Below are 143,742 nucleotides of genomic sequence, written 5' to 3'. Positions count from 1 at the left end.
AGCACCTTCTTCCACATGTTTGCTGTGTCCCCCACATGGCTTGTGGCAAACTGCAAACGGGACTTCTTATGCTTTTTCTGTTAACATTGGCTTTCTTATTGCCACTCTTCCATAAAGGCCAACTTTGTACAGTGCACGACTAATAGTTGTCCTATGGACAGAGTCTCCCACCTGAGCTGTAGATCTCTGCAGCTGGTCCAGAGTCACAATAAACCTCTTGACTGCATTTCTGATCAGCGCTCTCCTTGCTCAGCCTGTGAGTTTAGGTGGATGGACAGTGCTCTGTGGGATCTTCAAGGCTTTGGAAATTGTTTTGTAGCCTAAGCCTGCTTTACATTTCTCAATAACTTGATCCTTGACCTGTCTGGTGTGTTCTTTGGACTTCATGGTGTTGTTGCTCCCAATATTCTCTTAGACAACATCTGAGGCTGTCACAGAGCAGCTGTATTTGTACTGACATTAGATTACACACTGGTGCACTCTATTTAGTCATTAGCACTCATCAGGCAATGGCTATGGGCAACTGACTGCACTCAGACGGAAGGGGGCTGAATAATTATGCACACCCCACTTTGCAGTTATTTATTTGTAAAAAATGTTTGCAATTATGTATGATTTTCATTCCACTTCTCACGTGTACACCACTTTGTATTGGTCTTTCATGTGAAATTCCAATAAAATTGATTCTTGTTTGTGGCATTAATGTGACAAAATGCGGAAAACTTTAAGGGGGCCGAATACTTTTGCAACCCACTATAAGTGGGCTTCACACAGGTACAGAGGAGGCACTGATATAAGTGTGTTTGGAGGGGGGAGGGGCAGAGGAGTCACTGATATAAGTGTATGTGGAGGGGGAGGGGCAGAGGAGGCACTGATATAAGTGGAGGGGGGAAGGGGCAGAGGCAGAGGAGGCACTGAAATAAGTGTCTGTGGAGGGGGAGGGGCAGAGGCAGAGGAGGCACTGAAATAAGTGTGTGTGGAGGGGGGAGGGGCAGAGGAGGCACTGATATAAGTGTGTGTGGAGGGGGGAGGGGCAGAGGAGGCACTGATAGAAGTGTGTGTGTGGAGGGGCAGAGGAGTCACTGATATAAGTGTATGTGGAAGGGGAAGGGGTAGAGGAGTCACTGAAATAAGTGTGTGTGGAGGGGGGAGGGGCAGAGGAGGCACTGATATAAGTGTGTGTGGAGGGGGGAGGGGCAGAGGAGGCACTGATATAAGTGTGTGTGGAGGGGGGAGGAGCAGAGGAGTCACTGAAATAAGTGTGTGTGGAGGGGGAGGGGCAAGGGAGTGTGTGTGGAGAAGGGAGGGGCAGAGGAGGCACTGAAATAATTATGTGTGGAGGGGGGAGGGCAGAGGAGGCACTGATATAAGTGTGTGGAGGAGGGGGGAGGAGCAGATGAGTCACTGAAATAAGTGTGTGGGGAGGGGGAGGGGCAGAGGAGGCACTGAAATAAGTGTATGTGGAGGGGGGAAGGGGCAGAGGAGGCACTGAAATAAGTGTGTGTGTGGAGGGGGAGGGGCAGAGGAGTGTGTGTGGAGGGGGAGGGGCAGAGGAGTCGCTGAAATAAGTGTGTGTGGAGGGGCAGAGGAGGCACTGAAATAAGTGTGTGTGGAGGGGGAGGGGCAGAGGAGGCACTGAAATAAGTGTGTGTGGAGGGGGAGGGGCAGAGGAGGCACTGAAAAAAGTGTGTGTGGAGAGGGGAGGGGCAGAGGAGGCACTGAAATAAGTGTGTGTGGAGGGGGAGGGGCAGAGGAGGCACTGAAATAAGTGTGTGTGGAGGGGGAGGGGCAGAGGAGGCACTGAAATAAGTGTGTGTGGAGGGGGAGGGGCAGAGGAGGCACTGAAATAAGTGTGTGTGGAGGGGGGAGGGGCAGAGGAGGCACTGAAATAAGTGTGTGTGGAGGGGGAGGGGCAGAGGAGGCACTGAAATAAGTGTGTGTGGAGAGGGGAGGGGCAGAGGAGGCACTGAAATAAGTGTGTGTGGAGAGGGGAGGGGCAGAGGAGGCACTGAAATAAGTGTGTGTGGAGGGGGAAGGGGCAGAGGAGGCACTGAAGTAAGTGTGTGTGAAGGGGTGAGGGGCAGAGGAGGCACTGAAATAATTATGTGTGGAGGGGGGGAGGGCAGAGGAGGCACTGATATAAGTGTGTGGAGGAGGGGCGAGGAGCAGATGAGTCACTGAAATAAGTGTGTGTGGAGGGGGAGGGGTAGAAGGGGCACTGAAATAAGTGTGTGTGGAGGGGGAGGGGCAGAGGAGGCACTGAAATAAGTGTATGTGGAGGGGAAGGGGCAGAGGAGGCACTGAAATTAGGGTGTGTGAAGGGGTGAGGGGCAGAGGAGGCACTGAAATAATTATGTGTGGAGGGGGAGGGGCAGAGGAGTGTGTATGGAGTGGGGAGGGGCAGAGGAGGCACTGATATAAGTGTGTGGAGGAGGGGGAGGAGCAGATGAGTCACTGAAATAAGTGTGTGTGTGTGTGTGTGGGGGGGGGGGGGGCAGAGGAAGCACTGAAATAAGTGTGTGTGGAGGGGGAGGGGCAGAGGAGGCACTGAAATAAGTGTGTGTGGAGGAGGAGTGGCAGAGGAGTGTGTATGGAGGGGGGAGGGCAGAGGAGGCACTGAAATAAGTGTGTGTGGAGGGGGGAGGGGCAGAGGAGGCACTGAAATAAGTGTCTGCGCAGGGGGGAGGGGTAGAGGAGTCACTTAAATAAGTGTGTGTGGAGGGGTGAGGGGCAGAGGAGGCACTGAAATAAGTGTGTGTGGAGGGGGAGGGGCAGAGGAGTCACTGAAATAAGTGTGTGGAGGGGAGGGGCAGAGGAGTCACTGAAATTAGTGTGTGTGGAGTGGAGGGGCAGAGAAGTCACTGAAATAAGCATGTGTGGAGGGGAGGGGCAGAGGAGGCACTGAAATAAGTGTGTGTGGAGGGCAGAAGAGGCACTGATATAAGTTTGTGTGGAAGGGCAGAGGAGGCACTGAAATAAGTGTATGTGGAGGGGGAAGGGGCAGAGGAGGCACTGATATAAGTGTGTGTGTGGGGGGGAGGGGAAGGGGCAGAGAAGGCACTGAAATAAGTGTGTGTGGAGGGGGAGGGGCAGAGGAGGCACTGAAATAAGTGTATGTGGAGGGGGGAAGGGGCAGAGGAGGCACTGAAATAAGTGTGTGGGGAGGGGGAGGGGCAGAGGAGGCACTGAAATAAGTGTATGTGGAGGGGGGAAGGGGCAGAGGAGGCACTGAAATAAGTGTGTGTGTGGAGGGGGAGGGGCAGAGGAGTGTGTGTGGAGGGGGAGGGGCAGAGGAGTCGCTGAAATAAGTGTGTGTGGAGGGGCAGAGGAGGCACTGAAATAAGTGTGTGTGGAGGGGGAGGGGCAGAGGAGGCACTGAAATAAGTGTGTGTGGAGGGGGAGGGGCAGAGGAGGCACTGAAAAAAGTGTGTGTGGAGAGGGGAGGGGCAGAGGAGGCACTGAAATAAGTGTGTGTGGAGGGGGAGGGGCAGAGGAGGCACTGAAATAAGTGTGTGTGGAGGGGGAGGGGCAGAGGAGGCACTGAAATAAGTGTGTGTGGAGGGGGAGGGGCAGAGGAGGCACTGAAATAAGTGTGTGTGGAGGGGGGAGGGGCAGAGGAGGCACTGAAATAAGTGTGTGTGGAGGGGGAGGGGCAGAGGAGGCACTGAAATAAGTGTGTGTGGAGAGGGGAGGGGCAGAGGAGGCACTGAAATAAGTGTGTGTGGAGAGGGGAGGGGCAGAGGAGGCACTGAAATAAGTGTGTGTGGAGGGGGAAGGGGCAGAGGAGGCACTGAAGTAAGTGTGTGTGAAGGGGTGAGGGGCAGAGGAGGCACTGAAATAATTATGTGTGGAGGGGGGAGGGCAGAGGAGGCACTGATATAAGTGTGTGGAGGAGGGGCGAGGAGCAGATGAGTCACTGAAATAAGTGTGTGTGGAGGGGGAGGGGTAGAAGGGGCACTGAAATAAGTGTGTGTGGAGGGGGAGGGGCAGAGGAGGCACTGAAATAAGTGTATGTGGAGGGGAAGGGGCAGAGGAGGCACTGAAATTAGGGTGTGTGAAGGGGTGAGGGGCAGAGGAGGCACTGAAATAATTATGTGTGGAGGGGGAGGGGCAGAGGAGTGTGTATGGAGTGGGGAGGGGCAGAGGAGGCACTGATATAAGTGTGTGGAGGAGGGGGAGGAGCAGATGAGTCACTGAAATAAGTGTGTGTGTGTGTGTGTGGGGGGGGGGGGGGGCAGAGGAAGCACTGAAATAAGTGTGTGTGGAGGGGGAGGGGCAGAGGAGGCACTGAAATAAGTGTGTGTGGAGGAGGAGTGGCAGAGGAGTGTGTATGGAGGGGGGAGGGCAGAGGAGGCACTGAAATAAGTGTGTGTGGAGGGGGGAGGGGCAGAGGAGGCACTGAAATAAGTGTCTGCGCAGGGGGGAGGGGTAGAGGAGTCACTTAAATAAGTGTGTGTGGAGGGGTGAGGGGCAGAGGAGGCACTGAAATAAGTGTGTGTGGAGGGGGAGGGGCAGAGGAGTCACTGAAATAAGTGTGTGGAGGGGAGGGGCAGAGGAGTCACTGAAATTAGTGTGTGTGGAGTGGAGGGGCAGAGAAGTCACTGAAATAAGCATGTGTGGAGGGGAGGGGCAGAGGAGGCACTGAAATAAGTGTGTGTGGAGGGCAGAAGAGGCACTGATATAAGTTTGTGTGGAAGGGCAGAGGAGGCACTGAAATAAGTGTATGTGGAGGGGGAAGGGGCAGAGGAGGCACTGATATAAGTGTGTGTGTGGGGGGGAGGGGAAGGGGCAGAGAAGGCACTGAAATAAGTGTGTGTGGAGGGGCAGAGGAGGCACTGAAATAAGTATGTGTGAAGGGGGGAGGGGTAGAGGAGGCACTGATATAAGTGTGTGTGGAAGGTGGAGGGGTAGAGGAGTCACTGGAATAAGTGTGTGTGGAGGGGGAGGGGCAGAGGAGGCACTGATATAAGTGTGTGTGTGGGGGGGAGGGGAAGGGGCAGAGAAGGCACTGAAATAAGTGTGTGTGGAGGGGCAGAGGAGGCACTGAAATAAGTATGTGTGAAGGGGAAGGGGCAGAGGAGGCACTGAAATAAGTGTGTGGAGGGGGAGGGGCAGAGGAGTCACTGAAATAAGTGTGTGGAGGGGGAGGGGCAGAGGAGTCACTGAAATAAGTGTGTGTGGAGGGGGAGGGGCAGAGGAGGCACTGAAATAAGTGTCTGTGGAGGGGGAGGGGCAGAGGAGGCACTGAAATTAGTGTGTGTGAAGGGGTGAGGGGCAGAGGAGGCACTGAAATAATTATGTGTGGAGGGGGAGGGGCAGAGGAAGATTGTATGGAGCGGGGAGGGGCAGAGGAGGCACTGATATAAGTGTGTGTGGAGGGGGGAGGGGCAGAGGAGGCACTGATATAAGTGTGTGGAGGAGGGGGAGGAGCAGATGAGTCACTGAAATAAGTGTGTGTGTGTGTGGAGGGGGGAGGGGCAGAGGAGGCACTGAAATAAGTGTCTGCGGAGGGGGGAGGGGTAGAGGAGTCACTTAAATAAGTGTGTGGAGGGGGGAGTGGCAGAGGAGGCACTGCTATAAGTGTGTGGAGGGGGAGGGGCAGAGGAGGCACTGAAATAAGTGTGTGTGGAGGGGCAGAGGAGGCACTGACATAAGTGTGTGTGAAGGGGGGAGGGGTAGAGGAGGCACTGATATAAGTGTGTGTGGAAGGTGGAGGGGCAGAGGAGTCACTGAAATAAGTGTGTGTAGGGGGGAGGGGCAGAGGAGTCACTGAAATAAGTGTGTGTGGAAGGTGGAGGGGCAGAGGAGTCACTGGAATAAGTGTGTGGAAGGTGGAGGGGCAGAGGAGTCACTGAAATAAGTGTGTGTAGGGAGGGGGAGGGGCAGAGGAGTCACTGAAATAAGTGTGTGTGGAGGGGGAGGGGCAGAGGAGTCACTGAAATAAGTGTGTGGAGGGGGAGGGGCAGAGGAGTCACTGAAATGTGTGTGTGTGGAGGGGCAGAGGAGTCACTGAAATAAGTGTGTGTGGAGGGGGGAGGGCAGAGGATATTCAGATACAGAAATATTAGTAGTTTTGGGTCTCTGTAACATAAATGGATAATTCCTCCACCTCGCAGCTCCTATAATTTAGTGTTGTGTAATATCACAGTATCTTTATTTGCACAATTGGGGACAAGAGAGAGATAAAGGGACATTACAAGGGGAATATGAGTGACACGAGGATAGAGCGGTAATAAGAAAGTGTAAGTGACACCACATTGCTCTGCAAACATAACACAGATTTCTTGCTATAAGTACATATAGGTCTGTTGTCACAGGAGTAACACATTGCTTCCATTTTCTCATCAAGCTCTACAATTTACTGCTCTTCAATGTATGGCCAATACTTTGTGTAGAGATGGGCAATGTGATGCATACAACTCTGTACTTGTATGCAAATGTCATGCAAATTGTATGCCACTAATCACATTTCTCAGGAAATGTATTTCATTGTCCAAATTCCAAGACACATAAAATGTGCATGCAAAGCTATTGTCATGTGATTGGTGGCCTGTTATCAGCACAACCTTCTGGTGATAACTAGCGATGGTCCTTCCAATAACTTTGAGATGGTGCTAATTATATGCTAATTGTATGCAGAGTTACACAGATGCTGCATTTGGCCCATTTCCGATCTGCATCATCTTTGCATTACTTTAGAATTATCAGCAGCTCACTGACCATCCCTAATGATAATTGTTCCTCCCCTCAGAATTCTCTAACAGGAAGTGATGGTGTTTCTCTATTTGCAGGGTGGAGTCCCGGCATCAGGAACCTCTCAGAGGCTCGTCTCTCTGTATCCACAGACTGTACAACGGATGGTGATGACATTGGACAAGAGTCTCTTGCAGATGTCCTGGTGACCCCAAATATTCCCCCAGACTCCCCTCACCTGTCTAACCCTGAGGAGCCTCATACCCAGCACAGCTCTCCTCCTTCTGGAGGGTCTTATACCTGTTCCACATGTGGGAAATGTTTTGTATGGAAATCACATCTTGTCAGTCATGAGAGATCTCACACTGGTGAGAAGCCGTATTCATGTGCTGAGTGTGGGAAATGTTTTGGGCATAAATCAGTTCTTGTCAGACATGAGAGATCTCACACTGGTGAGAAGCCTGATTCAGGTGCTGAGTGTGGGAAATATTTTGGGCAGAAATCAGACCTTGTCAAACATGAGAGATCGCACACTGGTGTGAAGACCTATTCATGTGCTGAGTGTGGGAAATGTTTTGGACAGAAATCAAACCTTATCACACACAAGAGAGCTCACACTGGTGAGAAGCCCTATACATGTGCTGAGTGTGGTAAATGTTTTGGACGGAAATCAGAACTTGTCATGCATGAGAGATCTCACACTGGTGAGAAGCCTTATTCATGTGCTGAGTGTGGGAAATGTTTTGCAGGGAAATCGCACTTAGTCATTCATAAGAGAACTCACACTGGTGAGAAGCCCTATTCATGTGCTGAGTGTGGTAAATGTTTTGGGCGGAAATCAGAACTTGTCATGCACGAGAGATCTCACACTGGTGAGAAGCCTTATTTATGTGCTGAGTGTGGGAAATGTTTTGCAGGGAAATCGCACTTAGTCATTCATAAGAGAACTCACACTGGTGAGAAGCCCTATTCATGTGGTGAGTGTGGGAAATGTTTTGTAAGGAAAGCAGAACTTGTCAGACATGAAAGATCTCACACTGGGGAGAAGCCTTATTCATGTGCTGAGTGTGGGAAATGTTTTAGGCAGAAATTAGAACTTGTCATACATGAGAGATCACACACTGGTGAGAAGCCCTATTCATGTGCTGAGTGTGGGAAATGTTTTGGAGAGAAAACAAAGCTTGTCAGACATGAGAGATCTCACACTGGTATGAAGCCTTATTCGTGTGCTGAGTGTGGGAAATGTTTTGGAGAGAAAACAAAGCTTGTGAGACATGAGAGATCTCACACTGGTGAGAAGCCCTATTCATGTGCTGAATGTGGGAAATGTTTTGGGCAGAAAGTACATCTCCTCATACATGAGAGAACTCACACTGGTGAGAAGCCCTATTCATGTGCTGAGTGTGGGAAATGTTTTGGAGAAAAGGGATCGCTTGTTGTACATGAGAGATCTCACACTGGTGAGAAGCCCTATTCATGTGCTGAGTGTGGGAAATGTTTTGGGCAGAAATCACAACTTGTGAGACATGAGAGATCTCATACTGGTGAGAAGCCCTACTCATGTGCTGAGTGTGGGAAACGTTTTGGGAAGAAAGAAACTCTTGTCGTGCATGAGAGATCTCACACTGGTGAGAAGCCCTATTCATGTGCTAAGTGTGGGAAAGGTTTTGCACGTAAATCACTGCTTGTGAGACATTTGTGTTGAGTGTGGGAAATGTTTTGGCCATAAGTGTTCTTTACTAATGTTTGTTTTACTTCTTGAAAAGTGCACATGGCAGCATTTTTACTCTGAATTGTGAGGACTCTTTCCTGCTGCTCAGTGCATTGGATTGTTGCTACTCTGTCTATATCAAACTCCATCGACTCCTCAAGAGGTTGCATGCGTTTGCAGGCATTTGTAAGCGTTGGTCCCTGGCGTACATCAGGCATTTTCCAGGTTGGAGCATTGGCTGGTTGAACGCTCTCCCATATGTTGTGCATCTGTTGAGAGTTTACTTGGTGCTTAACCACTCAATGTATAGGTACAGTATATCTATGCCCCTGCAGACTTCATCTTAGCTCCAGGGGCGTAGATTTACATATTACTGCCCCTGTGCTCTCGTTCCCGCCCCTACACCCCCTGCCGCCCGTTAGCCCAGAGATCAATGAATGGGACATATACACGCACGCACGCACACACACACACAGTGGCTTGCAAAAGTATTTGGCCCCCTTGAGGTTTTCCACATTTTGTCACATTACTGCTACAAACATGAATCAATTTTATTGGAATTCCATGTGAAAGACCAATACAAAGTGGTGTACATGTGGGAAGTGGAACGAAAATCATACATTATTCCAAACATTTTTTTACAAATCAATAACTGCAATGTGGGGTGTGCGTAATTATTCAGCCCCCTGAGTTAATACTTTGTAGAACCACCTTGTGCTGCAATTACAGCTGCCAGTCTTTTAGGGCAGTGTTTCCCAACCTTTTCCGGCCCGGGGAACACTGTCTGACCAAATTTTTCTCCGGGGAACGGCGCGCGCGCGCGCGCGGTGGGTAAATTGTTGTTTGCGCGACCTAGTGGACAGTGCCGCTATGGGGGGGGGGGGGGGGGGGGGCTGGGGTGCGGCTGCATAGCTGGCATAGTTGCCCCAGTGTAGGGAGTTTAGTTGCCTCAGTATAGTGCCCCAGTATAGCCAGTATAGTGCCCCAGTATAGTGCCCCAGTATAGCCAGAATAGTGCCCCAGTATAGCCAGTATAGTACCCCAGTATAGCCAGTATAGTGCCCCAGTATAGCCAGTATTGTGCCCCAGTATAACTAGTATAGTGCCCCAGAATAGTGCCCCAGTATAGCCAGTTTAGTGCCCCAGTATAGCCAGAATAGTGCCCCAGTATAGCCAGAATAGTGCCCCAGTATAGCCAGTATAGTACCCCAGTATAGCCCCCCAGTATAGCCAGTATAGTGCCCCAGTATAGCCAGTATTGTGCCCCAGTATAACTAGTATAGTGCCCCAGAATAGTGCCCCAGTATAGCCAGTTTAGTGCCCCAGTATAGTGCCCCAGTATAGCCAGTATAGTGCCCCAGTATAGCCCCCCAGTATAGCTAGTATAGTGCCCCAGTATAGCCAGTATAGTGCCCCAGTATAGCCAGTATAGTACCCCAGTATAGCCAGTATTGTGCCCCAGTATAGCTAGTATAGTGCCCCAGAATAGTGCCCCAGTATAGCCAGTTTAGTGCCCCAGTATAGTGCCCCAGTATAGCCAGTATAGTGCCCCAGTATAGCCAGTATAGTGCCCCAGTATAGCCCCCCAGTATAGCTAGTATAGTGCCCCAGTATAGCCAGAATAGTGCCCCAGTATAGCTAGAATAGTGCCCCAGTATAGCCAGTTTAGTGCCCCAGTATAGCCAGAATAGTGCCCCAGTATAGCTAGAATAGTGCCCCAGTATAGCCAGTTTAGTGCCCCAGTATAGCCAGAATAGTGCCCCAGTATAGCCAGAATAGTGCCCCAGTATAGCTAGAATAGTGCCCCAGTATAGCCAGTTTAGTGCCCCAGGATAGCCAGTATAGTACCCCAGAATAGTGCCCCAGTATAGCCAGTTTAGTGCCTCCGCCCGTCCCCGCGGCCGCCGCTGTTATTACCTTGTTAACAGCGGCCGCTCTCCCCTCTCCGGCGCGTGTATATTCAAGCAGCGTATCTCCGGCTGCTCTGTGTGATGCACTGATGCGGAAGAAAGGAGGGCAGCGGCTTCCTGTAACGGCGATATGTATCGCCGTTACTATGGTAACCGAGCCCTGCCTCCTTCCGCATCAGTGCATCACACAGAGCAGCCGGAGATACGCTGCTAGCATATACATGGTCTGGAGAGGGGAGAGCGGCCGCTGCTAAGGTAATAACAGCGGCGGCCGCAGGGACGGGCGGGAGGGGGGATAAGAGCACGGCACACCAGGCAACGTTCCGCGGCACACTAGTGTGCCGCGGAACAGCGGTTGGGAAACACTGTTTTAGGGTATGTCTCTACCAGCTTTGCACATCTAAAGACTGAAATCCTTGCCCATTCTTCTTTGCAAAACAGCTCCAGCTCAGTCAGTTTAGATGGATAGCGTTTGTTAACAGCAGTTTTTAGATCTTGCCACAGATTCTCGATTGGATTTAGATCTGGACTTTGACTGGGCCATTCTAACACAAAGATATGTTTTGTTTTAAACCATTCCATTGTTGCCCTGGATTTATGTTTAGGGTCGTTGTCCTGCTGGAAGGTGAACCTCCGCCCCAGTCTCAAGTCTTTTGCAGACTCCAATAGGTTTTCTTCCAAGTTTGCCCTGCATTTGGCTCCATCCATCTTCCCATCAACTCTGACCAGCTTCCCTGTCCCTGCTGAAGAGAAGCAACCCCAGAGAATGATGCTGCCACCACATTTGACAGTGGGGATGGTGTGTTCAGAGTGATGTGCAGTGTTAGTTTTTCTCCACACATAGCGCTTTGCATTTTGGCCAAAAGGTTCCATTTTGGTCTCATCCAACCAGAGCACCTTCTTCCACATGGTTGCTGTGTCCCCCACATGGCTTGTGGCAAACTGCAAACGGGACTTCTTATGCTTTTCTGTTAACAATGCCTTTCTTCTTTTCACTCTTCCATAAGAGCCAACTTTGTGCAGTGCATGACTAATAGTTGTCCTATGGACAGAGTCTCCCACCTGAGCTGTAGATCTCTGCAGCTTGTCCAGAGTCACCATGGGCCTCTTGACTGCGTTTCTGATCAGCGCTCTCCTTGTTAGGCCTGTGAGTTTAGGTGGACGGCCTTGTCTTGGTGGGTTTACCGTTGTGCCATACTCCTTCCAATTCTGAATGATCGCTTGAACAGTGCTCCGTGGGATGTTCAAGGCTTTGGAAACCTTTTTGTAGCCTAAGCCTGCTTTAAATTTCTCAATAACTTTTTTTCTGACCTGTCTGGTGTGTTCTTTGGACTTCATGGTGTTGTTGCTCCCAATATTCTCTTAGACAACCTCTGAGGCCATCACAGAGCAGCTGTATTTGTACTGACATTAGATTACACACAGGTGCACTCTATTTAGTCATTAGCACTCATCAGGCAATGTCTATGGGCAACTGACTGCACTCAGACCAAAGGGGGCTGAATAATTACGCACACCCCACTTTGCAGTTATTTATTTGTAAAAAATGTTTGGAATCATGTATGATTTTCGTTCCACTTCTGACATGTAAACCACTTTGTATTGGTCTTTCACGTGGAATTCCAATAAAACGGATGCATGTTTGTGGCAGTAATGTGACAAAATGTGGAAAACTTCAAGGGGGCCGAATACTTTTGCAAGCCACTGTATGCATGCATTCACCACGGCTCATACACCCCAACCAAGTAGGCTTTGTTCATGGAAGAGCATTGGTGACAAATCTACGCAATCTCCTGGCAGTGCTAGAGTATGACAAGACTAGTATTGGCATACTAGTCTAGCTCCGATTCAACTCTAACTCCACAGCACTGGTGGTGCCTAACCCTAAGACCCCCCTCTGGTGGTGCCTAACCCTAAGACCCCCCCGGTGGTCCCTAACCTTAACACCCCCTGATCCCCACTAACAATAATATGATAAATTTCAATTCAATCGCAGCCGCCTGCTAAATAGCGCAACGGCTAACAATAATATGTTAAAGGACATAAACTGCTGAAAAAAAAAATTGTATTTAGCCTTCTTCTCCTAAAAATGACTTTTTTTTTTTTTTTTAGATATCAGACAGTTTTATTTTATATTTAAATCTAGTTTTTAAGTTGTTACTGTTTCATTGTCACTGCTCAGCGACCACTTCATTGAAGTATGCCAGAGCTCAAATCTGAATTATTATCTCTCTTCTGCTCTTACAAGCCATTTACTGACAGGAAAGTGTTTTATGGCTGTAATTACTTATCAATGATGGTTATGCTACAGTCTGACCCAGTCCGACCCGGAGAAAAGCTGTCCCTTGAATACTGGATGTTTAACTCTTTCAAACAGAGAAAGAAAAAAAGTTACTTGTGTGCCTGGCACTCTACATACACATGTCTATCTCATCATGTCCCATGTCACCTTTGCTGTTCTTTAAAGGGACTCTGAGCACCTCTCATGGGCATGACTTTAAGACCCCGCCCAGTACTGCAAAGTACTTAAAGATACATACCATTATGTAGCTTGTGATCTCCTCTTTCATTTGATGCCTAAATCGCCATTCTACACCACATAGTTTTAGTTCAATTTAAAGAGAACCCGAGGTGTGTTTAAAGAATGTTATCTGCATACAGAGGCTGGATCTGCCTATACAGCCCAGCCTCTGTTGCTATCCCAAACCCCCACTAAGGTCCCCCTGCACTCTGCAATCCCTCATAAATCACAGCCGTGCTGTGAGGCTCTGTTTACATCTGTAGTGTCAGTCTCAGCTGCTCCCCCCGCCTCCTGCATAGCTCCAGTCCCTGCCCCCGTCCCTTCCCTCCAATCAGCAGGGAGGGAAGGGATGCAGGCGGGGACTGGAGTTCTGCAGGAGGCGGGGAGAGCAGCAGACTGACACTATAGAGATAAACACAGCCAGCTCTGACAAGCTGTTTGTCAGCAGCGTGGCTGTGATTTATGCAGGATTGCATAGTGCAGGGGGATCTTAGGGGGGTTTGAGATAGCAACAGAGGCTGGGCTGTATAGGCAGATCCAGCCTCTGTATGCAGATAATATTCTACAAACCCACCTCGGGTTCTCTTTAAAAATCACGGCTGCCATCTTGGCTCTGTTATAACTTCCGGGTCACCTCTGTCTTCTCTGTTAGAGAAGTGCATCACTGAATGTAGCAGGAAGAGGAAGTGACACGCATGGCCATTGCAAGAGGCTCCTCCAGAGGGGTCATAGCACGACTTTGTTGGAAGTCGTCTTGCTTAAAGGCATGCCCATGAGAGGTGCTCAGAGTCCCTTTAAATAACAATTTAATTTCAGCCACTGGTTAAATAGCGTATCCGATATCTATATTACTATAAATAACAACTGCGCTCATTTTTGGCCGTGACTTTAGCTGCTCCTCCACAGCAGAATGCACTAGTGAGAGTAATAGGAATGATCAGTGAAACTGCAGAGTGAGAGAAAGGAAAGGTCAGGGCAAAGTGCCGTGCATGAGAAGAGTCCTACCAGGAGAGACTATGGGCTCCCCCCGCCACCAAAAATCCCTGAGCTACTGGATCTGATCAGGGATATGGCCAGAGATTCCGGGTTCAAGATAAATGAAAGTGAGAGGGAGATACATTTATTGACAAGAAGGGCTGATCTACAAGCTGCATCTTCATTGGGAGTTAAAGGGAAGGTGAGAGTGATATGGAGGCTGTTTATTTCCTTTTAAAGCTGAATTGTCACAATAAAAATCTAATTTCAACAGCAACTGGTCTGAGTGTATTAACTGATAAAAATGCTAATCCTGCATTCAAAACTTTTTCTGCTGTTATGGTTTGGAGTTATCACATACCTTAGGAGCACTGGCCCTTTAATTGCCATTGCCAAACAGTTGCATGCTGGGGGGTTCTTTTTATCTATAATATATTCATCTTCTCCCCTTTAGTTCCCCATCCTTCTAATGACATAAGACAAGAAAGTGCACTTCCTAGTGTAGACCTCAGTGGGAGTGTCTGAAGACTGGGGGAGGAGGGCTGGTAACAAATACACAATCAGCAAGAGGAGAAAAAAAGTGAGGGAGGAAACGTCAGGAGGTCAAAGGTAACAAAGATGGAAACTGCTTAGAATAGGATTCTCAGCTTTTCCTTTATAAAACTCACAGGAATCATAACGTGGACAGTGCAATACATCTGTTATATAAGTAGGCAAGTACTAGTTCTACTTTCATATGTGTTTTTTTATTTTTAGGTTAGCATGGGTGTCACTTGTTCTTTAAGCAGTACCAGTTGCCTGGCAGTCCTCCTGATCCTGTGTCTCTAATATGTTTAGTTATAGACCCTGAACTGAACAAGCATGCAGCAAATCAGGTACTCTGACTCCGCTGACTCAGGTTTTACTGGAGTAGCCATATGCTTGTTCCAGGGTTTTGACTCAGACACGACTTATGCCAGAAGATCAACAGGGATGCCAGGCAAATGGCATTGTTTACAAGGATATAAATATGGCATCCTCCTCATCTCGTTTCCTTTAAGCTGACTTTGGGGGAAATGACCTATCTTGGATTGAGGGTGGACAGAAATCCTTCCTCACTCCATGACCTAAACTATGTGCCACTGTTCAGAGACCTCCTCAAGCAGTTGGGAGAATATGCCTTTGGGGATCATGGCCCATTTGATAATGGTCAGTTTTGGACACCTATTATACCCCATGCAGACCCCAAACTTACTGATCAATCATGCTGATGTGATGTCTCTGAACTGGGCTTCTACTAAATTCAACTGGAAGGAGGAACGTTTGGATTAAACTGGACAGGTTGCAGCTTCCTAATGCTAGGTACACACCATATCATTTTATGGCAGATATACCTGCCAGAGCGATTTCCAACATGTCCAATCTGAATTTTGATCGATTTTACGATTTACTTCTATGGAAATCGATCGGAAAAACGATTTAAAAAAATCAATTGGAATTCAGATCGGACATGTTGGAAATAATCAATCTGGCAGGTAAATCTGCCAGAAAATTGTATGGTGTGTACTTAGCATAACGATCTGTGGGGTCTGAGCATACCAAGTGTGAGACGCTACAACCTGGCTTGTGTATTCAGGCATGTGAGGGATCGGGTCCTGGGACTTGGTGCCTTCTCTAATCTGGAAATTGAGAAGTCTTTTGCTGAACCTTGATCACTGGAGGGCCTCCTACACGTACCATGGTCCTCATTGCCACCGAGCCTGAAACATGGTATTATGGTCAGAGATACAATAGTCACATGGAAGGAAATAAGGAAGACATTTTCCCTACCGTGGAAGATATCAAAATACATCCCCTTATAGGGACAGCCCAACTTTATGGACAGCAAGTCCCATGAGGTGTTTTCTAAGTGGAAAGATGGATATTCATAAATTGGGTCACTTCCTATCCTTTTGGGAGCATAAGTCATACACATTAGATGAACTGAGAGCTCTGTACTCTATAATGTGTTTGCAATTTCTTATCTATGTCCAAATAAAATTGTTTACAACCAAACCTCTCCAAAAAGTTAAATCTAGGGGTGGGACGACGAATCCGGCGAATCCACGAATCCCTCGAATATTAGGAAATATTCGAGATTCGTGGATTCGAATCCCGACGCCATTTTCCACTATACGAATCCGCCGAATCCCGACGCCGCATCGCCGCGCATCCGCCGCTCGCACTCGTCCTCCTCCGACCCCCCCCGCGCCTCCTCCGCTCGCCCCCCCTGCCCGCATCCACTCACCTATCCATAGCGGAGCGCAGAGCGGCAGACCTCTCGCCGACTTCCTGGTTCCCCCTAGTGACCGGCTCTTACAATGACGTCATTAGTAAGAGCCGGTCCGGCCACTAGAGGGAACAGGGAAGTAACGAAGAGGTCTGCCGCTCTGCGCTCCACGGGAAAGGTGAGTAGATTATGCAGGGGTGAGCGGAGGAGGCACGGGGGACGGAGGAGGCACGGGGGACGGAGGGGGCCGTGGGGGGGTTGGCGGGGGAGGGGGGTTCTATCTACCTACCTACAGGCCCCTATACCTACCTAAAGGCCCCCTATACGCACCTACCTGCCTACCTAAAGGCCCCTATACCTACCTACCTAAAGGCCCCTATACCTACCTACCTACCTACCTAATGGCCCCTATACCTACCTACCTACAGGCCACTATACCTACCTACCCACCTACCTACAGGCCCCCTATACATACCTACCTACCTAAAGGCACCTATACCTACCTACCTACCGGACACTATACCTACCTACAGGCAACTATACCTACCTACAGGCCACTATACCTACCTACCTACCTACCGGCCACTATCCCTACCTACCTACAGGCTGCTATACCTACCTACCTACCTACCTACAGGCCACTATACCTACCTACCGGCCACTATCCTTACCTACCTACAGGCTGCTATACCTACCTACCTACCTACAGGCCGCTATACCCACCTACCTAAAGGCCCCCTATACCTACCTACCTACCTAAAGGCCCCTATACCTACCTAAAGGCCCCTATACCTACCTACAGGCCACTATACCTACCTACAGGCCTCAATACCTACCTACCTACAGGCCCCCTATACGTACCTACCTACCTAAAGGCACCTATACCTGCCTACCTACATACTTACCTATACTTAAGGCCCTATACCCTGCTACCTATACTGAAGGTCCCTTTACCTACCTACCTACCTAAAGGCCCCTATACCTACCTACCTACATACCTACCTATACTTAAGGCCCTATACCCTGCTACCTATACTGAAGGTCCCTTTACCTACCTACCTACCTACCTACCTACACTGAAGGCACATGTACCTTACTACCTATACTGAAGGCCCCTATACCTAGCTACCTACCTATACTGAAGGCACATATACCCTGCTACCTATACTGAAGGCACATATACCCTGCTACCTATACTGAAGGCCCCTATACCTAGTTACCTACCAATACTGAAGGCCCCTATACCTTGCTACCGATACTGAAGGCACATGTACCCTGCTACCGATACTGAAGGCCCATATACCCTGCTACCTATACTGAAGGCCCATATACCCTGCTACCTATACTGAAGGCCCATATACCCTGCTACCTATACTGAAGGCCCATATACCCTGCTACCTATACTGAAGGCCCATATACCCTGCTACCTATACTGAAGGCCCATATACCCTGCTACCTATACTGAAGGCCCATATACCCTGCTACCTATACTGAAGGCCCATATACCCTGCTACCTATACTGAAGGCCCATATACCCTGCTACCTATACTGAAGGCCCATATACCCTGCTACCTATACTGAAGGCCCATATACTCTGCTACCTATACTGAAGGCCCATATACCCTGCTACCTATACTGAAGTCCCATATACCCTGCTACCTATACTGAAGGCCCATTTACCCTGCTAGCTATACTGAAGGCCCCTATACCCTGTTGCCTATACTGAAGGCCCCTATACCCTGTTGCCTATACTGAAGGCCCATAAACCCTGCTACCTATACTGAAGGCCTCTATACCCTGCTACCTATACTGAAGGCCCATATACCCTGCTACCTATACTGAAGGCCCATAAACCCTGCTACCTATACTGAACGCCCATATACCCTGCTACCTATACTGAAGGCCCATATACCCTGCTACCTATACTGAAGGCCCATATCCCTGATACCTATACTGAAGGCCCATATACCCTGCTACCTATACTGAAGGCCCCTATACCCTGCTACCTATACTGAAGGCCCATATACCCTGCTACCTATACTGAAGGCCCATAAACCCTGCTACCTATACTGAAGGCCCCTATACCCTGCTACCTATACTGAAGGCCCCTATACCTTGCTACCTATACTGAAAGCTACCAATATTGAAGGCACCCATACCTAGCTAGCTATACTGAAGGCACCTTTACCTCGCTACCTATGCCTGGGTACCTATACTGCGGGCAACTATACCACGGATTGCACAATTTTTATGTGCAGGATTCGTTAGATTCGGGATTCGAAAGGTTCGAGATATTCGAGAACCTTTTTAGATTCTGATCCGGATTCTGATTCGAAGAAATTGTGGATTCGTCCCATCCCTAGTTAAATCTATAGTAGTCCCTATCCCTTTTAATATCTTCCTCAACCCCGGGGGGAATAAGCTATCCTTATCTGATTACAGAGAGCACGTCTCTCCCTGTGGCAAAATATAAGGGAAGATGCCGAGAGCCCAGTATAGTGTAGTATGTACTGTAAATTTGGTATGGAAGGTAAGTATAGGTAGGTTATACTCACAAACAGGGGTTACCGTCCAGGTAACCACTATGAAGGCCGGTGAGGAGATTAGACCTGTCCCCACTCAGGATTAAGAAGTCGCTCTCTGTAGATCGGGGAAAAGGAAGCATTCCCCTCCACCAGGGGTGGAAACAACTGCAATAGTAGTACAGAGTACAGAGTAAAATGAAGTAGGTAGCGGTGGACCTACCCCTCCAAAGCAGACACAAAAAAAATCGCTGTTTTAAGCAAAAATCAGTTTATTTACATACTAAATAAACTGATTTTTGCTTAAAACAGCACTTTTTTTGTGTCTGCTTTTGGAGGGGTAAGTCCACCGCTACCTACTTCATTTTATCCATTTTAAAGAAATATTGTTGTTACCCTGTTGTCGCCTCTGTGCTACTATTGCAGTCTCTCCCTGTGGGCTCAGGCACAGGCCATTCATCACTTTCAGGGCTGGCGCAAGTACCTTTCCAACCCAAACAGTGAAGATGGCTTCATTCAGGGGAATAATGCAATTAGAGATGGTGTAGTTGGTGAAAGCGGGTGATTGGAGCTCTTGTGCTAAAAGCTGTATGCAGAAGACAGTGGCCCATATGCAATTCACTTTTTTTCCTAGGAGATACATTTTCATCTTCCATTTAAAATAACTTTCCAACACTTTTCAACTAAGAAAGAACCAAAAAGTAGCAGAAAAAGGACTATCAAAATAATTTTGAGTATTTTCTTACTTTTTGTTGACTTTTTTTGGGGCATTTTATTGACAAGTTTAAAAATATCCCCTAGGAGAAAACTCAGGAGAAAAAGCTAGTTGCATGTGGGCCCTTGTCATAAAATGCTTTTCAAGGCCTCGTTCACACTATAAGTGCTGCCATGCGCATTTCGGCAGCGCATATAGTATGCGATCAGCAAGAACATCAGAAGTGCATACAGAGCACTTCTGATGTTTAGAATATGCGCACTGCGCGGCAGTGTGAGGCGCTGTCGCACTACTGCAGGCATTTTTGCCAATGTGCATTGCTGATCCCATTCACTGTAATGATTGAGATCAGCAGCGCAATGCGGGTGGCGTGCGATCGGGTGCGCTTGCATCCCAATTTGCACGGCCATACACATTGCTTGCTGGTGGTTTAGGCCTCTTTCACATTAGGCAAGAAAATACTCATAATTTGATTCTACTTCTTTTTTTACCGACTTTAGGGTACTCTTTCAATTGTAAAATGCTTAAAGAGAACCCTGGGGGGTGCTCACCTTGGGAGGGGGAAGCCTCAGGGTCCCAATGAGGCTTCCCACTCCCCTGTAGCTGCAGGCAGTCCAGCGCAGGCTCCCCCGAAGGGTCTCAGAATCCTCCCTCGACGAGCCTGACAAGCGCTGATTTATTTACCTCCTGGCTCCAGCGGGGGTGCTGTTGCGGCTCTCCGCACGGCAAAAATAGACAGACCGCTGCTTCGAGCAATCAAGCTCTTTGTCAAGTTGTTCAAGACTGCAATAAAAGAGTGTCCTTCACACTCACTTATATACTATCCATAGACCAATCTGTGTGCAGCTTGTCAGCCATCCAATCACCATAAACTATGTCACAGGAGGACCTGATGGGGAACTGAAAAAAAAAGTAAAATCCCGCACCTAAAAGATTTAAAATATTACCACACAAAAAGATACAACATGAACAGCACGCTATCATGTCGTACAGTATCATACAGGCACATAATAGATCTCTCAGCTTCACCCTTAAAAGACACTACAAGATGCCGTTCTGTATTCATACATTACCACACAGAGCAAGTGTACCGGAACCGCCGACTAATCAGCGCTCCGCTCACTCTCAACTCCGCCCATCTCAAACTGTGATGTATGCGGAAGGTCTCCATTGTCGGTAAACAAAAGAACTGCCGGCCAATCCAGTGACTGTACACGCCGTGCGTGGCCACTCAGGAAGAGCGCTGACGAATGCGGAAGAATATACACTGCAACCAGTGTCAGCACTTCTGAAAGAGCATTTTGATTGTAATTCAACATTTGTCATCTACCTGTTGAAGTGTCCCTGTGGTTTGGCCTACATGGGTAAAACCACTAAGGCACTAAGGTGAGGGGTTTTAGGGGTGGGAAGAGGAAGGGGGTCTTATTTACTGTTAATGTTATTTCTGCTTCATTGTATTTTTCTTGGTGTAAGATATTACAATTTGCCTTTCCTTTGAATATATGGCGCTTCCCTTTTAGGGAACATGTGACTTGGTTAATGCATGTAGAGATTGAAGCATGTGTATGCTTACCTGTGCTTTTATCAGAAAATCCCAATCAAATATTGTTTGAAATAGCTTCTTTTAATTGAGTTAGTAATCATGCAAAAGGCAAGATCCATGTAGGTTTTTGGCTGAGTGTGGGAAATGTCTTGGCCATAAGTGTTCTTTTCCAATATTTTTTATTTCATGAAAACATTTTTACACAGAATCCTGAGGACTCTTTCATGTTACTCAGTACTTTGGTTTCTTATAGCTGTAAAGTCCCTAGACTGAGGTGAAATGAAAAGATAAACATGGGAACATATAGTACTAAGCTTATATAGTACATACAGTGGCTTGCGAAAGTATTCGGCCCCCTTGAAGTTTTCCACATTTTGTCACATTTCATGGGAATTTCACGTGAAAGACCAATACAAAGTGGTGTACATGTGAGAAGTGGAACGAAAATCATACGTGATTCCAAACATTTTTTACAAATCAATAACTGCAAAGTGGAGTGTGCGTAATTATTCAGCCCCCTTTGGTCTGAGTGCAGTCAGTTGCCCATAGACATTGCCTATAGATCTATAGTACCTCAGCGCAAAATGGATAACACTTTACCCGTACAACCAGGGTGGTTCACAGTACCTGTTCTCGAAGTTCCCACCTCTGGTGAAATGCGGGGTGTATTCAGAAATCTTGCTGTAATCCCGACAACCTAGGGTCCGCTCCGTATGAAGACAGAGTGATCACGCTAGACGGATTTCCGGAATCCTCGGTCATGTGATCCACGTTGTAACTCGTGGACGTGCCCTCTATGCGTTCCACCGGCGTCACCTGCGTCCAGATAGTACTGCAAAAGATACGCAGACACAATAGTGCACACCGTAGGGGCTACAATAAGACCAAGCGCAAGATTCCACTTACTGGATAAAAGCTTTAATAATAGCAGTATTGCAACGTAGTAGCGTAGCCTCCACTTCCCGACTCGAGTTTCGGCTTTCGCCTTCGTCAGGGGAAAATCATACGTGATTCCAAACATTTTTTACAAATCAATAACTGCAAAGTGGAGTGTGCGTAATTATTCAGCCCCCTTTGGTCTGAGTGCAGTCAGTTGCCCATAGACATTGCCTGATGAGTGCTAATGACTAAATAGAGTGCACCTGTGTGTAATCTAATGTCAGTACAAATACAGCTGCTCTGTGAGGGCCTCAGAGGTTGTCTAAGAGAATCTTGGGAGCAACAACACCGTGAAGTCCAAAGAACACACAAGACAGGCCAGGGATCAAGTTATTGAGAAATTTAAAGCAGGCTTAGGCTACAAAAAGATTTCCAAAGCCTTGAACATCCCATGGAGCACTGTTCAAGCGATCATTCAGAAATGGAAGGAGTATGGCACAACTGTAAACCTACCAAGACAAGGCCGTCCACCTAAACTCACAGGCCAAACAAGGAGAGCGCTGATCAGAAATGCAGTCAAGAGGCCCATGGTGACTCTGGACGAGCTGCAGAGATCTACAGCTCAGGTGGGAGACTCTGTCCATAGGACAACTATTAGTCATACACTGTACAAAGTTGGCCTTTATGGAAGAGTGGCAAGAAGAAAGGCATTGTTAACAGAAAGCATAAGAAGTCCCGTTTGCAGTTTTCCTCAAGCCATGTGGGGGACACAGCAACCATGTGGAAGAAGGTGCTCTGGTCAGATGAGACCAAAAATGGAACTTTTTGGCCAAAATGCAAAACGCTATGTGTGGCGGAAAACGAACACTGCACATCACTCTGAACACACCATCCCCACTGTCAAATATGGTGGTGGCAGCATCATGCTTGAAGGGTGCATCTCTTCAGCAGGGACAGGGAAGCTGGTCAGAGTTGATGGGAAGATGGATGGAGCCAAATACAGGGCAAACTTGGAAGAAAACCTCTTGGAGACTGCAAAAGACTTGAGACTGGGGCGGAGGTTCACCTTCCAGCAAGACAATGACCCTAAACATAAAGCCAGGGCAACAATGAAATGGTTTAAAACAAAACATATCTATGTGTTAGAATGGCCCACTCAAAGTGCAAATCTAAATCCAATCGAGAATCTGTGGCAAGATCTGAAAACTGCTGTTCACAAACTCTGTCCATCTAATCTGACTGAGCTGGAGCTGTTTTGCAAAGAAGAATGGGCAAAGATTTCAGTCTCTAGATGTGCAAAGCTGATAGAGACATACCCTAAAAGACTGGCAGCTGTAATTGCAGCAAAAGGTGGTTCTACAAAGTATTGACTCAGGGGGCCGAATAATTACGCACACCCCACTTTGCATTTATTTATTTGTAAAAAATGTTTGGAATCATGTATGATTTTTGATCCACTTCTCACATGTACACCACTTTGTGTTGGTCTTTCACGTGAAATTCCAATAAAATTGATGCATGTTTGTGGCAGTAATGTGACAAAATGTGGAAAACTTCAAGGGGGCCGAATACTTTTGCAACCCACTGTATATATATATATATATATATATATATATATATATATATATATATATATATATATATCAGGATTCTGTGGTGCAGCTTTCCTCTAATTCCTGACAGGAGCTTCAGAAAGCAACATGTCAGGCCGAGCATTGTCGTTTAAATAGTTTCCCGGATTGTGGGCATGCTCAGAAGGCTATGCCCATATCCAAGATGGCCGCTGCTAAGCAGCGGAAAGGGCAAGAGGAGGGACTTCCGCCGACAGTACAACTGACAGCAAATCTCTCTCTCTCGCGCGCGAGAGGATGCCAGAATGCCGGGAGCCGCCATGATAGGATCATGTGTCCCTTCACCCCTGCTACACACGCACCAACAGAACGGCCAGAACCGGCCACAGACCCCCGCCGAGGCAGCCGCCAGCATAAAGGAGGTAGGAGAGAAAGAAGGATAAAAAATAAAAGTGGATGGAAACATTTTTTATAAGCAGCCTGCATGCTGTCTGTGTTTAACAGACTCGCAGCACCCGGTATCGATACTGGCCCTCTCTGAAGTGCATTTAGCACCCACTGGAGTCCTCCCCAGGGAAAGGGATAAACCCTGGAGGCAAAAAAAAAAAAATTAAAGATAGTCTCCATAGGAGAGGGAGGACAAAATAAAAAAAAATGGTGGTCTGCTGTTCAGCCAAAGAACTTATAGATACCATGTCCAATAGGGTTAAGGGGGCGGACCATAACCCATAGTCTGCTGCCATGGAAGCTACCAGGGAAAAAAGGTATTCATCTTTATAGACAAGTGAATAATATTGTGGTAATTTCAAAGACGTGTTAGGCTTTTAAAGCTCCTTTTTAGACATAATGGCCGGATATAGGAGAACCAATGGGGAAATGGTACAGTGATTAATGGTAGCTGACCAATGGGATAGCAAAGTAGGGGTGGACTTATGCTGCATATGACCCACCCCTTCCCATAGAGTATAAAAGGAAGTCAGCCAGAAGGGTAATTTGACTGCTGTTAGAGCAAGAGAGCATGTCACCCTGATCTACTGTGTCTCTATTGATGACTTGTCTATACAAATGAATACCTTTTCTTATGCCTTGCCTTTGAAAGCTCCTTCACACAAAATGCTTAATCACGTTATTGCTCCCATTGGAATCCATAGGAGACCTCTGATTGGGTGCTATAAACCACCCTCCAGACGTATCTCCACCAATCATCATTCAGAAAAGGCAGCCTGGGTTGGAGTGCAGGGACAGATCCACCTATATCAGCACATACCATAGGAACTGACAGCAAAGGCAGAATGCGTGTGCAGCCGCATATCCTCCAATCACCTTGCGCTTGGTGGGCGTCTTCAGCCACAGCCGCCAATCATCAAAGGCTATGATGTTCCCTCTAGTGTGCTTCCGCCAATACAGGAGTACTTCGGCGAAGTGCTCGTCTAAGTGGCCACACCCCCTCCCCTTTTACCTTTCCTGATCTTAGTCTTACGGGCAGGGTCATTATAAAAAGCAATTTGTGGCTGCAAATACATACACAGACGGTGCAGGGCTTTTGTTAGCATTAGCATATAAAGCCCCCACTCCACATTCATCGCCCCTATAGATTGCAACCGCTCTATGAGCATATATATAGCTCTTTATTGAGATGTTGCTCTGGATATTTGCCTGATGAAATACAGTACATTCTATGAGTGTTTTTTAGAACATTATTTTATTATTTTTTAGTGTTATTCTATAGCGCTGACATCTTCTGCAATGCTGTACAGAGTATATTGTTTTGTCACATAACTGCCCTTCAGAGGGGCTCACAATCAGGGCTGGATTTGTACTTTTGAGTGCCCACAGCCCTGCCTCCGAGCCCCCCTCCCCCCACCTGAACCCACTCATTAGCATTCTGTCCAACAACCTGACTAGGGATCATTGATTTGCAGGAGGAAACGCCTGTTTAAGTGACTCCTGTATATGTGAGTATGTTTTCTCTCTGAAAAATGATGAATTGTTTTTTCTGTTAGGGCCCGTTTCCACTATTGCGGCGTGCGTCTGCGAGACGCACGCCGGCACTGAGCGGGTGGGCGGGATCGCAGGCGAATCCCATGAGCCGTGCCATGCACGGCTATGGGATTCGCAGCCTCCGCCGCGAATTCTGAGGGGGGTTCCGGCCGAATCGCTCCCGCAAGCGATTCGGCCGGCGACGCTGTTATCCCCTATGGCAGAGTTTCCCTGCGCGATTTGCCTGCGGGGAAACTCTGCGGATTCGCGGCCGTTTCCGCGAGAGTGGAAACGGGCCCTTAGGGCTCTTTTCCACTAGCAATCACTTGCGCTAAACGCTAGTGATTGCGATTACGCAAGTGGCAATTTTTTCCTGTGATTGTGATCGCAATTTTGCTATGCAATGCATTGCATAGCAAAATCACAGTAAAAATCGCTCCACTTTTGTAAAAGTCGAATCGCAGTAGTGGAAAATACCTACTGCAATTCCTATTTATTTCAACAAACAGCCTCTTATCTCTGCCTAAGTCTCCGCCCTTCTAACCTTCTGCTTTTTTCAGCGCCCTAGGCCACGGCCTTTTTTTGGCCTTTCCAAAAATCCGGCCCTGCTCACAATCTAATCCCTACCATAGTTATATGTCTATGTATGTATCATGTAGTGTATGTATCGTAGTCTAGGGCCACTTTAGGGGGAAGCCAATTAACTTGCTGTATATGTATGTTTTGGGGATGTGAGAGGAAAGCTGAGTGCATGGAGGAAACCCACACAGACACAGGAATGGCATACATACTCCATGCAGATAATGCCCTGACTGTGATACGAACTGGGGACACAGGCCAGCCCTGCGGGGCGAAAGCACTAACTCCTACACCAACATATTTAAAAATGTATTATTTATCTAATTCTTCAGGGTTGCCTGTGAGAAAAGGTGATTTCATCTCTTCCTCCTCTTTTTAAACTATTTGATTTCATTTTCTTGCCTCTGATGGCTGCCTTATGGTTGAGTGCAGGTGATTTCACAAACAGTCTGCAGTTAGCCAATTCACCACAAGATGGCAATCTCACCTCTCCCAGGTGGAACGCACAGAGGAAGAAATCAAACAAAAAAAAGGAAGTGATGTAGCACCGGAAGTGATGAAACATAGCAAGACGAGGAGAGGAGACATTGTTGGAAGAGGTGATTGTGTGTTTGTTTGTTTTTAAATTATATATTTAAGATATTGAGGTCGGGGTGGCCATACTTTGTTACAGAGGAGGTCATAGTACACCTGACACTATCCTGATCATCCCCCTTGAAGTAATTGCCATACAAGAGACTTTTATATAACTGCTGTGACTTGTTAGCCAGTTTTCTAGTTGTCTGCCCTACATCTGCTATATATTTTGGTTGGCATCTTACTTTACTAGTCATAATTCAGACCAATCACATAACAGAGCAAAGCCAATCTGTCCAAGTATAGTCATGTCTCCCCCAGTATTGTCATTATCCTCTGGTATGTCATGTCCCTGCGCCCCACCCCAAATAATGGAATTTACTTCCCAGTATATCGATGTCCCCCTGTATTGCCATTATCCCCCAGTATGTAATGACCCCTACCCCAGTCATTCCATTTCTTCCCCAGTATTGCCATGTGTCCCCCATCATTGCCAATATCCTCCAGTATGTGATGTCCCCCCACCCCAGTAATGCCATGTCCCTCCTGTGTCCCCTGGCATTGCCATTATTCTCCAGTATGTAATGTCCAACACCCCAGTAATTCCATTTCTTTCCCAGTATAGCCATGTTCACCCTGAGTTGCCCCCCAGCATTGCCATCATCCTCCAACATGCAATGTCCCCCACCCCAGTAATGCCACCCCCCCCCCCCCCAGTATAACCATGTCCACACTCCATTACTTACCCCACCTCCATGCTGAGTAGTAACAGGAAGGATTTACATTGGTTTATAGCTAGCTGTCACAGTGTGCTCCAGTCCTCTGCTCCCATTAACCTCAGTCTCTGTGTCTCTGCCTCTCCTCATATCCTCATCTATCTACCACTACCAGCACTGCTGTAACATCACAGGAATGGTATCAGTGGGAGGGGGATGTGAGGAAAGAAGGCCAGCTTGAGAGGAGGCAGAGGGAGGACAGGACTGCAGCACGCTGTGAGTATAGTGCAAAGGTAGCTATAAACCAGCTTATTGTGCTTTCCTGCAATACTCTGCATGGCCCTACCACCCACAAGTGACAGCAATGGGGAGTGCTGGGGAGGGGGATTTTGTACCGGTAGTGTCACTATTGACAACTGTACAGCCTAGATAATACACCCGTTTATCTATCAAAAGGCAGCAGCATCCTGTACAGATCACATGACCACATCACTGAGGATGGATGAGGACCAGAGTCACATGACCGAGAGGATATTCAACCTCACCCTGGAGATCATCTACCTGCTGACCGGAGAGGTGAGGAGGATTCTGGGAGGTCACATGATGTCATTCCTATCTCTAGCAATAAAGCACACAGCTAGGTCCGGGTAAAGACAGGCAGGGACTTTATTAGCCTCTAAGCACACAGCCCTGAGGATGCACCTTTGTCCTCTCCAATCCCCCCAACCTCCTCTCCTGCCTGGCCAATGCAGAGTCTTTATTTCTGCTCCTCACTGCACCAGGAACTCAGAGAAAGTGCTGCTAGCCTGTGACATGGCTGTTTCCCTCTAGTGGTGTCTCTTATTATTTTCATCCCTAGAGGGAGAAGAGGAGATGCTGTGAGTCTGACACAGCTGAGTTCCCGGTGAGGTGAGTAGGCAACACTGCAGGCTCTGCTCACAACTCAGCATTTTTTTTTTGGGGGGGGGGGGCTGTCTAATACTGGTGGCACATCTGGCTATATAACTTGGGAGGTGGACTGCCTAATACTGGGGACTTATCTGGCTACCTATACTGGGAAGGGGGGCTGCCTAATAATGGGGGCTCATTTGGATTGCTATAGTGGAAGGTTGCCTAATACTGGGGCACATTTGGCTATCTAAACATGGGAAGGGGTTACCTAATGTTTGGAAAAACATTTGGCTACTTATAAGGGGACTGCCTAATACTAGGGGCACATATGCTACCTATACTGTGGGGGTGCATTTGGTGGTGGAATGGGCCAATTGGAATCTCCGCCTCTAGTGCTAGATAACCTTGTACTGGCCCTGCACTTAACTGACTGGAGAGGTGAAGAGGATTCTGGGAGGGCATGTAACCTTACTGTTGATCTTTCTATACAGAGTTTTCCTCCAGTGAAGTTTGGTGGTCATGTGATCATCACGGTGCCCCCACCTCACTCCCTGATATCTGAGGGACACAACAAGCAGAAGATTCTAGAAGTTACCAGGACAATGATGGAGCTGCTGACAGGAAAGGTGAGCGGTGCTGGGAATTATGGGACATTATCCAGTAACAGCAAGGGGTGTGTCTGGGTGGTAACTGTACTATTGTGTGTGTCAGGTTCCTATAAGATGTCAGGATGTCACTGTTTATTTCTCCATGCAGGAGTGGCAGTATAGAGAAGGACACAGGGACCTCTACAAGGACACCATGATGGAGAATCAGCCGCCCCTCACATCACCGGGTAAGAGGAGACTTTCATTTCTTGTAAAGGAGAGAGCCATATGGAGGGTCCCCTACATCCCCCATTATCTGATACACATAGAAACAATGGCCTTGATTCACAAAGCCATGCTAATACATAGCAGGACCGCGCTATGCATTTAGCACGCAATGTGATGTGCGTGAAGGTTTCCGCGTGGAAAGATTTACGTCCGCGCGATCAGGAGGGTTGTCATGCGGTAATGCGCGCACTACGGTGTAACAACCCTTGTGATTGCGCGGACGGAAATCTTTCCACGTGGCTAAATGCATAGCACGGTCCTGCTATGTATTAGCATGGCTTTGTGAATCAAGGCCAATTTATTCAGTCAGTGTGTGTTTCCTACAGATGTATCCAGTAACAGAAACCCACCAGAGAGATGTACAGGTCCTCTTTATTCCCAGGATTGTCCACAAGAAAATCACACCATCTTTCATGATTATCAGGTAGGTGGGGCTGAGGGTCCCCAGAGACTTCTGGTGTGTGCCATTGTTTCCTCCTGCATATGCTGTTATCTGTGTTCACATTTTAAATTATCTCTCACTTTATTAGGGTGGAGAACTTATACATGGAAGTGCTGTGGTTAAAGAGGAAGAAAAAGAGACATATGTGAGGAGTGATCAGCAGTCTATGGAAGAGGGTGACAGGATGAGGACAATTAAAGAGGAAGAAGAGACATGTGTGAGGAGTGATCAGCAGTCTGTGAAGGAGGGTGACACGATGAGGACAATTAAAGAGGAAGAAGAGACATATGTGAGGAGTGATCATCAGTCTGTGGAGGAGGGTGACATAAGGGCAAATAAAGAGGAAGAAGAAGAGATGTATGTGAGGCATGATCAGCAGTCTATGGAGAAGGGTGACATGATGAGGACAAGTAAAGAGGAAGAAGAGACATATGTGAGGAGTGATCAGCAGTCTGTGGAGGAGGGTGATATGATGAGGACAATTAAAGATGAAGAAAAGACATATGTGAGGAGTAATCAGCAGTCTATGAAGGAGGGTGACATAATGAAGACAATTGAAGAGGAAGAAGAAGAGATATATGTGAGGCGTGATCAGCAGTCTGTGGAGGAGGGTGACATAAGGGCAAATAAAGAGGAAGAAGAAGAGATGTATGTGAGGCGTGATCAGCAGTCTATGGAGGAGGGTGACATGATGAGGACAAGTAAAGAGGAAGAAGAGACATATGTGAGGAGTAATCAGCAGTCTGTGGAGGAGGGTGACATGATGAGGACAAGTAAAGAGGAAGAAGAAGAGACATATGTGAGGAGTGAGCAGCAGTCTATGGAGGAGGGTGACATGATGAGGACAAGTAAAGATGAAGAAGAAGAGACGTATGTGAGGAGTAATCAGCAGTCTGTGGAGGAGGGTGACATGATGAGGACAAGTAAAGAGGAAGAAGAGACATATGTGAGGAGTAATCAGCAGTCTGTGGAGGAGGGTGACATGATGAGGGCAAGTAAAGAGGAAGAAGAAGAGACATATGTGAGGAGTGAGCAGCAGTCTATGGAGGAGGGTGACATGATGAGGACAAGTAAAGAGGAAGAAGAGACATATGTGAGGAGTAATCAGCAGTCTGTGGAGGAGGGTGACATGATGAGGGCAAGTAAAGAGGAAGAAGAAGAGACATATGTGAGGAGTGAGCAGCAGTCTATGGAGGAGGGGGACATGATGAGGACAAGTAAAGAGGAAGAAGAAGAGACATATGTGAGGAGTAACCAGCAGTCTGTGGAGGAGAGAGACATGATGGGGACAAGTAAAGAGGACAGTGTTACAGAGGGCAGAACAGGTGAGTAATCAGCAGTAAATGTAGAATAAATGTGTATCTGTATTGCTGTTATGTAGTAGATAGTACAGTACAGTAAATATTACTGATATTTTACTATTTACTGATATTTTACTATGGCTAAAATGAACCCTACTCTCACACAGAAACCTCCCCTGGTGGTCCCTAACCCTAATGCTGGGAATACACAGTACGTTTGTACCTCTAAATCGAGCCATTAAATGGCTCGATTGATAAATTCCGACATGTCCGATCACCCGCCGGATCGATTCCGCGCTCGATACCGGAGGCGGAACAATGGAAAAAGATAAGGAAAACGAACAGAAGATAAGAGCAGCGCCCGCAGGGACATGCGGGAATCGATCCAGCGGCATAATCGAGTGATACAAACGTACCTTATATTCCCAGCATAAGACCCCCCACCCATTGTGTCGCCTAACCCTAAATTCACCTTAAACTGTAAACCCCCCCCCCCCCCCCTTTGCCACAGAGTCGCGATATGCGGCATGTAATGTACATATTGGTGCCCCGAGGCGCCTTATTAGCGGCAAGAATGTAACATTTTTGTGCCCGATAAATTCACGGTGCTGTTTTCTGAAAGGGCTTCTGCGCCCTTTTTTCCTGCTTCTGGACGATTTAGGCTACTTCCAAACCAAGACATTGCATTTTAGGGACGTTATGGTCGCATAATGTGTCCCTAATGCAACGCCTGGTGCTCTTGGATGTGGACGTCAGAGTGAGCCGCATTGTGCAGCTCACTCTGGCGTCCGTGATGCGTACTCTTGGACGCATGCGGCATCACGTGGTCCCGCCAGCCAATCGCCGCACAGAGCGGCGCTCCAGGAAGTAAACACTGCACGTCACACCGTGCAGTGAATATTAATTAGCCATGTGCCTGGCTGAGGAGGAGGAGGGAAGACCTCCTCCTTCAACACTACTGAGCATTTGCGCACAGTCATAACGCACAGCATGCAGCACTTTCAACTTACGTGCTGCGTTACAATGTAACACAACGTGGGCACTGTGAACAGCCCATTGAGTAATCATTGCTGTGAGTTGGGATGCGTTACAGGCTGCACTAACGTGCACCTGTAGCGTCCCACTGTGAAAGCAGCCTAAAGCACAACCGAGGTGACATGTGACATCATGAGATAGACAGTGCCTAGCACACAAATAACTAGGCTGTGTTCCTTTTTTTTCTTTCTCAGCCTGAAAAAGTTAAACATCAGGAATGCAAGTGACGGTTTCTAAGGACAACTCTGTGCAATACAGAGATAAAAATGTTTGCTCAAGTAGCAACAGGCAATATATCAATATTGAAGTAAAAACCTCCCCAACCGGGTTATGTGGGGGGTACTGGTGTGAGCCACACTGGTGTGCTGGGGTCCTTGCTGATCCCCCACCTCCCCGTGTATACGTATCAGGGAGGGGTGTAGCTATCCAGCACACAGGTGGGACAAGGAGAGCGGAATACAACTGGGTGAGTAGATAAGTCCGAGGGGCAGTGCTATCAACCACCTCAGCTCCTATGCAATACTACTCACAGCAGCTGCTCAATCAACATACTGGGAAACACATACATAGGGCCTGATTCACAAAGCGGTGCAAACTTTTTCGCGGACTTTTTCGCACGCAATTTGCCGCGATTCGCGCGATCGCAGACTTTTTCGTGCGCAATTTGCGCGCGCGAAAAAGTCCGCGATCGCGCGAATCGCGGCAAATTGCGCGCGAAAAAGTCCGCGAAAAAGCTTTGTGAATCAGGCCCATAGGGTGCAAATATATACAGTATGTGTTTCCCAGTATGTCGATTGAGCAGCTGCTGTGAGTAGTATTGCACAGGAGCTGAGGTGGTTGATAGCTCTGCCGCTCGGACTTCTCTACTCACCCAGTTGTATTCCGCTCTCCTTGTCCCACCTGTGTGCTGGATAGCTACACCCCTCCCTGATACGTATACACGGGGAGGTGGGGGATCTGCAAGGACCCCAGCACACCAGTGTGGCTCACACCAGTACCCCCCACATAACCCGGTTGGGGAGGTATTTACCTTAATATTGATATATTGTCTGTTGCTACTTGAGCAAACCTTTTTATCTCTGTACTGCACAGGGTTGTCCTTAGGACCCTATATATCATATGTCTTTCCCCTAGTACAATATTCTGAAGTTGTTTGTTATTAAGTGGCAGTTTCTGCCCGGGTCGGCACTGGGTCAGACTATAGCATAACCCTCAGGGCTCGTTTCCACTGTTGCGGTGCGGAATCGCCTGGATTCCACCGCGGACGAAATCGCATGCGGATGCGTTTCTGCATGCGCTTTTTTCCCGCGATTTCGCATGCGATTTCGCATGGCTAAGAAGCAGGCGAATTTAACCATGTCACTGCCTGTGTAAATTTCCATAACATTACATGCGAAATCGCGGGGAAAACCGCATGACAAAGCCACATGCGATTTGCCTATTAAAAGCATTGCGGGCGATTCGCCCGCATTCCAGCCGCATGCGAAATCTGACGTCTGGAGTCAGTGTAGGGAGAGCTGTGCTGCTGATTGAGGGACAGAGAGATAGCTTGCTGACACTGTTCTGTGTTATTCAGTGCTATGTAGCTGTGTGCCTGGAGTCAGTGTAGGGAGAGCTGTGCTGCTGATTGAGGGACAGTGAGATAGCTTGCAGACACTGTTCTGTGTTATTCAGTGCTGTGTGCCTGGAGTCAGTGTAGGGAGAGCTGTGCTGTTGATTGAGGGACAGAGAGATGGCTTGCTGACAGTGTTCTGTGTTATTCAGTGCTGTGGAGCTATGTGGCTGGAGTCAGTGTAGGGAGAGCTGTGCTGCTGATTGAGGGACAGAGAGATAGCTTGCTGACAGTGTTCTGTGTTGTTCAGTGCTGTGGAGCTATGTGGCTGGAGTCAGTGTAGGGAGAGCTGTGCTGCTGATTGAGGGACAGAGAGAGATAGTTTGCTGACAGTGTTCTGTGTTATTCAGTGCTGTGGAGCTGTGTGCCTGGAGTCAGTGTGGGGAGAGCTGTGCTGCTGATTGAGGGACAGAGATAGCTTGCTGACACTGTTCTGTGTTATTCAGTGCTGTGTAGCTGTGTGCCTGGAGTCAGTGTAGGAAGAGCTGTGCTGCTGATTGAGGGACAGAGAGACAGCTTGCTGGCACTGTTCTATGTTATTCAGTGCTGTGTAGCTGTGTGTCTGGAGTCAGTGTAGGGGGAGCTGTGCTGCTGATTGAGGGACAGAGAGACAGCTTGCTGGCACTGTTCTATGTCATTCAGTGCTGTGTAGCTGTGTGCCTGGAGTCAGTGTAGGGGGAGCTGTGCTGCTGATGGACAGAGCGATAGCTTGCAGACACTGTTCTGTGTTATTCAGTGCTGTGTAGCTGTGGGCCTGGAGTCAGTGTAAGGAGAGCTGTGCTGCTGATTGAGGGACAGAGAGATAGCTTGCTGACACTGTTCTGTGTTATTCAGTGCTGTGTAGCTGTGTGTCTGGAGTCAGTGTAGGGAAAGCTGTGCTGCTGATTGAGGGACAGAGAGACAGCTTGCTGGCACTGTTCTATGTTATTCAGTGCTGTGTAACTGTGTGTCTGGAGTCAGTGTAGGGGGAGCTGTGCTGCTGATTGAGGGACAGAGAGATAGCTTGCTGACAGTGTTCTGTGTTATTCAGTGCTGTGTGCCTGGAGTCAGTGTAGGGGGAGCTGTGCTGCTGATTGAGGGACAGAGAGATAGCTTGCTGACACTGTTCTGTGTTATTCAGTGCGGTGCGGAATCACCTGGATTCCACCGCGGACGAAATCGCATGCGGATGCGTTTCTGCATGCGGTTTTCCCCGCGATTTCGCATGCGATTTCGCATGGCTAAGAAGCAGGCGAACTTAACCATGTCACTGCCTGTGTAAATTTCCATAACATTACATGCAAAATCGCGGGGAAAACCGCATGACAAAGCCACATGCGATTTGCCTATTAAAAGCATTGCGGGCGATTCGCCCGCATTTCAGCCGGATGCGAAATCTGACGTCTGGAGTCAGTGTAGGGAGAGCTGTGCTGCTGATTGAGGGACAGAGAGACAGCTTGCTGACACTGTTCTGTGTTATTCAGTGCTGTGTGCCTGAAGTCAGTGTAGGGAGAGCTGTGCTGCTGATTGAGGGACAGAGAGATAGCTTGCTGACACTGTTCTGTGTTGTTCAGTGCTATGTAGCTGTGTGCCTGGAGTCAGTGTAGGGAGAGCTGTGCTGCTGATTGAGGGACAGAGAGACAGCTTGCTGACACTGTTCTGTGTTGTTCAGTGCTGTGTAGCTGTGTGCCTTCAGTCAGTGTAGGGAGAGCTGTGCTGCTGATTGAGGGACAGTGAGATAGCTTGCAGACACTGTTCTGTGTTATTCAGTGCTGTGTAGCTGTGTGTCTGGAGTCAGTGTAGGGAGAGCTGTGCTGCTGATTGAGGGACATAGAAATAGCTTGCTGACACTGTTCTGTGTTATTCAGTGCTGTGTAGCTGTGTGCCTTCAGTCAGTGTAGGGAGAGCTGTGCTGCTGATTGAGGGACAGAGAGATAGCTTGCTGACACTGTTCTGTGTTATTCAGTGCTGTGTAGCTGTGCGCCTGGAGTGAGTGTAGGGAGAGCTGTGCTGCTGATTGAGGGACAGAGAGATAGCTTGCTGACACTGTTGTGTGTTATTCAGTGCTGTGTAGCTGCGTGCCTTGGGTCAGTGTAGGGAGAGCTGTGCTGCTGATTGAGGGACAGAGAGATAGCTTGCTGACACTGTTCTGTGTTATTCAGTGCTGTGTAGCTGTGCGCCTGGAGTCAGTGTAGGGAGAGCTGTGCTGCTGATTGAGGGACATAGAGATAGCTTGCTGGCACTGTTCTGTGTTATTCAGTGCTGTGTAGCTGTGTGCCTGGAGTCAGTGTAGGGAGAGCTGTGCTGCTGATTGAGGGACATAGAGATAGCTTGCTGGCACTGTTCTGTGTTATTCAGTGCTGTGTAGCTGTGTGCCTGGAGTCAGTGTAAGGAGAGCTGTGCTGCTGATTGAGGGACAAAGAGATAGCTTGCTGGCACTGTTCTGTGTTATTCAGTGCTGTGTAGCTGTGTGTCTGGAGTCAGTGTAGGGAAAGCTGTGCTGCTGATTGAGGGACAGAGAGACAGCTTGCTGGCACTGTTCTATGTTATTCAGTGCTGTGTAACTGTGTGTCTGGAGTCAGTGTAGGGAGAGCTGTGCTGCTGATTGAGGGACAGAGAGATAGCTTGCTGACACTGTTCTGTGTTATTCAGTGCTGTGTAGCTGTGCGCCTGGAGTCAGTGTAGGGAGAGCTGTGCTGCTGATTGAGGGACATAGAGATAGCTTGCTGGCACTGTTCTGTGTTATTCAGTGCTGTGTAGCTGTGTGCCTGGAGTCAGTGTAGGGAGAGCTGTGCTGCTGATTGAGGGACATAGAGATAGCTTGCTGGCACTGTTCTGTGTTATTCAGTGCTGTGTAGCTGTGTGCCTGGAGTCAGTGTAAGGAGAGCTGTGCTGCTGATTGAGGGACAGAGAGATAGCTTGCTGGCACTGTTCTGTGTTATTCAGTGCTGTGTAGCTGTGTGTCTGGAGTCAGTGTAGGGAAAGCTGTGCTGCTGATTGAGGGACAGAGAGACAGCTTGCTGGCACTGTTCTGTGTTATTCAGTGCTGTGTAACTGTGTGTCTGGAGTCAGTGTAGGGGGAGCTGTGCTGCTGATTGAGGGACAGAGAGATAGCTTGCTGACAGTGTTCTGTGTTATTCAGTGCTGTGTGCCTGGAGTCAGTGTAGGGGGAGCTGTGCTGCTGATTGAGGGACAGAGAGATAGCTTGCTGACACTGTTCTGTGTTATTCAGTGCGGTGCGGAATCACCTGGATTCCACCGCGGACGAAATCGCATGCGGATGCGTTTCTGCATGCGGTTTTCCCCGCGATTTCGCATGCGATTTCGCATGGCTAAGAAGCAGGCGAATTTAACCATGTCACTGCCTGTGTAAATTTCCATAACATTACATGCGAAATCGCGGGGAAAACCGCATGACAAAGCCACATGCGATTTGCCTATTAAAAGCATTGCGGGCGATTCGCCCGCATTTCAGCCGCATGCGAAATCTGACGTCTGGAGTCAGTGTAGGGAGAGCTGTGCTGCTGATTGAGGGACAGAGAGACAGCTTGCTGACACTGTTCTGTGTTATTCAGTGCTGTGTGCCTGAAGTCAGTGTAGGGAGAGCTGTGCTGCTGATTGAGGGACAGAGAGATAGCTTGCTGACACTGTTCTGTGTTATTCAGTGCTGTGTAGCTGTGTGCCTGGGGTCAGTGTAGGGGGAGCTGTGCTGCTGATTGAGGGACAGAGAGATAGCTTGCTGACACTGTTCTGTGTTATTCAGTGCTGTGTAGCTGTGTGCCTGGAGTCAGTGTAGGGGGAGCTGTGCTGCTGATTGAGGGACAGAGAGATAGCTTGCTGACACTGTTCTGTGTTATTCAGTGCTGTGTAGCTGTGTGCCTGGGGTCAGTGTAGGGGGAGGTGTGCTGCTGATTGAGGGACAGAGAGATAGCTTGCTGACACTGTTCTGTGTTATTCAGTGCTGTGTAGCTGTGTGCCTGGAGTCAGTGTAGGGGGAGCTGTGCTGCTGAATGAGGGACAGAGAGATAGCTTGCTGACACTGTTCTGTGTTATTCAGTGCTCTGTAGCTGTGTGCCTGGAGTCAGTGTAGGGAGAGCTGTGCTGCTGATTGAGGGACAGAGAGATAGCTTGCTGACACTGTTCTGTGTTGTTCAGTGCTATGTAGCTCCTTCTGTAGGGCATACATATTAATTCGCCGCCGGGAGACTTGGGCGCAGGATACAGCCGGTATGGCTTATCCTGCTGCTGCACAACTCCCGGCGGTGTTAATTACTATTCCCCCTCCAGGTCCATCTGGATAGTGGGGAATGATGTAATTCGTCTTCTAGCTCTTGCTGAAGGCTGAATTACAGTTTTAGAAGTAACTTCAGCTCCGTCTTCTGACGGTGCCGAAGTAGCTCACTATAGCCGTAATTCCTATTATGATCTATGGTGGTGCTGGCTGTGCCCAAATCTCCTGCGCTGCTATTACAGAGATCATCCGTAGGTGTTCTGCTCCTTGCAGTTCACCAGCTAGGGACCCCAAAAGTACTTTTGAGGACAGATCCTGCTGTTATTTGTTGTTTGTGGTGTGTAGCTTATATACAGCACCTGTTTAGTATAGTGTAGTGTGTGGCTGCGTCAGTGTTACAGCCAGTCACTGTGCTAATATAGAGTGGTTGAGTGACCGTGTTGTACTGTAAAAATGTTGTCACCTGACATTGTCATACAAAGCGTTTCACATCACTGTGGAGCTTGTAGTGCAGTGTTAGGCCCACAATGCACAAGCAGCATATGTTGTGACCGCAGTGTGCTGTAACAAATTAGGCAGGAATATGCCAAATATTTAAAGCCTCTGATACAGTGGCTGCAACTAACAATTTTTAGGCAGGTCACACATCGACCATTCTAAAAAAAAATAATTAACAAGATACCAAACACAATTTCTTTTATTTACACTTTGTGAAAAACAATTGTGTAAAAGACATATTTTTTTTTGGGGGGGGGGCTGGGGTGAATGTTGCTATTGATCCCCCTTTGCCATGCCACTGCCCGGGTTTTTCGGACAGTTTTGACACTTTAAAAAAAAAAAATTTGAGGCTGACAATATGCCCTGAAGGTATTTGAATTTTCACCAGCCATTAAAGTTAGTGGGGTCCCCCGTGAACACTCGGATTGCAAACATTTGCAGAAGCGTTTGTGAATACTCCATGAATGTTCACATCACTAGTTTGGAGATGTATGCTGTGTCCATCGCAGTGGCAGAAATCAGACGTGGCATAGAGAGCCGTGACAATGATGGAAAGTCACAGCACGTGTTACATCACATTCGCTGTGACTGTCCTCCTGTTACTCCAGCTCACATTTACAGATTACCCAGCAAGCTCATGATGAAGCAGAACTCCCAGGAGTGTGTAAGGGGCTAAAGAGGACCAAAAAGCCCTCTTACTACAATGCCATGCAAAACAGAAATCTGCCTTCTTAAAGGAACACTATCAAAGTTTACATTTTTTCCAGAAGCCTTTTAGAAGTTAGAATTGACTTAGTAATGGCAAATAGTTATAGTAAAGAAAACATCCATCAGCTTATCAGACCTTGCATAGTGCTGGGACAGTGCAGTGGTGATGGGTTCCTCTATTCAGCTTATCAGACCTTGCATAGTGATGGGACAGTGCAGTGGTGACTGGTTCCTCTATTCAGCTTATCAGACCTTGCATAGTGCTAGGACAGTGCAGTGGTGACGGGTTCCTCTACTCAGCTTATCAGACCTTGCATAGTGCTAGGACAGTGCAGTGGCAGTGTTCTCCCCAGAGCATATTAGCAGGGCGCGCCGCCCGGGTAAGATTGGCAGCCGCCCAGGTAAAATTCAGCCACCCGTGTGGGATAATTAGCTAGGCATCCGTACACCAGAGACCCGATTCCGCCGTTTTATTACATGCATGCGGTTAAGTCCCGGGTAGCTGAAGGCTCTCTTTCCTTCCTTCTCTTCAATCAGCCAGTCAGCGTGTTTACTCTTTGGTGCCTCCCCCCCAGCCAGTAATAACAAAGAGGAAACGTGTGCTCCCCGCCCCTCACAAGTCCGTCTGGCCAGCAGCAGCAGCTGTCGTCACACCAGGGAGGAGAGATCATCCTTGCTCCTCACACAGAACGCACGGGCAGAGTGCAGGGCAGCGTGACGTTACACAGTGACAGCTCAGTCACTCCAGCACGCCCGTACTGCAGAGGACCTCTAACTCTTTCAACTTCACAAGACATCCAGGTAATTAGCTTCCAGCAACAGAAAAACAAACAAGTAGCACACGGACTACAGTATACCACTTCTGAGTAATTCAAAGAGAGGTCACTAAAGGAATGTGGCACCTTAATGGGCAGAAGTGTGTATCCATGCAAAGTCATGAATGTCAAAAAAGTGCCAACTTATCACTGTTCAATAAAAGTGACAGTCTCATAATAATACCTTAGACATTTGCACTGGGGGGAAGAGATTAGATCTACTTAGCTAGGGCTTCTTCCAGCCCCTAGCAGTCTTATCTGGTCCCTTTCTGTGGTTTTGCTGCCCTTCAGGCTGCTGCTGTCCCCTCCAAATGATCCCCAACTACAGCTGGTTGCATGCTAAGCCTCATCTGTGCACCTCTGTCGCTCATGCTCCTGTAGTCTGGAGAATTCTGCGTTTGTGTAGTTAATAGCGATAACATGCAATTCGCAGTGCTCATTTCCCACTATTATACTTTTTTTTTTCCGAACTGCAATCATCGGGCGATTGTGCTCTGTTTCCGGCAGCTATACAGCACAATCACAGGTAGTGGAAATTGTAGGTTGCGTTATCAGCGCAATTGCAATCACGTTTCCTGGTGGAAAAGTGCGCTTACTTCTCCACCCGGCTACCTTTTCATGCCACCCGGCTGAAAACATTTTCTGGGGAGAACACTGAGTGGTGACGGGTTCCTCTATTCAGCTTATCAGACCTTGCATAGTGCTAGGACAGTGCAGTGGTGACAGGTCCTCTATTCAGCTTATCAGACCTTGCATAGTGCTAGGACAGTGCAGTGGTGTCAGGTTCCTCTATTCAGCTTATCAGACCTTGCATAGTGATGGGACAGTGCAGTGGTGACAGGTCCTCTATTCAGCTTATCAGACCTTGCATAGTGCTTGGACAGTGCAGTGGTGTCGGGTTCCTGTATTCAGCTTATCAGACCTTGCATAGTGCTGGGACAGTGCAGTGGTGACGGGTTCCTGTATTCAGCTTATCAGACCTTGCATAGTGCTGGGACAGTGCAGTGGTGACAGGTTCCTCTATTCAGCTTATCAGACCTTGCATAGTGCTAGGACAGTGCAGTGGTGTCGGGTTCCTCTATTCAGCTTATCAGACCTTGCACAGTGCTAGGACAGTGCAGTGGTGTCGGGTTCCTCTATTCAGCTTATCAGACCTTGCATAGTGCTAGGACAGTGCAGTGGTGTCAGGTTCCTCTATTCAGCTTATCAGACCTTGCATAGTGCTAGGACAGTGCAGTGGTGTGGGGTTCCTCTATTCAGCTTATCAGACCTTGCATAGTGCTGGGACAGTGCAGTGGTGATGGGTTCCTCTATTCAGCTTATCAGACCTTGCATAGTGCTAGGACAGTGCAGTGGTGTCAGGTGACAGGTCCTCTATTCAGCTTATCAGACCTTGCATAGTGCTGGGACAGTGCAGTGGTGACGGGTTCCTCTATTCAGCTTATCAGACCTTGCATAGTGCTAGGACAGTGCAGTGGTGACGGGTTCCTCTATTCAGCTTATCAGACCTTGCATAGTGCTGGGACAGTGCAGTGGTGACAGGTTCCTCTATTCAGTTTATCAGACCTTGCAAAGTGCTAGGACAGTGCAGTGGTGTCAGGTGACAGGTCCTCTATTCAGCTTATCAGACCTTGCATAGTGCTAGGACAGTGCAGTGGTGTCGGGTTCCTCTATTCAGCTTATCAGACCTTGCATAGTGCTAGGACAGTGCAGTGGTGACGGGTTCCTCTATTCAGCTGATCAGACCTTGCATAGTGCTAGGACAGTGCAGTGGTGTCGGGTTCCTCTATTCAGCTGATCAGACCTTGCATAGTGCTAGGACAGTGCAGTGGTGACGGGTTCCTCTATTCAGCTTATCAGACCTTGCATAGTGCTAGGACAGTGCAGTGGTGTCGGGTTCCTCTATTCAGCTGATCAGACCTTGCATAGTGCTAGGACAGTGCAGTGGTGACGGGTTCCTCTATTCAGCTTATCAGACCTTGCATAGTGCTGGGACAGTGCAGAGGTGACGGGTTCCTCTATTCAGCTTATCAGACCTTGCATAGTGCTAAAATCTATTAACCCTTCGCACTCTCGCATGCAAATGTTCAAACAAATGCATTCACAGATTCACAGATTGATGCAATGAATGTGTTTGCATGTCTGCACTATGCATGTTACAGGGCCAGAGTTAGGACACCTATGTTTACCTGGGTACTTCTGCGCAGTATAGGTGACTAAGCATAAGAATGCATTCTTCTGTGAACGAAAACACTGGCTTTTAACTTAGCTGCAGGGATAACAGTTGTGCCTGGATGAGTGAATCTGTGAATGCATTTGTTTGAACATTTGCATGCGAGAGTGCGAAGGGTTAATAGATTTTTGCTGTTTCCTAGGCACACCCCCTTCAGCACCTCCCTTTCCTTAATAACTTATTTAATGTCCTAACTAGAGGCAATGTGCCTGGATATATGTATTTTTTTCTTGCATAGTGCTAGGACAGTGCAGTGGTGTCGGGTGACTGGTTCCTCTATTCAGCTTATCAGACCTTGCATAGTGCTGGGACAGTGCAGTGGTGTCGGGTGACTGGTTCCTCTATTCAGCTTATCAGACCTTGCATAGTGCTCGGACAGTGCAGTGGTGTCAGGTTCCTCTATTCAGCTTATCAGACCTTGCATAGTGCTGGGACAGTGCAGTGGTGTCAGGTTCCTCTATTCAGCTTATCAGACCTTGCATAGTGCTGGACAGTGCAGTGGTGTCAGGTTCCTCTATTCAGCTTATCAGACCTGGCATAGTGCTAGGACAGTGCAGTGGTGTCGGGTTCCTCTATTCAGCTTATCAGACCTTGCATAGTGCTAGGACAGTGCAGTGGTGTCTGGTGACAGGTCCTCTATTTAGCTTATCAGACCTTGCATAGTGCTAGGACAGTGCAGTGGTATCTGGTGACAGGTCCTCTATTCAGCTTATCAGACCTTGCATAGTGCTAGGACAGTGCAGTGGTGTCTGGTGACAGGTCTTCTATTCAGCTTATCAGACCTTGCATAGTGCTGGGACAGTGCAGTGGTGTCTGGTGACAGGTCCTCTATTCAGCTTATCAGACCTTGCATAGTGCTAGGACAGTGCAGTGGTGTCGGGTTCATCTATTCAGCTTATCAGACCTTGCACAGTGCTAGGACAGTGCAGTGGTGTCACGTTCCTCTATTCAGCTTATCAGACCTTGCATAGTGCTGGGACAGTGCAGTGGTGACTGGTTCCCCTATTCAGCTTATCAGACCTTGCATAGTGCTAGGACAGTATAGTGGTGTCGGGTTCCTCTATTCAGCTTATCAGACCTTGCATAGTGCTTGGACAGTGCAGTGGTGTCGGGTTCCTCTATTCAGCTTATCAGACCTTGCATAGTGCTAGGACAGTGCAGTGGTGTCAGGTTCATCTATTCAGCTTATCAGACCTTGCATAGTGCTAGGACAGTGCAGTGGTGTCACGTTCCTCTATTCAGCTTATCAGACCTTGCATAGTGCTGGGACAGTGCAGTGGTGTCAGGTTCCTCTATTCAGCTTATCAGACCTTGCATAGTGCTGGACAGTGCAGTGGTGTCAGGTTCCTCTATTCAGCTTATCAGACCTTGCATAGTGCTAGGACAGTGCAGTGGTGTCTGGTGACAGGTCCTCTATTCAGCTTATCAGACCTTGCATAGTGCTAGGACAGTGCAGTGGTGTCGGGTTCCTCTATTCAGCTTATCAGACCTTGCATAGTGCTAGGACAGTGCAGTGGTGTCTGGTGACAGGTCCTCTATTTAGCTTATCAGACTTTGCATAGTGCTAGGACAGTGCAGTGGTATCTGGTGACGGGTCCTCTATTCAGCTTATCAGACCTTGCATAGTGCTGGGACAGTGCAGTGGTGTCTGGTGACAGGTCTTCTATTCAGCTTATCAGACCTTGCATAGTGCTAGGACAGTGCAGTGGTGTCTGGTGATAGATCTTCTATTCAGCTTATCAGACCTTGCATAGTGCTGGGACAGTGCAGTGGTGTCTGGTGACAGGTCCTCTATTCAGCTTATCAGACCTTGCATAGTGCTAGGACAGTGCAGTGGTGTCGGGTTCATCTATTCAGCTTATCAGACCTTGCACAGTGCTAGGACAGTGCAGTGGTGTCACGTTCCTCTATTCAGCTTATCAGACCTTGCATAGTGCTGGGACAGTGCAGTGGTGACTGGTACCCCTATTCAGCTTATCAGACCTTGCATAGTGCTAGGACAGTATAGTGGTGTCGGGTTCCTCTATTCAGCTTATCAGACCTTGCATAGTGCTAGGACAGTGCAGTGGTGTCGGGTTCCTCTATTCAGCTTATCAGACCTTGCATAGTGCTAGGACAGTGCAGTGGTGTCTGGTGACAGGTCCTCTATTTAGCTTATCAGACCTTGCATAGTGCTAGGACAGTGCAGTGGTATCTGGTGACGGGTCCTCTATTCAGCTTATCAGACCTTGCATAGTGCTGGGACAGTGCAGTGGTGTCTGGTGACAGGTCTTCTATTCAGCTTATCAGACCTTGCATAGTGCTAGGACAGTGCAGTGGTGTCTGGTGATAGGTCTTCTATTCAGCTTATCAGACCTTGCATAGTGCTGGGACAGTGCAGTGGTGTCTGGTGACAGGTCCTCTATTCAGCTTATCAGACCTTGCATAGTGCTAGGACAGTGCAGTGGTGTCGGGTTCATCTATTCAGCTTATCAGACCTTGCACAGTGCTAGGACAGTGCAGTGGTGTCACGTTCCTCTATTCAGCTTATCAGACCTTGCATAGTGCTGGGACAGTGCAGTGGTGTCGGGTGACTGGTTCCTCTATTCAGCTTATCAGACCTTGCATAGTGCTAGGACAGTGCAGTGGTGTCGGGTTCCTCTATTCAGCTTATCAGACCTTGCATAGTGCTAAAATCTATTAACCCTTCGCACTCTCGCATGCAAATGTTCAAACAAATGCATTCACAGATTCACAGATTGATGCAATGAATGTGTTTGCATGTCTGCACTATGCATGTTACAGGGCCAGAGTTAGGACACCTATGTTTACCTGGGTACTTCTGCGCAGTATAGGTGACTAAGCATAAGAATGCATTCTTCTGTGAACGAAAACACTGGCTTTTAACTTAGCTGCAGGGATAACAGTTGTGCCTGGATGAGTGAATCTGTGAATGCATTTGTTTGAACATTTGCATGCGAGAGTGCGAAGGGTTAATAGATTTTTGCTGTTTCCTAGCCACACCCCCTTCAGCACCTCCCTTTCCTTAATAACTTATTTAATGTCCTAACTAGAGGCAATGTGCCTGGATATATGTATTTTTTTCTTGCATAGTGCTAGGACAGTGCAGTGGTGTCGGGTGATTGGTTCCTCTATTCAGCTTATCAGACCTTGCATAGTGCTGGGACAGTGCAGTGGTGTCAGGTTCCTCTATTCAGCTTATCAGACCTTGCATAGTGCTGGGACAGTGCAGTGGTGTCAGGTTCCTCTATTCAGCTTATCAGACCTTGCATAGTGCTGGACAGTGCAGTGGTGTCAGGTTCCTCTATTCAGCTTATCAGACCTTGCATAGTGCTAGGACAGTGCAGTGGTGTCGGGTTCCTTTATTCAGCTTATCAGACCTTGCATAGTGCTAGGACAGTGCAGTGGTGTCTGGTGACAGGTCCTCTATTCAGCTTATCAGACCTTGCATAGTGCTAGGACAGTGCAGTGGTGTCGGGTTCCTCTATTCAGCTTATCAGACCTTGCATAGTGCTGGGACAGTGCAGTGGTGTCTGGTGACAGGTCCTCTATTCAGCTTATCAGACCTTGCATAGTGCTAGGACAGTGCAGTGGTGTCGGGTTCCTCTATTCAGCTTATCAGACCTTGCATAGTGCTAGGACAGTGCAGTGGTGTCTGGTGACAGGTCCTCTATTTAGCTTATCAGACCTTGCATAGTGCTAGGACAGTGCAGTGGTATCTGGTGACGGGTCCTCTATTCAGCTTATCAGACCTTGCATAGTGCTGGGACAGTGCAGTGGTGTCTGGTGACAGGTCTTCTATTCAGCTTATCAGACCTTGCATAGTGCTAGGACAGTGCAGTGGTGTCTGGTGATAGGTCTTCTATTCAGCTTATCAGACCTTGCATAGTGCTGGGACAGTGCAGTGGTGTCTGGTGACAGGTCCTCTATTCAGCTTATCAGACCTTGCATAGTGCTAGGACAGTGCAGTGGTGTCGGGTTCATCTATTCAGCTTATCAGACCTTGCACAGTGCTAGGACAGTGCAGTGGTGTCACGTTCCTCTATTCAGCTTATCAGACCTTGCATAGTGCTGGGACAGTGCAGTGGTGACTGGTACCCCTATTCAGCTTATCAGACCTTGCATAGTGCTAGGACAGTATAGTGGTGTCGGGTTCCTCTACTCAGCTTATCAGACCTTGCATAGTGCTAGGACAGTGCAGTGGTGTCGGGTTCCTCTATTCAGCTTATCAGACCTTGCATAGTGCTAGGACAGTGCAGTGGTATCTGGTGACAGGTCCTCTATTCAGCTTATCAGACCTTGCATAGTGCTGGGACAGTGCAGTGGTGTCTGGTGACAGGTCTTCTATTCAGCTTATCAGACCTTGCATAGTGCTAGGACAGTGCAGTGGTGTCTGGTGACAGGTCTTCTATTCAGCTTATCAGACCTTGCATAGTGCTGGGACAGTGCAGTGGTGTCTGGTGACAGGTCCTCTATTCAGCTTATCAGACCTTGCATAGTGCTAGGACAGTGCAGTGGTGTCGGGTTCATCTATTCAGCTTATCAGACCTTGCACAGTGCTAGGACAGTGCAGTGGTGTCACGTTCCTCTATTCAGCTTATCAGACCTTGCATAGTGCTGGGATAGTGCAGTGGTGACTGGTTCCCCTATTCAGCTTATCAGACCTTGCATAGTGCTAGGACAGTATAGTGGTGTCGGGTTCCTCTATTCAGCTTATCAGACCTTGCATAGTGCTAGGACAGTGCAGTGGTGTCGGGTTCCTCTATTCAGCTTATCAGACCTTGCATAGTGCTAGGACAGTGCAGTGGTGTCGGGTTCATCTATTCAACTTATCAGACCTTGCATAGTGCTAGGACAGTGCAGTGGTGTCACGTTCCTCTATTCAGCTTATCAGACCTTGCATAGTGCTGGGACAGTGCAGTGGTGTCGGGTTCCTCTATTCAGCTTATCAGACCTTGCATAGTGCTAAAATCTATTAACCCTTCGCACTCTCGCATGCAAATGTTCAAACAAATGCATTCACAGATTCACAGATTGATGCAATGAATGTGTTTGCATGTCTGCACTATGCATGTTACAGGGCCAGAGTTAGGACACCTATGTTTACCTGGGTACTTCTGCGCAGTATAGGTAACTAAGCATAAGAATGCATTCTTCTGTGAACGAAAACACTGGCTTTTAACTTAGCTGCAGGGATAACAGTTGTGCCTGGATGAGTGAATCTGTGAATGCATTTGTTTGAACATTTGCATGCGAGAGTGCGAAGGGTTAATAGATTTTTGCTGTTTCCTAGCCACACCCCCTTCAGCACCTCCCTTTCCTTAATAACTTATTTAATGTCCTAACTAGAGGCAATGTGCCTGGATATATGTATTTTTTTCTTGCATAGTGCTAGGACAGTGCAGTGGTGTCGGGTGATTGGTTCCTCTATTCAGCTTATCAGACCTTGCATAGTGCTGGGACAGTGCAGTGGTGTCAGGTTCCTCTATTCAGCTTATCAGACCTTGCATAGTGCTGGGACAGTGCAGTGGTGTCAGGTTCCTCTATTCAGCCTATCAGACCTTGCATAGTGCTGGACAGTGCAGTGGTGTCAGGTTCCTCTATTCAGCTTATCAGACCTTGCATAGTGCTAGGACAGTGCAGTGGTGTCGGGTTCCTTTATTCAGCTTATCAGACCTTGCATAGTGCTAGGACAGTGCAGTGGTGTCTGGTGACAGGTCCTCTATTCAGCTTATCAGACCTTGCATAGTGCTAGGACAGTGCAGTGGTGTCGGGTTCCTCTATTCAGCTTATCAGACCTTGCATAGTGCTGGGACAGTGCAGTGGTGTCTGGTGACAGGTCCTCTATTCAGCTTATCAGACCTTGCATAGTGCTAGGACAGTGCAGTGGTGTCGGGTTCCTCTATTCAGCTTATCAGACCTTGCATAGTGCTAGGACAGTGCAGTGGTGTCTGGTGACAGGTCCTCTATTTAGCTTATCAGACCTTGCATAGTGCTAGGACAGTGCAGTGGTATCTGGTGACGGGTCCTCTATTCAGCTTATCAGACCTTGCATAGTGCTGGGACAGTGCAGTGGTGTCTGGTGACAGGTCTTCTATTCAGCTTATCAGACCTTGCATAGTGCTAGGACAGTGCAGTGGTGTCTGGTGATAGGTCTTCTATTCAGCTTATCAGACCTTGCATAGTGCTGGGACAGTGCAGTGGTGTCTGGTGACAGGTCCTCTATTCAGCTTATCAGACCTTGCATAGTGCTAGGACAGTGCAGTGGTGTCTGGTGATAGGTCTTCTATTCAGCTTATCAGACCTTGCATAGTGCTGGGACAGTGCAGTGGTGTCTGGTGACAGGTCCTTTATTCAGCTTATCAGACCTTGCATAGTGCTAGGACAGTGCAGTGGTGTCGGGTTCATCTATTCAGCTTATCAGACCTTGCACAGTGCTAGGACAGTGCAGTGGTGTCACGTTCCTCTATTCAGCTTATCAGACCTTGCATAGTGCTGGGACAGTGCAGTGGTGACTGGTACCCCTATTCAGCTTATCAGACCTTGCATAGTGCTAGGACAGTATAGTGGTGTCGGGTTCCTCTACTCAGCTTATCAGACCTTGCATAGTGCTAGGACAGTGCAGTGGTGTCGGGTTCCTCTATTCAGCTTATCAGACCTTGCATAGTGCTAGGACAGTGCAGTGGTATCTGGTGACAGGTCCTCTATTCAGCTTATCAGACCTTGCATAGTGCTGGGACAGTGCAGTGGTGTCTGGTGACAGGTCTTCTATTCAGCTTATCAGACCTTGCATAGTGCTAGGACAGTGCAGTGGTGTCTGGTGACAGGTCTTCTATTCAGCTTATCAGACCTTGCATAGTGCTGGGACAGTGCAGTGGTGTCTGGTGACAGGTCCTCTATTCAGCTTATCAGACCTTGCATAGTGCTAGGACAGTGCAGTGGTGTCGGGTTCATCTATTCAGCTTATCAGACCTTGCACAGTGCTAGGACAGTGCAGTGGTGTCACGTTCCTCTATTCAGCTTATCAGACCTTGCATAGTGCTGGGATAGTGCAGTGGTGACTGGTTCCCCTATTCAGCTTATCAGACCTTGCATAGTGCTAGGACAGTATAGTGGTGTCGGGTTCCTCTATTCAGCTTATCAGACCTTGCATAGTGCTAGGACAGTGCAGTGGTGTCGGGTTCCTCTATTCAGCTTATCAGACCTTGCATAGTGCTAGGACAGTGCAGTGGTGTCGGGTTCATCTATTCAGCTTATCAGACCTTGCATAGTGCTAGGACAGTGCAGTGGTGTCACGTTCCTCTATGCAGCTTATCAGACCTTGCATAGTGCTGGGACAGTGCAGTGGTGTCGGGTTCCTCTATTCAGCTTATCAGACCTTGCATAGTGCTAAAATCTATTAACCCTTCGCACTCTCGCATGCAAATGTTCAAACAAATGCATTCACAGATTCACAGATTGATGCAATGAATGTGTTTGCATGTCTGCACTATGCATGTTACAGGGCCAGAGTTAGGACACCTATGTTTACCTGGGTACTTCTGCGCAGTATAGGTAACTAAGCATAAGAATGCATTCTTCTGTGAACGAAAACACTGGCTTTTAACTTAGCTGCAGGGATAACAGTTGTGCCTGGATGAGTGAATCTGTGAATGCATTTGTTTGAACATTTGCATGCGAGAGTGCGAAGGGTTAATAGATTTTTGCTGTTTCCTAGCCACACCCCCTTCAGCACCTCCCTTTCCTTAATAACTTATTTAATGTCCTAACTAGAGGCAATGTGCCTGGATATATGTATTTTTTTCTTGCATATTGCTAGGACAGTGCAGTGGTGTCGGGTGACTGGTTCCTCTATTCAGCTTATCAGACCTTGCATAGTGCTGGGACAGTGCAGTGGTGTCAGGTTCCTCTATTCAGCTTATCAGACCTTGCATAGTGCTGGGACAGTGCAGTGGTGTCAGGTTCCTCTATTCAGCTTATCAGACCTTGCATAGTGCTGGACAGTGCAGTGGTGTCAGGTTCCTCTATTCAGCTTATCAGACCTTGCATAGTGCTAGGACAGTGCAGTGGTGTCGGGTTCCTCTATTCAGCTTATCAGACCTTGCATAGTGCTAGGACAGTGCAGTGGTGTCTGGTGACAGGTCCTCTATTCAGCTTATCAGACCTTGCATAGTGCTAGGAAAGTGCAGTGGTGTCGGGTTCCTCTATTCAGCTTATCAGACCTTGCATAGTGCTGGGACAGTGCAGTGGTGTCTAGTGACAGGTCCTCTATTCAGCTTATCAGACCTTGCATAGTGCTAGGACAGTGCAGTGGTGTCGGGTTCCTCTATTCAGCTTATCAGACCTTGCATAGTGCTAGGACAGTGCAGTGGTGTCTGGTGACAGGTCCTCTATTTAACTTATCAGACCTTGCATAGTGCTAGGACAGTGCAGTGGTATCTGGTGACGGGTCCTCTATTCAGCTTATCAGACCTTGCATAGTGCTGGGACAGTGCAGTGGTGTCTGGTGACAGGTCTTCTATTCAGCTTATCAGACCTTGCATAGTGCTAGGACAGTGCAGTGGTGTCTGGTGATAGGTCTTCTATTCAGCTTATCAGACCTTGCATAGTGCTGGGACAGTGCAGTGGTGTCTGGTGACAGGTCCTCTATTCAGCTTATCAGACCTTGCACAGTGCTAGGACAGTGCAGTGGTGTCACGTTCCTCTATTCAGCTTATCAGACCTTGCATAGTGCTGGGACAGTGCAGTGGTGTCACGTTCCTCTATTCAGCTTATCAGACCTTGCATAGTGCTGGGACAGTGCAGTGGTGACTGGTACCCCTATTCAGCTTATCAGACCTTGCATAGTGCTAGGACAGTATAGTGGTGTCGGGTTCCTCTATTCAGCTTATCAGACCTTGCATAGTGCTAGGACAGTGCAGTGGTGTCGGGTTCCTCTATTCAGCTTATCAGACCTTGCATAGTGCTAGGACAGTGCAGTGGTGTCGGGTTCATCTATTCAGCTTATCAGACCTTGCATAGTGCTAGGACAGTGCAGTGGTGTCACGTTCCTCTATTCAGCTTATCAGACCTTGCATAGTGCTGGGACAGTGCAGTGGTGTCGGGTGACTGGTTCCTCTATTCAGCTTATCAGACCTTGCATAGTGCTAGGACAGTGCAGTGGTGACGGGTTCCTCTATTCAGCTTATCAGACCTTGCATAGTGCTAGGACAGTGCAGTGGTGTCGGGTTCCTCTATTCAGCTTATCAGACCTTGCATAGTGCTAGGACAGTGCAGTGGTGTCACGTTCCTCTATTCAGCTTATCAGACCTTGCATAGTGCTGGGACAGTGCAGTGGTGTCGGGGTGACTGGTTCCTCTATTCAACTTATCAGACCTTGCATAGTGCTAGGACAGTGCAGTGGTGACGGGTTCCTCTATTCAGCTTATCAGACCTTGCATAGTGCTAGGACAGTGCAGTGGTGTCGGGTTCCTCTATTCAGCTTATCAGACCTTGCATAGTGCTAGGACAGTACAGTGGTGTCACGTTCCTCTATTCAGCTTATCAGACCTTGCATAGTGCTGGGACAGTGCAGTGGTGTCGGGTGACTGGTTCCTCTATTCAGCTTATCAGACCTTGCATAGTGCTAGGACAGTGCAGTGGTGTCGGGTTCATCTATTCAGCTTATCAGACCTTGCACAGTGCTAGGACAGTGCAGTGGTGTCGGGTTCCTCTATTCAGCTTATCAGACCTTGCATAGTGCTAGGACAGTGCAGTGGTGACAGGTCCTCTATTCAGCTTATCAGACCTTGCATAGTTCTAGGACAGTGCCGTGGTGTCGGGTTCCTCTATTCAGCTTATCAGACCTTGCATAGTGCTAGGACAGTGCAGTGGTGTCGGGTTCCTCTATTCAGCTTATCAGACCTTGCATAGTGCTAGGACAGTGCAGTGGTGACGGGTCCTCTATTCAGCTTATCAGACCTTGCATAGTGCTAGGACAGTGCAGTGGTGTCGGGTGACTGGTTCCTCTATTCAGCTTATCAGACCTTGCATAGTGCTAGGACAGTGCAGTGGTGACAGGTCCTCTATTCAGCTTATCAGACCTTGCATAGTGCTAGGACAGTGCAGTGGTGTCGGGTTCCTCTATTCAGCTTATCAGACCTTGCATAGTGCTAGGACAGTGCAGTGGTTTCACGTTCCTGTATTCAGCTTATCAGACCTTGCATAGTGCTGGGACAGTGCAGTGGTGTCGGGTGACTGGTTCCTCTATTCAGCTTATCAGACCTTGCATAGTGCTAGGACAGTGCAGTGGTGTCGGGTTCCTCTATTCAGCTTATCAGACCTTGCATAGTGCTGGGACAGTGCAGTGGTGTCTGGTGACAGGTCTTCTATTCAGCTTATCAGACCTTGCATAGTGCTAGGACAGTGCAGTGGTGTCTGGTGATAGGTCTTCTATTCAGCTTATCAGACCTTGCATAGTGCTGGGACAGTGCAGTGGTGTCTGGTGACAGGTCCTCTATTTAGCTTATCAGACCTTGCATAGTGCTAGGACAGTGCAGTGGTGTCTGGTGATAGGTCTTCTATTCAGCTTATCAGACCTTGCATAGTGCTGGGACAGTGCAGTGGTGTCTGGTGACAGGTCCTCTATTCAGCTTATCAGACCTTGCATAGTGCTAGGACAGTGCAGTGGTGTCGGGTTCATCTATTCAGCTTATCAGACCTTGCACAGTGCTAGGACAGTGCAGTGGTGTCACGTTCCTCTATTCAGCTTATCAGACCTTGCATAGTGCTGGGACAGTGCAGTGGTGACTGGTACCCCTATTCAGCTTATCAGACCTTGCATAGTGCTAGGACAGTATAGTGGTGTCGGGTTCCTCTACTCAGCTTATCAGACCTTGCATAGTGCTAGGACAGTGCAGTGGTGTCGGGTTCCTCTATTCAGCTTATCAGACCTTGCATAGTGCTAGGACAGTGCAGTGGTGTCGGGTTCATCTATTCAGCTTATCAGACCTTGCATAGTGCTAGGACAGTGCAGTGGTATCTGGTGACAGGTCCTCTATTCAGCTTATCAGACCTTGCATAGTGCTGGGACAGTGCAGTGGTGTCTGGTGACAGGTCTTCTATTCAGCTTATCAGACCTTGCATAGTGCTAGGACAGTGCAGTGGTGTCTGGTGACAGGTCTTCTATTCAGCTTATCAGACCTTGCATAGTGCTGGGACAGTGCAGTGGTGTCTGGTGACAGGTCCTCTATTCAGCTTATCAGACCTTGCATAGTGCTAGGACAGTGCAGTGGTGTCGGGTTCATCTATTCAGCTTATCAGACCTTGCACAGTGCTAGGACAGTGCAGTGGTGTCACGTTCCTCTATTCAGCTTATCAGACCTTGCATAGTGCTGGGATAGTGCAGTGGTGACTGGTTCCCCTATTCAGCTTATCAGACCTTGCATAGTGCTAGGACAGTATAGTGGTGTCGGGTTCCTCTATTCAGCTTATCAGACCTTGCATAGTGCTAGGACAGTGCAGTGGTGTCGGGTTCCTCTATTCAGCTTATCAGACCTTGCATAGTGCTAGGACAGTGCAGTGGTGTCGGGTTCATCTATTCAGCTTATCAGACCTTGCATAGTGCTAGGACAGTGCAGTGGTGTCACGTTCCTCTATTCAGCTTATCAGACCTTGCATAGTGCTGGGACAGTGCAGTGGTGTCGGGTTCCTCTATTCAGCTTATCAGACCTTGCATAGTGCTAAAATCTATTAACCCTTCGCACTCTCGCATGCAAATGTTCAAACAAATGCATTCACAGATTCACAGATTGATGCAATGAATGTGTTTGCATGTCTGCACTATGCATGTTACAGGGCCAGAGTTAGGACACCTATGTTTACCTGGGTACTTCTGCGCAGTATAGGTAACTAAGCATAAGAATACATTCTTCTGTGAACGAAAACACTGGCTTTTAACTTAGCTGCAGGGATAACAGTTGTGCCTGGATGAGTGAATCTGTGAATGCATTTGTTTGAACATTTGCATGCGAGAGTGCGAAGGGTTAATAGATTTTTGCTGTTTCCTAGCCACACCCCCTTCAGCACCTCCCTTTCCTTAATAACTTATTTAATGTCCTAACTAGAGGCAATGTGCCTGGATATATGTATTTTTTTCTTGCATATTGCTAGGACAGTGCAGTGGTGTCGGGTGACTGGTTCCTCTATTCAGCTTATCAGACCTTGCATAGTGCTGGGACAGTGCAGTGGTGTCAGGTTCCTCTATTCAGCTTATCAGACCTTGCATAGTGCTGGGACAGTGCAGTGGTGTCAGGTTCCTCTATTCAGCTTATCAGACCTTGCATAGTGCTGGACAGTGCAGTGGTGTCAGGTTCCTCTATTCAGCTTATCAGACCTTGCATAGTGCTAGGACAGTGCAGTGGTGTCGGGTTCCTCTATTCAGCTTATCAGACCTTGCATAGTGCTAGGACAGTGCAGTGGTGTCTGGTGACAGGTCCTCTATTCAGCTTATCAGACCTTGCATAGTGCTAGGAAAGTGCAGTGGTGTCGGGTTCCTCTATTCAGCTTATCAGACCTTGCATAGTGCTGGGACAGTGCAGTGGTGTCTGGTGACAGGTCCTCTATTCAGCTTATCAGACCTTGCATAGTGCTAGGACAGTGCAGTGGTGTCGGGTTCCTCTATTCAGCTTATCAGACCTTGCATAGTGCTAGGACAGTGCAGTGGTGTCTGGTGACAGGTCCTCTATTTAGCTTATCAGACCTTGCATAGTGCTAGGACAGTGCAGTGGTATCTGGTGACGGGTCCTCTATTCAGCTTATCAGACCTTGCATAGTGCTGGGACAGTGCAGTGGTGTCTGGTGACAGGTCTTCTATTCAGCTTATCAGACCTTGCATAGTGCTAGGACAGTGCAGTGGTGTCTGGTGATAGGTCTTCTATTCAGCTTATCAGACCTTGCATAGTGCTGGGACAGTGCAGTGGTGTCTGGTGACAGGTCCTCTATTCAGCTTATCAGACCTTGCACAGTGCTAGGACAGTGCAGTGGTGTCACGTTCCTCTATTCAGCTTATCAGACCTTGCATAGTGCTGGGACAGTGCAGTGGTGACTGGTACCCCTATTCAGCTTATCAGACCTTGCATAGTGCTAGGACAGTATAGTGGTGTCGGGTTCCTCTATTCAGCTTATCAGACCTTGCATAGTGCTAGGACAGTGCAGTGGTGTCGGGTTCCTCTATTCAGCTTATCAGACCTTGCATAGTGCTAGGACAGTGCAGTGGTGTCGGGTTCATCTATTCAGCTTATCAGACCTTGCATAGTGCTAGGACAGTGCAGTGGTGTCACGTTCCTCTATTCAGCTTATCAGACCTTGCATAGTGCTGGGACAGTGCAGTGGTGTCGGGTGACTGGTTCCTCTATTCAGCTTATCAGACCTTGCATAGTGCTAGGACAGTGCAGTGGTGACGGGTTCCTCTATTCAGCTTATCAGACCTTGCATAGTGCTAGGACAGTGCAGTGGTGTCGGGTTCCTCTATTCAGCTTATCAGACCTTGCATAGTGCTAGGACAGTGCAGTGGTGTCACGTTCCTCTATTCAGCTTATCAGACCTTGCATAGTGCTGGGACAGTGCAGTGGTGTCGGGTGACTGGTTCCTCTATTCAGCTTATCAGACCTTGCATAGTGCTAGGACAGTGCAGTGGTGACGGGTTCCTCTATTCAGCTTATCAGACCTTGCATAGTGCTAGGACAGTGCAGTGGTGTCGGGTTCCTCTATTCAGCTTATCAGACCTTGCATAGTGCTAGGACAGTACAGTGGTGTCACGTTCCTCTATTCAGCTTATCAGACCTTGCATAGTGCTGGGACAGTGCAGTGGTGTCGGGTGACTGGTTCCTCTATTCAGCTTATCAGACCTTGCATAGTGCTAGGACAGTGCAGTGGTGTCGGGTTCATCTATTCAGCTTATCAGACCTTGCACAGTGCTAGGACAGTGCAGTGGTTTCGGGTTCCTCTATTCAGCTTATCAGACCTTGCATAGTGCTAGGACAGTGCAGTGGTGACAGGTCCTCTATTCAGCTTATCAGACCTTGCATAGTTCTAGGACAGTGCCGTGGTGTCGGGTTCCTCTATTCAGCTTATCAGACCTTGCATAGTGCTAGGACAGTGCAGTGGTGTCGGGTTCCTCTATTCAGCTTATCAGACCTTGCATAGTGCTAGGACAGTGCAGTGGTGACGGGTCCTCTATTCAGCTTATCAGACCTTGCATAGTGCTAGGACAGTGCAGTGGTGTCGGGTGACTGGTTCCTCTATTCAGCTTATCAGACCTTGCATAGTGCTAGGACAGTGCAGTGGTGACAGGTCCTCTATTCAGCTTATCAGACCTTGCATAGTGCTAGGACAGTGCAGTGGTGTCGGGTTCCTCTATTCAGCTTATCAGACCTTGCATAGTGCTAGGACAGTGCAGTGGTTTCACGTTCCTGTATTCAGCTTATCAGACCTTGCATAGTGCTGGGACAGTGCAGTGGTGTCGGGTGACTGGTTCCTCTATTCAGCTTATCAGACCTTGCATAGTGCTAGGACAGTGCAGTGGTGTCGGGTTCCTCTATTCAGCTTATCAGACCTTGCATAGTGCTGGGACAGTGCAGTGGTGTCTGGTGACAGGTCTTCTATTCAGCTTATCAGACCTTGCATAGTGCTAGGACAGTGCAGTGGTGTCTGGTGATAGGTCTTCTATTCAGCTTATCAGACCTTGCATAGTGCTGGGACAGTGCAGTGGTGTCTGGTGACAGGTCCTCTATTTAGCTTATCAGACCTTGCATAGTGCTAGGACAGTGCAGTGGTGTCTGGTGATAGGTCTTCTATTCAGCTTATCAGACCTTGCATAGTGCTGGGACAGTGCAGTGGTGTCTGGTGACAGGTCCTCTATTCAGCTTATCAGACCTTGCATAGTGCTAGGACAGTGCAGTGGTGTCGGGTTCATCTATTCAGCTTATCAGACCTTGCACAGTGCTAGGACAGTGCAGTGGTGTCACGTTCCTCTATTCAGCTTATCAGACCTTGCATAGTGCTGGGACAGTGCAGTGGTGACTGGTACCCCTATTCAGCTTATCAGACCTTGCATAGTGCTAGGACAGTATAGTGGTGTCGGGTTCCTCTACTCAGCTTATCAGACCTTGCATAGTGCTAGGACAGTGCAGTGGTGTCGGGTTCCTCTATTCAGCTTATCAGACCTTGCATAGTGCTAGGACAGTGCAGTGGTGTCGGGTTCATCTATTCAGCTTATCAGACCTTGCATAGTGCTAGGACAGTGCAGTGGTATCTGGTGACAGGTCCTCTATTCAGCTTATCAGACCTTGCATAGTGCTGGGACAGTGCAGTGGTGTCTGGTGACAGGTCTTCTATTCAGCTTATCAGACCTTGCATAGTGCTAGGACAGTGCAGTGGTGTCTGGTGACAGGTCTTCTATTCAGCTTATCAGACCTTGCATAGTGCTGGGACAGTGCAGTGGTGTCTGGTGACAGGTCCTCTATTCAGCTTATCAGACCTTGCATAGTGCTAGGACAGTGCAGTGGTGTCGGGTTCATCTATTCAGCTTATCAGACCTTGCACAGTGCTAGGACAGTGCAGTGGTGTCACGTTCCTCTATTCAGCTTATCAGACCTTGCATAGTGCTGGGATAGTGCAGTGGTGACTGGTTCCCCTATTCAGCTTATCAGACCTTGCATAGTGCTAGGACAGTATAGTGGTGTCGGGTTCCTCTATTCAGCTTATCAGACCTTGCATAGTGCTAGGACAGTGCAGTGGTGTCGGGTTCCTCTATTCAGCTTATCAGACCTTGCATAGTGCTAGGACAGTGCAGTGGTGTCGGGTTCATCTATTCAGCTTATCAGACCTTGCATAGTGCTAGGACAGTGCAGTGGTGTCACGTTCCTCTATTCAGCTTATCAGACCTTGCATAGTGCTGGGACAGTGCAGTGGTGTCACGTTCCTCTATTCAGCTTATCAGACCTTGCATAGTGCTGGGACAGTGCAGTGGTGTCGGGTGACTGGTTCCTCTATTCAGCTTATCAGACCTTGCATAGTGCTAGGACAGTGCAGTGGTGTCGGGTTCATCTATTCAGCTTATCAGACCTTGCACAGTGCTAGGACAGTGCAGTGGTGTCGGGTTCCTCTATTCAGCTTATCAGACCTTGCATAGTGCTAGGACAGTGCAGTGGTGACAGGTCCTCTATTCAGCTTATCAGACCTTGCATAGTTCTAGGACAGTGCCGTGGTGTCGGGTTCCTCTATTCAGCTTATCAGACCTTGCATAGTGCTAGGACAGTGCAGTGGTGTCGGGTTCCTCTATTCAGCTTATCAGACCTTGCATAGTGCTAGGACAGTGCAGTGGTGACGGGTCCTCTATTCAGCTTATCAGACCTTGCATAGTGCTAGGACAGTGCAGTGGTGTCGGGTGACTGGTTCCTCTATTCAGCTTATCAGACCTTGCATAGTGCTAGGACAGTGCAGTGGTGACAGGTCCTCTATTCAGCTTATCAGACCTTGCATAGTGCTAGGACAGTGCAGTGGTGTCGGGTTCCTCTATTCAGCTTATCAGACCTTGCATAGTGCTAGGACAGTGCAGTGGTTTCACGTTCCTGTATTCAGCTTATCAGACCTTGCATAGTGCTGGGACAGTGCAGTGGTGTCGGGTGACTGGTTCCTCTATTCAGCTTATCAGACCTTGCATAGTGCTAGGACAGTGCAGTGGTGTCGGGTTCCTCTATTCAGCTTATCAGACCTTGCATAGTGCTGGGACAGTGCAGTGGTGTCTGGTGACAGGTCTTCTATTCAGCTTATCAGACCTTGCATAGTGCTAGGACAGTGCAGTGGTGTCTGGTGATAGGTCTTCTATTCAGCTTATCAGACCTTGCATAGTGCTGGGACAGTGCAGTGGTGTCTGGTGACAGGTCCTCTATTTAGCTTATCAGACCTTGCATAGTGCTAGGACAGTGCAGTGGTGTCTGGTGATAGGTCTTCTATTCAGCTTATCAGACCTTGCATAGTGCTGGGACAGTGCAGTGGTGTCTGGTGACAGGTCCTCTATTCAGCTTATCAGACCTTGCATAGTGCTAGGACAGTGCAGTGGTGTCGGGTTCATCTATTCAGCTTATCAGACCTTGCACAGTGCTAGGACAGTGCAGTGGTGTCACGTTCCTCTATTCAGCTTATCAGACCTTGCATAGTGCTGGGACAGTGCAGTGGTGACTGGTACCCCTATTCAGCTTATCAGACCTTGCATAGTGCTAGGACAGTATAGTGGTGTCGGGTTCCTCTACTCAGCTTATCAGACCTTGCATAGTGCTAGGACAGTGCAGTGGTGTCGGGTTCCTCTATTCAGCTTATCAGACCTTGCATAGTGCTAGGACAGTGCAGTGGTGTCGGGTTCATCTATTCAGCTTATCAGACCTTGCATAGTGCTAGGACAGTGCAGTGGTATCTGGTGACAGGTCCTCTATTCAGCTTATCAGACCTTGCATAGTGCTGGGACAGTGCAGTGGTGTCTGGTGACAGGTCTTCTATTCAGCTTATCAGACCTTGCATAGTGCTAGGACAGTGCAGTGGTGTCTGGTGACAGGTCTTCTATTCAGCTTATCAGACCTTGCATAGTGCTGGGACAGTGCAGTGGTGTCTGGTGACAGGTCCTCTATTCAGCTTATCAGACCTTGCATAGTGCTAGGACAGTGCAGTGGTGTCGGGTTCATCTATTCAGCTTATCAGACCTTGCACAGTGCTAGGACAGTGCAGTGGTGTCACGTTCCTCTATTCAGCTTATCAGACCTTGCATAGTGCTGGGATAGTGCAGTGGTGACTGGTTCCCCTATTCAGCTTATCAGACCTTGCATAGTGCTAGGACAGTATAGTGGTGTCGGGTTCCTCTATTCAGCTTATCAGACCTTGCATAGTGCTAGGACAGTGCAGTGGTGTCGGGTTCCTCTATTCAGCTTATCAGACCTTGCATAGTGCTAGGACAGTGCAGTGGTGTCGGGTTCATCTATTCAGCTTATCAGACCTTGCATAGTGCTAGGACAGTGCAGTGGTGTCACGTTCCTCTATTCAGCTTATCAGACCTTGCATAGTGCTGGGACAGTGCAGTGGTGTCGGGTTCCTCTATTCAGCTTATCAGACCTTGCATAGTGCTAAAATCTATTAACCCTTCGCACTCTCGCATGCAAATGTTCAAACAAATGCATTCACAGATTCACAGATTGATGCAATGAATGTGTTTGCATGTCTGCACTATGCATGTTACAGGGCCAGAGTTAGGACACCTATGTTTACCTGGGTACTTCTGCGCAGTATAGGTAACTAAGCATAAGAATGCATTCTTCTGTGAACGAAAACACTGGCTTTTAACTTAGCTGCAGGGATAACAGTTGTGCCTGGATGAGTGAATCTGTGAATGCATTTGTTTGAACATTTGCATGCGAGAGTGCGAAGGGTTAATAGATTTTTGCTGTTTCCTAGCCACACCCCCTTCAGCACCTCCCTTTCCTTAATAACTTATTTAATGTCCTAACTAGAGGCAATGTGCCTGGATATATGTATTTTTTTCTTGCATATTGCTAGGACAGTGCAGTGGTGTCGGGTGACTGGTTCCTCTATTCAGCTTATCAGACCTTGCATAGTGCTGGGACAGTGCAGTGGTGTCAGGTTCCTCTATTCAGCTTATCAGACCTTGCATAGTGCTGGGACAGTGCAGTGGTGTCAGGTTCCTCTATTCAGCTTATCAGACCTTGCATAGTGCTGGACAGTGCAGTGGTGTCAGGTTCCTCTATTCAGCTTATCAGACCTTGCATAGTGCTAGGACAGTGCAGTGGTGTCGGGTTCCTCTATTCAGCTTATCAGACCTTGCATAGTGCTAGGACAGTGCAGTGGTGTCTGGTGACAGGTCCTCTATTCAGCTTATCAGACCTTGCATAGTGCTAGGAAAGTGCAGTGGTGTCGGGTTCCTCTATTCAGCTTATCAGACCTTGCATAGTGCTGGGACAGTGCAGTGGTGTCTGGTGACAGGTCCTCTATTCAGCTTATCAGACCTTGCATAGTGCTAGGACAGTGCAGTGGTGTCGGGTTCCTCTATTCAGCTTATCAGACCTTGCATAGTGCTAGGACAGTGCAGTGGTGTCTGGTGACAGGTCCTCTATTTAGCTTATCAGACCTTGCATAGTGCTAGGACAGTGCAGTGGTATCTGGTGACGGGTCCTCTATTCAGCTTATCAGACCTTGCATAGTGCTGGGACAGTGCAGTGGTGTCTGGTGACAGGTCTTCTATTCAGCTTATCAGACCTTGCATAGTGCTAGGACAGTGCAGTGGTGTCTGGTGATAGGTCTTCTATTCAGCTTATCAGACCTTGCATAGTGCTGGGACAGTGCAGTGGTGTCTGGTGACAGGTCCTCTATTCAGCTTATCAGACCTTGCACAGTGCTAGGACAGTGCAGTGGTGTCACGTTCCTCTATTCAGCTTATCAGACCTTGCATAGTGCTGGGACAGTGCAGTGGTGACTGGTACCCCTATTCAGCTTATCAGACCTTGCATAGTGCTAGGACAGTATAGTGGTGTCGGGTTCCTCTATTCAGCTTATCAGACCTTGCATAGTGCTAGGACAGTGCAGTGGTGTCGGGTTCCTCTATTCAGCTTATCAGACCTTGCATAGTGCTAGGACAGTGCAGTGGTGTCGGGTTCATCTATTCAGCTTATCAGACCTTGCATAGTGCTAGGACAGTGCAGTGGTGTCACGTTCCTCTATTCAGCTTATCAGACCTTGCATAGTGCTGGGACAGTGCAGTGGTGTCGGGTGACTGGTTCCTCTATTCAGCTTATCAGACCTTGCATAGTGCTAGGACAGTGCAGTGGTGACGGGTTCCTCTATTCAGCTTATCAGACCTTGCATAGTGCTAGGACAGTGCAGTGGTGTCGGGTTCCTCTATTCAGCTTATCAGACCTTGCATAGTGCTAGGACAGTGCAGTGGTGTCACGTTCCTCTATTCAGCTTATCAGACCTTGCATAGTGCTGGGACAGTGCAGTGGTGTCGGGTGACTGGTTCCTCTATTCAGCTTATCAGACCTTGCATAGTGCTAGGACAGTGCAGTGGTGACGGGTTCCTCTATTCAGCTTATCAGACCTTGCATAGTGCTAGGACAGTGCAGTGGTGTCGGGTTCCTCTATTCAGCTTATCAGACCTTGCATAGTGCTAGGAAAGTACAGTGGTGTCACGTTCCTCTATTCAGCTTATCAGACCTTGCATAGTGCTGGGACAGTGCAGTGGTGTCGGGTGACTGGTTCCTCTATTCAGCTTATCAGACCTTGCATAGTGCTAGGACAGTGCAGTGGTGTCGGGTTCATCTATTCAGCTTATCAGACCTTGCACAGTGCTAGGACAGTGCAGTGGTTTCGGGTTCCTCTATTCAGCTTATCAGACCTTGCATAGTGCTAGGACAGTGCAGTGGTGACAGGTCCTCTATTCAGCTTATCAGACCTTGCATAGTTCTAGGACAGTGCCGTGGTGTCGGGTTCCTCTATTCAGCTTATCAGACCTTGCATAGTGCTAGGACAGTGCAGTGGTGTCGGGTTCCTCTATTCAGCTTATCAGACCTTGCATAGTGCTAGGACAGTGCAGTGGTGACGGGTCCTCTATTCAGCTTATCAGACCTTGCATAGTGCTAGGACAGTGCAGTGGTGTCGGGTGACTGGTTCCTCTATTCAGCTTATCAGACCTTGCATAGTGCTAGGACAGTGCAGTGGTGACAGGTCCTCTATTCAGCTTATCAGACCTTGCATAGTGCTAGGACAGTGCAGTGGTGTCGGGTTCCTCTATTCAGCTTATCAGACCTTGCATAGTGCTAGGACAGTGCAGTGGTTTCACGTTCCTGTATTCAGCTTATCAGACCTTGCATAGTGCTGGGACAGTGCAGTGGTGTCGGGTGACTGGTTCCTCTATTCAGCTTATCAGACCTTGCATAGTGCTAGGACAGTGCAGTGGTGTCGGGTTCCTCTATTCAGCTTATCAGACCTTGCATAGTGCTGGGACAGTGCAGTGGTGTCTGGTGACAGGTCTTCTATTCAGCTTATCAGACCTTGCATAGTGCTAGGACAGTGCAGTGGTGTCTGGTGATAGGTCTTCTATTCAGCTTATCAGACCTTGCATAGTGCTGGGACAGTGCAGTGGTGTCTGGTGACAGGTCCTCTATTTAGCTTATCAGACCTTGCATAGTGCTAGGACAGTGCAGTGGTGTCTGGTGATAGGTCTTCTATTCAGCTTATCAGACCTTGCATAGTGCTGGGACAGTGCAGTGGTGTCTGGTGACAGGTCCTCTATTCAGCTTATCAGACCTTGCATAGTGCTAGGACAGTGCAGTGGTGTCGGGTTCATCTATTCAGCTTATCAGACCTTGCACAGTGCTAGGACAGTGCAGTGGTGTCACGTTCCTCTATTCAGCTTATCAGACCTTGCATAGTGCTGGGACAGTGCAGTGGTGACTGGTACCCCTATTCAGCTTATCAGACCTTGCATAGTGCTAGGACAGTATAGTGGTGTCGGGTTCCTCTACTCAGCTTATCAGACCTTGCATAGTGCTAGGACAGTGCAGTGGTGTCTGGTTCCTCTATTCAGCTTATCAGACCTTGCATAGTGCTAGGACAGTGCAGTGGTGTCGGGTTCATCTATTCAGCTTATCAGACCTTGCATAGTGCTAGGACAGTGCAGTGGTATCTGGTGACAGGTCCTCTATTCAGCTTATCAGACCTTGCATAGTGCTGGGACAGTGCAGTGGTGTCTGGTGACAGGTCTTCTATTCAGCTTATCAGACCTTGCATAGTGCTAGGACAGTGCAGTGGTGTCTGGTGACAGGTCTTCTATTCAGCTTATCAGACCTTGCATAGTGCTGGGACAGTGCAGTGGTGTCTGGTGACAGGTCCTCTATTCAGCTTATCAGACCTTGCATAGTGCTAGGACAGTGCAGTGGTGTCGGGTTCATCTATTCAGCTTATCAGACCTTGCACAGTGCTAGGACAGTGCAGTGGTGTCACGTTCCTCTATTCAGCTTATCAGACCTTGCATAGTGCTGGGATAGTGCAGTGGTGACTGGTTCCCCTATTCAGCTTATCAGACCTTGCATAGTGCTAGGACAGTATAGTGGTGTCGGGTTCCTCTATTCAGCTTATCAGACCTTGCATAGTGCTAGGACAGTGCAGTGGTGTCGGGTTCCTCTATTCAGCTTATCAGACCTTGCATAGTGCTAGGACAGTGCAGTGGTGTCGGGTTCATCTATTCAGCTTATCAGACCTTGCATAGTGCTAGGACAGTGCAGTGGTGTCACGTTCCTCTATTCAGCTTATCAGACCTTGCATAGTGCTGGGACAGTGCAGTGGTGTCACGTTCCTCTATTCAGCTTATCAGACCTTGCATAGTGCTGGGACAGTGCAGTGGTGTCGGGTGACTGGTTCCTCTATTCAGCTTATCAGACCTTGCATAGTGCTAGGACAGTGCAGTGGTGTCGGGTTCATCTATTCAGCTTATCAGACCTTGCACAGTGCTAGGACAGTGCAGTGGTGTCGGGTTCCTCTATTCAGCTTATCAGACCTTGCATAGTGCTAGGACAGTGCAGTGGTGACAGGTCCTCTATTCAGCTTATCAGACCTTGCATAGTTCTAGGACAGTGCCGTGGTGTCGGGTTCCTCTATTCAGCTTATCAGACCTTGCATAGTGCTAGGACAGTGCAGTGGTGTCGGGTTCCTCTATTCAGCTTATCAGACCTTGCATAGTGCTAGGACAGTGCAGTGGTGACGGGTCCTCTATTCAGCTTATCAGACCTTGCATAGTGCTAGGACAGTGCAGTGGTGTCGGGTGACTGGTTCCTCTATTCAGCTTATCAGACCTTGCATAGTGCTAGGACAGTGCAGTGGTGACAGGTCCTCTATTCAGCTTATCAGACCTTGCATAGTGCTAGGACAGTGCAGTGGTGTCGGGTTCCTCTATTCAGCTTATCAGACCTTGCATAGTGCTAGGACAGTGCAGTGGTTTCACGTTCCTGTATTCAGCTTATCAGACCTTGCATAGTGCTGGGACAGTGCAGTGGTGTCGGGTGACTGGTTCCTCTATTCAGCTTATCAGACCTTGCATAGTGCTAGGACAGTGCAGTGGTGTCGGGTTCCTCTATTCAGCTTATCAGACCTTGCATAGTGCTGGGACAGTGCAGTGGTGTCTGGTGACAGGTCTTCTATTCAGCTTATCAGACCTTGCATAGTGCTAGGACAGTGCAGTGGTGTCTGGTGATAGGTCTTCTATTCAGCTTATCAGACCTTGCATAGTGCTGGGACAGTGCAGTGGTGTCTGGTGACAGGTCCTCTATTTAGCTTATCAGACCTTGCATAGTGCTAGGACAGTGCAGTGGTGTCTGGTGATAGGTCTTCTATTCAGCTTATCAGACCTTGCATAGTGCTGGGACAGTGCAGTGGTGTCTGGTGACAGGTCCTCTATTCAGCTTATCAGACCTTGCATAGTGCTAGGACAGTGCAGTGGTGTCGGGTTCATCTATTCAGCTTATCAGACCTTGCACAGTGCTAGGACAGTGCAGTGGTGTCACGTTCCTCTATTCAGCTTATCAGACCTTGCATAGTGCTGGGACAGTGCAGTGGTGACTGGTACCCCTATTCAGCTTATCAGACCTTGCATAGTGCTAGGACAGTATAGTGGTGTCGGGTTCCTCTACTCAGCTTATCAGACCTTGCATAGTGCTAGGACAGTGCAGTGGTGTCGGGTTCCTCTATTCAGCTTATCAGACCTTGCATAGTGCTAGGACAGTGCAGTGGTGTCGGGTTCATCTATTCAGCTTATCAGACCTTGCATAGTGCTAGGACAGTGCAGTGGTATCTGGTGACAGGTCCTCTATTCAGCTTATCAGACCTTGCATAGTGCTGGGACAGTGCAGTGGTGTCTGGTGACAGGTCTTCTATTCAGCTTATCAGACCTTGCATAGTGCTAGGACAGTGCAGTGGTGTCTGGTGACAGGTCTTCTATTCAGCTTATCAGACCTTGCATAGTGCTGGGACAGTGCAGTGGTGTCTGGTGACAGGTCCTCTATTCAGCTTATCAGACCTTGCATAGTGCTAGGACAGTGCAGTGGTGTCGGGTTCATCTATTCAGCTTATCAGACCTTGCACAGTGCTAGGACAGTGCAGTGGTGTCACGTTCCTCTATTCAGCTTATCAGACCTTGCATAGTGCTGGGATAGTGCAGTGGTGACTGGTTCCCCTATTCAGCTTATCAGACCTTGCATAGTGCTAGGACAGTATAGTGGTGTCGGGTTCCTCTATTCAGCTTATCAGACCTTGCATAGTGCTAGGACAGTGCAGTGGTGTCGGGTTCCTCTATTCAGCTTATCAGACCTTGCATAGTGCTAGGACAGTGCAGTGGTGTCGGGTTCATCTATTCAGCTTATCAGACCTTGCATAGTGCTAGGACAGTGCAGTGGTGTCACGTTCCTCTATTCAGCTTATCAGACCTTGCATAGTGCTGGGACAGTGCAGTGGTGTCGGGTTCCTCTATTCAGCTTATCAGACCTTGCATAGTGCTAAAATCTATTAATCCTTCGCACTCTCGCATGCAAATGTTCAAACAAATGCATTCACAGATTCACAGATTGATGCAATGAATGTGTTTGCATGTCTGCACTATGCATGTTACAGGGCCAGAGTTAGGACACCTATGTTTACCTGGGTACTTCTGCGCAGTATAGGTAACTAAGCATAAGAATGCATTCTTCTGTGAACGAAAACACTGGCTTTTAACTTAGCTGCAGGGATAACAGTTGTGCCTGGATGAGTGAATCTGTGAATGCATTTGTTTGAACATTTGCATGCGAGAGTGCGAAGGGTTAATAGATTTTTGCTGTTTCCTAGCCACACCCCCTTCAGCACCTCCCTTTCCTTAATAACTTATTTAATGTCCTAACTAGAGGCAATGTGCCTGGATATATGTATTTTTTTCTTGCATATTGCTAGGACAGTGCAGTGGTGTCGGGTGACTGGTTCCTCTATTCAGCTTATCAGACCTTGCATAGTGCTGGGACAGTGCAGTGGTGTCAGGTTCCTCTATTCAGCTTATCAGACCTTGCATAGTGCTGGGACAGTGCAGTGGTGTCAGGTTCCTCTATTCAGCTTATCAGACCTTGCATAGTGCTGGACAGTGCAGTGGTGTCAGGTTCCTCTATTCAGCTTATCAGACCTTGCATAGTGCTAGGACAGTGCAGTGGTGTCGGGTTCCTCTATTCAGCTTATCAGACCTTGCATAGTGCTAGGACAGTGCAGTGGTGTCTGGTGACAGGTCCTCTATTCAGCTTATCAGACCTTGCATAGTGCTAGGAAAGTGCAGTGGTGTCGGGTTCCTCTATTCAGCTTATCAGACCTTGCATAGTGCTGGGACAGTGCAGTGGTGTCTGGTGACAGGTCCTCTATTCAGCTTATCAGACCTTGCATAGTGCTAGGACAGTGCAGTGGTGTCGGGTTCCTCTATTCAGCTTATCAGACCTTGCATAGTGCTAGGACAGTGCAGTGGTGTCTGGTGACAGGTCCTCTATTTAGCTTATCAGACCTTGCATAGTGCTAGGACAGTGCAGTGGTATCTGGTGACGGGTCCTCTATTCAGCTTATCAGACCTTGCATAGTGCTGGGACAGTGCAGTGGTGTCTGGTGACAGGTCTTCTATTCAGCTTATCAGACCTTGCATAGTGCTAGGACAGTGCAGTGGTGTCTGGTGATAGGTCTTCTATTCAGCTTATCAGACCTTGCATAGTGCTGGGACAGTGCAGTGGTGTCTGGTGACAGGTCCTCTATTCAGCTTATCAGACCTTGCACAGTGCTAGGACAGTGCAGTGGTGTCACGTTCCTCTATTCAGCTTATCAGACCTTGCATAGTGCTGGGACAGTGCAGTGGTGACTGGTACCCCTATTCAGCTTATCAGACCTTGCATAGTGCTAGGACAGTATAGTGGTGTCGGGTTCCTCTATTCAGCTTATCAGACCTTGCATAGTGCTAGGACAGTGCAGTGGTGTCGGGTTCCTCTATTCAGCTTATCAGACCTTGCATAGTGCTAGGACAGTGCAGTGGTGTCGGGTTCATCTATTCAGCTTATCAGACCTTGCATAGTGCTAGGACAGTGCAGTGGTGTCACGTTCCTCTATTCAGCTTATCAGACCTTGCATAGTGCTGGGACAGTGCAGTGGTGTCGGGTGACTGGTTCCTCTATTCAGCTTATCAGACCTTGCATAGTGCTAGGACAGTGCAGTGGTGACGGGTTCCTCTATTCAGCTTATCAGACCTTGCATAGTGCTAGGACAGTGCAGTGGTGTCGGGTTCCTCTATTCAGCTTATCAGACCTTGCATAGTGCTAGGACAGTGCAGTGGTGTCACGTTCCTCTATTCAGCTTATCAGACCTTGCATAGTGCTGGGACAGTGCAGTGGTGTCGGGTGACTGGTTCCTCTATTCAGCTTATCAGACCTTGCATAGTGCTAGGACAGTGCAGTGGTGACGGGTTCCTCTATTCAGCTTATCAGACCTTGCATAGTGCTAGGACAGTGCAGTGGTGTCGGGTTCCTCTATTCAGCTTATCAGACCTTGCATAGTGCTAGGACAGTACAGTGGTGTCACGTTCCTCTATTCAGCTTATCAGACCTTGCATAGTGCTGGGACAGTGCAGTGGTGTCGGGTGACTGGTTCCTCTATTCAGCTTATCAGACCTTGCATAGTGCTAGGACAGTGCAGTGGTGTCGGGTTCATCTATTCAGCTTATCAGACCTTGCACAGTGCTAGGACAGTGCAGTGGTTTCGGGTTCCTCTATTCAGCTTATCAGACCTTGCATAGTGCTAGGACAGTGCAGTGGTGACAGGTCCTCTATTCAGCTTATCAGACCTTGCATAGTTCTAGGACAGTGCCGTGGTGTCGGGTTCCTCTATTCAGCTTATCAGACCTTGCATAGTGCTAGGACAGTGCAGTGGTGTCGGGTTCCTCTATTCAGCTTATCAGACCTTGCATAGTGCTAGGACAGTGCAGTGGTGACGGGTCCTCTATTCAGCTTATCAGACCTTGCATAGTGCTAGGACAGTGCAGTGGTGTCGGGTGACTGGTTCCTCTATTCAGCTTATCAGACCTTGCATAGTGCTAGGACAGTGCAGTGGTGTCGGGTTCCTCTATTCAGCTTATCAGACCTTGCATAGTGCTAGGACAGTGCAGTGGTTTCACGTTCCTGTATTCAGCTTATCAGACCTTGCATAGTGCTGGGACAGTGCAGTGGTGTCGGGTGACTGGTTCCTCTATTCAGCTTATCAGACCTTGCATAGTGCTAGGACAGTGCAGTGGTGTCGGGTTCCTCTATTCAGCTTATCAGACCTTGCATAGTGCTGGGACAGTGCAGTGGTGTCTGGTGACAGGTCTTCTATTCAGCTTATCAGACCTTGCATAGTGCTAGGACAGTGCAGTGGTGTCTGGTGATAGGTCTTCTATTCAGCTTATCAGACCTTGCATAGTGCTGGGACAGTGCAGTGGTGTCTGGTGACAGGTCCTCTATTTAGCTTATCAGACCTTGCATAGTGCTAGGACAGTGCAGTGGTGTCTGGTGATAGGTCTTCTATTCAGCTTATCAGACCTTGCATAGTGCTGGGACAGTGCAGTGGTGTCTGGTGACAGGTCCTCTATTCAGCTTATCAGACCTTGCATAGTGCTAGGACAGTGCAGTGGTGTCGGGTTCATCTATTCAGCTCATCAGACCTTGCACAGTGCTAGGACAGTGCAGTGGTGTCACGTTCCTCTATTCAGCTTATCAGACCTTGCATAGTGCTGGGACAGTGCAGTGGTGACTGGTACCCCTATTCAGCTTATCAGACCTTGCATAGTGCTAGGACAGTATAGTGGTGTCGGGTTCCTCTACTCAGCTTATCAGACCTTGCATAGTGCTAGGACAGTGCAGTGGTGTCGGGTTCCTCTATTCAGCTTATCAGACCTTGCATAGTGCTAGGACAGTGCAGTGGTGTCGGGTTCATCTATTCAGCTTATCAGACCTTGCATAGTGCTAGGACAGTGCAGTGGTATCTGGTGACAGGTCCTCTATTCAGCTTATCAGACCTTGCATAGTGCTGGGACAGTGCAGTGGTGTCTGGTGACAGGTCTTCTATTCAGCTTATCAGACCTTGCATAGTGCTAGGACAGTGCAGTGGTGTCTGGTGACAGGTCTTCTATTCAGCTTATCAGACCTTGCATAGTGCTGGGACAGTGCAGTGGTGTCTGGTGACAGGTCCTCTATTCAGCTTATCAGACCTTGCATAGTGCTAGGACAGTGCAGTGGTGTCGGGTTCATCTATTCAGCTTATCAGACCTTGCACAGTGCTAGGACAGTGCAGTGGTGTCACGTTCCTCTATTCAGCTTATCAGACCTTGCATAGTGCTGGGATAGTGCAGTGGTGACTGGTTCCCCTATTCAGCTTATCAGACCTTGCATAGTGCTAGGACAGTATAGTGGTGTCGGGTTCCTCTATTCAGCTTATCAGACCTTGCATAGTGCTAGGACAGTGCAGTGGTGTCGGGTTCCTCTATTCAGCTTATCAGACCTTGCATAGTGCTAGGACAGTGCAGTGGTGTCGGGTTCATCTATTCAGCTTATCAGACCTTGCATAGTGCTAGGACAGTGCAGTGGTGTCACGTTCCTCTATTCAGCTTATCAGACCTTGCATAGTGCTGGGACAGTGCAGTGGTGTCGGGTTCCTCTATTCAGCTTATCAGACCTTGCATAGTGCTAAAATCTATTAACCCTTCGCACTCTCGCATGCAAATGTTCAAACAAATGCATTCACAGATTCACAGATTGATGCAATGAATGTGTTTGCATGTCTGCACTATGCATGTTACAGGGCCAGAGTTAGGACACCTATGTTTACCTGGGTACTTCTGCGCAGTATAGGTAACTAAGCATAAGAATGCATTCTTCTGTGAACGAAAACACTGGCTTTTAACTTAGCTGCAGGGATAACAGTTGTGCCTGGATGAGTGAATCTGTGAATGCATTTGTTTGAACATTTGCATGCGAGAGTGCGAAGGGTTAATAGATTTTTGCTGTTTCCTAGCCACACCCCCTTCAGCACCTCCCTTTCCTTAATAACTTATTTAATGTCCTAACTAGAGGCAATGTGCCTGGATATATGTATTTTTTTCTTGCATATTGCTAGGACAGTGCAGTGGTGTCGGGTGACTGGTTCCTCTATTCAGCTTATCAGACCTTGCATAGTGCTGGGACAGTGCAGTGGTGTCAGGTTCCTCTATTCAGCTTATCAGACCTTGCATAGTGCTGGGACAGTGCAGTGGTGTCAGGTTCCTCTATTCAGCTTATCAGACCTTGCATAGTGCTGGACAGTGCAGTGGTGTCAGGTTCCTCTATTCAGCTTATCAGACCTTGCATAGTGCTAGGACAGTGCAGTGGTGTCGGGTTCCTCTATTCAGCTTATCAGACCTTGCATAGTGCTAGGACAGTGCAGTGGTGTCTGGTGACAGGTCCTCTATTCAGCTTATCAGACCTTGCATAGTGCTAGGAAAGTGCAGTGGTGTCGGGTTCCTCTATTCAGCTTATCAGACCTTGCATAGTGCTGGGACAGTGCAGTGGTGTCTGGTGACAGGTCCTCTATTCAGCTTATCAGACCTTGCATAGTGCTAGGACAGTGCAGTGGTGTCGGGTTCCTCTATTCAGCTTATCAGACCTTGCATAGTGCTAGGACAGTGCAGTGGTGTCTGGTGACAGGTCCTCTATTTAGCTTATCAGACCTTGCATAGTGCTAGGACAGTGCAGTGGTATCTGGTGACGGGTCCTCTATTCAGCTTATCAGACCTTGCATAGTGCTGGGACAGTGCAGTGGTGTCTGGTGACAGGTCTTCTATTCAGCTTATCAGACCTTGCATAGTGCTAGGACAGTGCAGTGGTGTCTGGTGATAGGTCTTCTATTCAGCTTATCAGACCTTGCATAGTGCTGGGACAGTGCAGTGGTGTCTGGTGACAGGTCCTCTATTCAGCTTATCAGACCTTGCACAGTGCTAGGACAGTGCAGTGGTGTCACGTTCCTCTATTCAGCTTATCAGACCTTGCATAGTGCTGGGACAGTGCAGTGGTGACTGGTACCCCTATTCAGCTTATCAGACCTTGCATAGTGCTAGGACAGTATAGTGGTGTCGGGTTCCTCTATTCAGCTTATCAGACCTTGCATAGTGCTAGGACAGTGCAGTGGTGTCGGGTTCCTCTATTCAGCTTATCAGACCTTGCATAGTGCTAGGACAGTGCAGTGGTGTCGGGTTCATCTATTCAGCTTATCAGACCTTGCATAGTGCTAGGACAGTGCAGTGGTGTCACGTTCCTCTATTCAGCTTATCAGACCTTGCATAGTGCTGGGACAGTGCAGTGGTGTCGGGTGACTGGTTCCTCTATTCAGCTTATCAGACCTTGCATAGTGCTAGGACAGTGCAGTGGTGACGGGTTCCTCTATTCAGCTTATCAGACCTTGCATAGTGCTAGGACAGTGCAGTGGTGTCGGGTTCCTCTATTCAGCTTATCAGACCTTGCATAGTGCTAGGACAGTGCAGTGGTGTCACGTTCCTCTATTCAGCTTATCAGACCTTGCATAGTGCTGGGACAGTGCAGTGGTGTCGGGTGACTGGTTCCTCTATTCAGCTTATCAGACCTTGCATAGTGCTAGGACAGTGCAGTGGTGACGGGTTCCTCTATTCAGCTTATCAGACCTTGCATAGTGCTAGGACAGTGCAGTGGTGTCGGGTTCCTCTATTCAGCTTATCAGACCTTGCATAGTGCTAGGACAGTACAGTGGTGTCACGTTCCTCTATTCAGCTTATCAGACCTTGCATAGTGCTGGGACAGTGCAGTGGTGTCGGGTGACTGGTTCCTCTATTCAGCTTATCAGACCTTGCATAGTGCTAGGACAGTGCAGTGGTGTCGGGTTCATCTATTCAGCTTATCAGACCTTGCACAGTGCTAGGACAGTGCAGTGGTGTCGGGTTCCTCTATTCAGCTTATCAGACCTTGCATAGTGCTAGGACAGTGCAGTGGTGACAGGTCCTCTATTCAGCTTATCAGACCTTGCATAGTTCTAGGACAGTGCCGTGGTGTCGGGTGACTGGTTCCTCTATTCAGCTTATCAGACCTTGCATAGTGCTAGGACAGTGCAGTGGTGACAGGTCCTCTATTCAGCTTATCAGACCTTGCATAGTGCTAGGACAGTGCAGTGGTGTCGGGTTCCTCTATTCAGCTTATCAGACCTTGCATAGTGCTAGGACAGTGCAGTGGTTTCACGTTCCTGTATTCAGCTTATCAGACCTTGCATAGTGCTGGGACAGTGCAGTGGTGTCGGGTGACTGGTTCCTCTATTCAGCTTATCAGACCTTGCATAGTGCTAGGACAGTGCAGTGGTGTCGGGTTCCTCTATTCAGCTTATCAGACCTTGCATAGTGCTAGGACAGTGCAGTGGTGACAGGTCCTGTATTCAGCTTATCAGACCTTGCATAGTGCTAGGACAGTGCAGTGGTGTCACGTTCCTCTATTCAGCTTATCAGACCTTGCATAGTGCTGGGACAGTGCAGTGGTGTTGGGTGACTGGTTCCTCTATTCAGCTTATCAGACCTTGCATAGTGCTAGGACAGTGCAGTGGTGTCTGGTTCCTCTATTCAGCTTATCAGACCTTGCATAGTGCTAGGACAGTGCAGTGGTGTCGGGTGACAGGTCCTCTATTCAGCTTATCAGACCTTGCATAGTGCTAGGACAGTGCAGTGGTGACGGGTTCCTCTATTCAGCTTATCAGACCTTGCATAGTGCTGGGACAGTGCAGTGGTGTCGGGTGACTGGTTCCTCTATTCAGCTTATCAGACCTTGCATAGTGCTAGGACAGTGCAGTGGTGACGGGTTCCTCTATTCAGCTTATCAGACCTTGCATAGTGCTAGGACAGTGCAGTGGTGTCGGGTGACAGGTCCTCTATTCAGCTTATCAGACCTTGCATAGTGCTAGGACAGTGCAGTGGTGACGGGTTCCTCTGTTCAGCTTATCAGACCTTGCATAGTGCTAGGACAGTGCAGTGGTGTCACGTTCCTCTATTCAGCTTATCAGACCTTGCATAGTGCTGGGACAGTGCAGTGGTGTCACGTTCCTCTATTCAGCTTATCAGACCTTGCATAGTGCTGGGACAGTGCAGTGGTGTTGGGTGACTGGTTCCTCTATTCAGCTTATCAGACCTTGCATAGTGCTAGGACAGTGCAGTGGTGTCTGGTTCCTCTATTCAGCTTATCAGACCTTGCATAGTGCTAGGACAGTGCAGTGGTGTCGGGTGACAGGTCCTCTATTCAGCTTATCAGACCTTGCATAGTGCTAGGACAGTGCAGTGGTGACGGGTTCCTCTATTCAGCTTATCAGACCTTGCATAGTGCTAGGACAGTGCAGTGGTGTCACGTTCCTCTATTCAGCTTATCAGACCTTGCATAGTGCTGGGACAGTGCAGTGGTGTCGGGTGACTGGTTCCTCTATTCATCTTATCAGACCTTGCACAGCGCTAGGACAGTGTAGTGGTGTCTGGTTCCTCTATTCAGCTTATCAGACCTTGCATAGTGCTAGGACAGTGCAGTGGTGTCGGGTTCCTCTATTCAGCTTATCAGACCTTGCATAGTGCTAGGACAGTGCAGTGGTTTCACGTTCCTCTTTTCAGCTTATCAGACCTTGCATAGTGCTAGGACAGTGCAGTGGTGACGGGTTCCTCTATTCAGCTTATCAGACCTTGCATAGTGCTGGGACAGTGCAGTGGTGTCGGGTGACTGGTTCCTCTATTCAGCTTATCAGACCTTGCACAGTGCTAGGACAGTACAGTGGTGTCTGGTTCCTCTATTCAGCTTATCAGACCTTGCATAGTGCTAGGACAGTGCAGTGGTGTCGGGTGACTGGTTCCTCTATTCAGCTTATCAGACCTTGCATAGTGCTGGGACAGTGCAGTGGTGTCGGGTTCCTCTATTCAGCTTATCAGACCTTGCATAGTGCTAGGACAGTGCAGTGGTGTCAGGTGACAGGTCCTCTATTCAGCTTATCAGACCTTGCATAGTGCTGGGACAGTGCAGTGGTGTCGGGTTCCTCTATTCAGCTTATCAGACCTTGCATAGTGCTGGGACAGTGCAGTGGTGTCGGGTTCCTCTATTCAGCTTATCAGACCTTGCATAGTGCTGGGACAGTGCAGTGGTGTCGGGTTCCTCTATTCAGCTTATCAGACCTTGCATAGTGCTGGGACAGTGCAGTGGTGTCGGGTGACTGGTTCCTCTATTCAGCTTATCAGACCTTGCATAGTGCTAGGACAGTGCAGTGGTGTCGGGTTCCTCTATTCAGCTTATCAGACCTTGCACAGTGCTAGGACAGTGCAGTGGTGTCGGGTTCCTCTATTCAGCTTATCAGACCTTGCATAGTGCTAGGACAGTGCAGTGGTGTCAGGTTCCTCTATTCAGCTTATCAGACCTTGCATAGTGCTAGGACAGTGCAGTGGTGTGGGGTTCCTCTATTCAGCTTATCAGACCTTGCATAGTGCTGGGACAGTGCAGTGGTGATGGGTTCCTCTATTCAGCTTATCAGACCTTGCATAGTGCTAGGACAGTGCAGTGGTGTCAGGTGACAGGTCCTCTATTCAGCTTATCAGACCTTGCATAGTGCTGGGACAGTGCAGTGGTGACGGGTTCCTCTATTCAGCTTATCAGACCTTGCATAGTGCTAGGACAGTGCAGTGGTGACGGGTTCCTCTATTCAGCTTATCAGACCTTGCATAGTGCTGGGACAGTGCAGTGGTGACAGGTTCCTCTATTCAGTTTATCAGACCTTGCAAAGTGCTAGGACAGTGCAGTGGTGTCAGGTGACAGGTCCTCTATTCAGCTTATCAGACCTTGCATAGTGCTAGGACAGTGCAGTGGTGTCGGGTTCCTCTATTCAGCTGATCAGACCTTGCATAGTGCTAGGACAGTGCAGTGGTGACGGGTTCCTCTATTCAGCTTATCAGACCTTGCATAGTGCTAGGACAGTGCAGCGGTGACGGGTTCCTCTATTCAGCTTATCAGACCTTGCATAGTGCTAAAATCTATTAACCCTTCGCACTCTCGCATGCAAATGTTCAAACAAATGCATTCACAGATTCACAGATTGATGCAATGAATGTGTTTGCATGTCTGCACTATGCATGTTACAGGGCCAGAGTTAGGACACCTATGTTTACCTGGGTACTTCTGCGCAGTATAGGTGACTAAGCATAAGAATGCATTCTTCTGTGAACGAAAACACTGGCTTTTAACTTAGCTGCAGGGATAACAGTTGTGCCTGGATGAGTGAATCTGTGAATGCATTTGTTTGAACATTTGCATGCGAGAGTGCGAAGGGTTAATAGATTTTTGCTGTTTCCTAGCCACACTACCTTCAGCACCTCCCTTTCCTTAATAACTTATTTAATGTCCTAACTAGAGGCGATGTGCCTGGATATATGTATTTTTTTCTTGTTACTGACCCCTGGGGCTAGGGTCTAATTCAGTGCACTCCCTCCCCTGTATGTGTTTGTCAGCATGCACACAGCTTATGCTGGTGTATGTGCATGGTGCACATGGACACATAACGTTAGCTCCCTTGTGCGATTAGTAAGATGCACTGTCTGTCCCAGGAGAGGACGTGAGGATGTGTGCTCCTAATCCATTGACAGGTTTGATGCAATGAATGTGTTTGCATGTCTGCACTATGCATGTTACAGGGCCAGAGTTAGGACACCTATGTTTACCTGGGTACTTCTGCGCAGTATAGGTGACTAAGCATAAGAATTCATTCTTCTGTGAACTAAAACCCCGGCTTTTAACTTAGCTGTAGGGATAACAGTTGTGCCTGGATGAGTGAATCTGTGAATGCATTTGTTTGAACATTTCCATGCGAGAGTGCGAAGGGTTAATAGATTTTTGCTGTTTCCTAGGCACACCCCTTTCAGCACCTCCCTTTCCTTAATAACTTATTTAATGTCCTAACTAGAGGCAATGTGCCTGGATATATGTATTTTTTTCTTGCATAGTGCTGGGACAGTGCAGTGGTGTCAGGTTCCTCTATTCAGCTTATCAGACCTTGCATAGTGCTGGGACAGTGCAGTGGTGTCAGGTTCCTCTATTCAGCTTATCAGACCTTGCATAGTGCTGGACAGTGCAGTGGTGTCAGGTTCCTCTATTCAGCTTATCAGACCTTGCATAGTGCTAGGACAGTGCAGTGGTGTCGGGTTCCTCTATTCAGCTTATCAGACCTTGCATAGTGCTAGGACAGTGCAGTGGTGTCTGGTGACAGGTCCTCTATTTAGCTTATCAGACCTTGCATAGTGCTAGGACAGTGCAGTGGTATCTGGTGACAGGTCCTCTATTCAGCTTATCAGACCTTGCATAGTGCTGGGACAGTGCAGTGGTGTCTGGTGACAGGTCTTCTATTCAGCTTATCAGACCTTGCATAGTGCTAGGACAGTGCAGTGGTGTCGGGTTCCTCTATTCAGCTTATCAGACCTTGCATAGTGCTAGGACAGTGCAGTGGTGTCTGGTGACAGGTCCTCTATTTAGCTTATCAGACCTTGCATAGTGCTAGGACAGTGCAGTGGTATCTGGTGACAGGTCCTCTATTCAGCTTATCAGACCTTGCATAGTGCTGGGACAGTGCAGTGGTGTCTGGTGACAGGTCTTCTATTCAGCTTATCAGACCTTGCATAGTGCTAGGACAGTGCAGTGGTGTCTGGTGACAGGTCTTCTATTCAGCTTATCAGACCTTGCATAGTGCTGGGACAGTGCAGTGGTGTCACGTTCCTCTATTCAGCTTATCAGACCTTGCATAGTGCTAGGACAGTGCAGTGGTGTCGGGTGACTGGTTCCTCTATTCAGCTTATCAGACCTTGCATAGTGCTAGGACAGTGCAGTGGTGTCGGGTTCATCTATTCAGCTTATCAGACCTTGCATAGTGCTGGGACAGTACAGTGGTGTCACGTTCCTCTATTCAGCTTATCAGACCTTGCATAGTGCTAGGACAGTGCAGTGGTGTCGGGTGACTGGTTCCTCTATTCAGCTTATCAGACCTTGCATAGTGCTAGGACAGTGCAGTGGTGTCGGGTTCATCTATTCAGCTTATCAGACCTTGCACAGTGCTAGGACAGTGCAGTGGTGTCGGGTTCCTCTATTCAGCTTATCAGACCTTGCATAGTGCTAGGACAGTGCAGTGGTGACAGGTCCTCTATTCAGCTTATCAGACCTTGCATAGTTCTAGGACAGTGCCGTGGTGTCGGGTTCCTCTATTCAGCTTATCAGACCTTGCATAGTGCTAGGACAGTGCAGTGGTGTCGGGTTCCTCTATTCAGCTTATCAGACCTTGCATAGTGCTAGGACAGTGCAGTGGTGACGGGTCCTCTATTCAGCTTATCAGGCCTTGCATAGTGCTAGGACAGTGCAGTGGTGTCGGGTGACTGGTTCCTCTATTCAGCTTATCAGACCTTGCATAGTGCTAGGACAGTGCAGTGGTGACAGGTCCTCTATTCAGCTTATCAGACCTTGCATAGTGCTAGGACAGTGCAGTGGTGTCGGGTTCCTCTATTCAGCTTATCAGACCTTGCATAGTGCTAGGACAGTGCAGTGGTTTCACGTTCCTGTATTCAGCTTATCAGACCTTGCATAGTGCTGGGACAGTGCAGTGGTGTCGGGTGACTGGTTCCTCTATTCAGCTTATCAGACCTTGCATAGTGCTAGGACAGTGCAGTGGTGTCGGGTTCCTCTATTCAGCTTATCAGACCTTGCATAGTGCTAGGACAGTGCAGTGGTGACAGGTCCTGTATTCAGCTTATCAGACCTTGCATAGTGCTAGGACAGTGCAGTGGTGTCACGTTCCTCTATTCAGCTTATCAGACCTTGCATAGTGCTGGGACAGTGCAGTGGTGTTGGGTGACTGGTTCCTCTATTCAGCTTATCAGACCTTGCATAGTGCTAGGACAGTGCAGTGGTGTCTGGTTCCTCTATTCAGCTTATCAGACCTTGCATAGTGCTAGGACAGTGCAGTGGTGTCGGGTGACAGGTCCTCTATTCAGCTTATCAGACCTTGCATAGTGCTAGGACAGTGCAGTGGTGACGGGTTCCTCTATTCAGCTTATCAGACCTTGCATAGTGCTAGGACAGTGCAGTGGTGTCACGTTCCTCTATTCAGCTTATCAGACCTTGCATAGTGCTGGGACAGTGCAGTGGTGTCGGGTGACTGGTTCCTCTATTCAGCTTATCAGACCTTGCATAGTGCTAGGACAGTGCAGTGGTGACGGGTTCCTCTATTCAGCTTATCAGACCTTGCATAGTGCTAGGACAGTGCAGTGGTGTCGGGTGACAGGTCCTCTATTCAGCTTATCAGACCTTGCATAGTGCTAGGACAGTGCAGTGGTGACGGGTTCCTCTATTCAGCTTATCAGACCTTGCATAGTGCTAGGACAGTGCAGTGGTGTCACGTTCCTCTATTCAGCTTATCAGACCTTGCATAGTGCTGGGACAGTGCAGTGGTGTCACGTTCCTCTATTCAGCTTATCAGACCTTGCATAGTGCTGGGACAGTGCAGTGGTGTTGGGTGACTGGTTCCTCTATTCAGCTTATCAGACCTTGCATAGTGCTAGGACAGTGCAGTGGTGTCTGGTTCCTCTATTCAGCTTATCAGACCTTGCATAGTGCTAGGACAGTGCAGTGGTGACGGGTTCCTCTATTCAGCTTATCAGACCTTGCATAGTGCTAGGACAGTGCAGTGGTGTCACGTTCCTCTATTCAGCTTATCAGACCTTGCATAGTGCTGGGACAGTGCAGTGGTGTCGGGTGACTGGTTCCTCTATTCATCTTATCAGACCTTGCACAGCGCTAGGACAGTGTAGTGGTGTCTGGTTCCTCTATTCAGCTTATCAGACCTTGCATAGTGCTAGGACAGTGCAGTGGTGTCGGGTTCCTCTATTCAGCTTATCAGACCTTGCATAGTGCTAGGACAGTGCAGTGGTTTCACGTTCCTCTTTTCAGCTTATCAGACCTTGCATAGTGCTAGGACAGTGCAGTGGTGACGGGTTCCTCTATTCAGCTTATCAGACCTTGCATAGTGCTGGGACAGTGCAGTGGTGTCGGGTGACTGGTTCCTCTATTCAGCTTATCAGACCTTGCACAGTGCTAGGACAGTACAGTGGTGTCTGGTTCCTCTATTCAGCTTATCAGACCTTGCATAGTGCTAGGACAGTGCAGTGGTGTCGGGTGACTGGTTCCTCTATTCAGCTTATCAGACCTTGCATAGTGCTGGGACAGTGCAGTGGTGTCGGGTTCCTCTATTCAGCTTATCAGACCTTGCATAGTGCTAGGACAGTGCAGTGGTGTCAGGTGACAGGTCCTCTATTCAGCTTATCAGACCTTGCATAGTGCTGGGACAGTGCAGTGGTGTCGGGTTCCTCTATTCAGCTTATCAGACCTTGCATAGTGCTGGGACAGTGCAGTGGTGTCGGGTGACTGGTTCCTCTATTCAGCTTATCAGACCTTGCATAGTGCTAGGACAGTGCAGTGGTGTCGGGTTCATCTATTCAGCTTATCAGACCTTGCATAGTGCTAGGACAGTGCAGTGGTGTCACGTTCCTCTATTCAGCTTATCAGACCTTGCATAGTGCTGGGACAGTGCAGTGGTGTCGGGTTCCTCTATTCAGCTTATCAGACCTTGCATAGTGCTAAAATCTATTAACCCTTCGCACTCTCGCATGCAAATGTTCAAACAAATGCATTCACAGATTCACAGATTGATGCAATGAATGTGTTTGCATGTCTGCACTATGCATGTTACAGGGCCAGAGTTAGGACACCTATGTTTACCTGGGTACTTCTGCGCAGTATAGGTAACTAAGCATAAGAATGCATTCTTCTGTGAACGAAAACACTGGCTTTTAACTTAGCTGCAGGGATAACAGTTGTGCCTGGATGAGTGAATCTGTGAATGCATTTGTTTGAACATTTGCATGCGAGAGTGCGAAGGGTTAATAGATTTTTGCTGTTTCCTAGCCACACCCCCTTCAGCACCTCCCTTTCCTTAATAACTTATTTAATGTCCTAACTAGAGGCAATGTGCCTGGATATATGTATTTTTTTCTTGCATATTGCTAGGACAGTGCAGTGGTGTCGGGTGACTGGTTCCTCTATTCAGCTTATCAGACCTTGCATAGTGCTGGGACAGTGCAGTGGTGTCAGGTTCCTCTATTCAGCTTATCAGACCTTGCATAGTGCTGGGACAGTGCAGTGGTGTCAGGTTCCTCTATTCAGCTTATCAGACCTTGCATAGTGCTGGACAGTGCAGTGGTGTCAGGTTCCTCTATTCAGCTTATCAGACCTTGCATAGTGCTAGGACAGTGCAGTGGTGTCGGGTTCCTCTATTCAGCTTATCAGACCTTGCATAGTGCTAGGACAGTGCAGTGGTGTCTGGTGACAGGTCCTCTATTCAGCTTATCAGACCTTGCATAGTGCTAGGAAAGTGCAGTGGTGTCGGGTTCCTCTATTCAGCTTATCAGACCTTGCATAGTGCTGGGACAGTGCAGTGGTGTCTGGTGACAGGTCCTCTATTCAGCTTATCAGACCTTGCATAGTGCTAGGACAGTGCAGTGGTGTCGGGTTCCTCTATTCAGCTTATCAGACCTTGCATAGTGCTAGGACAGTGCAGTGGTGTCTGGTGACAGGTCCTCTATTTAGCTTATCAGACCTTGCATAGTGCTAGGACAGTGCAGTGGTATCTGGTGACGGGTCCTCTATTCAGCTTATCAGACCTTGCATAGTGCTGGGACAGTGCAGTGGTGTCTGGTGACAGGTCTTCTATTCAGCTTATCAGACCTTGCATAGTGCTAGGACAGTGCAGTGGTGTCTGGTGATAGGTCTTCTATTCAGCTTATCAGACCTTGCATAGTGCTGGGACAGTGCAGTGGTGTCTGGTGACAGGTCCTCTATTCAGCTTATCAGACCTTGCACAGTGCTAGGACAGTGCAGTGGTGTCACGTTCCTCTATTCAGCTTATCAGACCTTGCATAGTGCTGGGACAGTGCAGTGGTGACTGGTACCCCTATTCAGCTTATCAGACCTTGCATAGTGCTAGGACAGTATAGTGGTGTCGGGTTCCTCTATTCAGCTTATCAGACCTTGCATAGTGCTAGGACAGTGCAGTGGTGTCGGGTTCCTCTATTCAGCTTATCAGACCTTGCATAGTGCTAGGACAGTGCAGTGGTGTCGGGTTCATCTATTCAGCTTATCAGACCTTGCATAGTGCTAGGACAGTGCAGTGGTGTCACGTTCCTCTATTCAGCTTATCAGACCTTGCATAGTGCTGGGACAGTGCAGTGGTGTCGGGTGACTGGTTCCTCTATTCAGCTTATCAGACCTTGCATAGTGCTAGGACAGTGCAGTGGTGACGGGTTCCTCTATTCAGCTTATCAGACCTTGCATAGTGCTAGGACAGTGCAGTGGTGTCGGGTTCCTCTATTCAGCTTATCAGACCTTGCATAGTGCTAGGACAGTGCAGTGGTGTCACGTTCCTCTATTCAGCTTATCAGACCTTGCATAGTGCTGGGACAGTGCAGTGGTGTCGGGTGACTGGTTCCTCTATTCAGCTTATCAGACCTTGCATAGTGCTAGGACAGTGCAGTGGTGACGGGTTCCTCTATTCAGCTTATCAGACCTTGCATAGTGCTAGGACAGTGCAGTGGTGTCGGGTTCCTCTATTCAGCTTATCAGACCTTGCATAGTGCTAGGACAGTACAGTGGTGTCACGTTCCTCTATTCAGCTTATCAGACCTTGCATAGTGCTGGGACAGTGCAGTGGTGTCGGGTGACTGGTTCCTCTATTCAGCTTATCAGACCTTGCATAGTGCTAGGACAGTGCAGTGGTGTCGGGTTCATCTATTCAGCTTATCAGACCTTGCACAGTGCTAGGACAGTGCAGTGGTGTCGGGTTCCTCTATTCAGCTTATCAGACCTTGCATAGTGCTAGGACAGTGCAGTGGTGACAGGTCCTCTATTCAGCTTATCAGACCTTGCATAGTTCTAGGACAGTGCCGTGGTGTCGGGTGACTGGTTCCTCTATTCAGCTTATCAGACCTTGCATAGTGCTAGGACAGTGCAGTGGTGACAGGTCCTCTATTCAGCTTATCAGACCTTGCATAGTGCTAGGACAGTGCAGTGGTGTCGGGTTCCTCTATTCAGCTTATCAGACCTTGCATAGTGCTAGGACAGTGCAGTGGTTTCACGTTCCTGTATTCAGCTTATCAGACCTTGCATAGTGCTGGGACAGTGCAGTGGTGTCGGGTGACTGGTTCCTCTATTCAGCTTATCAGACCTTGCATAGTGCTAGGACAGTGCAGTGGTGTCGGGTTCCTCTATTCAGCTTATCAGACCTTGCATAGTGCTAGGACAGTGCAGTGGTGACAGGTCCTGTATTCAGCTTATCAGACCTTGCATAGTGCTAGGACAGTGCAGTGGTGTCACGTTCCTCTATTCAGCTTATCAGACCTTGCATAGTGCTGGGACAGTGCAGTGGTGTTGGGTGACTGGTTCCTCTATTCAGCTTATCAGACCTTGCATAGTGCTAGGACAGTGCAGTGGTGTCTGGTTCCTCTATTCAGCTTATCAGACCTTGCATAGTGCTAGGACAGTGCAGTGGTGTCGGGTGACAGGTCCTCTATTCAGCTTATCAGACCTTGCATAGTGCTAGGACAGTGCAGTGGTGACGGGTTCCTCTATTCAGCTTATCAGACCTTGCATAGTGCTGGGACAGTGCAGTGGTGTCGGGTGACTGGTTCCTCTATTCAGCTTATCAGACCTTGCATAGTGCTAGGACAGTGCAGTGGTGACGGGTTCCTCTATTCAGCTTATCAGACCTTGCATAGTGCTAGGACAGTGCAGTGGTGTCGGGTGACAGGTCCTCTATTCAGCTTATCAGACCTTGCATAGTGCTAGGACAGTGCAGTGGTGACGGGTTCCTCTGTTCAGCTTATCAGACCTTGCATAGTGCTAGGACAGTGCAGTGGTGTCACGTTCCTCTATTCAGCTTATCAGACCTTGCATAGTGCTGGGACAGTGCAGTGGTGTCACGTTCCTCTATTCAGCTTATCAGACCTTGCATAGTGCTGGGACAGTGCAGTGGTGTTGGGTGACTGGTTCCTCTATTCAGCTTATCAGACCTTGCATAGTGCTAGGACAGTGCAGTGGTGTCTGGTTCCTCTATTCAGCTTATCAGACCTTGCATAGTGCTAGGACAGTGCAGTGGTGTCGGGTGACAGGTCCTCTATTCAGCTTATCAGACCTTGCATAGTGCTAGGACAGTGCAGTGGTGACGGGTTCCTCTATTCAGCTTATCAGACCTTGCATAGTGCTAGGACAGTGCAGTGGTGTCACGTTCCTCTATTCAGCTTATCAGACCTTGCATAGTGCTGGGACAGTGCAGTGGTGTCGGGTGACTGGTTCCTCTATTCAGCTTATCAGACCTTGCATAGTGCTAGGACAGTGCAGTGGTGACGGGTTCCTCTATTCAGCTTATCAGACCTTGCATAGTGCTAGGACAGTGCAGTGGTGTCGGGTGACAGGTCCTCTATTCAGCTTATCAGACCTTGCATAGTGCTAGGACAGTGCAGTGGTGACGGGTTCCTCTATTCAGCTTATCAGACCTTGCATAGTGCTAGGACAGTGCAGTGGTGTCACGTTCCTCTATTCAGCTTATCAGACCTTGCATAGTGCTGGGACAGTGCAGTGGTGTCACGTTCCTCTATTCAGCTTATCAGACCTTGCATAGTGCTGGGACAGTGCAGTGGTGTTGGGTGACTGGTTCCTCTATTCAGCTTATCAGACCTTGCATAGTGCTAGGACAGTGCAGTGGTGTCTGGTTCCTCTATTCAGCTTATCAGACCTTGCATAGTGCTAGGACAGTGCAGTGGTGACGGGTTCCTCTATTCAGCTTATCAGACCTTGCATAGTGCTAGGACAGTGCAGTGGTGTCACGTTCCTCTATTCAGCTTATCAGACCTTGCATAGTGCTGGGACAGTGCAGTGGTGTCGGGTGACTGGTTCCTCTATTCATCTTATCAGACCTTGCACAGCGCTAGGACAGTGTAGTGGTGTCTGGTTCCTCTATTCAGCTTATCAGACCTTGCATAGTGCTAGGACAGTGCAGTGGTGTCGGGTTCCTCTATTCAGCTTATCAGACCTTGCATAGTGCTAGGACAGTGCAGTGGTTTCACGTTCCTCTTTTCAGCTTATCAGACCTTGCATAGTGCTAGGACAGTGCAGTGGTGACGGGTTCCTCTATTCAGCTTATCAGACCTTGCATAGTGCTGGGACAGTGCAGTGGTGTCGGGTGACTGGTTCCTCTATTCAGCTTATCAGACCTTGCACAGTGCTAGGACAGTACAGTGGTGTCTGGTTCCTCTATTCAGCTTATCAGACCTTGCATAGTGCTAGGACAGTGCAGTGGTGTCGGGTGACTGGTTCCTCTATTCAGCTTATCAGACCTTGCATAGTGCTGGGACAGTGCAGTGGTGTCGGGTTCCTCTATTCAGCTTATCAGACCTTGCATAGTGCTAGGACAGTGCAGTGGTGTCAGGTGACAGGTCCTCTATTCAGCTTATCAGACCTTGCATAGTGCTGGGACAGTGCAGTGGTGTCGGGTTCCTCTATTCAGCTTATCAGACCTTGCATAGTGCTGGGACAGTGCAGTGGTGTCGGGTGACTGGTTCCTCTATTCAGCTTATCAGACCTTGCATAGTGCTAGGACAGTGCAGTGGTGTCGGGTTCATCTATTCAGCTTATCAGACCTTGCATAGTGCTAGGACAGTGCAGTGGTGTCACGTTCCTCTATTCAGCTTATCAGACCTTGCATAGTGCTGGGACAGTGCAGTGGTGTCGGGTTCCTCTATTCAGCTTATCAGACCTTGCATAGTGCTAAAATCTATTAACCCTTCGCACTCTCGCATGCAAATGTTCAAACAAATGCATTCACAGATTCACAGATTGATGCAATGAATGTGTTTGCATGTCTGCACTATGCATGTTACAGGGCCAGAGTTAGGACACCTATGTTTACCTGGGTACTTCTGCGCAGTATAGGTAACTAAGCATAAGAATGCATTCTTCTGTGAACGAAAACACTGGCTTTTAACTTAGCTGCAGGGATAACAGTTGTGCCTGGATGAGTGAATCTGTGAATGCATTTGTTTGAACATTTGCATGCGAGAGTGCGAAGGGTTAATAGATTTTTGCTGTTTCCTAGCCACACCCCCTTCAGCACCTCCCTTTCCTTAATAACTTATTTAATGTCCTAACTAGAGGCAATGTGCCTGGATATATGTATTTTTTTCTTGCATATTGCTAGGACAGTGCAGTGGTGTCGGGTGACTGGTTCCTCTATTCAGCTTATCAGACCTTGCATAGTGCTGGGACAGTGCAGTGGTGTCAGGTTCCTCTATTCAGCTTATCAGACCTTGCATAGTGCTGGGACAGTGCAGTGGTGTCAGGTTCCTCTATTCAGCTTATCAGACCTTGCATAGTGCTGGACAGTGCAGTGGTGTCAGGTTCCTCTATTCAGCTTATCAGACCTTGCATAGTGCTAGGACAGTGCAGTGGTGTCGGGTTCCTCTATTCAGCTTATCAGACCTTGCATAGTGCTAGGACAGTGCAGTGGTGTCTGGTGACAGGTCCTCTATTCAGCTTATCAGACCTTGCATAGTGCTAGGAAAGTGCAGTGGTGTCGGGTTCCTCTATTCAGCTTATCAGACCTTGCATAGTGCTGGGACAGTGCAGTGGTGTCTGGTGACAGGTCCTCTATTCAGCTTATCAGACCTTGCATAGTGCTAGGACAGTGCAGTGGTGTCGGGTTCCTCTATTCAGCTTATCAGACCTTGCATAGTGCTAGGACAGTGCAGTGGTGTCTGGTGACAGGTCCTCTATTTAGCTTATCAGACCTTGCATAGTGCTAGGACAGTGCAGTGGTATCTGGTGACGGGTCCTCTATTCAGCTTATCAGACCTTGCATAGTGCTGGGACAGTGCAGTGGTGTCTGGTGACAGGTCTTCTATTCAGCTTATCAGACCTTGCATAGTGCTAGGACAGTGCAGTGGTGTCTGGTGATAGGTCTTCTATTCAGCTTATCAGACCTTGCATAGTGCTGGGACAGTGCAGTGGTGTCTGGTGACAGGTCCTCTATTCAGCTTATCAGACCTTGCACAGTGCTAGGACAGTGCAGTGGTGTCACGTTCCTCTATTCAGCTTATCAGACCTTGCATAGTGCTGGGACAGTGCAGTGGTGACTGGTACCCCTATTCAGCTTATCAGACCTTGCATAGTGCTAGGACAGTATAGTGGTGTCGGGTTCCTCTATTCAGCTTATCAGACCTTGCATAGTGCTAGGACAGTGCAGTGGTGTCGGGTTCCTCTATTCAGCTTATCAGACCTTGCATAGTGCTAGGACAGTGCAGTGGTGTCGGGTTCATCTATTCAGCTTATCAGACCTTGCATAGTGCTAGGACAGTGCAGTGGTGTCACGTTCCTCTATTCAGCTTATCAGACCTTGCATAGTGCTGGGACAGTGCAGTGGTGTCGGGTGACTGGTTCCTCTATTCAGCTTATCAGACCTTGCATAGTGCTAGGACAGTGCAGTGGTGACGGGTTCCTCTATTCAGCTTATCAGACCTTGCATAGTGCTAGGACAGTGCAGTGGTGTCGGGTTCCTCTATTCAGCTTATCAGACCTTGCATAGTGCTAGGACAGTGCAGTGGTGTCACGTTCCTCTATTCAGCTTATCAGACCTTGCATAGTGCTGGGACAGTGCAGTGGTGTCGGGTGACTGGTTCCTCTATTCAGCTTATCAGACCTTGCATAGTGCTAGGACAGTGCAGTGGTGACGGGTTCCTCTATTCAGCTTATCAGACCTTGCATAGTGCTAGGACAGTGCAGTGGTGTCGGGTTCCTCTATTCAGCTTATCAGACCTTGCATAGTGCTAGGACAGTACAGTGGTGTCACGTTCCTCTATTCAGCTTATCAGACCTTGCATAGTGCTGGGACAGTGCAGTGGTGTCGGGTGACTGGTTCCTCTATTCAGCTTATCAGACCTTGCATAGTGCTAGGACAGTGCAGTGGTGTCGGGTTCATCTATTCAGCTTATCAGACCTTGCACAGTGCTAGGACAGTGCAGTGGTGTCGGGTTCCTCTATTCAGCTTATCAGACCTTGCATAGTGCTAGGACAGTGCAGTGGTGACAGGTCCTCTATTCAGCTTATCAGACCTTGCATAGTTCTAGGACAGTGCCGTGGTGTCGGGTGACTGGTTCCTCTATTCAGCTTATCAGACCTTGCATAGTGCTAGGACAGTGCAGTGGTGACAGGTCCTCTATTCAGCTTATCAGACCTTGCATAGTGCTAGGACAGTGCAGTGGTGTCGGGTTCCTCTATTCAGCTTATCAGACCTTGCATAGTGCTAGGACAGTGCAGTGGTTTCACGTTCCTGTATTCAGCTTATCAGACCTTGCATAGTGCTGGGACAGTGCAGTGGTGTCGGGTGACTGGTTCCTCTATTCAGCTTATCAGACCTTGCATAGTGCTAGGACAGTGCAGTGGTGTCGGGTTCCTCTATTCAGCTTATCAGACCTTGCATAGTGCTAGGACAGTGCAGTGGTGACAGGTCCTGTATTCAGCTTATCAGACCTTGCATAGTGCTAGGACAGTGCAGTGGTGTCACGTTCCTCTATTCAGCTTATCAGACCTTGCATAGTGCTGGGACAGTGCAGTGGTGTTGGGTGACTGGTTCCTCTATTCAGCTTATCAGACCTTGCATAGTGCTAGGACAGTGCAGTGGTGTCTGGTTCCTCTATTCAGCTTATCAGACCTTGCATAGTGCTAGGACAGTGCAGTGGTGTCGGGTGACAGGTCCTCTATTCAGCTTATCAGACCTTGCATAGTGCTAGGACAGTGCAGTGGTGACGGGTTCCTCTATTCAGCTTATCAGACCTTGCATAGTGCTGGGACAGTGCAGTGGTGTCGGGTGACTGGTTCCTCTATTCAGCTTATCAGACCTTGCATAGTGCTAGGACAGTGCAGTGGTGACGGGTTCCTCTATTCAGCTTATCAGACCTTGCATAGTGCTAGGACAGTGCAGTGGTGTCGGGTGACAGGTCCTCTATTCAGCTTATCAGACCTTGCATAGTGCTAGGACAGTGCAGTGGTGACGGGTTCCTCTGTTCAGCTTATCAGACCTTGCATAGTGCTAGGACAGTGCAGTGGTGTCACGTTCCTCTATTCAGCTTATCAGACCTTGCATAGTGCTGGGACAGTGCAGTGGTGTCACGTTCCTCTATTCAGCTTATCAGACCTTGCATAGTGCTGGGACAGTGCAGTGGTGTTGGGTGACTGGTTCCTCTATTCAGCTTATCAGACCTTGCATAGTGCTAGGACAGTGCAGTGGTGTCTGGTTCCTCTATTCAGCTTATCAGACCTTGCATAGTGCTAGGACAGTGCAGTGGTGTCGGGTGACAGGTCCTCTATTCAGCTTATCAGACCTTGCATAGTGCTAGGACAGTGCAGTGGTGACGGGTTCCTCTATTCAGCTTATCAGACCTTGCATAGTGCTAGGACAGTGCAGTGGTGTCACGTTCCTCTATTCAGCTTATCAGACCTTGCATAGTGCTGGGACAGTGCAGTGGTGTCGGGTGACTGGTTCCTCTATTCATCTTATCAGACCTTGCACAGCGCTAGGACAGTGTAGTGGTGTCTGGTTCCTCTATTCAGCTTATCAGACCTTGCATAGTGCTAGGACAGTGCAGTGGTGTCGGGTTCCTCTATTCAGCTTATCAGACCTTGCATAGTGCTAGGACAGTGCAGTGGTTTCACGTTCCTCTTTTCAGCTTATCAGACCTTGCATAGTGCTAGGACAGTGCAGTGGTGACGGGTTCCTCTATTCAGCTTATCAGACCTTGCATAGTGCTGGGACAGTGCAGTGGTGTCGGGTGACTGGTTCCTCTATTCAGCTTATCAGACCTTGCACAGTGCTAGGACAGTACAGTGGTGTCTGGTTCCTCTATTCAGCTTATCAGACCTTGCATAGTGCTAGGACAGTGCAGTGGTGTCGGGTGACTGGTTCCTCTATTCAGCTTATCAGACCTTGCATAGTGCTGGGACAGTGCAGTGGTGTCGGGTTCCTCTATTCAGCTTATCAGACCTTGCATAGTGCTAGGACAGTGCAGTGGTGTCAGGTGACAGGTCCTCTATTCAGCTTATCAGACCTTGCATAGTGCTGGGACAGTGCAGTGGTGTCGGGTTCCTCTATTCAGCTTATCAGACCTTGCATAGTGCTGGGACAGTGCAGTGGTGTCGGGTTCCTCTATTCAGCTTATCAGACCTTGCATAGTGCTGGGACAGTGCAGTGGTGTCGGGTTCCTCTATTCAGCTTATCAGACCTTGCATAGTGCTGGGACAGTGCAGTGGTGTCGGGTGACTGGTTCCTCTATTCAGCTTATCAGACCTTGCATAGTGCTAGGACAGTGCAGTGGTGTCGGGTTCCTCTATTCAGCTTATCAGACCTTGCACAGTGCTAGGACAGTGCAGTGGTGTCGGGTTCCTCTATTCAGCTTATCAGACCTTGCATAGTGCTAGGACAGTGCAGTGGTGTCAGGTTCCTCTATTCAGCTTATCAGACCTTGCATAGTGCTAGGACAGTGCAGTGGTGTGGGGTTCCTCTATTCAGCTTATCAGACCTTGCATAGTGCTGGGACAGTGCAGTGGTGATGGGTTCCTCTATTCAGCTTATCAGACCTTGCATAGTGCTAGGACAGTGCAGTGGTGTCAGGTGACAGGTCCTCTATTCAGCTTATCAGACCTTGCATAGTGCTGGGACAGTGCAGTGGTGACGGGTTCCTCTATTCAGCTTATCAGACCTTGCATAGTGCTAGGACAGTGCAGTGGTGACGGGTTCCTCTATTCAGCTTATCAGACCTTGCATAGTGCTGGGACAGTGCAGTGGTGACAGGTTCCTCTATTCAGTTTATCAGACCTTGCAAAGTGCTAGGACAGTGCAGTGGTGTCAGGTGACAGGTCCTCTATTCAGCTTATCAGACCTTGCATAGTGCTAGGACAGTGCAGTGGTGTCGGGTTCCTCTATTCAGCTGATCAGACCTTGCATAGTGCTAGGACAGTGCAGTGGTGACGGGTTCCTCTATTCAGCTTATCAGACCTTGCATAGTGCTAGGACAGTGCAGCGGTGACGGGTTCCTCTATTCAGCTTATCAGACCTTGCATAGTGCTAAAATCTATTAACCCTTCGCACTCTCGCATGCAAATGTTCAAACAAATGCATTCACAGATTCACAGATTGATGCAATGAATGTGTTTGCATGTCTGCACTATGCATGTTACAGGGCCAGAGTTAGGACACCTATGTTTACCTGGGTACTTCTGCGCAGTATAGGTGACTAAGCATAAGAATGCATTCTTCTGTGAACGAAAACACTGGCTTTTAACTTAGCTGCAGGGATAACAGTTGTGCCTGGATGAGTGAATCTGTGAATGCATTTGTTTGAACATTTGCATGCGAGAGTGCGAAGGGTTAATAGATTTTTGCTGTTTCCTAGCCACACTACCTTCAGCACCTCCCTTTCCTTAATAACTTATTTAATGTCCTAACTAGAGGCGATGTGCCTGGATATATGTATTTTTTTCTTGTTACTGACCCCTGGGGCTAGGGTCTAATTCAGTGCACTCCCTCCCCTGTATGTGTTTGTCAGCATGCACACAGCTTATGCTGGTGTATGTGCATGGTGCACATGGACACATAACGTTAGCTCCCTTGTGCGATTAGTAAGATGCACTGTCTGTCCCAGGAGAGGACGTGAGGATGTGTGCTCCTAATCCATTGACAGGTTTGATGCAATGAATGTGTTTGCATGTCTGCACTATGCATGTTACAGGGCCAGAGTTAGGACACCTATGTTTACCTGGGTACTTCTGCGCAGTATAGGTGACTAAGCATAAGAATTCATTCTTCTGTGAACTAAAACCCCGGCTTTTAACTTAGCTGTAGGGATAACAGTTGTGCCTGGATGAGTGAATCTGTGAATGCATTTGTTTGAACATTTCCATGCGAGAGTGCGAAGGGTTAATAGATTTTTGCTGTTTCCTAGGCACACCCCTTTCAGCACCTCCCTTTCCTTAATAACTTATTTAATGTCCTAACTAGAGGCAATGTGCCTGGATATATGTATTTTTTTCTTGCATAGTGCTGGGACAGTGCAGTGGTGTCAGGTTCCTCTATTCAGCTTATCAGACCTTGCATAGTGCTGGGACAGTGCAGTGGTGTCAGGTTCCTCTATTCAGCTTATCAGACCTTGCATAGTGCTGGACAGTGCAGTGGTGTCAGGTTCCTCTATTCAGCTTATCAGACCTTGCATAGTGCTAGGACAGTGCAGTGGTGTCGGGTTCCTCTATTCAGCTTATCAGACCTTGCATAGTGCTAGGACAGTGCAGTGGTGTCTGGTGACAGGTCCTCTATTTAGCTTATCAGACCTTGCATAGTGCTAGGACAGTGCAGTGGTATCTGGTGACAGGTCCTCTATTCAGCTTATCAGACCTTGCATAGTGCTGGGACAGTGCAGTGGTGTCTGGTGACAGGTCTTCTATTCAGCTTATCAGACCTTGCATAGTGCTAGGACAGTGCAGTGGTGTCGGGTTCCTCTATTCAGCTTATCAGACCTTGCATAGTGCTAGGACAGTGCAGTGGTGTCTGGTGACAGGTCCTCTATTTAGCTTATCAGACCTTGCATAGTGCTAGGACAGTGCAGTGGTATCTGGTGACAGGTCCTCTATTCAGCTTATCAGACCTTGCATAGTGCTGGGACAGTGCAGTGGTGTCTGGTGACAGGTCTTCTATTCAGCTTATCAGACCTTGCATAGTGCTAGGACAGTGCAGTGGTGTCTGGTGACAGGTCTTCTATTCAGCTTATCAGACCTTGCATAGTGCTGGGACAGTGCAGTGGTGTCACGTTCCTCTATTCAGCTTATCAGACCTTGCATAGTGCTAGGACAGTGCAGTGGTGTCGGGTGACTGGTTCCTCTATTCAGCTTATCAGACCTTGCATAGTGCTAGGACAGTGCAGTGGTGTCGGGTTCATCTATTCAGCTTATCAGACCTTGCATAGTGCTGGGACAGTACAGTGGTGTCACGTTCCTCTATTCAGCTTATCAGACCTTGCATAGTGCTAGGACAGTGCAGTGGTGTCGGGTGACTGGTTCCTCTATTCAGCTTATCAGACCTTGCATAGTGCTAGGACAGTGCAGTGGTGTCGGGTTCATCTATTCAGCTTATCAGACCTTGCACAGTGCTAGGACAGTGCAGTGGTGTCGGGTTCCTCTATTCAGCTTATCAGACCTTGCATAGTGCTAGGACAGTGCAGTGGTGACAGGTCCTCTATTCAGCTTATCAGACCTTGCATAGTTCTAGGACAGTGCCGTGGTGTCGGGTTCCTCTATTCAGCTTATCAGACCTTGCATAGTGCTAGGACAGTGCAGTGGTGTCGGGTTCCTCTATTCAGCTTATCAGACCTTGCATAGTGCTAGGACAGTGCAGTGGTGACGGGTCCTCTATTCAGCTTATCAGGCCTTGCATAGTGCTAGGACAGTGCAGTGGTGTCGGGTGACTGGTTCCTCTATTCAGCTTATCAGACCTTGCATAGTGCTAGGACAGTGCAGTGGTGACAGGTCCTCTATTCAGCTTATCAGACCTTGCATAGTGCTAGGACAGTGCAGTGGTGTCGGGTTCCTCTATTCAGCTTATCAGACCTTGCATAGTGCTAGGACAGTGCAGTGGTTTCACGTTCCTGTATTCAGCTTATCAGACCTTGCATAGTGCTGGGACAGTGCAGTGGTGTCGGGTGACTGGTTCCTCTATTCAGCTTATCAGACCTTGCATAGTGCTAGGACAGTGCAGTGGTGTCGGGTTCCTCTATTCAGCTTATCAGACCTTGCATAGTGCTAGGACAGTGCAGTGGTGACAGGTCCTGTATTCAGCTTATCAGACCTTGCATAGTGCTAGGACAGTGCAGTGGTGTCACGTTCCTCTATTCAGCTTATCAGACCTTGCATAGTGCTGGGACAGTGCAGTGGTGTTGGGTGACTGGTTCCTCTATTCAGCTTATCAGACCTTGCATAGTGCTAGGACAGTGCAGTGGTGTCTGGTTCCTCTATTCAGCTTATCAGACCTTGCATAGTGCTAGGACAGTGCAGTGGTGTCGGGTGACAGGTCCTCTATTCAGCTTATCAGACCTTGCATAGTGCTAGGACAGTGCAGTGGTGACGGGTTCCTCTATTCAGCTTATCAGACCTTGCATAGTGCTAGGACAGTGCAGTGGTGTCACGTTCCTCTATTCAGCTTATCAGACCTTGCATAGTGCTGGGACAGTGCAGTGGTGTCGGGTGACTGGTTCCTCTATTCAGCTTATCAGACCTTGCATAGTGCTAGGACAGTGCAGTGGTGACGGGTTCCTCTATTCAGCTTATCAGACCTTGCATAGTGCTAGGACAGTGCAGTGGTGTCGGGTGACAGGTCCTCTATTCAGCTTATCAGACCTTGCATAGTGCTAGGACAGTGCAGTGGTGACGGGTTCCTCTATTCAGCTTATCAGACCTTGCATAGTGCTAGGACAGTGCAGTGGTGTCACGTTCCTCTATTCAGCTTATCAGACCTTGCATAGTGCTGGGACAGTGCAGTGGTGTCACGTTCCTCTATTCAGCTTATCAGACCTTGCATAGTGCTGGGACAGTGCAGTGGTGTTGGGTGACTGGTTCCTCTATTCAGCTTATCAGACCTTGCATAGTGCTAGGACAGTGCAGTGGTGTCTGGTTCCTCTATTCAGCTTATCAGACCTTGCATAGTGCTAGGACAGTGCAGTGGTGACGGGTTCCTCTATTCAGCTTATCAGACCTTGCATAGTGCTAGGACAGTGCAGTGGTGTCACGTTCCTCTATTCAGCTTATCAGACCTTGCATAGTGCTGGGACAGTGCAGTGGTGTCGGGTGACTGGTTCCTCTATTCATCTTATCAGACCTTGCACAGCGCTAGGACAGTGTAGTGGTGTCTGGTTCCTCTATTCAGCTTATCAGACCTTGCATAGTGCTAGGACAGTGCAGTGGTGTCGGGTTCCTCTATTCAGCTTATCAGACCTTGCATAGTGCTAGGACAGTGCAGTGGTTTCACGTTCCTCTTTTCAGCTTATCAGACCTTGCATAGTGCTAGGACAGTGCAGTGGTGACGGGTTCCTCTATTCAGCTTATCAGACCTTGCATAGTGCTGGGACAGTGCAGTGGTGTCGGGTGACTGGTTCCTCTATTCAGCTTATCAGACCTTGCACAGTGCTAGGACAGTACAGTGGTGTCTGGTTCCTCTATTCAGCTTATCAGACCTTGCATAGTGCTAGGACAGTGCAGTGGTGTCGGGTGACTGGTTCCTCTATTCAGCTTATCAGACCTTGCATAGTGCTGGGACAGTGCAGTGGTGTCGGGTTCCTCTATTCAGCTTATCAGACCTTGCATAGTGCTAGGACAGTGCAGTGGTGTCAGGTGACAGGTCCTCTATTCAGCTTATCAGACCTTGCATAGTGCTGGGACAGTGCAGTGGTGTCGGGTTCCTCTATTCAGCTTATCAGACCTTGCATAGTGCTGGGACAGTGCAGTGGTGTCGGGTGACTGGTTCCTCTATTCAGCTTATCAGACCTTGCATAGTGCTAGGACAGTGCAGTGGTGTCGGGTTCCTCTATTCAGCTTATCAGACCTTGCACAGTGCTAGGACAGTGCAGTGGTGTCGGGTTCCTCTATTCAGCTTATCAGACCTTGCATAGTGCTAGGACAGTGCAGTGGTGTCAGGTTCCTCTATTCAGCTTATCAGACCTTGCATAGTGCTAGGACAGTGCAGTGGTGTGGGGTTCCTCTATTCAGCTTATCAGACCTTGCATAGTGCTGGGACAGTGCAGTGGTGATGGGTTCCTCTATTCAGCTTATCAGACCTTGCATAGTGCTAGGACAGTGCAGTGGTGTCAGGTGACAGGTCCTCTATTCAGCTTATCAGACCTTGCATAGTGCTGGGACAGTGCAGTGGTGACGGGTTCCTCTATTCAGCTTATCAGACCTTGCATAGTGCTAGGACAGTGCAGTGGTGACGGGTTCCTCTATTCAGCTTATCAGACCTTGCATAGTGCTGGGACAGTGCAGTGGTGACAGGTTCCTCTATTCAGTTTATCAGACCTTGCAAAGTGCTAGGACAGTGCAGTGGTGTCAGGTGACAGGTCCTCTATTCAGCTTATCAGACCTTGCATAGTGCTAGGACAGTGCAGTGGTGTCGGGTTCCTCTATTCAGCTGATCAGACCTTGCATAGTGCTAGGACAGTGCAGTGGTGACGGGTTCCTCTATTCAGCTTATCAGACCTTGCATAGTGCTAGGACAGTGCAGCGGTGACGGGTTCCTCTATTCAGCTTATCAGACCTTGCATAGTGCTAAAATCTATTAACCCTTCGCACTCTCGCATGCAAATGTTCAAACAAATGCATTCACAGATTCACAGATTGATGCAATGAATGTGTTTGCATGTCTGCACTATGCATGTTACAGGGCCAGAGTTAGGACACCTATGTTTACCTGGGTACTTCTGCGCAGTATAGGTGACTAAGCATAAGAATGCATTCTTCTGTGAACGAAAACACTGGCTTTTAACTTAGCTGCAGGGATAACAGTTGTGCCTGGATGAGTGAATCTGTGAATGCATTTGTTTGAACATTTGCATGCGAGAGTGCGAAGGGTTAATAGATTTTTGCTGTTTCCTAGCCACACTACCTTCAGCACCTCCCTTTCCTTAATAACTTATTTAATGTCCTAACTAGAGGCGATGTGCCTGGATATATGTATTTTTTTCTTGTTACTGACCCCTGGGGCTAGGGTCTAATTCAGTGCACTCCCTCCCCTGTATGTGTTTGTCAGCATGCACACAGCTTATGCTGGTGTATGTGCATGGTGCACATGGACACATAACGTTAGCTCCCTTGTGCGATTAGTAAGATGCACTGTCTGTCCCAGGAGAGGACGTGAGGATGTGTGCTCCTAATCCATTGACAGGTTTGATGCAATGAATGTGTTTGCATGTCTGCACTATGCATGTTACAGGGCCAGAGTTAGGACACCTATGTTTACCTGGGTACTTCTGCGCAGTATAGGTGACTAAGCATAAGAATTCATTCTTCTGTGAACTAAAACCCCGGCTTTTAACTTAGCTGTAGGGATAACAGTTGTGCCTGGATGAGTGAATCTGTGAATGCATTTGTTTGAACATTTCCATGCGAGAGTGCGAAGGGTTAATAGATTTTTGCTGTTTCCTAGGCACACCCCTTTCAGCACCTCCCTTTCCTTAATAACTTATTTAATGTCCTAACTAGAGGCAATGTGCCTGGATATATGTATTTTTTTCTTGCATAGTGCTGGGACAGTGCAGTGGTGTCAGGTTCCTCTATTCAGCTTATCAGACCTTGCATAGTGCTGGGACAGTGCAGTGGTGTCAGGTTCCTCTATTCAGCTTATCAGACCTTGCATAGTGCTGGACAGTGCAGTGGTGTCAGGTTCCTCTATTCAGCTTATCAGACCTTGCATAGTGCTAGGACAGTGCAGTGGTGTCGGGTTCCTCTATTCAGCTTATCAGACCTTGCATAGTGCTAGGACAGTGCAGTGGTGTCTGGTGACAGGTCCTCTATTCAGCTTATCAGACCTTGCATAGTGCTAGGACAGTGCAGTGGTATCTGGTGACAGGTCCTCTATTCAGCTTATCAGACCTTGCATAGTGCTGGGACAGTGCAGTGGTGTCTGGTGACAGGTCTTCTATTCAGCTTATCAGACCTTGCATAGTGCTAGGACAGTGCAGTGGTGTCTGGTGACAGGTCTTCTATTCAGCTTATCAGACCTTGCACAGTGCTAGGACAGTGCAGTGGTGTCACGTTCCTCTATTCAGCTTATCAGACCTTGCATAGTGCTGGGACAGTGCAGTGGTGTCTGGTGACAGGTCCTCTATTCAGCTTATCAGACCTTGCATAGTGCTAGGACAGTGCAGTGGTGTCGGGTTTATCTATTCAGCTTATCAGACCTTGCACAGTGCTAGGACAGTGCAGTGGTGTCACGTTCCTCTATTCAGCTTATCAGACCTTGCATAGTGCTGGGACAGTGCAGTGGTGACTGGTTCCCCTATTCAGCTTATCAGACCTTGCATAGTGCTAGGACAGTATAGTGGTGTCGGGTTCCTCTATTCAGCTTATCAGACCTTGCATAGTGCTAGGACAGTGCAGTGGTGTCGAGTTCCTCTATTCAGCTTATCAGACCTTGCATAGTGCTAGGACAGTGCAGTGGTGTCGGGTTCATCTATTCAGCTTATCAGACCTTGCATAGTGCTGGGACAGTGCAGTGGTGTCGGGTGACTGGTTCCTCTATTCAGCTTATCAGACCTTGCATAGTGCTAGGACAGTGCAGTGGTGTCGGGTTCCTCTATTCAGCTTATCAGACCTTGCATAGTGCTAAAATCTATTAACCCTTCGCACTCTCGCATGCAAATGTTCAAACAAATGCATTCACAGATTCACAGATTGATGCAATGAATGTGTTTGCATGTCTGCACTATGCATGTTACAGGGCCAGAGTTAGGACACCTATGTTTACCTGGGTACTTCTGCGCAGTATAGGTGACTAAGCATAAGAATGCATTCTTCTGTGAACTAAAACCCTGGCTTTCAACTTAGCTGCAGGGATAACAGTTGTGCCTGGATGAGTGAATCTGTGAATGCATTTGTTTGAACATTTGCATGCGAGAGTGCGAAGGGTTAATAGATTTTTGCTGTTTCCTAGCCACACCCCCTTCAGCACCTCCCTTTCCTTAATAACTTATTTAATGTCCTAACTAGAGGCAATGTGCCTGGATATATGTATTTTTTTCTTGCATAGTGCTAGGACAGTGCAGTGGTGTCGGGTGACTGGTTCCTCTATTCAGCTTATCAGACCTTGCATAGTGCTGGGACAGTGCAGTGGTGTCAGGTTCCTCTATTCAGCTTATCAGACCTTGCATAGTGCTGGGACAGTGCAGTGGTGTCAGGTTCCTCTATTCAGCTTATCAGACCTTGCATAGTGCTGGACAGTGCAGTGGTGTCAGGTTCCTCTATTCAGCTTATCAGACCTTGCATAGTGCTAGGACAGTGCAGTGGTGTCGGGTTCCTCTATTCAGCTTATCAGACCTTGCATAGTGCTAGGACAGTGCAGTGGTGTCTGGTGACAGGTCCTCTATTCAGCTTATCAGACCTTGCATAGTGCTAGGACAGTGCAGTGGTGTCGGGTTCCTCTATTCAGCTTATCAGACCTTGCATAGTGCTGGGACAGTGCAGTGGTGTCTGGTGACAGGTCCTCTATTCAGCTTATCAGACCTTGCATAGTGCTAGGACAGTGCAGTGGTGTCGGGTGACAGGTCCTCTATTCAGCTTATCAGACCTTGCATAGTGCTAGGACAGTGCAGTGGTGACGGGTTCCTCTATTCAGCTTATCAGACCTTGCATAGTGCTAGGACAGTGCAGTGGTGTCACGTTCCTCTATTCAGCTTATCAGACCTTGCATAGTGCTGGGACAGTGCAGTGGTGTCACGTTCCTCTATTCAGCTTATCAGACCTTGCATAGTGCTGGGACAGTGCAGTGGTGTTGGGTGACTGGTTCCTCTATTCAGCTTATCAGACCTTGCATAGTGCTAGGACAGTGCAGTGGTGTCTGGTTCCTCTATTCAGCTTATCAGACCTTGCATAGTGCTAGGACAGTGCAGTGGTGTCGGGTGACAGGTCCTCTATTCAGCTTATCAGACCTTGCATAGTGCTAGGACAGTGCAGTGGTGACGGGTTCCTCTATTCAGCTTATCAGACCTTGCATAGTGCTAGGACAGTGCAGTGGTGTCACGTTCCTCTATTCAGCTTATCAGACCTTGCATAGTGCTGGGACAGTGCAGTGGTGTCGGGTGACTGGTTCCTCTATTCATCTTATCAGACCTTGCACAGCGCTAGGACAGTGTAGTGGTGTCTGGTTCCTCTATTCAGCTTATCAGACCTTGCATAGTGCTAGGACAGTGCAGTGGTGTCGGGTTCCTCTATTCAGCTTATCAGACCTTGCATAGTGCTAGGACAGTGCAGTGGTTTCACGTTCCTCTTTTCAGCTTATCAGACCTTGCATAGTGCTAGGACAGTGCAGTGGTGACGGGTTCCTCTATTCAGCTTATCAGACCTTGCATAGTGCTGGGACAGTGCAGTGGTGTCGGGTGACTGGTTCCTCTATTCAGCTTATCAGACCTTGCACAGTGCTAGGACAGTACAGTGGTGTCTGGTTCCTCTATTCAGCTTATCAGACCTTGCATAGTGCTAGGACAGTGCAGTGGTGTCGGGTGACTGGTTCCTCTATTCAGCTTATCAGACCTTGCATAGTGCTGGGACAGTGCAGTGGTGTCGGGTTCCTCTATTCAGCTTATCAGACCTTGCATAGTGCTAGGACAGTGCAGTGGTGTCAGGTGACAGGTCCTCTATTCAGCTTATCAGACCTTGCATAGTGCTGGGACAGTGCAGTGGTGTCGGGTTCCTCTATTCAGCTTATCAGACCTTGCATAGTGCTGGGACAGTGCAGTGGTGTCGGGTGACTGGTTCCTCTATTCAGCTTATCAGACCTTGCATAGTGCTAGGACAGTGCAGTGGTGTCGGGTTCCTCTATTCAGCTTATCAGACCTTGCACAGTGCTAGGACAGTGCAGTGGTGTCGGGTTCCTCTATTCAGCTTATCAGACCTTGCATAGTGCTAGGACAGTGCAGTGGTGTCAGGTTCCTCTATTCAGCTTATCAGACCTTGCATAGTGCTAGGACAGTGCAGTGGTGTGGGGTTCCTCTATTCAGCTTATCAGACCTTGCATAGTGCTGGGACAGTGCAGTGGTGATGGGTTCCTCTATTCAGCTTATCAGACCTTGCATAGTGCTAGGACAGTGCAGTGGTGTCAGGTGACAGGTCCTCTATTCAGCTTATCAGACCTTGCATAGTGCTGGGACAGTGCAGTGGTGACGGGTTCCTCTATTCAGCTTATCAGACCTTGCATAGTGCTAGGACAGTGCAGTGGTGACGGGTTCCTCTATTCAGCTTATCAGACCTTGCATAGTGCTGGGACAGTGCAGTGGTGACAGGTTCCTCTATTCAGTTTATCAGACCTTGCAAAGTGCTAGGACAGTGCAGTGGTGTCAGGTGACAGGTCCTCTATTCAGCTTATCAGACCTTGCATAGTGCTAGGACAGTGCAGTGGTGTCGGGTTCCTCTATTCAGCTGATCAGACCTTGCATAGTGCTAGGACAGTGCAGTGGTGACGGGTTCCTCTATTCAGCTTATCAGACCTTGCATAGTGCTAGGACAGTGCAGCGGTGACGGGTTCCTCTATTCAGCTTATCAGACCTTGCATAGTGCTAAAATCTATTAACCCTTCGCACTCTCGCATGCAAATGTTCAAACAAATGCATTCACAGATTCACAGATTGATGCAATGAATGTGTTTGCATGTCTGCACTATGCATGTTACAGGGCCAGAGTTAGGACACCTATGTTTACCTGGGTACTTCTGCGCAGTATAGGTGACTAAGCATAAGAATGCATTCTTCTGTGAACGAAAACACTGGCTTTTAACTTAGCTGCAGGGATAACAGTTGTGCCTGGATGAGTGAATCTGTGAATGCATTTGTTTGAACATTTGCATGCGAGAGTGCGAAGGGTTAATAGATTTTTGCTGTTTCCTAGCCACACTACCTTCAGCACCTCCCTTTCCTTAATAACTTATTTAATGTCCTAACTAGAGGCGATGTGCCTGGATATATGTATTTTTTTCTTGTTACTGACCCCTGGGGCTAGGGTCTAATTCAGTGCACTCCCTCCCCTGTATGTGTTTGTCAGCATGCACACAGCTTATGCTGGTGTATGTGCATGGTGCACATGGACACATAACGTTAGCTCCCTTGTGCGATTAGTAAGATGCACTGTCTGTCCCAGGAGAGGACGTGAGGATGTGTGCTCCTAATCCATTGACAGGTTTGATGCAATGAATGTGTTTGCATGTCTGCACTATGCATGTTACAGGGCCAGAGTTAGGACACCTATGTTTACCTGGGTACTTCTGCGCAGTATAGGTGACTAAGCATAAGAATTCATTCTTCTGTGAACTAAAACCCCGGCTTTTAACTTAGCTGTAGGGATAACAGTTGTGCCTGGATGAGTGAATCTGTGAATGCATTTGTTTGAACATTTCCATGCGAGAGTGCGAAGGGTTAATAGATTTTTGCTGTTTCCTAGGCACACCCCTTTCAGCACCTCCCTTTCCTTAATAACTTATTTAATGTCCTAACTAGAGGCAATGTGCCTGGATATATGTATTTTTTTCTTGCATAGTGCTGGGACAGTGCAGTGGTGTCAGGTTCCTCTATTCAGCTTATCAGACCTTGCATAGTGCTGGGACAGTGCAGTGGTGTCAGGTTCCTCTATTCAGCTTATCAGACCTTGCATAGTGCTGGACAGTGCAGTGGTGTCAGGTTCCTCTATTCAGCTTATCAGACCTTGCATAGTGCTAGGACAGTGCAGTGGTGTCGGGTTCCTCTATTCAGCTTATCAGACCTTGCATAGTGCTAGGACAGTGCAGTGGTGTCTGGTGACAGGTCCTCTATTCAGCTTATCAGACCTTGCATAGTGCTAGGACAGTGCAGTGGTATCTGGTGACAGGTCCTCTATTCAGCTTATCAGACCTTGCATAGTGCTGGGACAGTGCAGTGGTGTCTGGTGACAGGTCTTCTATTCAGCTTATCAGACCTTGCATAGTGCTAGGACAGTGCAGTGGTGTCTGGTGACAGGTCTTCTATTCAGCTTATCAGACCTTGCACAGTGCTAGGACAGTGCAGTGGTGTCACGTTCCTCTATTCAGCTTATCAGACCTTGCATAGTGCTGGGACAGTGCAGTGGTGTCTGGTGACAGGTCCTCTATTCAGCTTATCAGACCTTGCATAGTGCTAGGACAGTGCAGTGGTGTTGGGTTTATCTATTCAGCTTATCAGACCTTGCACAGTGCTAGGACAGTGCAGTGGTGTCACGTTCCTCTATTCAGCTTATCAGACCTTGCATAGTGCTGGGACAGTGCAGTGGTGACTGGTTCCCCTATTCAGCTTATCAGACCTTGCATAGTGCTAGGACAGTATAGTGGTGTCGGGTTCCTCTATTCAGCTTATCAGACCTTGCATAGTGCTAGGACAGTGCAGTGGTGTCGAGTACCTCTATTCAGCTTATCAGACCTTGCATAGTGCTAGGACAGTGCAGTGGTGTCGGGTTCATCTATTCAGCTTATCAGACCTTGCATAGTGCTGGGACAGTGCAGTGGTGTCGGGTGACTGGTTCCTCTATTCAGCTTATCAGACCTTGCATAGTGCTAGGACAGTGCAGTGGTGTCGGGTTCCTCTATTCAGCTTATCAGACCTTGCATAGTGCTAAAATCTATTAACCCTTCGCACTCTCGCATGCAAATGTTCAAACAAATGCATTCACAGATTCACAGATTGATGCAATGAATGTGTTTGCATGTCTGCACTATGCATGTTACAGGGCCAGAGTTAGGACACCTATGTTTACCTGGGTACTTCTGCGCAGTATAGGTGACTAAGCATAAGAATGCATTCTTCTGTGAACTAAAACCCTGGCTTTCAACTTAGCTGCAGGGATAACAGTTGTGCCTGGATGAGTGAATCTGTGAATGCATTTGTTTGAACATTTGCATGCGAGAGTGCGAAGGGTTAATAGATTTTTGCTGTTTCCTAGCCACACCCCCTTCAGCACCTCCCTTTCCTTAATAACTTATTTAATGTCCTAACTAGAGGCAATGTGCCTGGATATATGTATTTTTTTCTTGCATAGTGCTAGGACAGTGCAGTGGTGTCGGGTGACTGGTTCCTCTATTCAGCTTATCAGACCTTGCATAGTGCTGGGACAGTGCAGTGGTGTCAGGTTCCTCTATTCAGCTTATCAGACCTTGCATAGTGCTGGGACAGTGCAGTGGTGTCAGGTTCCTCTATTCAGCTTATCAGACCTTGCATAGTGCTGGACAGTGCAGTGGTGTCAGGTTCCTCTATTCAGCTTATCAGACCTTGCATAGTGCTAGGACAGTGCAGTGGTGTCGGGTTCCTCTATTCAGCTTATCAGACCTTGCATAGTGCTAGGACAGTGCAGTGGTGTCTGGTGACAGGTCCTCTATTCAGCTTATCAGACCTTGCATAGTGCTAGGACAGTGCAGTGGTGTCGGGTTCCTCTATTCAGCTTATCAGACCTTGCATAGTGCTGGGACAGTGCAGTGGTGTCTGGTGACAGGTCCTCTATTCAGCTTATCAGACCTTGCATAGTGCTAGGACAGTGCAGTGGTGTCGGGTTCCTCTATTCAGCTTATCAGACCTTGCATAGTGCTAGGACAGTGCAGTGGTGTCTGGTGACAGGTCCTCTATTTAGCTTATCAGACCTTGCATAGTGCTAGGACAGTGCAGTGGTATCTGGTGACGGGTCCTCTATTCAGCTTATCAGACCTTGCATAGTGCTGGGACAGTGCAGTGGTGTCTGGTGACAGGTCTTCTATTCAGCTTATCAGACCTTGCATAGTGCTAGGACAGTGCAGTGGTGTCTGGTGACAGGTCTTCTATTCAGCTTATCAGACCTTGCATAGTGCTGGGACAGTGCAGTGGTGTCTGGTGACAGGTCCTCTATTCAGCTTATCAGACCTTGCATAGTGCTAGGACAGTGCAGTGGTGTCGGGTTCATCTATTCAGCTTATCAGACCTTGCACAGTGCTAGGACAGTGCAGTGGTGTCACGTTCCTCTATTCAGCTTATCAGACCTTGCATAGTGCTGGGACAGTGCAGTGGTGACTGGTACCCCTATTCAGCTTATCAGACCTTGCATAGTGCTAGGACAGTATAGTGGTGTCGGGTTCCTCTATTCAGCTTATCAGAACTTGCATAGTGCTAGGACAGTGCAGTGATCGGGTTCATCTATTCAGCTTATCAGACCTTGTATAGTGCTAGGACAGTGCAGTGGTGTCACGTTCCTCTATTCAGCTTATCAGACCTTGCATAGTGCTGGGACAGTGCAGTGGTGTCGGGTGACTGGTTCCTCTATTCAGCTTATCAGACCTTGCATAGTGCTAGGACAGTGCAGTGGTGACGGGTTCCTCTATTCAGCTTATCAGACCTTGCATAGTGCTAGGACAGTGCAGTGGTGTCGGGTTCCTCTATTCAGCTTATCAGACCTTGCATAGTGCTAGGACAGTGCAGTGGTGTCACGTTCCTCTATTCAGCTTATCAGACCTTGCATAGTGCTGGGACAGTGCAGTGGTGTCGGGTGACTGGTTCCTCTATTCAGCTTATCAGACCTTGCATAGTGCTAGGACAGTGCAGTGGTGTCGGGTTCCTCTATTCAGCTTATCAGACCTTGCATAGTGCTAGGACAGTGCAGTGGTGACAGGTCCTCTATTCAGCTTATCAGACCTTGCATAGTGCTAGGACAGTGCAGTGGTGTCGGGTGACTGGTTCCTCTATTCAGCTTATCAGACCTTGCATAGTGCTAGGACAGTGCAGTGGTGTCGGGTTCCTCTATTCAGCTTATCAGACCTTGCATAGTGCTAGGACAGTGCAGTGGTGTCGGGTTCCTGTATTCAGCTTATCAGACCTTGCATAGTGCTGGGACAGTGCAGTGGTGTCGGGTGACTGGTTCCTCTATTCAGCTTATCAGACCTTGCATAGTGCTAGGACAGTGCAGTGGTTACAGGTCCTGTATTCAGCTTATCAGACCTTGCATAGTGCTAGGACAGTGCAGTGGTGTCACGTTCCTCTATTCAGCTTATCAGACCTTGCATAGTGCTGGGACAGTGCAGTGGTGTTGGGTGACTGGTTACTCTATTCAGCTTATCAGACCTTGCATAGTGCTGGGACAGTGCAGTGGTGTCACGTTCCTGTATTCAGCTTATCAGACCTTGCATAGTGCTGGGACAGTGCAGTGGTGTCGGGTGACTGGTTCCTCTATTCAGCTTATCAGACCTTGCATAGTGCTGGGACAGTGCAGTGGTGTCAGGTTCCTCTATTCAGCTTATCAGACCTTGCATAGTGCTAGGACAGTGCAGTGGTGTCGGGTGACTGGTTCCTCTATTCAGCTTATCAGACCTTGCATAGTGCTAGGACAGTGCAGTGGTGTCACGTTCCTCTATTCAGCTTATCAGACCTTGCATAGTGCTAGGACAGTGCAGTGGTGTCACGTTCCTCTATTCAGCTTATCAGACCTTGCATAGTGCTGGGACAGTGCAGTGGTGACTGGTACCCCTATTCAGCTTATCAGACCTTGCATAGTGCTAGGACAGTATAGTGGTGTCGGGTTCCTCTATTCAGCTTATCAGACCTTGTATAGTGCTAGGACAATGCAGTGGTGTCGGGTTCCTCTATTCAGCTTATCAGACCTTGCATAGTGCTAGGACAGTGCAGTGATCGGGTTTATCTATTCAGCTTATCAGACCTTGTATAGTGCTAGGACAGTGCAGTGGTGTCACGTTCCTCTATTCAGCTTATCAGACCTTGCATAGTGCTGGGACAGTGCAGTGGTGTCGGGTGACTGGTTCCTCTATTCAGCTTATCAGACCTTGCATAGTGCTAGGACAGTGCAGTGGTGTCGGGTTCCTCTATTCAGCTTATCAGACCTTGCATAGTGCTAGGACAGTGCAGTGGTGACAGGTCCTCTATTCAGCTTATCAGACCTTGCATAGTGCTAGGACAGTGCAGTGGTGTCGGGTGACTGGTTCCTCTATTCAGCTTATCAGACCTTGCATAGTGCTAGGACAGTGCAGTGGTGTCGGGTTCCTCTATTCAGCTTATCAGACCTTGCATAGTGCTAGGACAGTGCAGTGCTTTCACGTTCCTGTATTCAGCTTATCAGACCTTGCATAGTGCTGGGACAGTGCAGTGGTGTCGGGTGACTGGTTCCTCTATTCAGCTTATCAGACCTTGCATAGTGCTAGGACAGTGCAGTGGTGTCGGGTTCCTCTATTCAGCTTATCAGACCTTGCATAGTGCTAGGACAGTGCAGTGGTGTTGGGTGACTGGTTACTCTATTCAGCTTATCAGACCTTGCATAGTGCTGGGACAGTGCAGTGGTGTCACGTTCCTGTATTCAGCTTATCAGACCTTGCATAGTGCTGGGACAGTGCAGTGGTGTCGGGTGACTGGTTCCTCTATTCAGCTTATCAGACCTTGCATAGTGCTGGGACAGTGCAGTGGTGTCAGGTTCCTCTATTCAGCTTATCAGACCTTGCATAGTGCTAGGACAGTGCAGTGGTGTCGGGTGACTGGTTCCTCTATTCAGCTTATCAGACCTTGCATAGTGCTAGGACAGTGCAGTGGTGTCACGTTCCTCTATTCAGCTTATCAGACCTTGCATAGTGCTGGGACAGTGCAGTGGTGACGGGTTCCTCTATTCAGCTTATCAGACCTTGCATAGTGCTGGGACAATGCATTGGTGTTGGGTTTCTCTATTCAGCTTGTTCACCACTGCACTGTCCAGCACTATGCAAGGTCTGATAAGCTGAATAGAGGAACCAGTCACCACTGCACTGTCCCAGCACTATGCAAGGTCTGATAAGCTGAATAGAGGAACCAGTCACCACTGCACTGTCCTAGCACTATGCAAGGTCTGATAAACTGAATAGAGGAACCAGTCACCCGACACCACTGCACTGTCCCAGCACTATGCAAGGTCTGATAAGCTGATGGATGTTTTGTTTTCCTTCCACTATCTGACATTACTAAAGTTGCCCATAGACCTAACGATTATGGGCAGATTCGACACAGAGACAAATTCATCTATAATTGAATCTGTTTAGAGATAAATTTGAGATAAATTTGATTTTTGTTCAACCTGCCCATACACTACAGGCCGATTCTTGTCCGATTTCAGCATGAATTCTTCAGGGAATCGGCTGAGACTGCACTGCCCCCAATGTACAATGTGCCTGGTGTGCGTATTTATACGTTACCTGTCCTGTAGCAGCCTCCATACACGCCACTTGCACATAGCGTCTGACGTCACACACTATGCGCCAGTAGCATATATGGAGAGCCGCCCGGAGGTTACAGACACCGCACGGGGGCTGCTACAGGACAGGTAACGTATAAATGCACACACTGGGGGGAGGGGGCAGACACATTTATACATTGTGTCGGTAGCAGTGGGGGTTTCGTCGTCTCGTCGCTCGTTACAGAAATCGCCGTCGTGCTGCCACCCACCCGACCAACTACCTTCGGCCTGACATCTTACGGCATGCGCAATCGACCATGCAACCAATTTCCATCCTGAGATTGGTCGCTTTGTCGGTTGGGCGTGCACCTGGCGGAACGGATTTTCATCCAATTCGATTATAATAATTATATATAATATAAATTATAATAATCAAATTGGATGGTCGATTGACCGCCAAGTCGCCTGATGTCACCTTTAGGAAAAACATAAACTTTGAAAGTGTTAATTTAATACAGAAGGTATTTATGATTATTTGTTGGAGTGAGCATTTGAGGCGTCCCACAATGCACCACTGCTGGATATGCAAAGTGTCCCTTTGTTGCCCCTTAAAGCTATAGCAAGCTGACATATTATTGCATTTTTATCGGTCTGGATGTGTTTAGTTTTCATAGACAACAAAGGGATGATTTGCATATTCAGCAGTGATGCATTGTGGGAGAGTCATATGCTCCCTCCAACTTGAATAATCACAAATACATTTTGTTTTGAGAATGCAAATTTATGTTCCAGCTCAAATGTGAACCAGCGTAAGAGCTTCTTATGGCAGAACCTATGTGACATCAACACACAAAATAAGGTTTCCTTTAAAGGGGGTAGAAAGCCCGACATCCACACAGGGGGCATTTACAGTGGCTTGCAAAAGTATTCGGCCCCCTTGAACTTTTCCACATTTTGTCACATTACTGCCACAAACCTAAATCAATTTTATTGGAATTCCACATGAAAGACCAATACAAAGTGGTGTACACGTGAGAAGTGGAACGAAAATCATACATGATTCCAAACTTTTTTTTACAAATAAATAACTGCAAAGTGTGGTGTGCATAATTATTCAGCCCCCTTAATCAATACTTTGTAGAACCACCTTTTGCTGCAATTACAGCTGCCAGTCTTTTAAGGTAGGTCTCTACCAGCTTTGCACATCTAGAGACTGAAATCCTTGCCCATTCTTCTTTGCAAAACAGCTCCAGCTCAGTCAGATTAGATGGACAGCGTTTGAACAGCAGTTTTCAGATCTTGCCACAGATTCTCGATTGGATTTAGATCTGGACTTTGGCTGGGCCATTCTTACACATAGATATGTTTTGTTTTAAACCATTCCATTGTTGCCCTGGCTTTATGTTTAGGGTCGTTGTCCTGATGGAAGGTGAACCTCCACCCCAGTCTCAAGTCTTTTGCAGACTCCAAGAGGTTTTCTTCCAAGATTGCCCTGTATTTGGCTCCATCCATCTTCCCATCAAATCTCGGCTCTGCCTGTTCAGTAAGCCAGTAATTCAGTAAGGAGTTCATTGGGCAAGACTCCCTAACACTGCTACTGCCTACTGCCTACTGAGTGCGCTCTAGTGGCTGCCTCGCAAGCGCTTTGAGTCCGACAGGAGAAAGGCGCTATACAAATACTGCCATTATAACTCTGACCTGCTTCCCTGTCCCTGCTGAAGTGAAGCAACCCCAGAGCATGATGCTGCCACCACCATATTTGACAGTGGGGATGGTGTGTTCAGAGTGATGTGCAGTGTTAGTTTTTCGGCACACATAGCGTTTTGCATTTTGGCCAAAAAGTTCCATTTTTGTCTCATCTGACCAGAGAGCCTTCTTCCACATGTTTGCTGTGTCCCCCACATGGCTTGTGGCAAACTGCAAACGTGACTTGTTATGCTTTTCTGTTAACATTGGCTTTCTTCTTGCCACTCTTCCATAAAGGCCAACTTTGTGCAGTGCATGACTAATAGTTGTCCTATGGACAGATTCCCCCACCTGAGCTGTAGATCTCTGCAGCTCGTCCAGAGTCACCATGAACCTCTTGACTGCATTTCTGATCAACGCTCTCCTTGTTTGGCCTGTGAGTTTAGGTGGACGGCCTTGTCTTGGTAGGTTTAAAGTTATGCCATACTCCTTCCATTTCTGAATGATCGCTTGAAAAGTGCTCCGTGGGATGTTCAAGGCTTTGGAAATTGTTTTGTAACCTAAGCCTGCTTTAAATTTCTCAATAACCTTATCCTTGACCTGTCTGGTGTTTTCTTTGGACTTCACGATGTTGTTGCTCCCAATATTCTCTTAGACAACCTCTGAGGCCCTCACAGAGCAGCTGTATTTGTACTGACATTAGCTTACACACAGGTGCACTCTATTTAGTCATTAGCACTCATCAGGCAATGTCTATGGGCAACTGACTGCACTCAGGCGGAAGGGGGCTGAATAATTATGCACACCCCACTTTGCAGTTATTTATTTGTAAAAAATGTTTGCAATCATGTAAGATTTTCATTCCACTTCTCATGTGTACACCACTTTGTATTGGTCTTTCATGTGGAATTCCAATAAAATTGATTCATGTTTGTGGCAGTAATGTGACAAAATGCGGAAAACTTCAAGGGGGCCGAATACTTTTGCAAGCTACTGTAAGTGGGCTTCACACAGGTACAGAGGAGGCACTGATATAAGTGTGTGTGGAGGGGGAGGGGCAGAGGAGTGTGTGTGGAGAAGGGAGGGGCAAAGGAGTCGCTGAAATAAGTGTGTGTGGAGGGGCAGAGGAGACACTGAAATAAGTGTCTGTGGAGTGGGAGGGGCAGAGGAGGCACTGAAATAAGTGTGTGTGGAGGGGGGAGGGGCAGAGGAGGCACTGAAATAAGTGTGTGGAGGGGGAGGGGCAGAGGAGGTACTGATATAAGTGTGTGTGGAGGGGGGAGGGGCAGAGGAGTCACTGAAATAAGTGTGTGTGGAGGGGGAGGGGCAGAGGAGTGTGTGTGGAGACGGGAGGGGCAGATGAGTCGCTGAAATAAGTGTGTGTGGAGGGGCAGAGGAGGCACTGAAATAAGTGTGTGTGGAGGGGGAGCGGCAGAGGAGGCACTGAAATAAGTGTGCGTGGAGAGGGGAGGGGCAGAGGAGTCACTGATACAAGTGTATGTGGAGGGGCAGAGGAGGCACTGATATAAGTGTATGTGGAGGGGGAAGGGGCAGAGGAGTCACTGAAATAAGTGTCTGTGGAGTGGGAGGGGCAGAGGAGGCACTGAAGTAAGTGTGGGGTGAGGGGCAGAGGAGGCACTGAAATAAGTGTGTGGAGGGGAAGGGGCAGAGGAGGCACTGAAATAAGTGTGTTTGGAAGGGGAGGGGCAGAGGAGTGTGTGTGGAGAAGGGAGGGGCAGAGGAGTCGCTGAAATAAGTGTGTGTGGCGGGGGAGGTGCAGAGGAGTGTGTGTGGAGAAGAGAGGGGCAGAGGAGTCGCTGAAATAAGTGTGTGTGGAGTGGCAGAGGAGGCACTGAAATAAGTGTGTGTGGAGGGGTGAGGGGCAGAGGAGGCACTGAAATAAGTGTGTGTGGAGGGTGAGGGGCAGAGGAGGCACTGAAATAAGTGTGTGTGGAGGGGGAGGGGCAGAGGAGGCACTGAAATAAGTGTGTGTGGAGAGGGGAGGGGCAGAGGAGGCACTGATATAAGTGTGTGTGGAGAGGGGAGGGGCAGAGGAGGCACTGAAATAAGTGTGTGTGGAGGGGTGAGGGGCAGAGGAGGCACTGAAATAAGTGTGTGTGGAGGGGGAGGGGCAGAGGAGGCACTGAAATAAGTGTGTGTGGAGAGGGGAGGGGCAGAGGAGGCACTGAAATAAGTGTGTGTGGAGGGGTGAGGGGCAGAGGAGGCACTGAAATAAGTGTGTGTGGAGGGGTGAGGGGCAGAGGAGGCACTGAAATAATTATGTGTGGAGGGGGAGGGCAGAGGAGGCACTGATATACGTGTGTGGAGGAGAGGGGCAGAGAAGTCACTGAAATAAGTGTGTGTGGAGGGGGAGGGGCAAAGGAGGCACTGAAATAAGTGTGTGTGGAGAGGGGAGGGGCAGAGGAGGCACTGAAATAAGTGTGTGTGGAGGGGTGAGGGGCAGAGGAGGCACTGAAATAAGTGTGTGTGGAGGGGTGAGGGGCAGAGGAGGCACTGAAATAATTATGTGTGGACGGGGGAGGGCAGAGGAGGCACTGATATACGTGTGTTGAGGGGGAGGGGCAGAGAAGTCACTGAAATAAGTGTGTGTGGAGGGGGAGGGGCAGAGGAGGCACTGATATAAGTGTGTGTGGAGAGGGGAGGGGCAGAGGAGGCACTGAAATAAGTGTGTGTGGAGGGGGAGGGGCAGAGGAGGCATTGAAATAAGTGTGTGTGGAGGGGGAGGGGCAGAGGAGGCACTGAAATAAGTGTGTGTGGAGGGGGAGTGGCAGAGGAGTGTGTATGGAGCGGGGAGGGCAGAGGAGGCACTGAAATAAGTGTGTGTGGAGGGGCAGAGGAGGCACTGAAATAAGTGTGTGTGGAGGGTGGAGGGGTAGAGGAGTCACTGAAATAAGTGTGTGTGGAGGGGTAGGGGCAGAGGAGTCACTGAAATAAGTGTGTGGAGGGGGAGGGGCAGAGGAGTGACTGAAATGTGTGTGTGGAGAGGGGAGGGGCAGAGGAGTCATTGAAATTAGTGTGTGTGGAGTGGAGGGGCAGAGGAGTCACTGAAATAAGTGTATGTGGAGGGGGAAGGGGCAGAGGAGGCACTGAAATAAGTGTATGTGGAGGGGGAAGGGTCAGAGGAGGCACTGAAATAAGTGTCTGTGGAGTGGGAGGGGCAGAGGAGGCACTGAAGTAAGTGTGGGGGGAGGGGCAGAGGAGGCACTGAAATAAGTGTGTGGAGGGGAAGGGGCAGAGGAGGCACTGAAATAAGTGTGTTTGGAGGGGGAGGGGCAGAGGAGTGTGTGTGGAGAAGGGAGGGGCAGAGGAGTCGCTGAAATAAGTGTGTGTGGCGGGGGAGGGGCAGAGGAGTGTGTGTGGAGAAGAGAGGGGCAGAGGAGTCGCTGAAATAAGTGTGTGTGGAGGGGCAGAGGAGGCACTGAAATAAGTGTGTGTGGAGGGGTGAGGGGCAGAGGAGGCACTGAAATAAGTGTGTGTGGAGGGTGAGGGGCAGAGGAGGCACTGAAATAAGTGTGTGTGGAGGGGGAGGGGCAGAGGAGGCACTGAAATAAGTGTGTGTGGAGAGGGGAGGGGCAGAGGAGGCACTGAAATAAGTGTGTGTGGAGAGGGCGGGGCAGAGGAGGCACTGAAATAAGTGTGTGTGGAGGGGTGAGGGGCAGAGGAGGCACTGAAATAAGTGTGTGTGGAGGGGTGAGGGGCAGAGGAGGCACTGAAATAATTATGTGTGGAGGGGGGAGGGCAGAGGAGGCACTGATATACGTGTGTGGAGGGGAGGGGCAGAGAAGTCACTGAAATAAGTGTGTGTGGAGGGGGAGGGGCAGAGGAGGCACTGATATAAGTGTGTGTGGAGAGGGGAGGGGCAGAGGAGGCACTGAAATAAGTGTGTGTGGAGGGGGAGGGGCAGAGGAGGCATTGAAATAAGTGTGTGTGGAGGGGGAGGGGCAGAGGAGGCACTGAAATAAGTGTGTGTGGAGGGGGAGTGGCAGAGGAGTGTGTATGGAGCGGGGAGGGCAGAGGAGGCACTGAAATAAGTGTGTGTGGAGGGGCAGAGGAGGCACTGAAATAAGTGTGTGTGGAGGGTGGAGGGGTAGAGGAGTCACTGAAATAAGTGTGTGTGGAGGGGTAGGGGCAGAGGAGTCACTGAAATAAGTGTGTGGAGGGGGAGGGGCAGAGGAGTGACTGAAATGTGTGTGTGGAGAGGGGAGGGGCAGAGGAGTCATTGAAATTAGTGTGTGTGGAGTGGAGGGGCAGAGGAGTCACTGAAATAAGTGTATGTGGAGGGGGAAGGGGCAGAGGAGGCACTGAAATAAGTGTATGTGGAGGGGGAAGGGTCAGAGGAGGCACTGAAATAAGTGTCTGTGGAGTGGGAGGGGCAGAGGAGGCACTGAAGTAAGTGTGGGGGGAGGGGCAGAGGAGGCACTGAAATAAGTGTGTGGAGGGGAAGGGGCAGAGGAGGCACTGAAATAAGTGTGTTTGGAGGGGGAGGGGCAGAGGAGTGTGTGTGGAGAAGGGAGGGGCAGAGGAGTCGCTGAAATAAGTGTGTGTGGCGGGGGAGGGGCAGAGGAGTGTGTGTGGAGAAGAGAGGGGCAGAGGAGTCGCTGAAATAAGTGTGTGTGGAGGGGCAGAGGAGGCACTGAAATAAGTGTGTGTGGAGGGGTGAGGGGCAGAGGAGGCACTGAAATAAGTGTGTGTGGAGGGTGAGGGGCAGAGGAGGCACTGAAATAAGTGTGTGTGGAGGGGGAGGGGCAGAGGAGGCACTGAAATAAGTGTGTGTGGAGAGGGGAGGGGCAGAGGAGGCACTGAAATAAGTGTGTGTGGAGAGGGCGGGGCAGAGGAGGCACTGAAATAAGTGTGTGTGGAGGGGTGAGGGGCAGAGGAGGCACTGAAATAAGTGTGTGTGGAGGGGTGAGGGGCAGAGGAGGCACTGAAATAATTATGTGTGGAGGGGGGAGGGCAGAGGAGGCACTGATATACGTGTGTGGAGGGGAGGGGCAGAGAAGTCACTGAAATAAGTGTGTGTGGAGGGGGAGGGGCAAAGGAGGCACTGAAATAAGTGTGTGTGGAGAGGGGAGGGGCAGAGGAGGCAATGAAATAAGTGTGTGTGGAGGGGTGAGGGGCAGAGGAGGCACTGAAATAAGTGTGTGTGGAGGGGTGAGGGGCAGAGGAGGCACTGAAATAATTGTGTGGACGGGGGAGGGCAGAGGAGGCAGTGATATACGTGTGTGGAGGGGGAGGGGCAGAGAAGTCACTGAAATAAGTGTGTGTGGAGGGGGAGGGGCAGAGGAGGCACTGATATAAGTGTGTGTGGAGAGGGGAGGGGCAGAGGAGGCACTGAAATAAGTGTGTGTGGAGGGGTGAGGGGCAGAGGAGGCACTGAAATAAGTGTGTGTGGAGGGGGAGGGGCAGAGGAGGCACTAAAATAAGTGTGTGTGGAGAGGGGAGGGGCAGAGGAGGCACTGAAATAAGTGTGTGTGGAGGGGTGAGGGGCAGAGGAGGCACTGAAATAAGTGTGTGTGGAGGGGTGAGGGGCAGAGGAGGCACTGAAATAATTATGTGTGGAGGGGGAGGGCAGAGGAGGCACTGATATACGTGTGTGGAGGGGAGGGGCAGAGAAGTCACTGAAATAAGTGTGTGTGGAGGGGGAGGGGCAAAGGAGGCACTGAAATAAGTGTGTGTGGAGAGGGGAGGGGCAGAGGAGGCACTGAAATAAGTGTGTGTGGAGGGGTGAGGGGCAGAGGAGGCACTGAAATAAGTGTGTGTGGAGGGGTGAGGGGCAGAGGAGGCACTGAAATAATTGTGTGGACGGGGGAGGGCAGAGGAGGCACTGATATACGTGTGTGGAGGGGGAGGGGCAGAGAAGTCACTGAAATAAGTGTGTGTGGAGGGGGAGGGGCAGAGGAGGCACTGATATAAGTGTGTGTGGAGAGGGGAGGGGCAGAGGAGGCACTGAAATAAGTGTGTGTGGAGGGGGAGGGGCAGAGGAGGCATTGAAATAAGTGTGTGTGGAGGGGGAGGGGCAGAGGAGGCACTGAAATAAGTGTATGTGGAGGGGGAAGGGGCAGAGGAGGCACTGAAATAAGTGTGTGTGGAGGGGGAGTGGCAGAGGAGTGTGTATGGAGCGGGGAGGGCAGAGGAGGCACTGAAATAAGTGTGTGTGGAGGGGCAGAGGAGGCACTGAAATAAGTGTGTGTGGAGGGTGGAGGGGTAGAGGAGTCACTGAAATAAGTGTGTGGGGAGGGGTAGGGGCAGAGGAGTCACTGAAATAAGTGTGTGGAGGGGGAGGGGCAGAGGAGTGACTGAAATGTGTGTGTGGAGAGGGGAGGGGCAGAGGAGTCATTGAAATTAGTGTGTGTGGAGTGGAGGGGCAGAGGAGTCACTGAAATAAGTGTATGTGGAGGGGGAAGGGGCAGAGGAGGCACTGAAATAAGTGTATGTGGAGGGGGAAGGGTCAGAGGAGGCACTGAAATAAGTGTGTGTGGAGGGGGGGAGGGGCAGAGGGGGCACTGAAATTAGTATGTGTTAAGGGGGGAGGGGTAGAGGAGGCACTGATATAAGTGTGTGTGGAGGGGCAGAGGAGTCACTGAAATAAGTGTGTGTGGAGGGGGGAGTGGCAGAGGAGTCACTGAAATAAGTGTGTGTGGAATGGAGCTGCAGAGTCACTGAAATGTGTGTGGAGGGGAGGGGCAGAGGAGTCACTGAAAAAAGTGTGTGTGGAGGGGAGGGGCAGAGGAGTCACTGAAATAATTGTGTGTGGAGGGGGAGGGGCAGAGGAGTCACTGAAATAAGTGTGTGTGGAGGGGGAGGAGGGGCAGAGAAATCACTGAAATAAGTGTGTGTGGAGGGGGGGAGGGGCAGAGGAGTCACTGAAATAAGTGTGTGGAGGGGGAGGGGCAGAGGAGTCACTGAAATGTGTGTGTGGAGGGGAGGTGCAGAGGAGTCACTGAAATAAGTGTGTGTGGAGGGGGGAGGGGCAGAGGAGGCACTGAAACAAGTGTGTGGGGAGGGGCAGAGGAGGCACTGAAATAAATGTGTGTGTGTGTGGAGGGGGAGGGGCAGAGGAGTGTGTGTGGAGGGGAGGGGCAGAGAAGTCACTGAAATAAGTGTGTGTGGAGGGGAGGGGCAGAGGAGGCACTGAAATAAGTGTGTGTGGAGGGGGGAGGGGCAGAGGAGGCACTGCAATAAATGTGTGTGTGTGGAGGGGGAGGGGTAGAGGAGTGTGTATGGAGGGGAGGGGCAGAGGAGTCACTGAAATCAGTGTGTGTGGAGGGGGAACGGCAGAGGAGTCACTGAAATAAATGTGTGTGGAGGGGCAGAGGAGTGAGTGTGGAGGGGGAGGTGCAGAGGAGCCACTTATATAAGTGCATGTGGAGGGGGGATGGGCAGAGAAGTCACTGAAATCAGTGTGTGTGGAGGGGGGGACGGGCAGAGGAGGCACTGAAATAAGTGTGTATGGAGGGAGGAGGGGCAGAGAAGTCACTGAAATAAGTAGGTGTGGAGGAGGGGGGAGGGCAGAGGAGTCGCTGAAATAAATGTGTGTGTGGAGGGGAGGGGCAGAGGAGTGTGTGTGGAGGGGGAGGGGCAGAGGAGATACTAAAATAAGTGTGTGTGGAGGGGGGATGGGCAGAGGAGGCACTGAAATATGTGTGGAGGGGGGAGGGGCAGAGGAGTAAGTCTATGGTGAATTAATAAAATAAAAATTGGGTCATGTCAGGTTTGGTAACAAGGTGAAGGTGTTTCCCAAGTTTTGCAGGGGGTCCAGTGATTTCTAGCCCCACCCTTTCCCCACCCCCACTGATCTCCTGTCCAATAGGAGCTGCAGTGTGCAAGTGTGCAGCAGTTTGGTTCCTCATTGGGCAAAAGGATGGGAGGAGAGATATGGCTATACTGTAATATATAGAAGTATATATGTAGGTATTTATATCCAGATACAGAAATATTAGTGGTTTGGGGTCTCTGTAACATAAATGGATAATTCCTCCACCTCGCAGCTCCTATAATTAGGGACAAGAGAGAGATAAAGGTACATTACAAGGGGCATATGAGACACGAGGATAGAGCGGTAATAAGAAAGTGTAAGTGACACCACATTGCTCTACAAACATAACACAGATTTCTTGCTATAACTACATATACAGTGGTGTGAAAAACTATTTGCCCCCTTCCTGATTTCTTATTCTTTTGAATGTTTGTCACACTTAAATGTTTCTGCTCATCAAAAAACGTTAACTATTAGTCAAAGATAACATAATTGAACACAAAATGCAGTTTTAAATGATGGTTTTTATTATTTAGTGAGAAAAAAAACTCAAAACCTACATGGAGCTGTGTGAAAAAGAAATTGCCCCCTGAACCTAATAACTGGTTGGGCCACCCTTAGCAGCAATAACTGCAATCAAGCGTTTGCGATAACTTGCAAGGAGTCTTTTACAGCGCTCTGGAGGAATTTTGGCCCACTCATCTTTGCAGAATTGTTGTAATTCAGCTTTATCTGAGGGTTTTCTAGCATGAACCGCCTTTTTAAGGTCATGCCACAACATCTCAATAAGATTCAGGTCAGGACTTTGACTAGGCCACTCCAAAGTCTTCATTTTGTTTTTCTTCAGCCATTCAGAGGTGGATTTGCTGGTGTTTTGGGTCATTGTCCTGCTGCAGCACCCAAGATCGCTTCAGCTTGAGTTGAGGAACAGATGGCCGGACATTCTCCTTCAGAATTTTTTGGTAGACAGTAGAATTCATGGTTCCATCTATCACAGCAAGACTTGCAGGTCCTGAAGCAGCAAAACAACCCCAGACCATCACACTACCACCACCATATTTTACTGTTGGTATGATGTTCTTTTGCTGAAATACTGTGTTACTTCTACGCCAGATGTAACGGGACATGCACCTTCCAAAAAGTTCAACTTATGTCTCGTTGGTCCATAAGGTATTTTCCCAAAAGTCTTGGCAATCATTGAGATGTTTTTTTAGCAAAATTGAGACGAGCCTTAATGATCTTTTTGCTTAAAAGTGGTTTGCGCCTTGGATATCTGCCATGCAGTCCTTTTTTGCCCAGTCTCTTTCTTATGGTGGAGTCGTGAACACTGACCTTAATTGAGGCAAGTGAGGCCTGCAGTTCTTTAGATGTTGTCCTGGGGTCTTTTGTGGCCTCTCGGATGAGTTTTCTCTGCGCTCTTGGGGTAATATTGGTTGGCCGGCCACTCCTGGGAAGGTTCATCACTGTTCCATGTTTTGCCATTTGTGGATAATGGCTCTCACTGTGGTTCGCTGGAGACCCAAAGCTTTAGAAATGGCTTTATAACCTTTACCAGACTGATAGATCTCAATTACAGTACTTTTGTTCTCATTTGTTCCTGAATTTCTTTGGATCTTGGCATGATGTCTAGCTTTTGAGGTGCTTTTGGTTTACTTCTCTGTGTCAGATAGCTCCTATTTAATTGATTTCTTGATTGAAACAGGTGTGGCAGTAATCAGGCCTGGGTATGACTACAGAAATTGAACTCAGGTGTGATAAGCCACAGTTAAGTTATTTTTTAACAAGGGGGCAATCACTTTTTCACACAGGGCCATGTAGATTTGGAGGTTTTTTTCTCACTAAACAATAAAAACCATCATTTAAAACTGCATTTTGTGTTCAGTTATGTTATCTTTGACTAATAGTTAATGGTTTTTGATGAGCAGAAACATTTAAGTGTGACAAACATGCAAAAGAATAAGAAATCAGGAAGGGGGCAAATAGTTTTTCACACCACTGTAGGTCTGTTGTCACAGGAGTAACACATTGCTTCCATTGTCTCATCAAGCTCTACAATTTACTGCTCTTCAATGTATGGCCAATACTTTGTGTAGAGATGGGCAATGTGATGCATACAACTCTGTACTTATATGCAAATGTCATGCAAATTGTATGCCACTAATCACATTTCTCAGGAAATGTATTTCATTGTCCAAATTCCAAGACACATAAAATGTGCATGCAAAGCTATTGTCATGTGATTGGTGGCCTGTAATCAGCACAACCTTCTGCTGATAACTAGCGATGGTCATGCCAATAACTTTGAGATGGTGCTAATTATATGCAGCGTTACACAGATGCTGCATTTGGCCCATTTCCTATCTGATGGTGCTAATTATATGCTAATTATATGCAGAGTTACACAGATGCTGCATTTGGCCCATTTCCTATCTGATGGTGCTAATTATATGCAGAGCTAATTATATGCTAATTATATGCATTTGGCCCATTTCCAATCTGATGGTGCTAATTATATGCTAATTATATGCAGAGTTATGGTGGCCATACACGGTACAATAAAAACGTTCGATTTTCCCGTTTATTCGATCTAAATGATCGAATTGAATGAAAGTTGAACATTTTTTTATTTTCGATCAAGAAATTCGAAATTCGAACGATTATCCCGTTTTTTCGGGAAAAATGATCGGACATGCTGGAAAAATCTTTATATTCGATCTAACAGAATAATCGAACTAAATTATCTAATTGAAAAATTGTATGGCCACCTTTACACAGATGCTGCATTTGGCCCATTTCTTATCTACATCATCTTTGCATTACTTTAGAATTCTCAGCAGCTCACTGACCCTCCCTAATGATAATTGCTCCTCCCCTCAGAATTCTCTAACAGGAAGTGATGATGTTTCTCTATTTGCAGGGTGGAGTCCCGGCATCTGGAACCTCTCAGAGACTCGTCTCTCTGTATCCACAGACTGTACAACGAATGATGAAGTCACTGGACAAGAGTGTCCTGCACATATCCTGGTGACCCCAAATATTCCCCCAGACTACCCTCACCTGTCTAACCCTGAGGGGCCTCATACCCAGCACAGCCCTCCCCCTGCTGGAAAGTCTCATTCCTGTTCCACGTGTGGGAAATGTTTTGGGCATAAATCAGTACTTGTCAGACATGAGAGATCTCACAATGGTGAGAAGCCCTATTCATGTGCTGAGTGTGGGAAATGTTTTGCTTGGAAATCACATCTTGTCAGTCATGAGAGATCTCACACTGGTGAGAAACCCTATTCATGTGCTGAGTGTGGGAAATGTTTTGCTTGGAAATCACATCTTGTCAGTCATGAGAGATCTCACACTGGTGAGAAACCCTATTCATGTGCTGAGTGTGGGAAATGTTTTGCTTGGAAATCACATCTTGTCAGTCATGAGAGATCTCACACTGGTGAGAAACCCTATTCATGTGCTGAGTGTGGGAAATGTTTTGCTTGGAAATCACATCTTGTCAGTCATGAGAGATCTCACACTGGTGAGAAGCCCTATTCATGTGTTGAGTGTGGGAAATGTTTTGGGCAGAAATCAGACCTTGTCAAACATGAGAGATCGCACACTGGTGAGAAGACCTATTCATGTGCTGAGTGTGGGAAATGTTTTGGACAGAAATCAAACCTTATCACACACGAGAGAACTCACACTGGTGAGAAGCCCTATTTATGTGCTGAGTGTGGTAAATGTTTTGGGCAGAAATCAAACTTAGTCATTCATAAGAGAACTCACACTGGTGAGAAGCCCTATTCATGTACTGAGTGTGGGAAATGTTTTGGGCAGAAATTAGAACTTGTCATACATGAGAGATCACACACTGGTGAGAAGCCCTATTCATGTGCTGAGTGTGGGAAATGTTTTGGAGAGAAAACAAAGCTTGTCAGACATGAGAGATCTCACACTGGTGAGAAGCCCTATTCATGTGCTGAATGTGGGAAATGTTTTGGGCAGAAAGTACATCTCCTCATACATGAGAGAACTCACACTGGTGAGAAGCCCTATTCATGTGCTGAGTGTGGGAAATGTTTTGGAGAAAAAGGATCGCTTGTTGTACATGAAAGATCTCACACTGGTGAGAAGCCCTATTCATGTGCTGAGTGTGGGAAATGTTTTGGGCTGAAATCACAACTTGTCAGACATGAGAGATCTCATACTGGTGAGAAGCCCTACTCATGTGCTGAGTGTGGGAAATGTTTTGTGAAGAAAGAAACTCTTGTCATGCATGAGAGATCTCATACTGGTGAGAAGCCCTACTCATGTGCTGAGTGTGGGAAATGTTTTGCACGGAAATCACTGCTTGTGAGACATTTCTGTTGAGTGTGGGAAATGTTTTGGCCATAAGTGTTCTTTACTAATGTTTGTTTTACTTCTTGAAAAGAGCACATGGCAGCATTTTTACTCTGAATTTTGAGGACTCTTTCCTGCTGCTCAGTGCATTGGATTGTTGCTACTCTGTCTATATCAAACTCCATCGACTCCTCAAGCGGTTGCATGCGTTTGCAGGCATTTGTAAGCGTTGGTCCCTGGCGTACATCAGGCATTTTCCAGGTTGGAGCATTGGCTGGTTGAACGCTCTCCCATATGTTGTGCATCTGTTGAGAGTTTACTTGGTGTTTAACCACTCAATGTATTAGATACAGTATATCTATGCTCCTGCAGACTTCATCTTAGCTCCAGGGGCGTAGATTTACATATTACTGCCCCTGTGCTCTTGTTCCCGCCCGTACACCCCCTGCCGCCCATTAGCCCAGAGATCAATGAATGGGGACATATATATATATATATATATATCTATAAATATCTATATCTATATAGTTACATAGTTATCTGAGTTGAAAAAAGTCCGTCGAGTTTAACCAGTTCAAATATATATATATATATATATATATACAGTGGGTTGCAAAAGTATTCGGCCCCCTTGAAGTTTTCCACATTTTCTCATATTACTGCCACAAACATGAATCAATTTTATTGGAATTCCACATGAAAGACCAACACAAAGTGGTGTACACATGAGAAGTGGAACGAAAATCATACGTGATTCCAAACATTTTTTACAAATAACTGCAAAGTGGTGTGTGCATAATTATTCGGCCCCCTTTGATCTGCGTGCAGTCAGTTGCCTATAGACATTGCCTGATGAGTGCTAATGACTAAATAGAGTGCACCTGTGTGTAATCTAATGTCAGTACAAATACAGCTGCTCTGTGAGGGCCACAGAGGTTGTCTAAGAGAATTTTGGGAGCAACAACACCGTGAAGTCCAAAGAACACACAAAACAGGTCCAAGACAGGTCAGGGATCAAGTTATTGAGAAATTTTAAGCAGGCTTTGTTAGGAACCGGCCCGCGGCATGCCTGCGCATACGGTTCCCGACTGCGGGTTTGACCAGATCAAGCGGGGAGCAGCCTTATTTGAGCTACAACCATGGCTGTGACCCCCCCAGAACACTTCTCACTGCCACCACTAGCGATTTGCTAGACACGTCCACTCTGCTGTCGAGTGCTCAGCGCGCAATCCGCGTTTTCGTATTCGGGTCAGCTTTGCGCTTTAGGCCGAATACGGGAATGCCACGCACACACACACACAGTTGCAATCTTGCACTGTAGTGAAGCAAAACCACTAACAGTTAGGCACCACCAGGGGGGGGTCTTAGTGTTAGGGACCACCAGGGGGGGTCTTAGGGTTAGTCACCACCAGAGGGGGTCTTAGGGTTAGGCACCACCAGGGGGGGTCTTAGGGTTAGGCACCACCAGGGGGGGTCTTAGGGTTAGGCACCACCAGAGGGGGTCTTAGGGTTAGGCACCACCAGGGGGGGGGTCTTAGGGTTAGGGACCACCAGGGGGGGTCTTAGGGTTAGGCACCACCAGAGGGGGTCTTAGGGTTAGGCACCACCAGGGGGGGTCTTAGGGTTAGGGACCACCAGGGGGGGTCTTAGGGTTAGGCACCACCAGAGGGGGTCTTAGGGTTAGGCACCACCAAGGGGGGGTCTTAGGGTTAGGGACCACCAGGGGGGTCTTAGGGTTAGGCACCACCAGAGGGGGTCTTAGGGTTAGGCACCACCAGGGGGGGGGGTCTTAGGGTTAGGCACCACCAGGGGGGTCTTAGGGTTAGGCACCACCAGGGGGGGGTCTTAGGGTTAGGGACCACCAGAGGGGGTCTTAGGGTTAGGGACCACCAGGGGGGGGTCTTAGGGTTAGGGACCACCAGGGGGGGTCTTAGGGTTAGGCACCACCAGTGCTGTGGAGTTGGAGTTGAATCGGAGCTATTTTGGGTACCTGGAGTCGGAGGTTTCAATAAACTGAGGAGTCGGATAATTTTTTAACCAAATTTATAGCCTTTATAGAAAATAGACTAGTATGCCAAGACTAGTCTTGGCATACTCTAGCATGGCCGGGAGATTGCGTAGATTTGTCACCGATGCTCTTCTATGAACAAAGCCTACTTGGTTGGGGTGTATGAGCCGTGGTAGAATTTCCACCAGTCAATTAGCCATTAGTAAGTTTGTTAGAATTTTGATATCCTGAATGCATGCATACAGTGGCTTGCAAAAGTATTCGGCCCCCTTGAAGTTTTCCACATTTTGTCACATTACTGCCACAAACATGCTTTCATTTTATTGGAATTCCATGCGAAAGACCAATACAAAGTGGTTTAAATGTGAGAAGTGGAACGAAAATCATACATGATTCCAAACATTTTTTTACAAATCAATAACTGCAAAGTGGGGTGTACTTAATTATTCAGCCCCCTTTGGTCTGAGTGCAGTCAGTTGCCCATAGACATTGCCTGATGAGTGCTAATGACTAAATAGAGTGCACCTGTGTGTAATCTAATGTCAGTACAAATACAGCTGCTCTGTGAGGGCCACAGAGGTTGTCTAAGAGAATTTTGGGAGCAACAACACCGTGAAGTCCAAAGAACACACAAAACAGGTCCAAGACAGGTCAGGGATCAAGTTATTGAGAAATTTTAAGCAGGCTTTGTTAGGAACCGGCCCGCGGCATGCCTGCGCATACGGTTCCCGACTGCGGGTTTGACCAGATCAAGCGGGGAGCAGCCTTATTTGAGCTACAACCATGGCTGTGACCCCCCCAGAACACTTCTCACTGCCACCACTAGCGATTTGCTAGACACGTCCACTCTGCTGTCGAGTGCTCAGCGCGCAATCCGCGTTTTCGTATTCGGGTCAGCTTTGCGCTTTAGGCCGAATACGGGAATGCCACGCACACACACACACAGTTGCAATCTTGCACTGTAGTGAAGCAAAACCACTAACAGTCGTTCCGAACGATACTGTTAGCCACTCTGCTGTTGCTACTCGCACTGGCGTTTTCGTACGTTGGGTCAGCTGCGCACTTTAGGCCAACGTATGACAAACGCCCCCACACACAATGCAATTACAATTTCATATGGTAGTGTTGCTCAAGCATACAATTAGGCATGGATTTATACACAGTTGCACTTCAATCTCTTCTAGGCTATGAGTGTTAGTTTAGTACAGCAGAAGTCAAGCTTATTAACTAATAATTTAATATTCCAGGGAAAAAAGTGGAACAATGCAGAACAGAATATATACAAAAGATTACAAAAAAACAAAGTAAAAGGTTACAAAGATAAAAGTTACAAAAATACACACAAAGCGATTTGCTTACCAAAATAAACGGGGAAATAAATGTACCAGCGTATCGATCTGGCGTTGTTGCGGGAGTACGCACTTTCTGGTCAGGAACCAGGTTAGTTCTAGCCGTCTGTGCTATCTCCAAGAACTACAAGTTGTGGTTATCCTAGCTGCTGTTTTATACTGTGAGCTACGCCTGGAGACTGCAACTTCCTTGGGGAGGGGAGGAACTAGTTTTTAATTAAATCTCAGACATAATTCAATTTCCAGGTAAAAGTCTATACATCAAAAGATTGTGAAGTGAGGCTTTTCAACTCCAGGTGAAACTTGATTAAGGTTTTTTCCTGTCTCCGTTTTTAAAGTCTTCAGAGATTTCCAACCCCTTCCAATAGATGTAATTTACAGGGTATAGTTTGCACCTCCACCAATAATTCAATTTCCTCACAATGAAATAGTGTTTAACACACATGTCAACTTGTGGTGAAGAGACTCTTCCTGACTAGTCTAGAGTTCTTCACAATGCTTTAACAGCCTTCATCAACAGAAGTGTCAATGAATTCCATTGTCAATGACTTCAACACTTCACTTCTACCATTGTCTGGTTACCCCAGCTCTATTCACTGAAGTCCTCTTTAGATGCAAATGTAGGTCTATTGACCCACACACACAATCACATGAACAGTCCATGAATCTAGCCTGGCATATCTACACCTTTGACATAACACAGCAGATATAAAAATGGGAAAATGAAATATATTACTGTATTATCCTTAACAGCATCAGCACCCCAATATATCACCACAGGCTTAGGCTACAAAAAGATTTCCAAAGCCTTGAACATCCCAAGGAGCACTGTTCAAGCGATCATTCATAAATGGAAGGAGTATGGCACAACTGTAAACCTACCTAGACCAGGCCATCCACCTACACTCACAGGCCGAACAAGGAGAGCGCTGATCAGAAACGCAGTCAAGAGGCCCATGGTGACTCTGGACGAGCTGCAGAGATCTACAGCTCAGGTGGGAGACTCTGTCCATAGGACAACTATTAGTCATGCACTGTACAAAGTTGGCCTTTATGGAAGAGTGGAAATAAGAAAGGCATTGTTAACAGAAAGCATAACAAGTCCCGTTTGCAGTTTGCCACAATCCATGTGGGGACACAGCAACCATGTGGAAGAAGGTGCTCTGGTCAGATGAGACCAAAATTGAACTTTTTGGTCAAAATGCAAAACGCTATGTGTGGCAGAAAACTAACACTGCACATCACTCAGAACACACCATCCCCACTGTCAAATATGGTGGTGGCAGCATCATGCTCGGGGGGTGCATCTCTTCAGCAGGGACAGGGAAGCTGGTCAGAGTTGATGGGAAGATGGATGGAGCCAAATGCAGGGCAAACTTGGAAGAAAACCTCTTGGAGACTGCAAAAGACATGAGACTGGGGCGGAGGTTCACATTCCAGCAGGACAATGACCCTAAACATAAAGCCAGGGCAACAATGGGATGGTTTAAAACAAAACATATCTATGTGTTAGAATGGCCCAGTCAAAGTCCAGATCTAAATCCAATCGAGAATCTGTGGCAAGATCTGAAAACTGCTGTTCACAAACGCTGTCCATCTAATCTGACTGAGCTGGAGCTGTTTTGCAAAGAAGAATGGGCAAGGATTTCAGTCTCTAGATGTGCAAAGCTGGTAGAGACATACCCTAAAAGACTGGCAGCTGTAATTGCAGCAAAAGGTGGTTCTACAAAGTATTGACTCAGGGGGCCGAATAATTACGCACACCCCACTTTGCAGTTATTTATTTGTAAAAAATGTTTGGAATCATGTATGATTTTCGATCCACTTCTCACATGTACACCACTTTGTATTTTTATATTCCAATAAAATTGATGCATGTTTGTGGCAGTAATGTGACAAAATGTGGAAAAGTTCAAGGGGGCCGAATACTTTTGCAACCCACTGTATGTATGTATGTACACACACACACACACACACACACACGCTTGCAAAAGTATTCGTCCCCTTTGAGGTTTTCGACATTTTGTCACATTACTGCCACAAACATGAATCAGTTTTATTGGAATTCCATGTGAAAGACCAATACAAAGTGGTGTACACGTGAGAAGTGGAACAAAAATCATACATGATTCCAAACATTTTTTTACAAGTCAATAACTGCAAAGTGGGGTGTGCGTAATTTTTCATCCACCTGAGTCAATTCTTTGTAGAACCACCTTTTGCTGCAATTACAGCTGCCAGTCTTTTGGGGTATGTCTCTACCAGCTTTGCGCATCTAGAGACTGAAATCCTTGCCCACTCTTCTTTGCAAAACAGCTCCAGCTCAGTCATATTAGATGGACAGCGTTTGTGAACAGCAGTTTTCAGATCTTGCCACAGATTCTCGATTGGATTTAGATCTGGACTTTGACTGGGCCATTCTAACACACGGATATGCTTTGTTTTAAACCATTCCATTGTTGCCCTGGATGTATGTTTAGGGTCGTTGTCCTGCTGGAAAGTGAACCTCCGCCCCAGTCTTAAGTCTTTTGCGGACTCCAATAGGTTTTCTTCAAGATTGCCCTGTATTTGGCTCCATCCATCTTCCTATCAACTTTGACCAGCTTCCCTGTCCCTGCTGAAGAGAAGCACCCCCAGAGCATGATGCTGCCACAACCATATTTGACAGTGGGGACGGTGTGTTCAGAGTGATGTGCAGTGTTAGTTTTCCGCCACACATAGCGTTTTGCATTTTGGCCCAAAAGTTCCATTTTGGTCTCATCTGACCAGAGAGCCTTCTTCCACATGTTTGCAGTTTGCCACAAGCCATGTGGGGGACACAGCAAACGGGACTTCTTATGCTTTTCTGTTAACAGTGGCTTTCTTCTTTTCACTCTTCCATAAGAGCCAACTTTGTGCAGTGCATGACTAATAGTTGTCCTATGGACAGATTCCCCCACCTGAGCTGTAGATCTCTGCAGCTCGTCCAGAGTCACCATGGGCCTATTGACTGCATTTCTGATTAGCGCTCATCTTGTTCGGCCTGTGAGCTTAGGTGGACGGCCTTGTCTTGGTGGGTTTACAGTTGTGCCATACTCCTTCCATTTCTGAATGATCGCTTGAACAGTGCTCCGTGGGATGTTCAAGGCTTTGGAAATCTTTTTGTAGCCTAAGCCTGCTTTAAATTTCCTGTCCTGTCTGGTGTGTTCTTTGGACTTCATGGTGTTGTTGCTCACAATATTCTCTTAGACAACCTCTGAGGCCGTCACAGAGCAGCTGTATTTGTACTGACATTAGATTACACACAGGTGCACTCTATTTAGTCATTAGCACTCATCAGGCAATGTCTATGGGCAACTGACTGCACTCAGACCAAAGGGGGCTGAATAATTAAGTACACCCCACTTTGCAGTTATTGATTTGTAAAAAAATGTTTGGAATCATGTATGATTTTCGTTCCACTTCTCACATTTAAACCACTTTGTATTGGTCTTTCGCGTGGAATTCCAATAAAATGAAAGCATGTTTGTGGCAGTAATGTGACAAAATGTGGAAAACTTCAAGGGGGCCGAATACTTTTGCAAGCCACTGTATGCATGCATTCAGGATATCAAAATTCTAACAAACTTACTAATGGCTAATTGACTGGTGGAAATTCTACCACGGCTCATACACCCCAACCAAGTAGGCTTTGTTCATAGAAGAGCATCGGTGACAAATCTACGCAATCTCCCGGCCATGCTAGAGTATGCCAAGACTAGTCTTGGCATACTAGTCTATTTTCTATAAAGGCTATAAATTTGGTTAAAAAATTATCCGACTCCTCAGTTTATTGAAACCTCCGACTCCAGGTACCCAAAATAGCTCCGATTCAACTCCAACTCCACAGCACTGGTGGTGCCTAACCCTAAGACCCCCCCTGGTGGTCCCTAACCCTAAGACCCCCCCCCTGGTGGTCCCTAACCCTAAGACCCCCTCTGGTGGTCCCTAACCCTAAGACCCCCCCCTGGTGGTGCCTAACCCTAAGACCCCCCTGGTGGTTCCTAACCCTAAGACCCCCCCCTGCTGGTCCCTAACCCTAAGACCCCTTCTGGTGGTGCCTAACCCTAAGACCTCCCCTGGTGGTCCCTAACCCTAAGACCCCCCTGGTGGTCCCTAACCCTAAGACCCCCCTGGTGGTCCCTAACCCTAAGGACCCCCCTGGTGGTGCCTAACCCTAAGACCCCCCCCTGGTGGTGCCTAACCCTAAGACCCCCCCCCCCCTGGTGGTGCCTAACCCTAAGACCCCCTCTGGTGGTGCCTAACCCTAAGACCCCCCTGGTGGTCCCTAACCCTAAGACCCCCCCTGGTGGTGCCTAACCCTAAGACCCCCTCTGGTGGTGCCTAACCCTAAGACCCCCCCTGGTGGTCCCTAACCCTAAGACCCCCCCTGGTGGTGCCTAACCCTAAGACCCCCTGGTGGTGCCTAACCCTAAGACCCCCCCTGGTGGTCCCTAACCCTAAGACCCCCCCATGGTGGTGCCTAACCCTAAGACCCCCTCTGGTGGTGCCTAACCCTAAGACCCCCCCTGGTGGTGCCTAACCCTAAGACCCCCCCTGGTGGTGCCTAACCCTAAGACCCCCTCTGGTGGTGACTAACCCTAAGACCCCCCCTGGTGGTCCCTAACACTAAGACCCCCCCCTGGTGGTGCCTAACCGTAAGACCCCCCCCCCTGGTGGTGCCTAACCCTAAGACCCCCCCTGGTGGTGCCTAACCCTAAGACCCCCCCTGGTGGTGCCTAACCCTAAGACCCCCTGGTGGTCCCTAACCCTAAGACCCCCCCCCTGGTGGTCCCTAACCCTAAGACCCCCCTGGTGGTCCCTAACCCTAAGACCCCCTCTGGTGGTCCCTAACCCTAAGACCCCCCCCCTGGTGGTGCCTAACCCTAAGACCCCCTCTGGTGGTCCCTAACCCTAAGACCCCCTCTGGTGGTGCCTAACCCTGAGACCCCCCCCCTGGTGGTCCCTAACCCTAAGACCCCCTGGTGGTCCCTAACCCTAAGACCCCCTGGTGGTCCCTAACCCTAAGACCCCCCTGGTGGTCCCTAACTTTAACACCCCCCTGGTGGTCCCTAACTTTAACACCCCCTGATCTCCACTAACAATAATATGATAAATTTCAATTCAATCGCAGCCGCCTGCTAAATAGCGCAGCGGCTACAATAATATGTTACAGGACATAAACTGATGAAAAAAAATTGTATTTATCCTCCTTCTCCTAAAAATGACTTTTTTTTTTTTTTTTTTTTTTTTTTAGATATCCTACAGTTTTATTTTATATGTAAATCTAGTTTTTAAGTTGTTACTGTTTCATTGTCACTGCTCAGCGACCCCTTCATTGAAGTATGCCAGAGCTCAAATCTGAATTATTATCTCTCTTCTGCTCTCACAAGCCATTTACTGACAGGAAAGTGTTTTATGGCTGTAATTACTTATCAATGATGGTTATGCTACAGTCTGACCCAGTCCGACCCGGACAGAAGCTGTCCCTTGTATACCGGATGTTTAACTCTGTCAAGCAGAGAAAGAAAAAAAGTGACTTGTGTGCCTGGCACTCTACATACACATGTCTATCTCATCATGTCCCATGTCACCTCTGCTGTTCTTTAAAGGGACTCCGAGCACCTCTCATGGGCATGACTTTAAGACTCCGACCAGTACTGCAAAGTACTTAAAGATGCATACCATTATGTAGCTTGTGATCTCCTCTTTCATTTGATGACTGAATCGCCATTCTACATCAAATAGTTTTAGTTCAATTTCAATATCACAGCTGCCATCTTGGCTCTGTTATAACTTCCGGGTCAGCCCTGTCTTCTCTGTTAGAGAAGTGCATCACTGAATGAAGCAGGAAGAGGAAGTGACACGCATGGCCATTGCAAGAGGCTCCTCCAGAGGGGTCATAGCACGACTTTGTTGGAAGTCGTCTTGCTTAAAGGCATGCCCATGAGAGGTGCTCAGAGTCCCTTTAAATAACAATTTAATTTCAGCCACTGGGTAAATAGCGTATCCGCTATCTATATTACTATAAATAACAACTGCGCCCATTTTTGGCCGTGACTTTAGCTGCTCCTCCACAGAAGAATGCACTAGTGAGAGTAATAGGAATGATCAGTGAAACTGCAGAGTGAGAGAAAGGAAAGGTTAGGGCAAAGTGCCATGCATGAGAAGAGTCCTACCAGGAGAGACTATGGGCTCCCCCCGCCACCAACAATCCCTGAGCTACTGGATCTGATCAGGGATATGGCCAGAGATTCCGGGTTCAAGATAAATGAAAGTGAGAGGGAGCTACTTTTATTGACAAGAGGGGCTGATCTACAAGCTGCATCTTCATTGGGAGTTACAGGGAAGGTGAGAGTGATATGGAGGCTGCCATATTTATTTCCTTTTAAAGCTGAATTGTCACAATAAAAATCTAATTTCAACAGCAACTGGTCTGAGTGTATTAACTGATAAAGATGCTAATCCTGCATTCAAAACTTTTTCAGCTGTTATGGTTTGGAGTTATCACATACCTTAGGAGCACTGGCCCTTTAATTGCCATTGCAAAACAGTTGCATGCTGGGGGGGGGGGGGTCTTTTTATCTATAATATATTCCTCCTCTTCCCTTTAGTCCCCCCTCCTTCTAATGACATAAGACAAGACAGTGCACTTCCTAGTATAGACCTCAGTGGGAGTGTCTGAAGACTGTGGGAGGAGGGCTGGTAACAAATACACAATCAGCAAGAGGAGAAAAAAAAGTGAGGGAGGAAATGTCAGGAGGTCAAAGGTAACAAAGATGGAAACTGCTTAGAATAGGATTCTCAGCTTTTCCTTTATAAAATTCACAGGAATCATAACGTGGACAGTGCAATACATCTGTTATATAAGTAGGTAAGTACTAGTTCTACTTACATATGTGTTTTTTATTTCTAGGTTAGCATGGTGTCACTTGTTCTTTAAAGAGACACTGAAGCGAAAAAAAAAAATATGATGTATGGGTTGTGTACTATGAATGATTACTAGAAGTTTAGCAGCAAAGAAAATATTCTCATATTTTTATTTCCAGGTATATAGTGTTTTTTCTAACATTGAACAATTCTATAATATGTGCAGATTACACAACACTCAGCATTCAAAATGATTCTTTCAGAGCAGTCTGTGAACTAATGACCTCTCCTCTGGCAGAAGAAAAGTAATTAGTTCAATAACACTTGAGATAATAAAAGTCAGATAACAGCCCTCTCCACGACTTTGAAAGTCGTAGAGCTTAATTGCTTTTTTGCATAGAGATAACGACTGGAGTTTCTTAACTCTTCCTGTACTGGAAACAATTAGACTGATGTATCTGATCTTAATGTTTTATTTCTTAGCTGTGCTACACATACAAATCATAATATCATCATTTTTTTTTCGCTTCAGTGTCTCTTTAAGCAGTACCAGTTGCCTGGCAGTCCTCCTGATGCTGTGTCTCTAATACTTTTAGCCATAGACCCAAGTGCATACAGAGCACTTCTGATGTATAGAATAGTGTGATGCGGTATCACACTGCTGCAGGGATTTTTGCCAATGTGCATTGCTGATCCCATTCACTGTAACGATTGAGATCAGCAGCGCAATGCGGGTGGCGTGCGATCGGGTGCACTTGCATCCCAAATCGCACAGCCATACACGTTGCTTGCTGGTGGTTTAGGCCTCTTTCACATTAGGCAAGAAAATACTCATAATTTGATTCTACTTCTTTTTTACCAGCTTTAGGGTACTCTTTCAATTGTAAAATGCTTAAAGAGAACCTGTAACAAAAAAAAAAGTTCCTCTGGGGGGTACTCACCTCGGGAGGGGGAAGCCTCAGGGTCCCAATGAGGCTTCCCCCTCCCCTGTAGCTGCAGGCAGTCCAGCGCTGGCTCCCCCGAAGTGTCCCGGAAGCCTGCCAAGCGCTGATTTATTTACCTTCCCTGGCTCCAGCGGGGGCGCTGTTGCGACTCTCCGCACGGAGATAGACAGAAATAGCCGATCTCCGTCGGGTCCGCTCCACTACGCAGGTGCAGGAGACTTGCGCCTGTGTTGTAGAGCGGGCCGACAGCGATCGGCTATTTCCGCCTATCTCCGAGGCGGAGAGCTGATACTGCGCCTGCGCTGGAGCCGGGAAGGTAAATATTTACATCCCTGCTGATCGGGGAGCTTTATCTCCGCCACCGCCGTGGGACCGAGGAGGACGGGGGAGGCCTCAATAGGATCCAGGAGGCTTCCCCCACCCGAGGTGAGTACCCCCCAGGGGAGGTTTTTCTCATTACAGGTTTTATTTAAGTTATTTTAAAGATGATGAAAATGATCTCCTAGGAGAAATACAATTTGGGTAAAGAGGCACCTAGTGTGAATAAAAGTGGATTAAAAACAAGATAAAATTGAAAATTTCTCGTCAATGACGAGATCTTTGTATAGACAAAGAAATATTTATTTCGCACAGGCAACGCGTTTTACGGGTCTAAGCCCGCTTCCTCAGGCCAATAACCGTGCTGATTGCAAATAGCCGATCAGCAAAGGGAGCCTCTCCCCTGGGAGATAATTTAGGAGAAAAAGTGATTTGCACCTGGGCCCGTATGTGCTAGATCCCGAGCTCTACCTGTTTAATTTCATAGACATATGAAAAAAGCAGAGCGGATCTAATCCAAGGAAATATGTGTCATCTATATGATTATTATATATCACACTATATATACAGTGGAGGAAATAATTATTTGACCCCCTCACTGATTTTGTAAGTTTGTCCAATGACAAAGAAATGAAAAGTCTCAGAACAGTATCATTTCAATGGTAGGTTTATTTTAACAGTGGCAAATAGCACATCAAAAGTAAAATCGAAAAAATAACCTTAAATAAAAGATAGCAACTGATTTGCATTTCATTGAGTGAAATAAGTTTTTGAACCCTCTAACAATAAAAGACTTAATACTTAGTGGAAAAACCCTTGTTTGCAAGCACAGAGGTCAAACGTTTCTTGTAATTGATGACCAAGTTTGCACACATTTTAGGAGGAATGTTGGTCCACTCCTCTTTGCAGATCATCTCTAAATCCCTAAGGTTTCGAGGCTGTCTCTGTGCAACTCTGAGCTTGAGCTCCCTCAATAGGTTTTCTATTGGATTAAGGTCCGGAGACTGACTAGGTGCTTCTTCTTGAGCCACTCCTTTGTTGCCTTTGCTGTATGTTTTGGGTCATTGTCGTGCTGGAACACCCATCCACGACCCATTTTCAGTTTCCTGGCAGAGGGAAGGAGGTTGTCGTTCAGGATTTCACGATACATGGCTCCGTCTATTTTCCCGTTAATGCGATTAAGTTGTCCTGTGCCCTTAGCAGAAAAACACCCCCAAAGCAAAATGTTTCCACCCCCATGCTTGACGGTGGGGACGGTGTTTTGGGGGTCATAGGCAGCATTTTTCTTCCTCCAAACACAGCGAGTTGAGTTAATGCCAAAGAGCTCTATTTTGGTCTCATCAGACCACAGCACCTTCTCCCAGTCACTCACAGAATCATTCAGGTGTTCATTGGCAAACTTCAGATGGGCCTGCACATGTGCCTTCTTGAGCAGGGGGACCTTGCGAGCCCAGCAGGATTTTAATCCATTGCGGTGTAATGTGTTTCCAATGGTTTTCTTGGTGACTGTGGTCCCTGCTAATTTGAGGTCATTCACTACCTCCTCCCATGTAGTTCTAGGATGCTTTTTCACCTTTCTCAAAACGATTGACACCCCACGAGGTGAGATCTTGCGTGGAGCCCCAGAGCGAGGTCGATTGATGGTCATTTTGTGCTCCTTCCATTTTCGAACAATCGCACCAACAGTTGTCACCTTCTCTCCCAGCTTCTTGCTAATGGTTTTGTAGCCCATTCCAGCCTTGTGCAGGTCTACAATTTTGTCTCTGACATCCTTGGACAGCTCTTTGGTCTTTCCCATGTTGGAGAGTTTGGAGTTTGCTTGATTGATTGATTCTGTGGACAGGTGTCTTTTATACAGGTGACTAGTTAAGACAGGTGTCCTTAATGAGGGTGACTAATTGAGTAGAAGTGTCTAACCACTCTGTGGGAGCCAGAACTCTTAATGGTTGGTAGGGGTTCAAAAACTTATTTCACTCAATGAAATGCAAATCAGTTGCTATCTTTTATTTAAGGTTATTTTTTCGATTTTCCTTTTGATGTGCTATCTGCCGCTGTTAAAATAAACCTACCATTGAAATGATACTGTTCTGAGACTTTTCATTTCTTTGTCATTGGACAAACTTACAAAATCAGTGAGAGGTCAAATAACTATTTCCTCCACTGTATGTATGTATATATATATATATATATATATAATATATGTGTGTGTGCATATATCAGACGCAAGCATGATGCTCAAGCTGATTTATTTATATATATATATATATATATATATATATATATATATATATATATATATATATATATATATATATATAGTCTGAGGCCTACAAAGTTATAAAAAAAATGGATCCTGTGTTACGATCGCTATCAAAAATCCATCAAGGTGGCCCTAGTATATCCGGAACTCTTGTAACCTGTATCGTATATGGATCATATGGGCTCCATATCTCAAGATTAAATGCTGATGTCCTAGTGGGCTATAATATGGCAAGTCATGGCTCAACAAGTCTCATACTAATTGTGCTGTGTATATCGCAGCAATATGGGTATCCAACTAGCGGCAAAGAGGTAATGAACAAAGAGCGGTCTCACCCAATTTGTTACCCCGTCTATGTAGACTCAATTCATAGACACTCCTTCCCAGGATAATCAAGATACGGTTACATTCCACCTATAGTCCATCTGATTGTATTGGCAGCTAAAGGGGCGATATTTTTTTTGTAACACTAATTTTTATTTTAGTTTTTGTATGATCAAGCATAGAAAGCAATTCAAACAGGTCATTATACAAATAAAAAAAAAGCAGGGTTCATCGGTGACAGATATATAATTGTGGGTCTTTAAACGTTGGCAGAGGTCTCTTGTAGATGTGTTGGAGAGGTATAAGGAGTACCAGTATAATGGCAAAGTATCAAACTGTCACTTCATGGAGGTAAATATGAGTAAGAGCTTTCAAAAAATCCTGCTGTTTAGATTATTTTTAAGTATAAAAGACCTTCAAATAACCAGAAAGTAGTAATGAAACAGAGGGGGAGGGGGGGGGGGAGGAGGGGACAAATAAAATGAGAAATATAACAAAATTTGACATTATAGTAGATCAATAAGTCACAGTGGTTGAGAGCCAAGATATATCTAGAAACCTTGGAAAGTCAGAGATGTTAGAAAGGGCCTAATATATCTCCTACCGAGAGAGGTTATATTGTTTAAAATTATTAGCGGAGTAAATTGTGGAGGTTTACCCATCAGGGGGGGTTGTGGTCGGTGGTAGTATATATCCATGGGTCCCAGACCCTGTGAAAGTTTGCTTCAGTATCTCTAAGTGATGCCGACATTTGCTCCATGGTTTTAGTCCAGGTTATTTTGTTTTTAACTTCAGAAATGGTTGGAGTTGCTATTTTTTTCTAAGCTGTGGCTATTTAGTGCCTTGTGGCTGTCAGTATGTGGGTGATAAGTTTTGAGGTACGTCTGGTAACTTGTGGAGGGGGCTTACCCAGTAGCATTATTAAAGGGTCCATGGGAACCAGAGTGCCCGTAACAGATAGAATGAGGGTTTGGACTTGTTGCCAAAGAGGAGAGATCAGTGGGCATTGCCAGAAGATATGTTCTAGTGTCCCCTTTTCACCACATCCTCTCCAGCACAAATCAGGAGTACCCGGGTATACTTTTGTAAGTATTTCAGGGGTCAAGTACCATCTATAGAGTATTTTATATATATTTTCTTTGATTTGTACACACATTGAGGAGTGTTTTGCATTTTCCCAAATGTCTTCCCAGTCTGTTATAGGGATGGTGGTAGATAAAGCTTTTTCCCATTTTTGCATATAAGGGTGAGAGGGAGTTTGATGTCCTCTGTGTAAACAGATGGTCTCAAATAGAGTTTGTGGAGAGTTATGAGTTGGTTTATGGACTCGGGTTTGATGCTGGAGAAAATGGGTGATCTGGTTAAATTCCAGTTGGGTTTGGGGATCGAATCGAATCTTATCTTCTAGGGTGGATCTAGATAACAATTTGCCTGTCTTCAGGTCAGTCCAACTGAGTTTATTAAAATATCCCATATTAAACCATTTGGTCATGAAGGTTTTTGAGATACCTGGAAGGAAGGAAGGATTTCCCAGGAAGGGGAGGAGTGGTGAAGGGTTGGATTTTAAGAGTGCTTTGTGAGCGATGGATTTCCAAATTTGTATTGTGAAGGTGATAGTAGGGAGTAGTTCAGAATTAGGCAGTTTAGGGGTAGTTTCGGACCATATAAGTGAAGATAGGGAATAGGGTAGTAGGCTAGTGGCTTCTATAAGGCCCCATTTGGTGTATACTTTGAAATTAGTCCATTCTTTTATTTGTCTAAGATGGGTGGCTAAGTAGTAATATTTTATGTGTGGTAGGCTAAGCCCGCCCATCTCCCTTGGTGAGAGGAGGACTGATTTAAGAACCCTTGGGCGTTGATGATTCCATAGGAATTTTAGGAATTCAGATTGTAGCCTCTTTAATTGTGCTGAGGGTACCAGAACAGGTATAGTCTCAAAAAGGTATAAGAGGCGTGGGAGTATGTTCATTTTTAATGAGTACAAGCGTCCTAGCCATGAAATTTTGTAGGCGGTCCATTTGTGAAGATCCTGGAGGATTTTTTGAAAAAGGAACTGGAAGTTTTGTTTAGAAAGCATTGAGTAGGATGAGGTAATGTGTATACCTAGGTATTTAAGAGCTTGGGTTTTCCATTTATAGGGGTATGAGGCTTTTATAGCAGAGAGTAGATTTGGGGGGATTTTAATTGGAAGAGCTTCAGTTTTATCGCGATTCAGTTTAAAGTTTGATAAATATTCAAATTCAGATAGGGTAAGATGTAAAGCTGGGAGTGACGTTATGGGTTGTGTAATGGATAAGAGAATGTCGTCTGCAAATAAAGATATTTTGTGATCAATTTTACCTTGTTTTATTCCTTGAATGTCTGGATTTAGCCGAATTGCTGAAGCTAGGGGCTCAATACTAATAGCAAACAAGAGAGGGGACATCCTTGTCTTGTTCCATTGTTTATAGGAAATGGTAGTGGAGAGGCAAAAGGGAGTTTGACGGTAGAAGAAGGGTAGGAATATAGGAATTGCAATAAAGAAATAAATGGGCCGTTGTAGCCTTGGAAATCCAGTAGTTTAAAGAGGAAAGGCCAGGATAATCTATCGAAGGCCTTCTCTGCATCCAAACTTAGGAGCAGAGAAGGCTTTCCAGACTTATTCATCAGTGATACTAGGTTTATGGCCTTTCTTGTGTTGTCTCCAGCTTGGCGCCCCAAGATGAAGACAACCTGGTCATTATTAATGAGATTAGTTAGTATAGGGTTAAGACGGTTGGCCATTGTTTTAGTGATCATTTTTAAGTCTGAGTTTAATAGAGATATTGGGCGATAGCTTTGAGGAAGTTGGGGGTCTTTCCCTTCTTTGGGAATCATTGTTATGAGGGAGGAGAGGATAGAGGAGGGGGGCTTTTCTCCTAGCATGATTTTATTTGCCAATGTGATCAAATGGGGTATGAGAACTTCTTTGAATTTCTTATAGTAAGAGTAAGGTAAGCTGTCAGGGCCTGGACTTTTCGATGATGGGAGAGTTTTTAGGACTTCCTCAACTTCAGTGTATGAGAAGAGGGCGTTAAGTTGGGATCGTTGTTCTTCAGAGAGTTTGGGAAGGTTGAGAGGAGTGAGGAAGGATTCCAGTTTAGTGGTGAAAGACGGGTCAGAGGAGTGGTCAGGTAGGTTATAAAGTTGTGTATAGTAGTCAGTAAAAATTTGGGCAATTTTTTGAGGGTCATAATGGATATTTCCTTCAGGATCTTTCATGGAATAAACCGTCTGTTGGGAAGATTTGGGGTTCAATTTACGTGCTAGGATGGTATGAGGTTTATTGCCTCTCTCAAAGAAAAGTTGTCTAGACCACCTTAAACTTTTTTCGAGTTGGGTTGTTTGGAGGGATCTAATCTCTTGTTTAAGTTGTTGGATATAAGAGAAGTTAGCTTGTGTGGAGAGAGCTTTATAGGTCGTTTGTGCCTTGGCTAGGGAAGTTTGTAGGGAGAGGAGTGTTTGCGAGGCCTTAAATTTCCGTCTGGTACCCTCAGCTATAAATAGGCCGCGTATAAAGGCTTTGTGTGATTCCCACATTATGCCGTGTGAAGAGACCGAATTAACATTAGTATCAAAATATGATTGTAGTTCAATGGCAAGCTTAGCGGTCAGGGTCTTGTCCTGTAAGAGGGATTCGTTTAGCCTCCAACACATTGGTTTATGTGGCTTATGAAGCCAATTTATATTTATCAAAACGCTCTGATGGTCTGACCATGCTATAGGGGAAATGTCTGAGGATTCCAGTAAGGGTAGAAGTGTGTTATTAGAGAAAAAATAATCTATGCGTGAGTGGGAGGCATGAGGAGGAGAGAAAAAGGTATATTCGGTTAACTTAGGATTTGCAATTCTCCACAAATCTAATAAATTGTATTTTCTCATAAGACATCTAAACTTGCGAGAGTTGCGGTCGTGTGTGGATTTTGCTGAGAGAGATGGGGGGGTGCTCCTGTCTTTAACAGAAGAGAAAGCTAGGTTGAAATCTCCTCCTAAAATAAGGGTGCCAGTCGTAGCTTTTTGTAGTTTGGTTAAAAAGGAAGTGAAGAAAGAGATCTGTTGGTTATTGGGAATGTAAACATTAGCAAGGGTTATAGGTTTGCCAGCTAAAGAACCTATTAGGATAATGTAGTGACCTTTGGGGTCTTGGATTTTTTTGTTATCTGTAGAGGTAAGTTAGTTTTGTGTATAATTGCTACCCCTGCCCGTTTGGACCGACCTGAAGCAAGGTATACCCCAGAATAGTGTCTATCCCCTAGGCGTATTGTATCTTGTTGCCTGAGGTGGGTTTCCTGAAGCATAGCTGGATCAATATCCATACGACGGAGGTCTCGCAGGAGGGAGAATCTCTTCTGGGGTATATTGAGGCCCTTGGAATTTAATGTTAAGAACTTAACCATAGTCAAGGTGGTGGGTAGTCTTGTAGTATAAATGGATCAACCACTGTGAAAAAGTATGTATCCTTTTGTTGCAAGGTCTAAAACTTGATAGTAACATCAACAAGTAAAAGCAAAGCAAAGAAAAGAAAAACAAAAAAAACATAACATTGGGAAAATAAACATAATCTCAAACTGTATTCTCATAGAGGCGCAGTAGACTAAGCCACTGTGAATAGTGTGGCCACATAAGGGGACAACCAAACTGTGTTGTCCTAGAGAGTGTGTTTCGGACCTGCCATGTCCCCGAAGGGGCCTGGCAGTTCCGACAACAGAACTCCTGAGGGGCATGAGGAATCACCAAGAGGGAAACCCATGATCCAGAGGATCCAGCATCATAAACAGTTATACAACCTAGACATAAGTGTATACAAGTTCAAGTATAAGATGTTTAGAATTTCGACATAGGTCATAGGAGAGGATTTTTGGAGTAATCATAAGATGATATACTCAGTTAGGTGGTAGGGTCTATGGAGGGTGAGATTTGGTTGGGAGAGCCTCCATGTCTTCTGATTCCTGGGTGTAGGTAAGGGCTCGGACTGGGTTTCTTGTTCCATCAGAGGTATGGCGAAACTTCCTAGGTGGTGAGGAGGTAGATGGAGATCTCAGATTTTGAAGGGAGGTAGCAGAGGGTGACCAAATTCCCAATTGTTTTAGGAACATAGTGGCATTGTCAATGTCAGAGAGTGAAAATAATGCTCCTTGTCTCCTGACTTTAAGACTGAAAGGGAAGCCCCAGGTGTAGGGGATGCTAGCATCCTTCAGAAGTTGAGTGATGGGCTTGAAAGCTCTGCGTTTTGCAAGTGTTATAAGGGAAAGATCATTATAGATATGGAACTCGTCTCCTTTAAAAGTGATGGAGGGTAATTTGCGAGCAGCTTGCAGCAAAGCTTCTTTAGCTTCATAGTAATGCATTCTAGTGATGATATCTTTAGGTTTCTGTGATGTTGCTCGTTCCCCTAGGGATCTATGCAATCGATTGGAATGTACTGTATTACGAAATGAACAGAGGCGCCAAAAGGATAAAAACAATATTTAAAATGTTTAAAATTTTAAACTTTTTAAACATTTTAAATATTGTTTTTATCCTTTTGGCGCCTGTGTTCATTTCGTAATATAGTATATATCCACCTTTGGTGGAGGGGGATAACCCTTCTTTTTTACATCTACAGAGAGCGACTTCTTAGCCCTGAATAAGGACAGGCCAATCTCCTCACCTGCCCATACAGTGGTTGCCTGGAGGTAACCCTGGTTTGTGAGTATATACTTTACTCCTTCACATTACTCCATTTGCCTTGACTTACTACACTATATTGGGCTCTCGGTTCTCTTTCCTCATAATCGATTGGAATAGTTCTAGCAGGTGAGATCTAATTTGATCGGGTTTAACAGACATGGAGATCCCTTTTATCCGTACGTTTTGCCTCCTTTCCCTATTTTCAAAATCTTTCTGGGAAGTGCGCAGGAACTTTATATCAGAGCTAAAGAGTTGCTGTTCTTTTTCTATCTCGGCCAGGGGCGTAGCAATAGGGGTTGCAGAGGTTGCGACCGCATCGGGGCCCTTGGGCCAGAGGGGCCCCGAAGGGCCCTCCTTCAACTACAGTATTAGCTCTCTATTGGTCCTGTGCTCATAATGATCACTTCTATACATACCTTGAATAGTAATAATCATTAACACACTATTCCCCATCCCCTTCTTACACCTCTGACACTGTGGTTGCCATTGGCAGGTTTTGGTGCGCAGTATCAATTGTTGCTTGGGGGGCCCCATTGTAAAACTTGCACCGGGGCCCACAGCTCCTTAGCTACGCCACTGATCTCGGCCTGCTTTTGTGTTAAGGCAGTCATTTTGTCCTCTAAGGCACATGTACGTTCCCCTAACCCTGTAATCTCAGTTTTCAGCTCTTTGATCGGTGAGAGAAGGAGGTGTTGAAAAGAGCTGTTTATAGCTTGGAGCTGTCTCTCTAAGGCTGTCTCTAAGATTGCTGCGGTGATGGGAGGTGAGTTAGGGGGGATACAGGACTGTGACGGTGGGAGCTCAGCTTGCTCCGAGTGGTCGGCGCCATCTTGGGTCTCGGCCGGGCGGAAGAAGCGGTCGATCGTACCCGCTTGTTGAGACATCTGCGCGGTTCCATTTTTAAGCATCGGCTGCCAGGGAGTCTTAGGCTGCTGGATCAGTGAGAGCCGCTCGGTGTGGTAGCTTCAGGGGGCTGGATGCGGCTCTAATAGCGGAAGGATGGGCCGGAGCTCCGGGTCTAAGCGGCCATCTTGATGACGTCTCGCATGCGCCCTCGCTAAAGGGGCGATATTTAATCATTGGGTCTATCCTACAACTCCCAGCACTGCTGATGGACATGATGAACTGAACCAGCTGCTAAATCTTGAACAATTGGATTACCTTTACATACATCAGGATACAGGCGTCAAAAAGTTGATGGAAATCTTCTCTTTATTACCTGCAAGAACCACTTCATGCAGGCACCACCGCTGTAAATATAGCTTCCTTTTATTGATCACATCAGATAAAAGCAATAAACACAACGACAGACCGCTGATTCGAGCAATCAAGCTCTTTTTCAAGTTGTTCAAGACTGCAATAAAAGAGTGTCCTTCACACTCACTTATATACTATCCGTAGACCAATCCGTGTGCAGCATGTCAGCCATCCAATCACCATAAACTATGTCACAGGAGGACCTGATGGGGAACTGAAAAAAAATGTAAAATCCCGCCCCTAAAAGATTTAAAATATTACCACACAAAAAGATACAATATACAACATGAACAGCATGCTATCATGTCGTATAGTATCATACAGGCACATAATATATCTCTCAGCTTCACCCTTAAAAGACACTACAAGATGCCGTTCTGTATTCATACATTACCACACAGAGCAAGTGTACCGGAACCGCCGACTAATCAGCGCTCCGCTCACTCTCAACTCCGCCCATCTCAAACTGTGATGTATGCGGAAGGTCTCCGTTGTCGGTAAACAAAAGAACTGCCGGCCAATCCAGTGACTGTACCCGCCGTGCGTGGCCACTCAGGAAGAGCTCTGACGAATGCGGAAGAATATACACTGCAACCAGTGTCAGCACTTCTGAAAGAGCATTTTGATTGTAATTCAACATTTGTCATCTACCTGTTGAAGTGTCCCTGTGGTTTGGCCTACGTGGGTAAAACCACTAAGGCACTAAGGTGAGGGGTTTTAGGGGTGGAAAGAGGAAGGGGGTCTTATTTACTGTTAATGTTATTTCTGCTTCATTGTATTTTTCTTGGTGTAAGATATTACAATTTGCCTTTCCTTTGAATATATGGCGCTTCCCTTTTAGGGAACATGTGACTTGGTTAATGCATGTAGAGATTGAAGCATGTGTATGCTTACCTGTGCTTTTATCAGAAAATCCCAATCAAATATTGTTTGAAAT

At 47.8% G+C, this 143,742-nt stretch overlaps 2 protein-coding genes across 2 annotated transcripts in view; both read left to right on the top strand.

Moving 5' to 3' along the window:
• The window catches only part of LOC137535390 (zinc finger protein 271-like), a 20,992-nt gene extending 12,110 nt beyond the window's left edge, over window positions 1-8,882 (top strand). The window contains exon 7 of the mRNA XM_068257219.1: window positions 6,792-8,882. Within this exon, the coding sequence (XP_068113320.1) occupies window positions 6,792-8,398 (1,607 nt within the window). The 3' untranslated portion in view covers window positions 8,399-8,882. The remainder of the gene's footprint in view (window positions 1-6,791) is intronic.
• A 14,711-nt stretch (window positions 8,883-23,593) lies between these two features.
• On the top strand, window positions 23,594-122,243 carry LOC137537199 (zinc finger protein 182-like). Its single transcript, XM_068259308.1, has 7 exons — window positions 23,594-23,710; window positions 28,522-28,656; window positions 28,787-28,865; window positions 29,232-29,329; window positions 29,436-29,667; window positions 120,361-120,467; window positions 120,579-122,243. Exons 1-7 carry the CDS (start codon window positions 23,594-23,596, stop codon window positions 121,797-121,799), a joined length of 1,989 nt encoding a protein of 662 aa, XP_068115409.1. The 3' UTR covers window positions 121,800-122,243.
• Window positions 122,244-143,742: the final 21,499 nt, after the last annotated feature.

This window comes from Hyperolius riggenbachi, chromosome 10, assembly GCF_040937935.1.
Source record: "Hyperolius riggenbachi isolate aHypRig1 chromosome 10, aHypRig1.pri, whole genome shotgun sequence".
Lineage (NCBI taxonomy): Eukaryota > Metazoa > Chordata > Amphibia > Anura > Hyperoliidae > Hyperolius > Hyperolius riggenbachi.
This window is presented reverse-complemented; position numbering and strand designations above follow the sequence as displayed.

Excerpts from the sequence above, each read along its gene's own strand:
- LOC137537199 (XM_068259308.1), top strand. The coding sequence starts at position 23,594 with ATGCCGGGAGCCGCCATGATAGGATCATGTGTCCCTTCACCCCTGCTA. Across the intron at positions 23,711-28,521 it reads CAGCCGCCAGCATAAAGGAG|AGTTTTCCTCCAGTGAAGTT; the intron begins GTAGGAGAGAAA and ends CTTTCTATACAG. Across the intron at positions 28,657-28,786 it reads TGGAGCTGCTGACAGGAAAG|GAGTGGCAGTATAGAGAAGG; the intron begins GTGAGCGGTGCT and ends TTCTCCATGCAG.